Raw genomic sequence first — 144,179 nt, forward strand, 5'->3', positions numbered from 1 at the left:
TGACAATTGCAGAGCTTCACATTAATTTTTCACATTTTTGAATTTCATTTCTACCTGATAATTTGCAGTAATTGAACTGCATCCTTATCAGCTGAAAATACATCTCTGTAACATCTTCAAGGGAAGATTTCTTGTTCCATTTGTATGATGCGAGAACATCAAGGCACCTGTAATAGCTTAAAAGATTTTTTTTTGCTATTTTAAGGTGTTTACATGATTGTCTCCAAGTTTCCTGATTATTATTTATTTATTGCCATAGCACCTAAAAGCCTAGGTGGCTATCCACAAACTGGTTTTGGTAGTTCACATACAAACATAAACCAGAAGGGATCTAGTAGTCCCAGAGATGGTGCTGGTGTTACTGCAGCTATTCAGTATGTTGCAGCCTCCCCCTTAGGCTGCTTCATTGGAGTCATTTAATGGTTATCCCATCTGAAGCAATTGCAGAAGGATGTATGAGGGGGTTCTGCCGCTGTTCTAGGGCAAGCTCAGTGTTCAGTTCACTTCCCAGGTAGGTTAAATCGGTGTTTGTGCTCAAGTGACTGAGCTGCAGCTTCACGCTCTAGATGAATGATCTAGCCAAGCGCAGCCCGAAGGGGCGAGCAGCCTCGCTGCTCCCTTCACCCCGAGCCGTCATTCCCGCTCCCTTTGTGCCAGCCGCGCTCTCTCTACGAGCGCTGTCACTTCAATTACAGGCGGCTCACAGAACTGAACTGGCAGAAAAGGAGCAGCTCACTGCAGCATTAAACCCGTGCCAGCACTGCCAGAAAGCAAATAGCTCTTCTTCCAGGTGCGCTGGTGAGAGGCTCACAAATTGTCATTCTGCAATGCTGTTGCACAAAATCTTAAATACCATTCCCAGCCAAAGGATTAATACTAACTGCGGAGTAAGGGAGAAGAAATTTTTTAGGTTTGTGATCCACAAAGTTTGGCCATCATACGTCTAATTACCCTGGTTGTAAAATCTACTGCACGACAATGTAGTTCAGATGATCAAGTATGAAAACAGTCAGTTTGGGAAAGCAAGTCCAGTCTGGCTTTGACTTGTACCACTGCAGTACATATTAAAGATGCTTCATATTCATATGAACATATTCAGCCTGCAGAAGACTTTTTGCATTACCTCCTCTCATGGCATCCTACAACCCTTAAGGGACATTGTAGGATGTCCCTTAAGGGTTGTAGGATGCCATGAGAAAATATATATTTGAGGTCTTACCAAACAACAATATTAAATTAAAATTTACAACCGATAAACCAGAATACATAAACTAGAAGGGTAAACTGAAAAAAAAAAAAAAGAGCAAAATTGTTTGCTCAGGAAATGAGCAGAGTGGTTTGTAATAGTATGAAAATACTGCAAATGCGACAGTTTTTGTCAGTTCAGACTACTGTGGGCTGTGACCTGAGCGCTACATGACCCTTCTCTGCACAAATAATCATGCAGTCTCAAATTACACAGAGCAGCTCTTCAGCTCAAGCTACAGATTTTTTTTATTTGTAGGCAGGGTTAAAACGGTGGCCATAACAACGTGTACTGGGAGTTACCCCCGCTGCTGCTACAGATTGGAACAGGGGGACAGTCGCTACAATTGGCAATTACCGAAAGGATACGGATGCTGTACGGCTGGCAAAGCCTTGTCCAGCTACTTTCTCAGCTGGAGGAGGCTAGTTACTAACATCTACAGCATGTGGCGGATTTGTCGTTGACAAGAGATGTTATCGCGATAGCGACGAGGAAACCCCCCCCCCCCCCCCCCCCCCGATTAAAAGCTCAAGGAGGAAACAAGCTTAGGGGAAAAAAAAAAGAGAGTTAAAATCAGCCGTAATGAAACTCTTGACTCAGCAGTACGCGGTGGGAGGCTGCCGTAGGCACGGCCACGGCGCGGCTGCTTCTCCTCACAGGGGAGAACCAGCCGGGGCACAGGAGGCTGTGGGAGCGAAGCTGCCGCAGGCAGGAGGTGCCCCGGGACTCCGCTCCTTGCCGAGACCCTTCTCCCCAGCGACTCCTGACTCGTCTGAATCAAAACCAACTCAGACAGCGCTCGGGAGCTTCTGCGAACGGGGCGGGGAGGCGGGCCCGGCAGCCTCCCCACCTCCTCCTCTCCGCCGTTCGGCGACCTTCCTCCCCGTGCGGATCTCCTCCTCCTGCCTCTCCCTTCACGGCCAGCCACGCTGCGAGCCGCAGGCAGAGCCCAGCGTCCGCGGCAGCAGGGAGGCCGGCAGCACTGGGCAGAACCGGGAGCGGAGCGCACGGTGTGTTTTCCTTTGGGGCCCGGCTTGGCGGGGCCGTCCCGCCCCTGAGCCGGGGGTGGCCAGGTCTCGGAGCCCGCTCGGGGCGTAGCCCCGCCGCTCCGCCCCGGGGCGTTGAGGAGGAGGAGTGGGGTGTCTCGGCCGTCCTTCCCCGCCCCGCGGGCTGACCCCGCGCGGGCAGGCAGGAGGCGGCGCGGCGGCGGGGACGTGCCCGGCGGGATGCGCGTTTAGCGGCGGCCCCGGCCGAGCGCAGGCCCCGCTGGCTGCACCTGGCGCCGGGGAAAGCGGCAGCGGAGCCCCGCGTCCTGTGCCCGACACCCGCCATGGAGAAGCGAGGGGAGGGCGAGCCGCTCTCCCACCCCCTGGAGCCCGAGCCCGAGCCGCAGCCGGCGCCGCCGGGGGAGAAGCGCTTCAGGTTGTGGTACGTGGGCTCGTCGTGCCTGGATAGGCGGACCACGCTGCCCATGCTGCCGTGGCTGGTGGCCGAGATCCGCCGCCGCGGCCAGCGACAGGAGGCGTGCGGCGCCCCGGGCAGCGGGGTGCCGGCCCGCGAGGTGCTGCTGCTGCTGGGCTCGCCCACACTGCGCTGCGTGCCCGCCGGCCCCGGCTCCGCCGCCGCCGGCCCCGGCCGCCCCGCCAGCCCCGCGCCCGCCGTCTTCATCTTCGAGCACAAGGCGCAGCACATCGCCCGCTTCATCCACAACAGCCACGACCTCACCTACTTCGCCTACCTGATCAAGGCGCAGCCCGACAACCCTGACTCCCCCATGGCCTGCCACGTCTTCCGGGCCACCGACCCCAACCAGGCGAGTGGGGGTAGCGGGCGGGGGCGCTCCCCGGGATCTCCCCGCTTGGCTCCTGTCCTCACTTCGCCGGACGGGACCCCAGGCGCTCCGCAGCCGTGGAGGGGCCGGTGTGCCCGGGCGGGGCAGGGTGCTGCCTGCGGGGCGCTGCGGGACCGCAGCCTCCGCACGCCCACTCGGGGCGCGGGGCAGCCCTCCCGGGGCCGGCCGTGCCCGCCGGGCTCGTCCCGGTGTGCCCCTCCAGCTCAGGCGGCTGCAGCGCCCTTGGCTTCCGCGGAAAGGGAGGGTGGTGGGGACACAGAGCCCTGCCTGGCCATGAGGTGCATTGCCAGCCCCTGGCAGGCCGGGGTATCAGCCTCTGCGGAACGCAGTGCCCGGCGACATGGGGCCCCTTTCTTCCCGGGCCATCCTCCACCGGGAGGCCTCGCATCCTGCAGCAGCTCAGTGCCAAGGGCACGGTTTGCTCCACGATCAGGATTTGTGTTAGAGCGTCCCAGCGGTGCTGTCAGTGCCGGGCGGGAATGGAATAGTGGAGGATGGTGCTTTTCCTCAGACCCCCGTGGCACAGAAGCGATCGTTCGTGACCAGCGGGTCCTGTCGTGCTCACGGGTCACGCTAAGGACACCTGGCCGTGCTCAGGCATATGCAGTAGTGCTACAAACAAGGCTAGGTTTGGGTGGGGACATTTTTGATAAAGTGCCAACTGGAAAAAAAGACCTAACAGTAAGATTGTGTTTTCCTGACTATCTAGCCGGCTTTGGCTAACACATCAAATGTGCAGCAGACTTCTTTCTGATTTAGCATATGTGAGCAATAGTGGGTGGACAAGTCGGTTGGATAATCATTTTAGCAAGATGACAACAAGAAAATGGCCTTTTGATAACAGTCCTTTGGTTGAGTAAGTCAGAATACCTTCTCCTCAGCTTTCACAAACTGGGGGAAGAACTCTTGCAGTTGGAAGTTAGCTGACTTACTGCATGTACTGAACAGCTCCTAGGGTTTCTTTGTTTGTTTGGGTTTTCTTAAATGGGGAGGGTGGGAAATATTAAGAAGACTACTGAAAATTTCTCAGTATATTAACCCTTTTATTTGAGGCAGCACACTTCCAGAGAGAGCATGGAGGCATTTAGATTGCATTCATAGCTGTGGCTTAAGGACAGGATTAGGACAGGCAGTATCCCAATGGAGGTAACTGTGCTTAACTTGTTGGCAACTGCTGTGGGTTCTACTCTGCCAGGAGAGCACACAGCAAGAGCGTGGAGGGGATAATTTTCTGGCCGGGGAGGAGCCCAAATGTCCTTTTAGGAGTTTGGCAGTATGGACTGAGGCAAACTAAGGTTCATGCTGTTGGCAGAAGATGCTGAATCAGATTTATTTCTGGGGTAGGTCTTTACTGGTACCATGAGTTTGTAAAACAATTTTACTTTAAGATAGTGAATCCCTAGTACTCCAGTGAATGTGCAATGTACTACATAAATTTACATTTTGAAGGCTGTTTCTGACTACAGCTCTATCCATATGGCTTTCTTTCCTCATGAGGAAAGTGCCCTTATGTGCATTGAATTAAATCAAACTGATACTGTAGGTAAAGTCTTCCTATTGAAAGAAGTTGTTAGTGTGAACGTGTCTTGTTCAATTTTTAGTTATACTTGTTAAGATTTTTTTAAACTTTGTTATCATTAATAAAGAATATATCCTTCCCAGGAGCATTACTCAGCACATGATTTTGAACTACAGTGAGGGTTGTAAATGCAGAGCTAGCAATGTGATTCACAAGTGCCTGATTAACAGTCAGGTTTTATTAATGTACCAAAAGGAAAAGGTGGATTCTTATGCCCACCTTCCTGCCCCCCACCCTGAGTTTTGTTATCACTTTGCCCAGGCTTGGTTGGCTAAGCCTGTGCAGGTATCTAGCTGTTGGTCTGTGCTAAAGCTTAATCCTGAGTGGGTGAAGTCAAGCAGCACGTTGCTAGCTCTAAAAGTCTTCCTTCTAAGCTCTTAATTGTTTGTTATAGAATTGATGCTGTCCTTGCATGCTTTCAAGATCTTTATGCACTTCTGTTTCATAGTGGTTATATGAACCTTGTGTTGTGTATTAACTTAGAGAGTATTTTTCAGACAATCTCATTTTCCATCTTCGGCTGTAGTGACTTTCAGCCAGCCTAAGTTGGCACTGCTACTGAGAAAAATGATCCTGTCCTCTTCAAGCCTCAACCCCTTGTTTCTTCCTCTCAGCTTTGTCCTCGTGGCAGCACAACTGTTTGTGCAGCCATACAGCAAACAGGATCTGGGAATTGACTGGTGTTAAGCTTGCTTTTCCCTTACCTTGTCTGGAGTATTTCCAAACTGCTTCCCTCATTTGCAACCCTAATGACTGTTTACATCAAGGCAGGTGGGTTGGAGGCACCCGGTATCAGTGAGTGGCTAAGAAGGGGAAGGGTCAGATAGCCTTTCCAGAAGTTCTAGAGAAGGTAATTTCCAGAGAAATTGTTGATACTCCATCCCTGGAATTGTTCAAGGTTGGTTAGGGCTTTGAGCAACCTGGTCTAGTGGAAGGTGTTCCCTGGCAGTGGGGGTGGAATTAGGTGGTCTGTAAGATCCCTTCCAAGCCAAACCATTCTATGATTCTGTGGAAGTTATGCTGACTTCAGGTTTGCCAGGGCAATGCCATGGTATTGTCCACTTTGGCAGTATTAAGTTCAGCAGCATGCTAAGTAGCTCTGGAATGAAGGAAAGATACAGGAGATGTCTTGGGGTCTCTGAGTTAGAAGACAGCTGGCCATAAGTGGATGTTAGTTATAAAAGTGAGACGTTAATGATTGGCTTTTGAGGAACTAGTGCTACCATGATAATTCAAAAAACAATGTACTGAGAGTGAAAGTTTTGGCTTCAAGCCTGTAGCTTTGTCCACCAGCTGTACTGCACAAGGTTTAGGCTGCACATGCAATCCCTATGATCACAAAAAGGGCTGGTATTCATAGAAAAAAAGCACTGCCTCTTGCCATTCTCTGCAAATTTCTTTACCAGATGGCCAGTGAAAAGCCAATGTAATATGTGCTCTGATGACACCAGGTGGGAAGATAACATCTTTTAATATCATTTGCTGTGACTGGAGAAAAATGAGAGTGAGCTAGCAGAATGAAACACCTTCATATTTTATTTGAAAGCCTGAAAATTCTAGGCAGAGCTGAAAAGTAGGAGCCAGTGGGGTGACCCTTGTTCTGGAGTAGTACTTTGGCAGATTGTCAAACCCAGAGCATGTTGGCATTACAGTGAATGCTGAGATAGATTTTCTGTGGGTATGTGTCTCTTTCCTTTGCTGTTTAATTACAAAGGGAGGCATCTGAAGCCATCTGACTGATGGAGATGGAAACAGAAATGTTTGCCCTTTTTTTTCTCCCTCGGAGCTTACTACAGTGTTTGCTGCTTCTTGTAACTGTCCACAGCAGTAACCAGCAGAAGTGGATAAGGGTAGTTGTCCATTTAGTGTTGCCTGGTACTTTCTGAGTAGCAGCCAGAGATTTGTTATTTTGTGTTGCTGTCATATGAGAATTATCAAGTATGCACAGACTGTATGTAGACATCAAATGACGGCATTGTCTCATTTTATATTTGACAGATTTTTTTTACAATCCTGGGAACAGATGATTTTTTTAACCCAAAAGTTAGAATTTATAAATATGGCAGGCATACTCTTCTTGCAGCCACTGAGAAAAGGCTGTTTAATTAGTATTTTTAAGCTCAACTTTAACACATTTTTATCATTAAATACTGATTGTGTTCTATAAACCAGATTTTAATTGTGTGGAACAATCAATGCAGTTCAACAATTGCCTTGAGTTCCCTGTTCTCTGGGGGAGAGGTTTGTGGTATGATCTCTTTCTGCAGGTTTTTTTTTTTTTGTTATTATCATGCTGATCTAGATTGTGTGTTTCCTGCTTGAAACATGAATAAGCCTGTATGAGAGGATTTTTTTTTTAACCTGAACTGCATCCTAAATCAAATTGTACTTTACTTGATTCTTATTAGTGAAAATAGTTGTTTCCTCCAGTTAAGAACTCATTTCATGCGTTTTGGTTTTCTCTTCTTAAACTTAAAAGCATGATGAAAATGTACTATTATAAGGTTTCAAAAGTAATCCAAGCTGGCTGTGGAAAAAAGATGTTCAGGTGGCCAGACCTCAGTTGAATTTATTTCTTATGGGTATAATCTATAGCTGTGTTAAGGGTCTAGGCTTTCTCAAGGTGAAGCAGAAGTAATGGAGCCTTTTGGTGACAGTGTAAAGCTGTGATAAAAACTGGAGAGATGGAAACTTAGAGACAAGACCCAGAGACAGCCCACTTGTCTGTTCCAAGAATGTGTTTCTTTTCTGTTGAATAATGTGTTTCAGTAAAGCAAGGATGTAAGACAATTGTTCTGGAAAAGCAAGACATCAGTACAAAGTCTAGTCAAAGGAGGCTTTTATGCTGTATGAATATCATGTTACATAAAGTTTCTTACTGAAGAATGTAAGTAAGAAATGTTTGAAGAACTAAGTTTGTCAAGTTTAGATGCATATTTCTGTTGTCCTTTGATTAGTATGTGATATAGGAGCATGAGCTTAATGGCAATGAAGTCAAGGTGTAGGAAGTACATACATACAGCATTGTTGAAATTCATATTAAGGTATTGCACCGGTTGAGTTGTCTGATAAAGATGTGTTTTGAGTAGGTATAACAGACCTGACAAAATAGATACGCTCTAGGTTTTGAAGGATTCTGTAGCAAATGAGAGAGCTCACGTTTGGTTGATAGCACAATTTGGTTGCAGAGGAAGGATTTTCCATGAGAAAGATATGTTGTCTCAGTTTTTACCAAGAAAACAAGTCTTGGAGGGGCCAAAAAAATGAACGTTTTCTAAGTTCGTGTGGGTCAGAATTTCATTCATGGGTTGAGAAACTGAAAAGCAATGACTCAGAACAAAGCATGGATGTTAAGGGCTTGCAATGAATGCAGAATTGTTTGGTGAGCAGCCTTATTATCTCTAGCATGCATGGGCTATACAGCCTCAGATGAAAAGTCTTGCACTCCCTTTTTAGAAACTGAAAGCTGAGAGCTTAAGATTTCATTTTTGATTTTCTTAATAGATTTGGCATTTTTTTTTCTGAAAATGAGAGTACTTTTAATTTGAGGATTGTAAAGTTATCTTTAAATTTTGGTTTTGAACATCCTGCCCATAATATTTTTTTCCTATGTCTCAAACAGAATAAATAATAAAATTATTGAGTGTTTCTAAATGGTGATGTGTAGCCTTTTTATTCCTGGCCAATGTTTAGGAGAGGAAAGATAATGGTTTTAAGTACCCTTGTCTGTCCTGTTAGTAGAAAGAATTAATTCCTTTTTCCTTTTGCAGTTCATGAAAACCACCTGTTATTTGTGGAGTAGAAGCAATGTCTTGTAGTTGAAGCAATATATTTTCAAAAAGGCCAAATAAAATACATGAAATTATGATTTCACTGAGAGTGGCTGTAGATAAACAGTGACCAGATGATAGGGCTGTCTTTAAGAAAGGAGATTGTGTGTATCTAAGAATACCAAATCAAGGCTTCTCTTCTGATTATTTGTCTCTAGGTTGTTTTTTTGGGGTTTTTTGTCCTGTCTGTCAATGTAGAGGCAGTTTCTTTTGAAAGCAATTAAATAAAAATCTGACTTTAAAAAGATTTAGCTAGCATGTGTGTGTCGTCGCACTAAGGAGAGTCGGATTTTTAGAGGTGATGGAAATCTCTGACCAAGATGCTTGAAGGTGGTTGTTTATAAAAGTGAATTCTAGAGGAGATTTAATTTCTGAACAGCTGTTATGAAATAGTGGTGTTCCTGATGCCTATCAATCTCTGCTCTTTGCTAAGGTTTGGTACAGCATTTGATGCGCACAGCTCACTGTTCCTTGGATCTCTTCCATGGATCTTGCCCACTTGGAGCTCCCTGAACATCTTGAGTTTCTCTGAGGTAAAGTGGTGAATAAATACCGCAGTGAATTGGGACCAGTTCAGAGATTGCTGTCTGCTCTGTAGGTCATGCAGATTTTCAGCAGCATTGGCATGGTCCCCTTGTGGTACCAGCTGTCCTCTGCCACCTGGTTTTGTTTCCTTTGTGGTTTCAGATACCATTTCAAGAGCAGGGACAAGGAGGAGTTTATTTCCAATGTGGCTTTTGTCACGTATGCAAACCGTGCCATCTTCCACTTGTATTATGTGCTGTTCTGAGGCACCTTTAGAGACCACAAGGAGATAAAAAGACCTACAAGACCTTCAAGGGTGAAAATCTACTTGCAGAGGTCATTAACTAATGTGGTGTTTCCAGGGCTGCTGAAAACCAAATTTAAGGCAGCAAAGTGAAGTGATTAAGTTCAGAAATAGGCTCTGCGCTTTCCCGTTCTCTGTCACCTGTAATACAGTGTCTGCCACCTTTCATTCTGACAAATACATACATCAAGACCACATGCAGTTACATGGGTTCCAAAATAGAGCATCACCAATGCAAGACAGCATATGATCATTTGACAAACAACTGTATTGTCCCTGGAGAGGTCAAAGTATAAAAAGACAATACTGAATGTCACAGGGCAGGATAAAAATGTTGGAGTGGTTACACCAGGGATGCAGGAACTATGTGACTTCCTATTTTGGGATTTGTTTTGAGTACCAGAGAACACGCATAAGTTTTGGATGTGCCTGTTTTCATCCATGAACATGTTGAGGTTTTTTACTCCTTTTCAAGTGTATTAATCAGGTGACATCTTGTAGATCAGTGAGATAAGCAAATAAATATTCTTGATGGTCCTGTAGGTCTGAAATTACTCTGTTATTTCAGTCTTCCCCTTGGCATTGGTCAAAGGTAAATGTGTTTGTGCTGGATGGGTTTAGTTATGATAGTGTATTTAAGACTTCAGAGAGAAGAGCATAAAAACCCACACAAGCAACAAAACCACACACATTTGACTGAAGGGGCTCATTGCAGCCAATTAATTAGAGTCTTAAGTTTTATATTTTATAAAAGTTAATTATGTATCTTGAAAAATCCAGTTAATTTTTATTCTGAATGCAGTCACTCTCTACCAGTGCAAAGCCTGTGGTTGTCTCAAGTCTCCCTCCCTTCCTTGCCTCTGCCTCTCTGTAGCAGCCACCCTGCTTGAAATGAGCAGCAACTGTGCCTTGCTGTTAGAGGCAAAGCCTGCTTAAAGCCATTCCTCTTAGGAGAAATGGGCTGCTTAGCCCCCCGCCCCCTCTCCCTGCTGCAGGGAATTAGGACTCAGAGTGAGAAGTTAATTACTTGGTCCTCTTCTGGAGAGGGTGATGCTGCCAGGATTTCCACTGCTCCCTTAGCAGACTCTTTCTGGAGGAAGAAAAAGGAAAAGCTTGGCACCAGCAAGACTATTAGGTATCATTTTACCTTCCCAAGATCAAGCTTTGTGTCTTGGCTTCAGCTGCAGTGCATAAACGTGGTTTTTATGCCCTTTTGTGTGGTTTTAGTTGAGTGAACTGAACAAAAACTTTCAACATGTACCTCAAAGGCTGTCGCAGCATGAATAGATAAGGTTGAAGGCATATAGTAAATACATGTATGACATGTCTTAAATTTTCTGTTCAGAGCCTCAAAAAGATGTCATGAGCTTACAATTATGTAGTTGTGTTACAAATCCTTTCAGTTTGGATTGTTTTAAGAGTGGCAAAATACTTCAGTTGAACCACTGCAAAAAAGAAACACTTTTTTTTCATTGTTAAATTTTTATTGGACTCCTAATGCTATTCAGAAACACTGCTTGATGCTTTGGAGGAATTGTATCTATTCAGCCACATTTTCTGACTTTATAAGCTACTTGTAGTAGTACGTTTTCTTTTTTTCTGTGCAGATCTGGTTGCTTTCTCATGGAATCCATAACTTTCCTTTTATAAATAATTTTATGTATTTGAAATTAGATAGGCTTTATAAAATAATATTTTCTAGAAATTTGGGGGGGGTAATGTGGTGAGAATTTTCTTCTGTATGTCTGGAACTGCTGAAGATAGGTAGGATTACACAGTATTAGACATGTGGCACTTTTGTGAAGGATTAAATAAATTCAAAATGCAAACATGAAAGAGAGTGTTGTTCAAAGCCACTGTGAAAGACTTGTAGAAGCTGTTGGATAAGATAAAACCAATACCATAGAAGTGTGGCTTTTTTCCAGCTCTACCATCCCTAGCTCTGTGGTTTTCCCTCTTCCATTGCAACTGACTTTAAAGGTATATTTCAGTCATGAAGTTCATTTTTGTATGTTGATAAACCTTAAAGAGCTTGCTCTGTTAAAGTGACTGGGGTTATGTTTTGTTTCATTACTCTTCTTGGCAGGAATATGTAGATCTGCACAGCGCTGTTTAGAGATCCTTGATGCATTGAAAAACATGTTGAGGGAAGTCAGAATATTATCCTCCAGGGCACAGCAGTGACTGCCTTCCAGACTGTTCATGATTTTGTTTTTCCTAGCAAGATAAATAAATATTTATTTTTTTAGAATGCTGATGTTAAATATATTTCATGTATTGTGTGACACAGATATGGATTTCCTGTTATGTTAATTCAGAAAAAGGGCAAAAAGCTGCAATGTCCCAGGAACTTTGGGAATAGTCAGTGGTCTGTGGGTTTTTAAGTATTTCTGAAATAGAGTAAACACTCAGTAACAGAGCAGTGAAAGACCAGGACGTGCAGTGCTAACTTGTTGAAGCATATTTTTATGTGCCTGTTCATGGTTTGTTTCTGGCTTTGGCTTGATTATTCCTAACAACTCCATCTCAAGTTACGGTAAGATTTCTAAATAAAAATAGAGTAGGCTAATGTATATTTAACAGTGCTGTATTTGCCAGGGAGAAACCAGTTGCTTGCTTGCTGCTTGGCTGAAGGGCAGAAATGAAGCATCACACCAACTCCAGCTAAAGCCCGTGCTGAAAGCTGATGTTTGACCTTCAGGTGCCATACAAATGCAAAGGTCTGCAATTGCTGCCTGCCCAGCTCTGTCACAGCGTGCAAAATTACAGCTTTGGTAGTCTGAGGTGAAAAAACTCATTCCTGCTTGTGTGCAAATTAGAACGGGAAGAGATTGTGTGTATGACCTGCTGCTGTACTTGGCAATGAAAACAAATACCAGACTGCCCTCAGGGTCATGGTACTTCTGTGGCAATTAAGCAGTTAGGTCAAAAATTGCCAAACAATTTACTGTAAGTGTGCTCTACAAAAATGAAAAACCAAAACATAATTTAAGATCCTGAAATGCTGCTCTGATGTGCAAATCCCATAATGACTGATAAGAGAGCTTTCTGTGAAAAATACTGCTCTTTCTGTAAAATTTGGTTTAAGTTTTTGTACAAGACTTTTTATTTTTTTTTTAATAGAGAACAATTTAAAACATGTATTCCTTTTGTAGACAACACTTCAACACTTCTGGCCTGACTTTGTGGTTGTACTCACTGAGGGCCGCAATTTTCTGTGCAGCATGACTGCAAACTTTAGCAGTATGAAAAATAACTTGCAAAGAGGATACACTTTTTTTTGTAAACCAACTACATTATAAATAGACACAAGATGTTGGCTTTTCTTCCGCAGCAGTTTTTTGGGTGAACCTTGCCAAAAGAAAATCAAGTGAGCCTTTCCGTAGGAGTAACACGCCATACTTCTCTTTAAATTATTCATGGAGAAACACACCCAGATTATCCATGGCATATGTGTGCATATATTCAGATTTACCCTTGAGAAAATTTGCTGACCTAAACATGGGAGCCGAGTAGGAGCAAGGCAACATGATTAAAGCCAGCTGAGAAGGAGTGGGTTTACATCCTGGCACTGTGCCTTGGATTCCCTCTCTGCTTAATGCTAGGGAGAACTAAAAATAATATCTGCAGTTTAGTGGGGTAGTGTGAAGTTTACAAAATGAATAGGTTTCTTCCATAGTGACCTTCTGTCTGCTGAAATCACCACAAAAGGTGATACTAAGAAAAATAAATTAAAAAATACGTACAGAGAGCTATCAATCTGTATAAATGGTGTGGAGTTTTTTAGGGAATTTTGTTTTGCTTTGTTCAATGTGTATGTTGTCCGTAAAATATACAGCATTACAGTTGGGAGTGTAGAGGAACATAGAGGTCAGCACAGACTGCTAGGTTTGCTCGATTTTTGTGTTTCTTTACGTAACCAAGTGTTTTGTTTCTGTGTGATTGCTCACTGTTCTGCATTTCATCTGTTTTACTTAAAATTGTAGCCTTGCTGGTTGTAGTTGTATGGAAGTTTGTAAAGGGAACTTCATGTTTAGTGAAAATTAGAGGTTAAACTCCATTTTTAACAATACCATCAGTAGTAAGCTGACCAGGAGCTTAGCTTTGGTGCCATTTTATTTCTTATCTGAGTTTAAATTTTTGAGATTTGATAAGATATTTGATATGCTTCTGCTCTGAGTTCTCACATGACCACCATAAAAAGATTAGATTTTGAGAAGATAATTAATTCTTGTATTCCTCCAGCACAACAGACTGGGTGCTTTAGGATGTTACTTCTAGAAATGTCAACCTCAGCAAGGCAGGGATTTATATGTACATGCTGCTGTTCATTACCCATCGAGTAACAAATCTGCAAGACTCACATTATTATCTGGATTATCACAAGCTTTCCTATTATGCTAAACTTGAAGTATCAAAATGAAATGTTGCAGTCCTTTTTCACTGTTTGCCAATCCTGCCTCTAATAGTGGAGATTCTTTTAGCTGTTTGGTCCTGCTGTTGTGTTTTGCAATCCTACTGTCAGACTTTCTAGACCTAGTTTACCATCACCTGAAAAACTGACAGAGTTCCACTAGCTTTGACACTCGTTTTGCGGACTTTAAAATTCTTACCACAGCCCTGTGGAGAGCTCAGAATATTCTGTGGAGTGCCACAGGTTGTTGCTGTCCTTGTGGAAGCACAGCACCCAGCCCTGTCCTGGGCTAGTCTGTTAGAAATAAAGAGTAGGGTTAACAGTGTCCTTTTACACAGGCCAGTTAATTCACTCCTGCATACTGCTGCCACGTGGGCTCCCCAGCCATGGCACAGGGTGTGCGTGAATTGTGATGGATCACTGCTCCTGGAAGGGCTGTGGTTATGCACCCACAGGAGCCCTGCATGAAACTATGCAGGGTCTGCTTCATGCTTTCATCCCTGTTTAATTGCTTTGGGTTGGTTTCAGGGGACTGTTCAGTGAACAACTTAAGACTGTCTAGAGGGCCCTGCTCTGAAATAGGATCCAAGGCACACAAATCATTGTCTGGATTGCAGGGTTTTCCTGCAGGATCACTAGCTGCTAGAAGATCATGCTACTTCACTACTCTGTTACTGCTTTAAGTGTCATTCTACTAACAAATATAGCAGTCTCTTACTATTACTGTGTCATAAAAGTAATACTCTGGATGTTTTTTTTGTTTCTGCCTGTACTGTTCCTATTAAAATGTCAAAATATCTTTCAGCTCAATTGAATAAACAGGTGAGTAAGGATGTGATAGGTTTCTAATTCAGTTTCAGCATGGGTTGCTATTGTCATTTGGAACATTGCAGAGATCTAAGAAAACACCAACTCTACGTGCCAGTAGAAGTTTGCATAGCTTTGTGGTATGCACCCAAAGTGTTCTTCCAGGGAAGCACGCTTCCTGAAGGGGTGTTTTCTCTAGTTGACACCTGTGAGTGGTCACAGTGTAGGTAGGATTGGGAACCCCACATGAAGGTAATGGGGAATCTGGTACAGAAATCAGAGCTGCCCACAGAACAGTGAAGAACACAGATCCCTTCGTGATTGCCAACAGATGCATTACTTTTCAAATTTTTGGGCTTTTCCAGTCTTCTTACTCTATGTATGTAGAAGGTTATTGCTTATTATTTTCTTATGTCATATCTCTTGCTCCTCTGATTCTCTCATCTCCTTTAAATTGTCCCAGTCCAGGATTATAATCTTTGGGTCTTGAAGGAGTTGTTGGTACTGCATGCAGTACTCTGAATCATGAAGAGTCATGATTCTGACCAAAGGGGAAAACAGATAATAATCCCTTTAACCCTGCTGCTTCCCACAAGCTGCTTGCCTCAAGTTAAAACTTGAAAGTAAAAAAAGCAGTCATTCATTCTTTTGATTGCTTGCTGCCAGAAGCTGCGCATTTCAGATACAGCTATCAGGAGTATAAAAGTTTTAACTTTATTCCTATTCATATTTCTTCTTTCAAGTTCCACATTTTAGAAGTATCACCAAGAGTAGCTTTTTGTTTTTTTTTTAATTGATATTAACAGGTTTTTTTAAGTGTAAGTTCTGGTAGCAGCTGTTTATTGAATAGAAAACTTGAACAAAAATGTGAAAGTAATAATGCATGGTGTTAATTTCAATTTTAATAGAGCTGTTCTAATGTTTTTACTTGCTCAAAGTTCCTTTGCATTTGAAGCTCAGTTTCACCTTCATACCCTTTTATTAAAACACATGACCTGGCACAAATTTATTTTTAAGTTGTACTGCCAGTGGCTGGTGGGAGGTGAAAGCTGGTCTCCTCAGTGACCGACACAAATGTATTCTGTTTCAGAAGGAAGGTATGAGTAACAAAAAAAACCTCAAACAGATAAAAAACCTCAGCCTGTACTGCAGAGGGAAGGGATGGTGTGCTGTATGGTAGAAATCTGTAATATTAGCAAAATAACTCCTGGGGCCTAATATGAGCAGCTGAGTCATTTATAGCTGGTAGAGAGACAAATTGCTGCTGAAGGATGTTTGTTATTTCATGGCTGCTGCTACAGCTGGTGGATTGCCTGCTTAAGAGCAAAGTAAACTTGAACCTGGTAAAAACTGCTGTGAAAAGTACACTCCAGATAAGCATGTTTTAATCTCTGGAACATTTAATTGGTTCAACAGCATTTTCTAGTGCCTCAGGTTTTCAAATGTGCAAACATATTTATTACATTGACATAATTATCAATTTCTAATTTATTCTTCTCTGTCAATCCACTGATAATAGTAGGGGAGAACACATTCTCTTGTACTATTAATGTAGATAGGGTTCATATATCAAATTATGGAGTTAATATCTGTCCTTGAAAGTCTCCTGACTATTACTTCTCTGCTTCTTAATGCAGTACCAGGCTGCTACTGTAGGTCCTGTGCGGATGGTCGTGTCTATCTAGTGAGGTTTGAATGTGTTTAATATGAGCCTCAGAGTATGCAGCTATGTAAAATTAATCCTCTCAAAAATTTATATTCAGTTTATCTCTGAACATCATGTCCATTGGTAGATTGTTTTGACAGATTACTTAATTAATTGTAAAATAAAGAGGGCTTCTACCTTCCTTAATATTTCCTTTGCCTCCCAGCTGCTTTTTTACAAGCAAAACTGAGCATCAAGAATAATTGCAAGCCCCTGCCCTAGTGCACTGTGGCAAAGGGTGAGTAGGTATAGTTTTTAACAATCCTTTAGCTCTCTCACTGATCTTAAAGAAGCTGGCAAATTGGTGGGACTTCAAACAACACATTACAAAATTTCAGAGTGCCATTTTGGAGAGGGCAGCAGCATAGGCTAAAGATAAGGGCAAAAGTAGGGCAATTCCCCTGCTCCATGGGGAAATAGTAATGCTTCCATGGCAGCCTGCTGGAGGAATGATTAGTGGCCAGTCATAGGAGAGGGAAGCTTTTAGTGTCCTGTATGATAATCAGGCTCCTGAATAATTAACCAGTGACTCTGACAAATACACTCCTCCTGTTTTTCTCGAATATTGTTATTTCTAACACTAAGCACAGTTAGTTGCAGGTTTGCTTACAGAGCTGTAGCACTGCAGCTACAAGTTTACAATATGAGTAACTATCTGAATACCTTCCTGGGCCTCATACCCTGTTAGCCCTTTGTCTGCATAGTTTGAATAACATAAAGGCAAAACCCCCAAACAGCAGTAATTTTTTAAGGTATATTACATCTAGCCACTCACAGATTTAGGTCCCACAGAGAACCATGCCCCCTATCTTCTGACCAGGTAGCTTAGAGTGCTCTGATACCTCTATGTTACCCAGTAGCTTCTTCCTGATAACCTGGATGGTCTCAACCTGTAGTGCCAGCATTAATGACAAAATACATCAGTGCATACCTCTTGCTTCAGCCTCCAGAGTATAAACTAGCAGATGGTGTTGGCTAAGAGAAGAGGGGACATTAACTACCTCAAAATTACTCATTAAAAGATGCTGTTGCATGAAAATGCTTTTGAATAGCTCAAGCATGGAAATTCCATTCACAAAAGCATTATTTCTTTGTGCCCCAGGAATAGGTTGGAAATAATTTTTTAATTATTAGACTAGATGTAGTTTTTTTAGAGATGAGTAAATTAAATAAAAAAAGGTACTGATGGAGGTGGGTTGACTTTATGTGCAGAATGCTTATTAGGACTATAAACAAGATCAGTTATTTTCAAGAATAGATTGAGTCACTGGCAATTTTAATAGTCCAGATTAACAAAAATGCCTATTTCATGTCTGATGAGATTTAATGCTTGTGTATTTCTCCAGCTTTTCAGTGAAGGATGATTGTGTCGCAGTAAAATTTCCCTCAGCTTCTACTATAATTACATTTTCTCAAGCATAAGTGGCTTTCACTTTGCTGTTTCAGAGTCTAAGTATCTAATGTTTATGTGTTGCATCTTTCACTGTGTATCCCAAGAATTCCCACACATAGTGGTATAAAGCAAAAACATCCATGCCTGCAAAAAATGATCCATGATAACACTTGGACCTTGTGAAGTAATTTGGATGTCTGCAAGCAGAAGTGAAGTTTTTGCAGCTTGTTCTGCAGTTTCACATAAAGGAATCTGAAACTGTGGTGCTGATGGCTGCTTTGAAGAACACCAGTCCTGTTTCTGCAAACATTGAGCTCCTGTCTGTGGGACTGATCGTCTTTAAATGTCCAGCTCTCTCTCTATTGCATTGATAAATTCCTTTCTTTTAAGCCCTTCCTTCTAGATCCCCTGCTGAGAACATGGGATCCTATCTATAATTTCTAGTAAAGGGCCTTACTACTTCAGGTTGTTTCCCAGCTGGTAAACACCCTTTGTCTGTGGCCTTGCAGTCCTGCCGCCGCCTGAGCTGCAGTTCCTGGTTGAACACAATTGCCCAGTGTTACAGCTGGGCTGGCACAAAAATGCCAATTATCACACAGAACTACATTATTCTGCTGATTTTACATGCTTAAATACTTACAAGTGGTGATTCTTTCCAAGCTGATTTCTAAAGGCACAGGCCTTTCAGGTGTTCTTGGACAACTCTGGCTGACTTCAGGGACTTGGCTTGTCTGTGAATATTCTTGAAATTGGCTGCAAGCCCAATATTTGACTGGGTAGGTTAATCTGAATAGCACTATGGTTAGGTCTTGGTTCCAGATGAAAGCTTTTTGTAAATTTTGTTTTTTAGCAAGGTATGGTAAAAATTCTTTCATTTATTCACTAGCCGGTTTGCAACGTGCTTTAATAGAAAAGTGCATAAGATGTTACCTATCCTGTTCCAGCAGCAGCTTCAAATAATTGCAAGACATTCTAAGAATAAGCTGTTATTTGTTTTCCCACAAAGGTAGGAACTAAAGAACCTGCTATTTGAGCTTTTCTTCCATACACCTCTTGTAGCTGATTACAGTTTTATGTAACCTTCTGATAACTTTGGAATATTTTGGAAAAAGCACTTTTATTAGAAATGTGGCACAGACATTAAGAGTGAGTCCAAACTGAAGAATTCGCAAAAGGCATTTCCAGGTGCCTTGAAAGAGTTGCTTGTGGTGATTCTATTTTTTAATAGAATCCAAAACTCAAGTAAAAGTGTATTTCTTCCTTAGCAGTTGCTGAACTATGTTGTGTTTTCTGTTGTATTTTAAGCACTGGAGCATTGTAGTTTCCCTCCAGATGGACTGACAGACCAGCAAGAGGAACTAGAGAGGAACCCTAGCCTTTGGGGGTAGGGGTAGCTCTAAAAATAGAGATTTCTTTTTAAGGTCATGTTCAAGAAAGATGGAAGATGTTGATGCAGTTATGTCATCCTTTGCCCATGGTCTCATATTCTTACTTCTGAACAAACACCAGGGGACAGAGCATCTTCCTGGCCCAGCAGCTTTAGGGTTATGGAGAGGTGAGCCTCAGCAGCCCTGTTGGTCTCTCTTGTACCTTAAGAGCAGACAGTAAAGTCAGGACCCATGGACTATGTGTTGTGTGCAGTCTGGAGAGCTGGTGAAACCCCTGTGTGAGCAGTCCAGTGCTGAGCCTGCTTCTGCTAGAAGAGAGCCCTAAGGAGATGGTTTTCAGGTCAGAGTAAACTAGGAGGGAACTGCACATCTTAACCATAGCATCTAGAGCCAGGTGTATGATAGATGTTCCCCTGATGCTATGAAAAAGGTAGATGAAAATCCAGCTATTTCTGTGAATTCAGAGATGTTAAGAAATATTAGAGTTGTATTAATTCCCTGTGTGGTTCAGTCACAGTAATTTCATTTTCAAGAGAAAGGCCTTCAGTAGCATTAGAACATTAGAAGTAATTTCACAGCTTAAATGAATTCAGTCACGCCTCTGTAGTAAAGAGTGCATTACCCTTTTTATTGCCATCTGTGAAAAATGCTTTCAGCTGCATTTGAATTCGAGACACAATGGTTAGACTGGGCTGTGCACAGTTGAAAGTGACTGATCTCATTTTTGAGAAGGTATTTCCTGATAAATGCATCTGTTTATCAAATAGAGTTTCAGAAGGGAAGTGATTACTCATTTACTGAATTTGAAGGACAGGCTTTTATAGCCTAAATTTTAGGAACTGCTCTGAATATACAGCAAATACTTTTTAGAATGTTAGCATATATTAAGGGCAGGTGTGACTGTCTTTGAGAGGAAAAGTCTGTCACTCTTAAAAATTCGCCATTTATCTTCAATGTAAATGTGAAATTCATTGATACCTCTGAGACATATATTGAGTATTTAGAAAAAAATTTTGGGCACGTCTTCAGATTTCCTTGGGTTTTCATAGGTTACCTGTAAAGATAGGCTTGTCTGTCCATACGCACTTCCATTTCTCTTTGAAGTTTCCAGGTCTGTCTGTTGGCAGCTTGGTCTCTTAGTTTTGTTTATAGAGAAACTGCAGCAGTTTTTGATCACTTGTAGGTATTTCTGAATTTGAAACAGTCAGCTTGGACAGACTGCATTTGAGACAGAAGCGTATTTGGTGCCCTGTATCCATTCAGTATTACAAACTGCTTTAATAGGTTTAAAATAAATAGATCTTATTTTTAAGTATGAGCTGACATGTGAAGATCCAAATTCTTTGCCAGCTGTGGGCAGACACAAATGGGCCTAAGAGGGACAGAGGTCTCTTAAAATAAAGGACTTTAAAGGGTCTGCATATGCAGGGTGGACCGTATGCTTTATTTAACAATTATACTTCACTGAAGCATCAAATTTTACTTGGTTTTGGTTGTCAGCTGTTTTTATCAAATGGAGTTTATTATGTACCTTTACAGGTCCAGCTAAATTGCCTTTCAAAAGAATTTTAAGAATCAGCCTAACTAGATGCGAACATAAAAAATTCAGAGAGAGAAGCTGAAGTACAACTCTCTTGCAGAGAGAGGGTCATGGAGTCTGACTTCTTTTTGACATAATGCTGCAAAGAGTGAGTGCTATATAAAAAAACTCAAACACCACAACAGAATACAGACTTGATGGAGGATAGTCCTTCAGTTTCCATAACTTTTCACAAAGGTTGGAACTGGTGATGTGGAGCACTGTAAGCACTGTATCCTCACCTTTTGAGTAAGACAGTGACTTGGAACAAAAATTGTCATGAGTCTTATTGTTACATTAATATGCATGTATATGCACACACCTCAACTATGGTATTTAAAGAGAGGAGAAATTCCATTCATTAAGATTGTTTCACAGTTTTTTTCTCAAGAGTGTCAATGAGCCATTGAGGTTCAGAAAGCTCTGAAACAAACACTGTGATAGGAGCAGTTGAGTGTTCAGTGCATTTACTGTTCAGTTCATATACAGTTCAGTTCAGAGTATTTACTGGCATATTGTTTCAATTAGGATTGCAACAGGAAGGAAATTTCCATGAGAGATTGCCTCACGTACCCATCAGAATACCAGTCTATTTTGGTTGTTCAGTGCAAGCTTTATATAACTCTAACACGAGTTCAGCAAAATTGCTCTGTTTTGCACAATTAAGCTGCACAAATTGCACTGTTCTAGTTTTCAGATCAAAGGTAGGTGACAGATTTGTCTTTACAAGGTGAAATCTATTGGGATTGTTTCTTGATGTCAGAAAATAAACTAGGTCCTTAGTTGGTAGTATGAGAGAGACCAGGAATGGTTTTCAGCTTATGATTCTGCTTTTCTCTGATTCTGCTTTGCTCTGTCCATGACATAAGGTGTAGGTTCACACTGCCTCCTACATGGTGTTTTTCATTAGAGAGTCCCCACAGCAGGAGCAGAGCTGTGCTGTCCCCCAGAAGACACCTCAGTCTGAGGAGCAAGCCTGCCTTGCTCAGTGGGCATCATGGAATGCCTCGACTCTGCCATACCAGAGTTGATGACGTGTTACAGAAGGGGGTCAGAATCTGCCTCTGGAAACCAGGCAAACTAAAAAAATCCTTTTCCTCAGAAACTGGATCTGCTTTCTTACAAGAATTTGTTTTTCTGCTGCTTTCTGCTTTTTTGAAAGCAGATGTTTGGCTGCTGACTGCTCGCTGATCCCCAGTGTGGAAAGATCCAGGCTACATCCTAGATCTGTGGATTAGCTGGAGTTGAGGCTGGTCCCCAAAGCACTGCTCCTGTCCTCTGAGCAGTGAATCAGAACATGATAGTTGCTGCTATCCAGGCCATCGCTGAGATGATGCTATTTATTAAAACAATATTTTAAAAGTTACATGTAGTCTCACTTTACAGTGCCTCAAGGTCAACCATGTAGAACCTTCTAGTTTAGGGTTCCTAACCTACATACAGTCCTTTAAGCCTTTATTGGAAACACCAGAATAGTTCTGAGGAACCCAGCCTTCAGGCACCATGACAAGTATTGTGTTATGCAAGAGCTATTTTTAATGTATTAAAGATTAATGTATTTTTAATGTATTAAAGATTAACATTGATGCATAAAGTTAATCAGGAATAAGCATCCTGTGTTGATAAGGTAAAAATCATTCTCCATTTGTTAATACCTCTGTTTTTAAGGGATCCCAAATTAGATCCAAATCTTGGGGTTTTTTATAGCCAGACATTGGTCCATGGAGTAGTCAGTCAGGAATATAACTTTGTAAGAAATGTGTTGTTTACAGTGACTGACGCTTTTTCCTTTGAATTTTCATCTTCATTATTAAATAGAAAAGGTAAATCTGTTCCTTCACTTTTCCACTGTTACACACGTAAATAGAGGTTGAAAAGAACCTAAAATCTAAGGAAGGACTGACTAATATTTTTTTTTTTTTTTTTACATCTAGCATGTGTACAGGCTGAGAAACAAAGTCATTATTAATTTTGGAATATTGGTTTGCATTTTGTGATTCCCAGTCTAAATTGGACACAAACAATACTATAAAAGCACATAAAACAATAAGGAAATGATGAGCATTAGGACTTCCAGTGATGCATTCTGAAGGGTTTTCTTTAATCACAACTTGAAAGCAAAGTCATAACATTTCCAAGTACTTTTCAAGTGTTTGTCAAGTGTTAATTTTCAGGTATTTCACATGGTTTGTAACCAAACCAAAAAACTCCCATGTAATTGGGGAAAACATGATGCAAGACTGCCTGATTCTGCTGAACCTTTTTTTGGCTGCTTCTCTCATCAGTCAGAAACCATGGTTGTACTTATTTCTGGAGTTTGCTTAAGCTCTCAGCAATTATGCTTTATGATTAGCTACTACAAGCTCTCTTGTAGTCCAAATAAGCTTTTCTCAGAAGTGGAATAGGGGATCATAACTTGCACTCAAGAGGTTTCTTGGAAGAGAAATGCTCTTTGGTAAACATTAGAGAGGCTTTAGCATTGGCCCAGAATGGTAGGACTTGCATTCTTTCACATGCAGCCTCCCTTAAATGCCAGAAAGTTTTTATTGCTTCTACAACTTTTTTCATTCACACAATCTGTCTACTTCCAGGGCCACCTTTTCCTCACACATTTAGATATAAAATAACACAGCAAGAGCTAGTTTGCAGAAGCAAATGAGAGTAGTGGGTAACTTGTAAGCCTTGACCTTGGGGATATTTTCCTTGTCCTGCCCTTGCAGGAGAAGAGCAAACCACAGCAAGCATGTGTTACCTTGCTTCCTACTCCTGCCTGCATTCAAACCTTCTCCTGTTCCAAGCCAAATGCTGCTTCTCCTTTGGAGGGCTGTGAAATATTGGTAAGGATGTCAGGACAAAAATGCCTTTAGAAGGGCACTACATGCCCTGGAGGAGGAGGAGGTTGCAAATGTGGCATCATTGGGCTTCCTTCCCTTCAGGCTCTCTTCCAGGGCAAAGGCAGTCTGTAAAGCTGTCCTGGTTCGGTTTATAATATTTCTAGCAGTTAGCAGGCTGCTAGCCAGGGTGTTTCAGTTTGTGTATAGTTCAGGCTGTCACATTTTAATTGAAGGGGAAGGATGTCAGTTATTTGAAGCTTCCTCTAAAGATTTCACAAATTTAAATTTGCTATAACAGTGATGTTAATTGCACCAATAAAACATCTGCATCTCAGCAAAAGCTTTTGCTAGCTCTCTTGGATATATTTCTTGAACTGTTTGTCTCAGCTGCTTAAATTTAATTTCACTTGTTCAAGGGCTGTCAGAAAGGGTACCAAACTGGCTGAAAATATCATATCAGCCAGATACATTGGGAGGCAGCTTAAATTTTTAAACCCCAAATCCTGTAAAATACAGATAAACAGGGAAGATGTTTCTGCTACAGTCATTCAAATGAAGTTATTTATACTTCATCTGCTTCTATATTTAATTGTGTTGCAATTTAAGTTCCAGTAGCTTAGAAATATAGGAGTAAAATTGTGCTGTTTTTAAGCAATAACATTGTGCTGTTCTTTCCTGAAAAATATTAGTATATTAGATAAAATATGTCATAAGGGACAGGAAGGATTAATTTTGACAGTAAGCTTTGAAGTGATGTGGTTGGAAAAAAATTTAGCAGATGTGGATATTTGCTGAAGAATCTGGATTTGCAGATTATTAAATGTGGTATGAATTACAAATTAAGTCTACTTGGAGGCTTCTCCACCTTCTATGCCTGCAACTGTGTTCTTAGACTCCATATTCTGAGAAGTTTTTCTCCTCTAAAATTAGAAAGTGCTGAAGAGTAACTCTCAGTTTTGTTAGCTAATTGTGCCCTACTGTTCAGTAGGACAACTGGGTAACAATCTACGAAAGCATGCATTTTGCTTTTCATAATTTGCTGTATTTTAGGCTGTTATTTCATATGTTCTTTTATTTTTGTAGGATGTGTGTTATACCCCAGTCTGCTGACTTAGGGGAATTTGATTTTACGCTAGGTGATTTCTAGGAGTAACAACAAAATTCACAGGCTGTTCAGTAACAAAATTTTACTGGCAAACTTTGAAACAGTAAGGTAGAATAAGGTGCTTGGCAAATTTTAAAATGTATTTGTTTTGGTTGGAAGTGCAACAACAGTGTAACACTGAAGTGTAAAAACAGTTTAACACTTAAGAAAAGGTATAAGGGAAAGGAAGGAAAGGGTAGCAGTAGAGAGGTATCCAGGGTGACCACCCTTGGATCCAGCAGTGAGACCTCATTGTTGCAATTTCAGGGGCTGTTGGTTGAAGTCATAGTCCCAGTCTTGATCCATTGAGGGTGGAGAAAGCCTATGAAAGACAAAGCCCAGTGGGTTAGTATATGCTCAACTTAGCTGAGAACACCCAGGAAATGTTGCTGTTAAATAAAGTATATGTCTCGTACTTTTTAATTTAGTTTCTTTTTTAACTGCTAAATGGTTAAGCATATGCAAGCAATATGCAAGCATATTGTTCTGGATGGGACATCATCTTACAACAGGTCTGTAGTCTTATCTTCTTTTGTTGTAGCTAGAGCTGTGCTTTATTTCACTGCAAGTTGAAAAGCTCGTATCAGACAGGTTTTGACAGGCAGATACAAAAAAGAAAAAAAACAATGTAATTTAAATTAAATAAGGGCTTCAACTCACATTGCTGAGTATTTGAAAAGGCTGATTAGCATTTGCTTTAGATAATGGAAACTTTGGCTAGGCTTTTTCCTTGGGAGCCACTGACTGACAAAATCAACCCCTTAATCAGCTGCTATGTTCCTCATGCACAGTCAAAGCCCTTGCATGTTTTGTCATTAACCAGGAATGTTTACATGTTCCTGACTGAAATGTTAGTACAGAGCAGGTGTCCCATGGACCTGTTCTGCCTCCCAGAAAAGTTAGCTGCATTCATCTTGTAGGCTCTGCCCTCAGTTATCCTGATGAAACTCCAGACAAAATTTGCAGCTGTAGGAGAAAGTAGTGCAGTTGAAGGCAAAAGTTGCACTTTATTTGTCAGCAAAAAAAAAAAAAAAAAAAAAATACAGCTCCCCCTCTAAACCAACAGAACAATAGTGCTTGGTTTTTTTTTAATATTAAGCTGAGTTACCAGAACACCAATGGAGCTAAAAAAGATTGGATTATGAAAGGGAGGTTTTCATTGGAGTACCGGAAAGTAAACTGTCTCTGCTATTTTTTTGAAGCTACAAAAAAGCACATGGAGCTCCCGTTCTCCCGTGCAAAATCTTTAGTCAGTTTTAGTATTCCTTGTTTTCCTCTACTTGCCTTTCTTTTTCTACTTATGCTGCTATGAGAGTTCCCTGGTGTTGCCTTCAGAGTAAAATATTTAGAGTGGTGATAACGGGATTGGCTCTTCAGAACAGGTTACCATGTGGGTTGTACTTAATGTGTCATCTGAAATAGTCCCTTTGGAGACAAATTCTAAAATGGTTTAGCCTTCAATAGGAAACTCTGATTAGAATAGCTACATTGTTGGGACATTGATTATTTTGAGGTGGACTTTGTACTGGATAAAAGCTTGAATGGAGATGAGAAATAAACAAAAGAAGATATAGCCTATTTATAGAAATCATAGCCTATAGATTTATCTTTATAGATTCACAAGTTGCTTAAATACAGAGATCTCTGGTGTATAGAGTGTTTCTGTGTCTGGTAGAGCTGAGACATCAGTGCTGTGAAACTAGTACTTCAGAGATCTATGAAAATGAGGGAGATAAAGGAAAGAAAGCTTGCTTTGGGCAATGGGTCCAAACATTTGGGGGGCTCAGGTGGAGTCTAATAATGATGTTCTTTCAGCTGTGGGAGAAGAAAGCTGAAGCTGGGGAAAAAATTTCCCTGTATTACACAGACAGAAGCTTTAGTGCACGATGTTATGCATCAAGTTGTTACCTTCTATCCAAAAAGCCTTCACCTGCTACCTTCACATTATAGCTGGGATTTTATATTGAGAGGTAGTGAGAGATAACAGGGAAAATCCTGTGACTGTGCACATATTTCACAAAACTACCATTTTGAAATGACATCTCCATCAGTCATACAAGGTGCATCTGTTTACCAAAACACCACTTTGGTGTTCAGATAGGAGAAGGTATTAGATGTGTTATGAGCCCATTCCCATTAGATTCAGTGTGTTATGATGGGATTCATTCTTGGGGAAGAGTGCTAAAACAGTAAATGTTAAACTTACTGGTACCAAGAAGCATATGAAGGCATCACTAGTTGTAACACCCTTGGAGGATAATGACATCAGTGAACAGCTTGTGCTGTGCTGGATGTTTAAAGTGTTTTAAGTACGGTTTTGAGTGGCAGATTTAATCTAATTAGCATGGAGCTGATAGCATTAGCAGTTGCAATCTCTCTTGCACAGCTGAACACTTACGAGTCAGCGCTGCATTGCAGAGGGAGTTGTGCAAGTATAAATAAAGACAGGATCTTGTCCTTGAAGAGCTTCCTAATTCAATTTTTGTATATCCTGATAAAGGTATCTTCTCTGTGAAGTGGCTCTTGACTCCAGCACCAAACAGATGTCAGTCCTGTGCTTGAACTTGCCCAGCTAGCTCCCTCCATAGGGCACTGGCTCTGTCCACACTGGCCAGCATCTGCTTGGAGTTTTATATGAGTCTCTTCTGGTCACAGGACCTCCAAGGATAGGCAGGCACTTTGCATGGTTCAGGAAACTAAAAACATGAAGTTGGAGTTGGCAGTCACAGGAGTGAAACAATGGCGTGGAGTTGAAGTGATTGTATCATGTCCTGGGAGTTGGCTGAATCGTGGCGTCACTGAATATCCTGAGTTGGAAGCTATGGGAACAAATCACATGGACTCCATTTTCTTCATGGGGGGAAAAACCCATTCTTTATTCACATAACTCGTTTTTATACAATTTTACAGACCTCGTGTGTGACTCCAATTGGTTAGTTGCTTTCTTGCCAATTACTTTATTGGTTAGTAACAAGTTGTTACCCTGTATTGATTGATCACTGAAACCCCCAGTGTGTACATGCAGGAAAAGTTGTTTGTGAGAGATAGTTCTCATTTTTCTGTCTAATGGTGTAAAAACAGTTTATACGGGTGGCTAATTGTTTTTTTCACCCAGGAATAGATTGTTATGTTAACAAACTGCTCACACCAGGATTGCTTTCACATGGGGACTTGCAAAGTGCTAGTTTGAAAAAGCCAGCCACTGATTTCAGTGCAACAGGAAGGGACCTACAAGAATCATCAGTTCCATTTCCAGCCCTGAACACAATCACACCGTGTGCCTGAGAGCATTTTTCCAACGCTTCTTGAACTCTGTCAGGCTTGGTTCTGTGACCATGTCCCTAGGGAGCCTGTTCTGGTACCCAACCACCCACAGAGTGAAGAAACTTTTCTTTACGTGAAGAGTAGTAGGGGGTACTGAGGGTGGAAAACATATAAATTTTGGAGGTATAAGGGGAGAGAGGGTCAGATCTGATGCAGTTTTACTGTTTTTCTGTATTGCCCTGCAAGCAAGTGCTGCTGGGCTTCATTCTTAATGTCTGAACAAGCCAAAGGGGCCAGATGGTGAAAGCCAAAAGGGTACTTGGGAGTGAGTTTGTATGCATAGTGTGGGTGAGCAGGGATGAGATTGGGTCTGAAATTGAAAGCAAGTGGCAGGCTGAAAGGCATCAGAGGGCCTTAAGAGCACCAGTGAAAATATTTGGCCAGCATCTTATCCACAGTGAGCAAGAGGAAGCTGCTGAATGACTTGATAAACTGCTGAGGATGTGATTTTTTTAAAGGAAAGCAGGTGTGAGGAGACCTTTTTTGACTGACTGCTGCATTTCTCAAGAGGAGCTTACAGGCAGCTGTAGCCACTCAATGTGATAGTATGAGAAGCAAATGACCGAACTGATCCCAGAAAAGCTTCTGGGTGTATAGGGAGAGTTAGTTGTTTGGAAGCTGGTTGCATCTAAAAGGAACAGTGTCTTCTTACTTTTGTAAATGAAGTGGTCTTAAACTGATGAAGAGGCAGTTTCTCTAGGAAGAGGGAGCTCCTGCAGAGAACAACCGGGTTGGACCATCTTCATTCTGATTGATGTGGCAGTTTTGGCATCCATTTTTACAGCTCATTTCCTTTCCATTTATGCATGAAATAGGTCATTAAAAATTGTTATTTTTATTGGGGCAAGATAGAATGTTTGTGCATCACTGTTAAGCAGAATGCATCTTTAAGTAAATGAATTAGTTATTCCTTAAGAAAATTTATCTATACATTTATAAGATTGTAAGTTCTTTCCAGTATTTTGCAGGAATATGAAAAAAGTGCTGTCAATTCATTGGGTTATAATTTGTGTCAAAAAAGGAGTTTTCCAATGCTTCTCTTAATGAATGATGGAATGCTTATATGGCAGTTGGATTTTTCTGCCCTTGTATTTAATTAATGAGAAGAACCTAGACTCCAAATTGCAGAACCAGAAGTATTTCCCTAATGTTTCCACAATAAAGTTGTCAAATTGCAGGCAGATTAAAAGTGTCATGATTAAAAAAAAAAAAACCATAGTAATCTTTTCTGCCAGGATTTGTGGAATTTCTCATTGCAGTTTAATATCACTAATGAAATCACTTCCATGCCAGACTAAAATGAAGTGTCAAACTATAGAGACCCAGCCTATGCTAATCATAATCCCATGATTATGGGATTTGGTTGCTGACAGTGCTGATGTTCTCCTGCTCTGTTATGGTTGCTGTGTGAGTATGGAGTAAAGCTTTTTTTTTCCCTTTAATACTAGTATCTGACTTAAAAACATAGCAGTAAACATAGCCATGTGCTCTGGTTCTGCTGGGCACTTTTGTCCTGGGATTTCTGGTGTATGTTTCTCATAGCTTGCAAGAAGGAATGTTGCATCACTGATTAGGAAATTACTGCAAATGCAAAATACTAATTTAAGATCTTCAGGTCTTTAGAACTAAACTGTTCTCTAGTAGTTGTAGAACCTAAGTGGTATTTAAAATGCTTGTAAGGAATTTTCTGCTGTGCTGTCTTGTTACTATGATTTCTCTGGCTTATTAAGCAGGTAGGTAAGTAAGGCTCAAATGTTCTGCAGGAATAACAAGGTCAGCTATTGAAGCCAAGATGTAGCTAAAGAATCTGGTATGCAAGCAATGATGTAAACTGCACTTAGTTATGAGCTACAGACATAGATTAAGAAAATGGATTAGTAATGGGAAGGGGGGGAAGAATCAGACAAAACTTGCATTATTTTTTACAACATATATGGGCACTTCTTGTCTCCTTTGATTTGTTACATTTAGAAATTACGCGTCTGGTTCTTGCTGTTTGTTCTTCCACTTGATTGCACTCAACAGCAAAGGTGGTTCAGGCTGCTCTGGTGGTTAAGAATGCACATAACATTTGCACAAACATGAACTTCCTGGACACATGCTTCTGCTACCCATAATCCAGTACAGCACAACTGCAGCCACCAGCTTCCTAAGGAGTGTGCATTTTAACCTAAGCTCATTGTTTCATTGACCCAGCTGTATGTTGAACTCTTTTCACTCTTCCAGCAGTTTTTATTTAAAGGAATGTAAACAGAAGTATTCCATTCATAAGCTTAGTGTTTAAGAGGTCAGCAGTGAAAATCATGATAAGATGGTGCTACTACACACATTAGAACAATGCCAGAGGAGATGAGAGGGACAGAAGAATTGTTGTTGCAGGAAGAGTTGAAATAGTCTGGAGAGAAAAAATAATCTGCATCAGTGTGTCTTTGCATTCTTCTATGTAATTTCTGGGATCTTGGAGCTCTGTTATAAAACTTTTTTAAAATCCTCGAAGTCTTACTACCTCCTTGTAACCCTGTATGAATCCATTGTGTTTTTCCATTGATTTGTGAGGATCATATCTCCATTAAGGCGAGAGATTAGTTTTTAAAAAAAAGTTTTATGTCCATTCCTTTGTAGTTTTTGGAGTTACTTAAACAATGTGCTTATGGAATGGGTGCCAAGGTTCCACATGTTCTCCATTTTTAAACTTGAGCACTAAAACCCAGTGAAATTATGTGCATTCATGTACAAACAAATGATTTGGATCTAACTTAGCTACTGTAATGCTTACATTTAACAAAATGGTAAAAATGGAAGGATTTTGGGCCCCAATTAAGTTTCATTTATCAAAAATTGTAAGACCTTAGTTGGAAGACATTCTACACTTGTGCACCTCTCTCTGTATCCACTTTTTAGAAGCTGCACGTGTTCAGTGTTTCACTACTCAAGCACTCGCCTTTATCATCAATGCAATAAACACTTGCATAGCAATACATCACTTATGTAGAAAAGTATCACTTCTTTCCTGCTTCCCCCACTGTTTCCCACCTTTCTGTCCATGTCCAGAGCTGAATGTGCGAGGCCTGGCCTCACAAAACATTTCTCATGCTGGATGAAAGAGGCTCCCTCACAGGGTGAGCTGTGGCTGCCTGTGTGCTTCTGTAGCTGCTTTCAAAAAGGGAACCTTTGAAGTGCTTCAAAGAACCCAGCGGTATCTGTACCTTTTGATTAAAAGGATGTTCAGTACAAATAGGAGAATATACTGAAATATTAAGATAAGCAAATTTTGTGGTCATGAACAATAATTCCTGGGGGGACCCGATGGTGACCAAAGTGTACCTAAGCAAAACTGTACTTTCACCCTGCTCATAAGGGCTGAATAAACAAACAAACAATCTTGATTAAAAAAAGTAAGTGGACTGAAACAAGTAGTGAATGTTGTTACTGCCCTGTACTAGAAGAGACAAGTTATGGGTAAAGCTAAAATCTTAATGCTTTTGATTCTTTTGAATGTCAGATGAAATGTGTCAGGGTTTAGTTTTATATATTTTACTGCCAATACTGAATAAGTAATGGGTCTAGCTCTATCTTTTTAAGTGGGTAACCTTCCTAAAAATGTTCTTACTTATGTGGAGGTTTTTTTTCCCCTCTGGAAAAATGAGGTTAGAGTTTTGGCAGAGGAGAGTTGTCTCTAATGTAACAGAACTTAGTTCATCTCATGCCAAACACCAACACTTGATATCAATAATCGTCAACTCAAGTATTGCTCTTGGGTACATTAATCATTCCCATTGTTCCATAACACAGTGGGAAAAACACTCTTTAACAATTGCTACCAGGGAAAATTGCACAGTGGGAGCTGAAGCAGTTCTTGCAGTTGTGTAACAGAACTCCAGAATGTTGGCACACTCTGGGCCTGGAAGGGGATTCTTGTTGGAGAATGCTAGCAGTGGATCCAGACTAAAGTGCACCATCATTTTCTCTCTTTGTGGTATTGAGTTACACTGCATGTGCAAAAATGTAATTCTTAAAGGATGTGTTTTTTCTGCTCGCTGTCCCAAAGAGTGTAACTGGTAGGGAATGTATGTCTGGCAGATTGTGACAGTATGAATTTGAATTTCCTTACCGAATGACTGTCACTGTCCATTTGATGGGTGATACATTTGTATTGTATAGTCAGATCAAGCTTTTATAGCATTCACTGGTGCTAGCCTATGCTTTAGAGCATGCGCATTTCAAGAGAAAAGAAGATACAGATTCTTTCCCTTTGGTTTCTTCCCAGTAAGAGTAACTAAAAGTCCAGAATATTCTCTTCCATGCCGTACCTCTCTTCATGTTGTTTTTACCACAAACTGCTTAGAAAGAGCAGCATCACATTCTAAGACAAATAGTTTTAATTAAACTTCAGGTTTAATTCTGACTTCAGAGGATCATTTGAGAAACAAAGATATTTCTGAGGAAGGCAAAAGATGATGCCTCCCCTGCTCCCTGTTAAAGGGATCTATTGCTTTACATTTGGAAAGGTAATTTGAAACTCTCTGATGCTTAGGTACACTGTTACCCTGATGCTTTATGAAGTGGAGGAGGATGAGAATTCCCTATCTCCTAAATTGCTTTGTGAAGGGATAGAATGCATGAAAATAGTGCAGAAGGTAGTCTCACCCCTGAGGAGTTGCAGCTGTGCTAATCACCAAAGATTAGGAACAGCCCTGCCCTTAACAGGCCACAGCTGTGTCCAATAAGGATGAGTGCCCCAAAAGAGTGGGGTAGCTGGGTGAGGAGAGATTTGGGGTTTGTTGGCTGTGCTGTGAAGAAGGAGGATTCAGTGCTGTGAGGAGATGCACATGAGAAATCACTGAGAAGGTATGGGAGTTTGCAATAAGATGACAACATCGTTTCAGTGTGCCTTCCAGTACGTTTCCACTAAACCCAAGCTCTCCTTCATTGGGCTGTGTCACTGGTGTGCAAAGCCTTCAGACCAGCTCTGGGACTGCTGGAGGTGCAGGTCAGAGCACGAGGTGTGTTCCAGCTCTTGTTGAGACCTGTCTGCTTGGCAGCAAAGGTGCAGGGAAAAGGGCTCAAGTGCTGACAGCTCCAGGGTAGCTGTGCTTTAGCTGTGTTTTACTTGCAATGGTAACAGAGCAGGCGTGCAGCACTTCCCTCCCACCTCAGCCAGGTGTCAGCACAGCCAGCGTGGGAGGTGCTGTACAGAGCTGGTGAGCATCTTGTGGAGCTCTCCTGGGGGTGATGTGGTCACTCATGAGCTGCAGAGGTGGCATTTGCCTGATAACTTTGCAGTGTTAGGTGTATACTTTGACTTCTGACTGGTCATTGAGACACAAGCATTTCTTCTCGGGGTCTCTTGCTGGTCAGAGTGACCCCGAGAAATGTTAGAAAGTCTCTTTTCCCAGCCCAGTGGTCGAAGAAGGAGTCAGAGTTCTTAATTTCTTGGTCTCAAGGTTGTTTATTATATCTTATCTATAAAATTCTTTCTCCTGTCCTGCCGAGGTCAGCTCAGCAAGACAGTCTAAGGCACTCTACCTGCCCCGGAGCAGTGTTATGTCTTTACACTAAAAACTACATATGCAATGTGTACAATTACTTTCCAGTACCTATCATCTATGTTAGACAGTGAGCTTCTACTCTAAACCAAGCTAAAAGTGCCAGCATCACAGCAGAAGATGGAGGCCAAGAAGAAGAAGGAGAAAGGCTGGACACACCCAGATTCCACCACCTTGCCCCCTGAACCTCCATTCTAAAAACCCCAAAAATCTATTTTTCACCCCATGATAAATTCACTATCATTCTACTTAAACTTTTGTGGCTTGTAATTCTTTATACAAGGCTGGTAATTGTTTTTGCCAAGGGCTAAATCAAAGGCACATAGCTGAGCTCTGTGCCAAGGTCTCTGAGCCCCCTGGGCAGGGGCTCGAGTCCTCCAGGGCAGCCAGAGGAGTTTCCTGGGTTCTGACATTTCTAAGTCTCCCTTCCATTAAGACTTTGAGTCTCTGGGGTAGTACAGTTGGATTCAAAGGGAGTTGGGGTTAGAGAGGGATTTCTTTATTAGGAATTGATCCACAGTAGAACTTATCAACTAATACATGTATAAGTTTTCTAATATGATCTCTTGAGTGTTTAAACATTTATTTCAAGTTGATAATTCATTCCTCTAGAGTGTTTGCATGCTTCCTTTCAGTTAGTTGTTTCAAAAGATTTTAAAAATAACCTCTGACTGGTTACATATTATTCTGCCTTTGTGGTTCCAGATACTAGGATCTGGTTAAGTTGCTAGCCTGAGCCTTATACCTGAGAATAAATGTTACACCCACAAAAATAAACTTGCCCTGTCTCTGGCCATCCGAAAACAATTTTTGTTTGGGGTGCATTCATCTCGTTTGCATGTTGCAGTGGGAACCACTGTGTTCAGTGCCCTTATCTTCCTGTCTGCTTGGTGCACAAGGCCTCTTCTGTTTATGTTGATGGTTTTGGAGAGATTGCCAGACTGAATAACTCATGTAGCAATAGTTTTTTATAGTGCTGTGGAATAGTTCCCTTGACTCCACACCATTTTCAGGACAAAAGTCAAGTTAGGGAGTTATGCGCTGTTATGAAGCGTCTGCCTATGTATCAGAAGCAGCAATGCTGTTCTTCCATTAGAGCTTTAGTCTGGGAAAAAATCATGGCATCTTTTGAAATATTTCATGGTGTGATAGTTGGTAGTTGTGACCAAAATAAAGGGGTTTTCCATTGTAGGATGTATGGTTGACAAGCTACGTTGCTTGTTTGTTTTATTGGTTCTTTTCAGTAGGAGCTGTAAAGAGCAACTTCTGCCACTTAGCATTGGATTGGGCTCTCACTAAGGTCAGATCTCGCTGCTGCTTGTGCTGTTCTCCCCAAAGCACTGGGAAAAAGCTGCCTGCTGCTCTTCTACCCTCTGTCACCATGAACAAAATCCCTTACTATTTTTTTTCAGGCTTCCTAGGAATGTCTTTTCACTCCTGCCACAATTAAAGAAAAGCTTTCGTGTGAAGGATTTACATCTGTGTAAGCTGTAACTCCAACAGCATTCTTCATATTTAAAGCTCAAGTTCTTCACTCTTATCCAACTGTTTCTCCTTTGCAACTGTCTCTATAGCTATAGTAATCTCTTGGATAATATCCTTTAGATGATAGCTGCGGGCAGGAGAAAAAAAAAGCAGCAGGGAGAATCTGTGTTAGTACAGGTGGTGTTACACTTGATTAAATACTTTGATAATGGCCCTTATGAGCCAGAAACTAGGTGATATGATGTAGCTTGGATTTTAGTAATGCCATGTTTCTCAGATTATGGCATTGGAAGGTGCTCAGAATGCCCTCACAATGCCGTGCAACTTGCAGCAAACAGGTTGTTTCTTACAGTTTGCTGTCAACATTTGTCGATGACATTATCTAACCTTGTTTGCCTCATTTCTCCCACAAACAGTTTTCCAGTTGTCAGAAGTCAAATTGCCAATGATGATCTCTCCTGTATGGTAACTGCAAGGCCTTTGTATGATTTGAACCTTGATACAGATTTGTTATTTTTTTTCCCTTATTTTTTTCTGCAAATTTAGGTGAAAAAACAGCTTTTCTTTCTCTAGTAGTTCAAACAGAATCAGTTACAAGCAATTGACAAGAATTTATCTTTCACAGGATTCTGTGTCCCAGTATTTTAGCTTCTCTTTTCAGGTCTGGTACACTTTGTTTTGTCTAAAATAATAAAAACCCACAACAACCCAAAAAATTAAGTTTCTCTGTATGTCTTCCTCAAGTAGAGAAGTTGGCTTTGCGGTGCAGAAATGTTTTCTTTGTATGTATAACTTTATCACTGCTATGAACCAAATTGTAAAGTTGTCTTTCTATAAAATCATAGAATGGTAGAATAATAAAGGAGGATTTCTTTGTACAACTGTCTAGAAAGATTTGTTTTTTCTCCAGCTTGCTAATACTTCTACAGTAGACTCTATTGTTTTCTGAAAGGTCATACGCTTCTGTAGGAAACTGTCCATGCAAGAGACAGTTTTGGCAAAGCTGGTCTGTGAATTAGGGTCTGTCATAAAGAACTTTAGGCAGACTCCTTAAATTTCTTTCTTCTTAATCAATATTGTTGCCCAAAGTTAACCATTTGTACATAGCAGGACCACTTTCCGTACAGAAAGGAGTCTGTATCTCAGACTGATTTTAAAATGTGTAGTTGCTTTCTGTGAGCAAAGGTCATCAAGAAAACATTGATTAATGTCTAAAACTTGAGCAAGGATTTTTTGGAAGCTAGAGAATCCCTGCTATAAGGGAAGGGCTGGAAGGGCTTTCTGCAGCTGCCAGAGCTGTCAAAGTGTGTGTGACAAATTGTTCAGTAAATGCACATGAGCTGGTCCTATAGCAACTCACTGGAGCTTTGTGATGGGACTCCCTGAGGATGCCAGGCTTGCTAGACACAAATCAGCATAAGCCTCTTTGGATTTACCCTGCTAACCATAAACTGCCCAGGAAGGATCCAGAGCTGGGAGCAGGGAGCCTGCTCCCTAGGAAATCAATGCCTATTTTCAGGCTTATGGACTAAGAAGGGAACAAGTTCTTAATGGCCACGTGAATATCATAGGAAATATCTTGCCATCCTGGCTGCTGATGCTTTGGGTGGTAACAAGTACCCTGGTCAATGAGCTCAAATGGCAGTTGCTCATTTAGCCAAGCTTGAGAGTTAAAAAACCCTTTGGAAATTATTTTCTTTAGGAAGATAGGAAGAAGATATGATGAGTTTTCTTACCTTTTTTGTTTGTTTGTTTGTTTTTTTGTTTTTCCTTTAATGCAATTATTCTCTTCCCTGGAAAAGAAAGTTAAATTCTGGATAAAGGCAAAATTGAAGTACATAAGTTGTCATAATTAGGTAGTTGGATATTAGGAAGTACCCCTGTTGCCTCAATCCATTTTTTAAATCGTTGAGTAATTTATGAAGGATTTGCTCTAGGAAAAATACATTTCTTAAGAGTAAGCATTAATTTTTGACTTTTACAAGGCCATGAGAGAAAGGTAATAGCAAATATCTAGGAAGAGAATGGTAAGTAAATGAAAGGTTTTCATTTGCTCAGTATAATTTGAAATCCCAGATCAGGTTCAGTAAACTTGGTTCTCATTATAAACAAGTATTTCCAATTACTTTGGTGGAAGCCAGACTGGATTATTTTTTCTTTATTGTTAGATATTTGAATAAACTGGTATCATGGTTTAGGAATGGTATTCTCTAGTTTATTGCTCCCACACTGCAGCTTCCTCCACCTCCCTCCTCCCTCATGCAGCTGGCTGGAGAGGAGAATTGGAGGCACCAGAAGGCAAAGATTATGGGTTTGAGATAAGAACAGTTTATTGGAAACAGCAATGAGATAAGAAAATGAACCATAACAGCAACACTACTAATTACAGAAAATTACATATAGGAAAAACCCCACCCAATAATAGACAATAACGGATGGCTCTGTCCACTGTATTTTCTCAACCAGATGGAACTCCTTCTCCCTGGAGGAGACTCTTTTCACCTTCCCCCCATCAATGGCACAGAGTGGTACAGAGTGACCTCTGTGTCCTGGCCATGGCCCCTCCCAGCTACTGCAGAACTTGACCCTCTCCTGAATGGAACCAGGACAACTGGAAAGGGGAAGGCTGTGTTTATTTCTCTTCAGAATTAACTCTTGCCAGTTTGGGACACTTAGACAGTAACTTTGGGGTTTGTATATGAAGACGTAAAAATTGGAGCTGCTTGTAAGTGCATTCTCACTCTCTCTCAAGCTATTTCATGCTTTTTTCTTAGGTACCTACGCCTGGCACATTACAGTTGGTGATGATCTACCAAATTGAGTCTGTGGAGTCTGGGGTGCCTGGCTAGATGTCAGTGAGCTGCAGAGCACTCTGCTGTCTAAACTGCTTCTGCTGTGAGAATTCAGATTCTTCAGTCCAACTCGTTTCAGGGAAACACAAAGCTGTTTGGGGGTGGGACAGGGCAGGATGGGATTCAGCTACAGGTTTAAATCCCCTCTCCCAAATGAGATGGCCATTGTAGCTCATTCACATGGAGTAGTAAAACTCCTTTCCATCTTTTATTAACCACACACTAAATTATTAATCTGGTGTGTTCACTCACAACAAATACTCTTGCCTAAAGCATAAGAAAGTTGTGTTTTGATTGGCAGTAACAGAAGTACTGTGTGCATGAACTGCTTTAACTCAGTTTAGAAAAGACAGTCAGTATAAGACTCAGACTAAATAGTTAAATATTATATAGCTACCTAGGATTTGAAGATTCCTGGCTAGTCAAACACAGTACTTCTACACTAGCATTTTATGTGCTGTTTAGAGTTCATTTTTCTGTTGAAAACAAGTATGCCAAAAAGTTGACTTTAATAATTTTTTTAATATTGAATTTGATTATAGCTTTGGTAGCTGTGGCATTGTCATACAGGATGGCAAAATCCTTGCTGTCTCTTCCAAGGCTGAAGATTTGTTTCTGTCCATGAGGGTTGTATAACACTCCTTGAGTTCAAACACTTCATCATTTCAGTCCTTGAAGGCACATAACAGATATTCCAGCTTGGTAGTATAAAGCCCTTGAAAAATATTTTGTAAAAGGAGGTGAGGGGATAGCTCTTATGCATTTGGAAAACCTAAAGTCTTAACATCCAGAAGCTCTGGATGTGCCCTATGAGCCAAGCTGGTTGGATGTGTGAGGCTCTCTGCTGTCCTGCTGGGACACAGCTCCATCTGGGTACTCTTGTAAAGTTCAGCTGTAAGGCAGCACTTTGGGCTCAGAGGCAGTATCTAAGCTAGGGAAATGCTGTTGAGTGTTTTCAGCGTTCTTAAATAGTGGGTGGTGCTCAGTGACATGCTGCAAAGTGTAAATAGGAACAGGTTGAGCTTAAACACACAGAATTGATGTAGCATTGGAGATAGTGAATAAAGTAGTCTTAATGTGCAACATTTAGCTTAGTGCTCTGGAGAGCTGTGACTGTAACTGGTGAAATGTGTCTGTGGCTAAGAGGGAGTAGGAAGGAGGGGTTGAGTTTGGGAAGAAATCTTCATGCCTGAAAAAACACTGTGCTAGTGTTTATGTAAAACAGCTTCTCATTCACAAATTGAGAAAATCCAGATTGCTGCAGAACAAACACTCCTGCCACTTCATGAGTTACAGACTTTCTTGTTTTGATCCATTTCCTTCTGTTTAAAAGAGATAAGAAAGATGTATTATAATATACTGGGTACCTCAAAAGATTCAGCTAGGCCTTCAGCATTTTCTGGAAAATGAACGTGAACTTGTCCAGAGAGGTGGAGCCAGAAGTAGGAGGGAATGGAAAAACAGACAAATAAAATGCACAAGAAGAATTTCTTTAAACTGCTTTCTATAAAGCAGTTTATGAAGTTCTTTGTTTTACACAGTCTTTCAGTTTTCCTGCTAATTCTGTGTCCTTGGGTAGTTGCTGGGCAAGAAATAGTGTGTTATAATGTTTGCAGTGCACACACTCGTGTGTGCATTGGCCAGCCAAGCAGAACAGATGCCCTCAGTACAAGCTTGTCAGTTCTGCTCTGGGTGACATCCCTGCTTTCCACAGCCACCTGGTCATTTCCTCCTCTCTGCACCCCACTTAGCCTTCCCCAGCACAGGTTACTCTGAAGGCAGACAAAGCAGTGAAACTTGGTGGAAGACATGAGCCTTAGGTGCTTATGAGAATGGAGAAGACAAAAAGGGACTGATTATGTCATTTCAGAAACCTTTTGTTCTGCCAGGAAAGGAGATGTACAAGGTTCCTGTAGATGGTCCTTAATGTTTCACAAGGGACCTGTGATTGTTTCTTCCAGTCTCATGGCTGGACATGCAACTCTTTGATTGTCAGAAGCCTGCTGGCACCCTGTGATCCCTTACAAAGGCAGATTGGGCACTTCCAGGTTAGCTGTGGAGACCCCAATAGGGTCTTTCACTCTGATTTTCTAAATAGTGGGTGTTTTATTCCAAACACTTTCCTTTTGCTGCCTAGGTACTGGGAAGCTCTGCTTTTCCCTAAAAGGTTCAAATATCTGAAGCAAGGAATGAAGTTGAGGTGCTGCATATTGGGTGCAGCAAAAGAAAGCCATGTATGTTTGCTCTGTCTGTGCATGAGGATGCATTTTCTCAGGATTATCCTGCCATGCCTCATGATGCTGGGATGAAATACAACTGCCTGTGCATAAGCAGCATTCTTACATCCCTGACTTTCTTACATCCCCAGAAAATGACTACACTCACCTCTGTGATAGACTAGGCTCATTACGGACAGAACTAAGACATGCAATGTGGGATTCCAGTCTGAGTCCTGTTTCCAAAAACTAGTTTCATGTGAAAAGGAAGGAAAAAGCACATTGTTATGGTCTGTTACACTGTACCTTTATTTTGATAATTTCATTCTGTGAAATGATAAATTATAATGTTTTATAAGCAGAAATCAGCCTTGCTTCCTGTGCTGGAATTTAATATAAACCAAAGGGTTTATGAAAAAATAAATCTCTCAGGTCCTGGTTGCTGCTACAAGCACTTGTTAGCTTGTAGGAATAGTTAAGCTGGCTATGCTTTCAGCAAAAGTTCAGATGTGCAGATGTAGCCTACCATGTTAGCTGGTTTCTGAAATCCTGGAATCCTGAAAATAAGCTTTGAAAACAAGCTTTTGAGAACAATTGAATTTCTTCCCAGCCCTCCTGAGCTGCACTGAAGAGCCATAGGTACGCAAATAACTTCATTCCTAAGAGATGAAGTTTTAAGTAGCATGTATAAATGTCCTGTCTGTCGTTCATGAGCCACCACAAATCAGATTATGCTCTTCATGCTACTTATGTGCTATGTAATGTAAATCAACTTTACTAGGGAATGAAGTATCTGAAATCTCATTTTTTGAAGTATGAAAAAATATAACTTGATGCCTAAAAATAAACTTGGATATAAATTGAGTATTACTTCAGAAAATTAGAGCTTTTTATTTTTTTTTAATGCAGTTCTCACCAAATTTGTGATAGTGCTTGGCAGTGCATTGAAGTGTTCCCAGTCAGAATTTGCTGTAAAGCACCTGTGTATCTTGTAATCTTACCTGCCCAAGTTCACCTTCAACTTGCATTGTTGCTGTGTTTTTGATTGCTTTGTGCATAAAGACTCAGTGCTGTATTTACAAAAAAAAAAAAAAATATTTCATGGTGACTATTTCCTGTTGCTGAAATTTGAAAGGCTGGCATCTTCCAATCTTCCGTCTTCCACCAGATTCCTTGAATGTGTAGAAAAATGATGCTAGCAGGAGCGACTTCTGAAACACTTAACAGAGATACTAGGTGGACTCTGCTGGTTCACCTTGTGTGAGCTGTTGTATTGTTTGCCAGAACCTGGCTGCTTTGGGAGGTGTCACTGTGCAGTTGAATGTACAGGTGACATAGGTGACTTTGAGGAAAAGCTTTGTCTGCTGTCATCTTCTTGGGAAAGATGGACTTCATTATTTGGTTCAAGTTTTGGGAAGAGAGACTCCTCCTCTTCTCTGTGCACATTTAACTTATTATTGGCTACAAGATGTAATAAAACCTCTTTTTTTTTTTTTTTTTTTTTTTTTTTTTTTTTTTTTTGAGATAAGCTGCTCTTGTTTAAACATTCTGGTACAGAAAAAGCCTTTTAAAAAGTGGTACTAATTCTCATACAAAATTTCTTTTTTTAATTCTCTTTCTACTGCCTAGCCTCTGTAATTACTCCATAGAAACTTACCACACACCTCAGATCATGAACCTTCATAGGCATTTAAAACTGATCTTACAGGTTGGTTTGAGAGGAAAACCTTCTGTCCTTTCACAGAACCCTGCTGACTAGAAATGATTGATCAGTCTGTCTGAACTCTTCTGGGCATGGCCATGGAAGGAAAGAGATTAAAGGCTGCACTTCTACAATAATGGAGAAACAGTGCTGGTGCAGGGGAGAGTTTACTGCCAGGGGTCTCAATTTCTCATCCAATTTTTGAGTGTCTCAGAAAAGCAAGTTCTTTTTTTTCTCCCCAAGCAATTGTACTGTAGAAAATTAAATATTGTAACCTTATCCTTTTAGTGGTAAACTTGAGAGATCTACCAAAGAAATGAAATTGCATCTGTACATATAAAGAATACTGTGGTAAACAAATATTTTTTTCCCTCCAGAGTAAAATAAAGAATAATTTAGTAGCTTCTGCTTTTAAAATTAAAAAGCACTTGCAGAGGATCCTCGCAGAGCATAAGAATATGGCAAAACAGAGTGAATGGAGGTGAGCATTGCAGCCTCTTGGCCACACTTCTGTTCCAAGAGCCAAGCACTCTGCATTGTTACAAGGTTAATTTACTGCACCTTTGGTTGTGGGTGTTGCTTGGCCCCTTCCTTGATGACCTCAGGACCTCAATGAAAGAAAAAAAAACAGTCTTGCAGTCTCTTCTGGCTGGCCAAGTGGGAAGCTCTTGGCTAAGATGCTCAGCCTAATGTAGCTGATGATATTAGAAGGTAAAGGTTAAGATGACAAGATCTCAAGTTAGAATAAAAATAAAGCAAAGGCAGCCAGTGTTCTTTCAGGCTTGCAGGTGTGCAGAGGCTTCTGTGCAGCTGCTGATTCAATCCAAGCTGAGTACACAAAGCCTGAAATCATCTGTTTCTGTGCTGCTTGTAGTGGGGCTCAGGACATGTGTTCACATCCCGTAGGTACAGCTGCCTTAGCACAGGGTGCTTTATCAGCAAAGTGCAGGGTGCGCTTTGTTAGATAGCACAGGGTGGTGTTCAGATAAGCAGTGAAATGATATAAATGCACCTTTGTTCTCAATGTGATGAAGGGGCTTCTTGTGTTGTAAAAAGCAGCTCCCCCTCCCCTACTCAGTCTGTTAAATATTTTTTAATTGTCTGGGAACTTAAAAGCTCTGAAGCTTCAGTTTATGAGCAACACCTGCTGGGTACAGTTGCAGCCTCAGTTCTTTGTATTCAAGGAAAGTCTGCTATAAAGCCTGTGAAAGTGCTGGGGTAAAGCTGGGGTGGCAAAATGGATGTTTTTTGTAAATGAATGTTTGAAATTACACTCTTATCTTCCGTGGGTGTGAGCATCCAGCCAAGCTTAATAGAACTACAGTGATGTCTGCAATCCTATTTCTATGCAGCTCTCAGGATAAATCAAAGATTTAGATTTGTCAAAGTTGAAAAATGCCTGTAAGATCATCAAGGCCAGTTATCAATGTAGTACTGCCAGGTTCACCACAATTTTTGGTCTCTTATCTTGAAAGAGCACTGGGCAGGTGGTAGCAGAGAACCTCTTCAGCATCTCAGCTCTGAGATGAATCTCCTTCTTTCCAGCTGCATGTACAAACCCTTCTAAGCACCAGCTGTTGGGGAGTGGGGTTTCCCTTTCCAGTGGGAGTTTCCTCTGTCAGCTTGTCACCACTTGGTGTAAATTGGTGTACCACTTCTTGTAAATTTGAGGCTTTCCAATTATGCTGAATATAATTATAGGTTAAAAAACACTTAGGCTGTGCACTGGAGTTTTGATACATGCTTGGGAGTTTCAGTGTTGAGTTGACATCAAGTGTGTTTTTAGCAGCTTGCTCTTTTTAAAATCCTCTTTTTAAATCCTTCTAATTACATAAATATTTTTCCAAATGCCTGTTTGGGTTTTTTTGCAGAATGAAATTGTAGGATATTTCATAAACTTGGCAAAATGATGCATTTTTTTAGGAGAATAAATGACAGCTATTGTACTGTAAATTTATAAACTATGAAATAAGACGTAATTTAAAGTTTGATGGGAGTCCCAGTTTCTGAGTAACAGGTGTGCATCCCCAAGTTTTATGAGGTGGGACTATTTGTGAAGTCTGTGTATTATGAACAGTTCTTATCTGCTTGGGAATTCACAACAAGCAGTCAGTGTATCATATAAACAATACAGGATTATTGACAAAAGCTGCTCATAAGGATGACTCTGCCTTGTTTATTTCTGGTAAAATACTTCTTGCAGTCAGCATTTATTATAGCCACATGACCTCATTTTGATCTTAATTTCCTGCTTCTGTTCATAGATAGAGAAAAAAACCCCTAACAAAATACTAGGATTTCCAGTTGTTCCTCACCAGTGTCCTAATCTTATACAATCTGTATATTTGCCATTGGAAATAAACTCTCACCTTCATGCTTCTTGTTGGAACAAGGTGTAATACCAGGATGTTACTACATGACATGCATCTGTAGTTACCTAATCTGTTTCTTTGAAGTGCTGCCTTAAATCATCCTCCTACGTACCAATTTATCCACTTAAACCAGTGACTGATTTCCAGAAGTGACAATTTCTGACACTTTGGATCGTTTTGTTTTTTTAACTCAAAAGACTGTTATTCCTTGGTTGTACATAAAAATTTCATACCTGTCAATCCAGACTTTGTTCTGTGTCCCTGTAATTAACTGAGTTTGTGTGTAACAGTCTTTTTTGTTTTTTTTTTTCTTTCTTTTTCCTTTGATTAGCTCTTATTTCATGGATTACTTTCCTCTTGTGTTCTGGTTATGAAAAGAGGGCACAAGTTTTAAATTTGCTGTTCAGTAGCTGTTTTTTTACCATATGCTTTTTGGGGCTTACAAATTCCTTGCAGCAACTCTACTTAATTGTGTCCTTCTTGAACTCCTGTTTGCTGTGGTCAGCCTCAGAGCTGGCATCATCTAAATAAATTGGGCTACCAATGATCATGAATCGGCTGCTAACTGAAAGGAACACAGTTTTTTAAGTGTTATGTGCTGGTAGCAATTCCAAATTGTTTAATTCCAAGACTGGTGTTTATATGTGATGCATCTTTGAAGGAGTCCAACAGATTGAACAAGGATTGTGATAAGCATAAATGGCATTAAATGGTTCCTTTCATACCTCCTGTGCTTGGGTAGAGGAGATGCAGTACTTTAGGTGTGATATTAATTTGAACATCCACATCTCAGATAGTTATTCCCAGTGTTCCTATGAGGGAAAATAGGATGTTAAAATCTCTTTTTGGATGTTGAGCAACGGGGAGCAACCTCAGCTGGGCAGGTTGTGACACTGCAGAAAGCTGCTCTGAATTGTCACTTTGAAACTGTGTACATAGCCAGTACTGGATTTGGGAGCAAACATGCCTGTTCTTATATTTTCCTATTAATTTCACTTATGATTTTGTCATTGTTTGGTCCAATGGTTCATAACCCCTCACAAAGGTCTTCCCCACTTAAAAAAATAAACAGAACCCAAACAAAAAAATAGACATGCTGGTGGACTTGATGTCTTTTTATGAAAAAAATATGGAAGGGGATGTTCATATATTCAGTTTTATTTCTGTTCATGTAAATCCCTTTGAACTTCATTTTGGTCTATGAGTTCCATAGTGGTTTCTCAAATGGATTATGTATTTTTTGGATTTTGCTTCTAGCTGGAAGTCCACATTAATTTCTGAACTCTTAAAAGTTCTGATAAAATTCTCTTGATAAGGTATGGATCTGTTAAACCCATTTCAGTGTATCATAACTCTATTTTGAAGTTATCTAATTGATGCAAGATGTTTTTACAAGAGCAGAAACAAATAAATGATTTGTGTCCTCTGCTAGCTTGAGCTCCCTGAGAGCTCTTGAACAAACAGAAACTACAGCACTTGGGACTGTGCCAGATGGTTTAAAAATTCCCTAGAGAATAAATAAATCTAGCTAGTGTTGTATATTTCCACCACATTGGAGGTTACCCTTGAAGTTGAGATTTTTGTTGTTTCTCCTTGAAGTTTACCAGTATCTACTACATAGAAATGTGTGGAATTGTTTTGGAAGCCCTTGTGGGTGTCACAGGTGAAACTGGAAGGCATACTTGTGAATCCCACCAGAGGGAGACACACCTTGTGTGCCAGGTTTGGATGCTGGGAATCACAGAATGGGTAGTTAAGAAATATGTTTAACTTTTATGATAAATTGTTTCCACCCTGGCTCTGCAAAACAAGTTTCAGGCTTGACTTCAGTGAGAACAGGACATTCAGACATGACCAAGAATAGATTCCTAAGATAGATAATTCCCAGATCAACTAAGCTCCCCCAGGGGAGAGAGAGCTGATGAGCAGGAGGAATGAAGTTCACTGTTTAGGGCACCTTTTTTCTGGTTTCTGTTAATAGTTTGTGTGCTCACTGCTGACTCTCATCAGCAAGCCGACTTCCAGTTGCAGAGAGAAATCTTTCACAGTCTGAGCTATTGGAAGTAAAAAATAAGCTGTAGAAGGGCAAAGTTGTGGACAAACTGAGTTTTAATTTCCTCAGTCAAGAGGGAACTGTTGACTTCCATGAGAGAACTCACATACTTATTTCTATTTCTGAAACTTTAAGTTATTTGAAGGCATATCTTGCTTTGATGGCAGCTGAGCATGACAAGTAATACCTTAGGTGAAATTATAAACTCTTGTAGTAAGCTGAAGTGAATGGGATTTACATTATCCTTCCAAATAACTTATTTAAATGACATGAGAACACTGCTGTGTCAGTGACAAAAGCACTCTTCCCTTCTCATCCCTTGCCCATCAGACCAGAAATAAGTTTCTATTTACAGTCCAGGCAGGAGCCACATGATGGGATTTGCCATGTTACAGCTAAGTATATTTTTACCAGGCCCTAGGCATCAGGACTGTGCTGCCCATCTCCTTTCCAGGCAGGGAACATGCCTTGCCCAGGTATCCAGCTAAGATGTGCTATAGTACTGGTGTGGGGGCTGCCCTGGCTGGACACCAGACACCCTCCAAAGCCTCACTCTTGCTCATCCTCAGCTGGACAGGGGTGAGACAATATGAAAAAAGGCTTGTGGGTCGAGGTAAGGACAGGGAGAGATAACTCACCAATTACTGTCATGGACAAAGCAGACTCAGCTTGAGTTTAATTTATTACCAATCAAATCAAAGTAGGGTAATGAGAAAGAAAACCAAATCTTGAAAACACCTTGCCCCAACCCCTCCCTTCTTCTTGAACTTAACTTCACTCCTAATTTTCTCTACTTCTTCCCCCTCAGCAGCTCAGGGAATGGGGATTCATCACACATTGTCTCTGCCACTCCTTCCTCCTCAGGAGCAGGATCCTCACCCTTTTCCCGTGCTCCAGAGTGGGGTCCCTCCCAGAGGAGAAAGCTCCCTACCAGCTTCTCCAGTCTGGGTCTTTCCCACAGGTGCAGTCCTCCAGGAACAGGCTGCTCCAGCCTGGGCCCCTCCCACAGGGTGTAGTCCTTCAGGAACAGGCTGTTCTAGCGTGGGTCTCCTGCTGAACTCCTGCCAGCAAACTGTCTTCACTGCTGGCTTCTCTCTCTGTGGGTCCACAGGTCCCTGCAGGAGCCTGCTGCAGCCTGGGCTTCCCATGGAGTCACATTCTCCTTTGATCTTCCACTGCTCCAGTGTAGCGTCCTCCAAGGGCTGCAGGTGGATCTCTGCTCCAGAATGGATCTGCAGAGGCACAGCTGCCTCACCATGGCTGCTCCATGGGCTGCAGGGGACCCTCAGCTCTGGCACCTGGGCACCTCCTGCCCCTCCTTCTTCACTGACCTTGGTGTCTGCAGGGCTGTTCCCCTCATGTGTTCTCGTTTTGCTGTCCTAGCTGCCTTTGCACAGGGTTTTCCTGTTCTCAAACACATTATCCTGGAGGGGCTACCACTGTCACTGCAGTGGTGGGTGGTGGGTCTGTCCTGGAGCTGGCTGCCATTGACTTTGTTGGACACTGGGGAAACTCTGGGAGCTTCTCATGGAAGTCGCCCCTGCAGTCCCTTTGCTACCAAAATTTTGCCACGTGAACCCAGAACTACTAACGTGAAGATGCTGCTATGAAAGTTGAAGCAGTGTGGGCTTTGCTCTGCATTAATAATGAACTGAAATTCTAGAACTCCTGGGTAAATTTGTCACTGTGTTGCTAGGACTTCATAATGCCAATGCTAATCGTCCTGTGAATATTGTTATCAAAAGGTTAGCTGCAGTTACTTAATGCAGCCTAGCTGTTCTTCTTACCTATGTGGTCTCAAGCCAGTTCCAAAAATCCCACTGTTAATGCTGTCAGGCAGTGCTGTGCAGCTGCTGATGCAGAAATACCTGCACAGTAAATTCAGAAAATAAAGTTGGATAGTACTGAAATGAGAAGCATCTACCAGTAGCAATTAGTGAAGCAGTGCAAAAGTTGCTTTACCTGATGTATAGGAAAATGGTGCCTAAAAAAATGAGTAGAACCTTCCTGGTAAGCTCAGAAACAACTCCTTCCCACCCATCTTGACTGTATATACCTATTGTGCTTTCTTAGTTACACAGTGATTAAGTGCCTCTATGCTCCCTTTTCCCCTTAAGTTTTGTAGAACCCATATTTATAACCAAAACAAAATGCTCTCACAGACTTTTTGGAAGTACATGTGATGGGTCTCCTGGGTCTCTATCACACCCCTAGCTTATTTCATGTATGTCACTATTGGTGCAAGAATCTTGCCTTATAAAGGTTTTTCTCTGAAAGGTCCTTACTGTCTGTTTACTTTATTGACTGCTTTATATCAAAGCTTTCTGGGAAAGCATTTTCTTTTCTGTTCCCCAGGGTCTTGTGAGTTGGTTTTGTTTTGGTTTGCTTTTTTGTTTTTTTAATTATTAGTAGTAGTAACAGTAAATCTGTAGCTCTTTTAGAATTTCTCTACGTCAAAATGTAAAAGGACCATGCATTTAATTACTTTCAGCTATTAAATTTGAAATACTTCCCCATCCAGCTATCTGGTTTTACATTTGAATACTGTAACTACCTAATTATTTAATTCTCTTTACAGCGACTAACAAGCTGATGAAATCTTAGTATTTTAAGCAGTTAGAGATTGACAAGATTAGACTAATGTGACTCCCAGGGAGAGCAGTAGTCAGTGCTTTGTCCTGTGCTAACTTTGCCTTCAGGTGTGGTATTCATTATTCCCCTGACTCCTAGGCAAAGTGGTAGTTCAAGACTTCGGTGCTGAAGGAAGTCTAGTTAGGTGGAAGCTCCCAGCACCTCATTTCAAAGCAGTTGGTAATTCAGCATCTGGATGAGTATGGCTTTGAAATCCTTCCTTGCTGTGTTTATGCTTGGGTTCTTTGCTGGTTGTTATCTGGGAAGAGTTAATTGTGCTGCTGGTTGCTCAGGCATTTGATACTGTCACAAGACAAGGCAGCTGCTCTTGTGAACTGTGAGATTAGCAGACAAGCTGGAACGTGTACAGATGTGTGTTTCCAAAGTACTAGAAAACTATTGAACATTACTTGGCAGTGATGACAGAACTGTTGAAATGCTACTAGGTTGCAAGCTGTTTTCTTTATACTTTATTTATACTCTGTCCACATTGATGATTCATGTGCATTTGTCTTTCACAGTTTTTTAATGAATGTTCTTGTGACAAAAGGAACCTTGAACTCTTTTAACACTTTTTGTCTCTGCCACAGTATCACCTGCTGCATGAAACTGCTCTTGGTGTCCAACCTTCTGTAAGCAGAACCTTTTTAAAGGAAAGTTTGTAGTCCGAAACCTCCCACTGCAGTTGAGAGTTTGTGAGAAAACATCAAATAGGGAAAGAAGGAACTCCTTGGTTTCAAGTCATTGAGGAATTTCTAGCCTCATTAAGGGAGCAAGAAGTTATTGCAGTGCCTGACTTTTTGGATCAAGTATACCCACATCTGCTAGACTGAATAAAATCTAACTTTTCCCATCTCCAAGAGCCAGCACTGAATTAAAACACCATCTTCTTCTTCAGTGATAATAGAAGAAAGTGGTTATTGTAGTGAATGAGTTATAAATGTGTTGTCATCCATGGGTATCATGGCAAGTTTTAACCAAAGCTGGGATGATGCTCACTTTAGGGCTCTTCATGATCTGCCATGTAGGAAATCTTGATCTCTTGGCTCAGGAGATCTTGATCTTGGTCTCTTGGCTAGGGAAAACCAGACCAAAGTGTGTTCATTTCATAGTGAATCAACGTGTTAGTTAATATTTTAAATTTAAAATCTTGAGTACTTCTACCTGAAGCTACAGAATTAAAAAATTGCCACCTTCTTAAACGTGGTGCATGGAGCATTTATTTCAGTATTGCCACTTTAAATCTGCTAAAATGAAGTTCATGAGCTTCTGATCTGTATTGGAGAAGTAGATAGTGACCATAAATGGGCAAAATACTTCAATGAGCTCTCCAACTTTTCCTCCCACCCCCTCAAAAGGAAATGAATGCAGAGAATGTATTAATTGTTTGGGACTGTCCACGTGACAGCCTTATCTTCTCAGGCAAGCCCTTTTAAAAATAGGGTATGTGTTAAACATGATGGAGTTTTAAAAACAACATATTTAATAAACCTCTTACTAGAAGTGCCAAGTTAAGCTGACACACAGTTTTCAGGAGAAAATTCCTAGCTAATATCTGAATTTGTACTTTTGTAGCTTGTAAGAACGTGGGTAAAGAACTGCTGTTCCAAGCAAGCTGTACTTTGCTAAGTCTTTCCCTGGGAACTGTGTCCTAAACTTGGAAACAAACTTGCATATGCTCAAAGTATGAAATTGGTGGATGAAATGAATTGTTTTACTAATCTACATATTCAAGAGCATAAGGATCATCATGAGACCTCTGTGCTGACACTTCTGTGGGTTGCAGAGTACTCAAGCTGAGTGAATTTGAGCTGTATCTGAAAGGTGGAAAAGCATCAAGCCTGACTGGCCTAGATGTAGGAGCAAAATGCTGAGTGCAGAGCCTTCCTTGCACTGCTCCTCTTGTGTCTGGCTGTGCTGTCACTGCCATCCCTGAAGTTCTTGGATAGGCAAAATATTGCCTCTTCAGTGTCATTATAGAGCACTTGTTACTTGCCTCTTACATTGCAGTCTTGTTTGGTTGGTTTTGGTATTGGGGTTTGGTTTTTTGGTTTCTTTTTTTTTTTCTTTTTTTTTTTTTTCTCAACCAAGCACCACTGTCAAGTGCTTGAATGAGGAAAGGCACCTATTGTCTGCTCAGGCATCTAAACCATCTTGTAACTCTTAGATATTCTTTTCTGTTAAGTAACTTGATCCACCTTCTATCATTATACTGCTTACTTAAATTTGGATATTTGGCATAGAAGCACCTTGTGTGTGTGTGTGTAGCACACGGAATGTGTTAGGTGATCCACAAGTTTCCAGCTGCAAATTAACTGCTGTGATGGTTTGCTAAATGTGTGCTGTGTGAGCCTGGTACTTTTTTCTGCTTGTTGACTGTATCAAAACTCATCAGTGTAAGTAATTCCTGGGTTGGTCTTGAATAAGAATTATTTTGAAAACTGAATTTGATTTCATTTTAGCTTACCTATGTAAAAAAAGATCTCTCTTTAGGGTGGTGTAATAGTAGTCTTCAGCTTTGCCTTTGGCAGGAGTATGTGATCTCCCCAGTATGTGGCATGAGGCTGAATGTCAGAGCAAAATACATGCACTGCTCTGTAGCAGCTCTTGAGAAGCAAACATAGCTGGGTCTTGACCAGTCATCTGGGAAAAATATAGGCCAGGCAAATAGGAGGAAGACTGTCTCCTGAAAGCAAAACTTTATTCCATACAATCCTTTAATGTTCCTCTAGCCAATCAATCCTTTAATGTGTTTTCTGATGCTTTAAGCTTAGGCTGAATCCATGAGCCTGTAGAGAAGAAATGTGAAAGCACTAGCAGCCAAGGATGGATGCTAGCTTGAAGCTCCAAAAACTGCTTTCACTCGCTGAAAGTTTCTTTGCCAGCCCCTGTGTTCCAGCTTTCTGCTACTGGGCTTGTGTTATGTTGTGTTGGCCCAGACATACAGCAGAATGATTTGGAGTTGATGGCAGATGCTTATTACTGCCTGCTGAGAACCTGACTTGGAGTTTTCTAAACTGTTATTTTTAGACTGTACAGTAAGTGCAGATGGGATATAGAAATGCTTAGTAATTTGGCTGTTGCTGCTTTCTCTTTGGGACAGCATTTTTCTTGGCTGAAAATCCTCCTTATTTCTGTAAAAACAAAGATATCAGTATTCCTTCAACAGTAAGTCAGCTGATGGAGGCAGATTCTTCTGTTCTAGTTTCTAAATACCTCTAGCATAAACAAAGTCAGCAAATTGCTTGTGTGACTGCATAAGTTGAATGACATCAGGCTGGTCTTTTATCTTTTTATTGGAAAGATGCATTTTTAATGGTGAAAACTGGGAAGTGGAGCTCTGTCAGCAGAGTGGAAAGCAGCAGAATGCAGCAGTTTTAGAAGTACAACAGGTCTGAATGATCGGCGCTGGACTAACTGGATGGCAGTAAAAACATTTATAGCAGTTAAAGGAAAACAATTTTTTTTCCTCTCCCACCCTTCTTTCTAGTTGAGAATAGTTACAGATATCTGCACTTTGGCTGGCATTTGGTTGTGGGTTTTTTTAAGATAAGAACTTTGCCTCCTTGACAAATGCCTGGTACATAGCAGGATATGATACACAGCTTGTTTTGTCTCTGTTTCACTGCTGTGGCTGGATTCTCCTATCTTGTGGATATGCAAGTTAACACTGACTAAAGGAGACTCATTCCATCTGCTCCTAATTTTTTCTCACATTGTGTTACTTTCTTATTGACAGATGTCAAACTCCCAGTACTTAGCAAAGCACAGGGTGTTGATTTCTGAGCAGTATCCTGTTTCTCTTTTGCTTGTTTTTAAGTGTACATAGCTTGATGATGAGTGGAGTGCATTATTCAAATCCAGCAGTGCGGATGCTTCCAGCCCCAAGTCAGGAAATACTTGGCTTTTGAAGAATAACGGCGGCTGCACGGATTTCTGGCTCTGCTGTGATATCATGAAGCGAGCCTGAGGAAGTGCTGTCACAGCTCTGCCAGCCCTTTGTGAGAGGGGAATCCTTTCTGCACTTTCTTATCCTGAGTCTTGGTGTTCATGACACTGAGGTTTGGTGACAGCTCTGCTTGGACATGCCTCTGCTTCTGAGCTGGATCTCCCACCAGAAGGTACTGTCTGCTCCTGTGGTGTGTGTGGGAGGTTCATTCAGCTCCCATCTCTTTATACAGTGGAAGGGATCTGCCGCTGCACTTTGTATGGTATTGGAATGAGAGGGGTTGAGCTTTTTCCTTGTCTTGTAAGTAATTGCCTTGCTAGAAATGCTGTCACGAAGTAGCCACATTTGTTAGGCATGTTTGTTAGATTAGTACTTCACAGTTGCTCTTGTGTTTATAAGCTTTATGGTATGAAGAGGGACTTTGCTTTGTTAATAATTTCCAGACTTAAATTTTTCATCTGGAAGCTAGGCACAAATTAGGACAAGCTGCAGCTTCTCTGCACAGTGAAATTCTGTTCATTTGTGGAAATAATGGAATCCAGCCAGTGAATTTTGTTGTTCTTTGCAATATCCATAGCATTCAAGTTCTAAGTTTGGATTAAAATTGAAAGTACTGCTTAGTAATTACAGAGGGATGCATTTGAAAGTTATCCCTCCAGCCAAAAGGGGACATCCACCTTTGTTCTCTGGAAGCTCTTGTAAATTCAAAGGGTTGGTTTTTTGGTTGTTTTTAATGCTTCCACTTCTGTCACTGCTGTTCAAGAAAGCATGTAGTGTTACAATGGAGATGCTCTGCCCTTTCTAGACTTGTGACAAAATGTGCTATTGTTATGCTGCATCAGGCATGATTTAGTAGGCTCAACAGTCTCTCTATTTTGCAACTTAAAGATACTGGTGATAAATACTCATAACTGAAGTTCTGTTTTTGAGGTTTTAAGGGTTGTGGCAGTTGGAATTAATTTTAGCAAAAGCTTTTACATGACATGAGGTGAATTTGGTGGTAATTATTTTTCTGCAGTCCTCCCTTTGGTTTTATTCTACACTTTGTTCAGAGGAAAGACCTTGCATTCCTTATATCAGTTAGAGTGATGTTCCTTTCTAACATGAAGATACTGTTCTGTGTAGAACACAGTGAAGTGTCCTGTAGAAAATTTCTTGGCAGTACTAATCACGTGCCCTTTGTGCAGTGTGCTTCCCATGCATGTGGAAGCTGTTTGCTCTCCTTTATGAATTAACACTGTTGCAGGTCTAGTCACAAGGGACAGAACTACATGTAGCCCTTGAATTGCAGAGCAGGAATTAGCTGAGTGCTGCCACCTTATTCTACAGTACCTGGCCAAATGGATGATGTGCTGCAGTAGCTCAAAAGGTCTCTAAGCAAGATCATAGGTGTGTGGTACAAATAGAGGAGATTGGGGATTATCTGGCTAAAACTCGTGCTGCCATTAGTTTCGACTATCAAAACTCTACTGCCTGTGGTAAACAAATTTTGTATCAGTGTCATGCTTTATTTATTATGTTGCTTTTTCAGATCAGGATGTAATTGTAGGTGATGCAGAGCTTGGCCAGTGCCACCTGTTCTCATTTGAGTGCAGCAACTTTTCCTTTTTGCATCGCCACACATTGAATCTGGTCACTTTGGGTGACAACTGGTTCATACAATCTTAGGTTACTCGAATGTGAATCAAAAATTTGATGTTGGTTCCCATGTGTGTGGTTGTTTTTTTTTTTTTCTGTAATTACTCTTAGTAGATCAAATATATTTCCCTGGAGGAAAATATTGTCTCTTCAGTGATATTATAGAGCACTTGTTACTTGCCTCTTACATTGCAGTCTTGTTTGGTTGGTTTTGGTATTGGGGTTCGGTTTTTGTGTTTCTTTTTTCTCAACCAAGTTTTTTAGTGTTGTTCACACTGGAGAACCAAACTAGTATCACAGGTTTAGTTTTGTACTTATGGTACCCACTGTCCATCCTTGTCTTATTGGCCTCTTGCATTTGGGGGCATGGTTTGGAACAGGCCTGAGGAAGAATTTCTACTCTTGAGTTCTCTTGGCTCTGTTCAGAGATTGAGTTACTGTGAGCACTTTTTCAGGGGTCTTAAAGTACACATTTGCTGTTTCTTCCTGACAGGCATGGATGCTCTTGACATCCTGGAGGGGAAGAATGCTCTCCTGAAGCTCTCAGATCCATTTTGTTTGGTTTCAGGTTATTAATACCCTGAGAAGGTTCAGTGTGCCTGTTGCTGTTCAAGCATGAGCTCACTGCTGCATTAGAGAAAGCTTTGTGTGCTGTTCCAGCACATTTGAGGAGGTGTATAGGGGTGGGGGGTGATTTCCTTGCTCTGATTCATGGAACAGTCTGCTGCTACTCAGCAGTATAGGGAAACTTCATGAATAAAACCTATAATAATGCTCTACATTATGTTTCTGCATTTGAGAACTGGTGTACCAGCACTACACCATCAGCTCCTACCTGTCTGGACTGAGAAGCCCTGTGCAACTCCCTTTGGAACATAGTAATTTCCTTCTCCCCAGCAATACTTGGAAAAAGATGATAGGCCTCCAGATTATGGGATTTGGGAGGGGAAAAGTCTGGGAGAATTAAGTTATCTTGAATTGCCCCACCACAGGGTTTGTTTGGGCTGGAAGTGTGCTTCTCTCTCCCTGAGAATACACTGTGTAGCCCTGTCTCATCCAGTCTTTCTTCTTGATGTACCTAACTTCAAGGCTTGAAAAAAAAATCTGAATATGTTAAATAGATCGATTGCTTAAACATTTTAAGGATTTAATTTCTTTATATTCAGGTGAATACTGAAAACCTATACAATAACTCATTTAACCTTTTAATTTTGCCCTATTGTCACAGCTGGTAGTAGATGTCCAGAAAGATTGTCAATGGCCCTGTGGGTTTCAAGAGTAAGAATCCCATTTCTCCCCTCTGGCTGCTTAATTTAATGAGACTTCTGCAGGGAAATACTAGAACTTGGAAACACATTTTGTAAATTTTGCCTGTTGCAGGAGTCTGTATCATCTTAATATTCCTAAACTGATTTCTAAAAGTAGTTAAGGATTTTCATCCAGGTAATTCAGTATTTTAAAAGCTCCATTCTGCTTATTATCTTGTCTAACTTTGCCCTGCAATTTTGACATTTAGAAATAATAAGCTAATATCCACATCCAAAAGTTACACAACTTCGATGGTGAAATTTTTGATTGAGGTTTCTTGATACACAGAGAAGCAAAATGTCAAAACCCAATGGTATATGTCAAAGAAATGTGTAAAAGGCCATGCTGGGATGTGTGATTGATAATTATGTAACTTTTTCTGCATCTTGCCTTTCAGGAAAACACAGATGTGATATGTTGTTATACTCCACTTGATCCCACTTAGGGATTTTTACTCAAAGTCAAATCTTTACATGAAAATGCTACTTTGATTAGCTACATCTCAGAAGTAGCTTTTGGTTCTTGGTAAGAGAGAGTCATTCTGAGAGTGAAGAGGATCAGATCTAAGAGAACAGGCTGGCACATTGTCAGTCATTGGGGACATCAGCAGCAGCACACAGTTACTCCTGTACACTAAAGACCAGTAAAATTCACGTGCATGACTCATAGCCTGGCAATGTTAGTATCGGTCTTGAATGTTATACTTGAAGCTGTCTTTTACACCATGCTAGTGAGAGTAGCCATGAAACAGCTAACAAGAATCTGGAACTGGTTCTGGGCTGTCTGACAGATATTACTTATCAATTGTGACATCCCTGTATTGCATTACATTGTGCTTCTTTTCATCTGTATATAAGAAAAGTATTCGTATCTACAGAGATTAAACAGGTTCCAAAATGTTCACTTTGATATTTTGTTTTGATCTGTCTGTAGATTGAAAAGAAGAAAAAAAGTGAATGCTAATGAGGGAACACCCCAAAAAAAATAGCATAGCCTGTAAAAAAAGTTTACCTAAACAAAACAGGGAATGAGGATTGTTTGGGCTGTATGAGCTGAAACCCCTGCTCTAATGCTAGGGTCTCTCTATGCACAAGTGAAAATACTGTAGGAATTTATGTATTGCAAAAGCCTTTTAAGGAGCAGAGATACTGAAATAATAGTTGTAGCTGAAATACTAGTGTCTGAAGAGCATACACAATCTGGAAATAAAAGTGATAAATGGCAGGGTTGCGGGTTTTTCTAAGTAAAATTGCAATTACTTAAAACTGTGCATTTGTGAGGGAGATCTCTGACAGAAGAGGGAATGGATGGCTATTACTGTTGGGGTAGAATTGGTAGTGTCTTATCCCCAGCCTATTTGGACATTGGCTGGGGGAGAGAGGGGGAAGGATGTGTTAGGAAGCTATTGAGTATTTTTAGAAAGACTTGGGTTTATCCAGTTTTTTGTCTTAGAGGTGATGAGCAGGAGGAAGAACCCAGTTATTGGAGTGGAAATGATGGTACAGTTCTAAAAAAAAATTAAATTGCTGATTAAACAGCTGACAGTGGTTACTCTAGTTGATTGTGTGTAAAATTATATGTATTTTGAATAGAATTATCATTTGTCACTGCACTTTGAATAGAAATATATGTGAGTTGCCCTGTAACAGCTTCTGGATTCTAAAAAGGGAAATTTTAATTAAAAGGTAGCTAGTTTGTGAATTTTGTTAAAACAGAGAACTAAGGAATTTAATCTCTAGAGCTTCTTTCTAGGCCATAGAGAGAATAAGAGACCAATGAGTGGAAAAAGAGCAAACAGGCAAGTGCAAGTTGAGGACTTTGCATGTCCAGCTGAACTGCCATGGCTGGGAGGAAGTGCACCTTGGGTGATGGTAAAGCAGCCTGGCAGTGAAAATGAGGGAAGAGCAGTTCCACTCTTGTATCTGTGCCAGATCTAGACTTGGCTTTTAGCCCCACTGCAAACTGAGATGATGGTGACGTCTAAAGGGATAGAAGCCAAAAGGTCAGCAGACCTTAGGGTAATTGAACTTCATTTTGCAATAAATGAACTGGAAGCAGATTTGAGTTGAATGCCCAAGGGATGAGGAGTGTGTAATGGGAGATGGGGATTAAGATGAGGTAATTTTCCACTCTGACTTGCAGAAGTGTTGGTAGATGAGATTGCTGCCTCAGTGGCAAGCTTCAGCTGGTATCGTGTGACTGAAAGAAAGAGATACTGTAGAAAGCATGGATTATTTAAGGTGTGACTTTAAGGTTACCTTCTTTTAATAGAAAAATTATTTGAAAAATATCAAATATTGTAGTGGGAAGCTGTATAGAATACAAAAACTGTTGGTAAATATCAAATATTGTAGTGGGAAGCTGTATAGAATACAAAAACTGGTGATTGATCATAGATTATATTGGATTAGTTGAATGTTGAGAACTGATTTCTCTTGCAAAGAAAATTGGATTGATATTCTCTCCATCTCATTGTCACTAGTAACTTCCCCAATGCATGTAGTGTGATGCCATTCATTATACTTCTAGAGAAAATGGGACATGTGGGAAAGAGGGTGTGGTTCAGAAGAGTAGGTACTGTCAAAAGAGCAAATATTACCACTTTGATCTGCAGTTAGTAGAGTTGGGAAAGTCCTTGTTTTCTTTTGTGAAGCCAAAATGAAAAATGAGCTCACATGTTAAATATGTTGATACTTTAAGCAGACTCCTCCCAGGGTGATTGGGATAAAATGGAGGAAGAACCAGGTGTCTTTGAAAGACTGTATGACACAGGTCTGAAATTGTGAATTTCTTCTGGAGATGTGTAGTTTGGCCCTACAGGGTATAGCAGGGATCTGTGCAGAGAAGAGAGATTTGTGTGTGCTGCTTTATGGCACAATGACTGAGGCAGCAGGGAAGTGTGACCCTAAGGTGAACTGTGTCACAGGATGGATGAGGCAAGGTTTTTATAGTTGATAATAAGTGAGATCTAATGCAGTTGTACATGTTTTATAGTTGATAAGTGAGATGTAATGCAGTTTCAACTCTGTCAGTTGAAACTGATGGAGATTGCTGGTCTCTTGTCCACAAAACTGTTCCTGAAAGTCTTAAGAATAGAATAAGTGTCTCTGCAAAATAAAAACAAAGGAGCAGTGATGACCCTTTACAGAGCACAGCAGTAAAACATGCCAATGTGGGCAGAGGACAATGGGAAAGAGAAGGCAGTCTCAGTAAAAACAAGCAAAAAAAAAAAGAATGTGAACATTTGCCAATCGACCTTCTGGTAATTTAAAACCTTATGTACTGGGAGACATTCCAGGAAAAAAATTAGAAATTATTTGCTCTGCTTCCACTACATAAATTGTCCATACACAATTTAGACTTTACTGATTTTATATTCTTTGCCAAGAAGCTTGTGGCACTCTGCTGAAGAAATAGCTTGTGTAAATACTTACCTTAACAAATGCTTGATGCATCACTGTCTCTGCTGTCTCATTTGTGGTTACTAAAAAGGCCTTTCACACTGTCCCCTCAGGTTCCTGATGTCATCAGCAGCATAAGACAAGTCTCTAAAGCAGCACTGAAAGAAGATGCCAAACCAAGTAAGGACAGTGAAGATGCCTTCTATGACTCTCAAAAATTTGAGGTCTTATACTGTGGGAAGGTGACAGTGGCTCACAAGAAAGCTCCCTCCACACTGATTGACGACTGCATAGAGAAATTCAGCCTTCACGAGCGCCAGCGCCTGAAACTGCTAAATGAGCAGCGCAATAACGAGTCAAGTTTGGACCTGCCCCTGTGTGAGGAAAATGTGCCAGCTTCTCCTCTGGACAGCCCTTTTGAGGAGCTGGACAGCCCCAGCAGCCCCCCAACAGCAGGGCGTGCTGCAATGTTTACAATTGGCAGCCAGACCAACCTGACCAACCTGGCCAGCACTCGTGGCTGCTTTCCAGAGAGGATTTTGGAGGACTCTGGCTTCGATGAGCAGCAGGAGTTCCGCTCCCGCTGCAGCAGTGTCACTGCAGTGATGCAGAGGAGGGTTCACGACACCAACCTGAAAACACAGTCCCGCAGGAGACACGCCAGTGCTCCCAGCCACGTCCAGCCCTCTGACTCCGAGAAGAACAGGACAATGCTGTTCCAGGTGGGCTCTAGGATGAGCAGCTTCCTGTTGCTCTTGAACCATATCTTCTTCCCCTGTGCAGTTTGAGACAAGTTTTGCAAGATAAGTAATATGGATCCAGTATGGCTTCGTGATTTGTTATAAATATTTTTGTATCTGTTCATAAATGATTGGAACACAAGTAGCTGAACTTTCACCTCAACTCATGAGCTCAGGCAAATTTTAAGAAAAAGGAATTATTTATGGAGTAATCACTTAAAGGAGCAGAGTTTTTAGTGAAATAAATATTTTATGTGCAGTTCTGGATTGTCTGTGTTGGTGAGTTGGTGATATTTAGAACCTAGCTGAAAAAAATTAATATTCTTTCAAAAAGCGAATCAATGAAGGCTACCATGCAAACAAAGCCTCTTTTTTTTTGTACACTTCAAAAGAAAAAACTTCACATGAGACTTCCACAGCTTTGTGTTTGAGCCAGTCTCTTTTTGATAATTTGTATTAATGTCCCCTTTTTACAAGATGAGTATTCAAACATCTCTGCACTGAAAGCTTCTTCCTTCAGACTCCAGTGGTTATTTCTTCTCTTGCCTGAAGTGCATTTCACATCTTTGAAACTTGTTTTGAGAAAGCAGAAGGACACATAAAGGAGGTGACCCATAAAAGGAAAAATCTTTGGACCTTAAAATAACAGTGGGCTAAATGCCTGGATTTTGTCTTTCCATTTGTTTTAAGGATCATTCTTGTTTTTATTCTCTTGGGGAAATGCTATCTGAAGTGAATGCATTGCCCTACAGAAAGCCACAGCTTATCACTAGTAATGAACAGGATTTAGCTGAAAAAATCCAAGGTCTGTAGAATAAATTCCATGGGCTTGAGAAGCAGTTTGGGAAAGCTAAAAGGTAGTTTGCTGCAGAAGCTACTTTTTCTCATTTGGAATTACTACAAACCAAAAAGTATCATCTTAGTTTCTTAGCTAATCTATGGTATTGTTTAAAAACCAAGAATTCCCATTTTTTCCCCAGCTTTTAATTTAGCCGCATTATTTCCTAAAGGTTTTAGTATTGTCTGACAAACATGTGATCTTTGGACTAAAATAACTTGAAGAAAAAGGATAGGGGAGGGGAAGAAAAGCTATGTTTTTTTCCAAGTAATTTTTGTTATTCAGCTGAGTGTATTGTACTTGCTGAAATATTCTTACTCAACATGGGCAGAATTACAGCACCCTGGCACCCTTATTCCTGCTGAGTAAGCTGTTGTGCCAAAAGATACTCTATGTGAGCAAGAAAGGGCAAGATTCTGACATTTTTGTTGCTGTAAATGCTATACCCCTGAGACAGTCATAAATTAGATTTATTTTTCTCTCCCTTAGGTTGGAAGGTTTGAAGTTAACCTCATCAGCCCAGATACCAAATCTGTTGTGTTTGAAAAGAATTTTAAAGATATCTCCTCATGTTCTCAGGTAAGCATTAATGAGAAGCAATGTGTAGATCATCAGGAGAAAAAGATTTTATTTGTTCTTCAGCTGTGTTGCCTTGCTAGTCTATAGGCAGGAGAAAAAAAGAAATGTAGAATTCTTTTTCCAGAAAAGTCCAGAAAATATGAGTGCAAAATAACCAGTCTGAGCTGTGTAATAGCAGCAGTTTTAATCACTCATCAGCAAACAAAGTATAAACTATTTCTGCTTTGGGAGAGTATTAAGTATGTTTTGGAAGCAGTTTAATCTCCATTTAGGATGCTCTGAGTGCACTATTTATTTCTGAGCATACAAGTTCTCCTGAAAGCCTTCAGAATGAAAGGAGGAGAGCATCAAATCAACCCTTCAGAATAACCTGCATAACTTTCTCTGGAGAATATGGTGATAGGTGTACCTAGCTATGTTCAGTAATAAGTAATTATTTCTTGTAAAGTTAAATGTCAAGGCTAAGGTGTTCACCTTTCCATCTTGCTCTTGTTCAGCACTGGTGACACTTTTTGGTTTAAAGTTTTACTTTATTATCTCTTCATTTGTTATGCCACATCACCACACCATCACAACACTTAAACATGATTATTCTAGTTAAAGTATGCTTTTGTCATTCTCTAAACCTGGATTTTACCCCCAAGTGCATTCATTTTCATGCTAATAATCAGTCTGCTCTTGCATGACTGGGCTACCAATGCTTAGACAAATTAGGAATTAGGCATACTTGTAACTCAAGTAGAGTCTTGAGTTACCAACTAAAGGTCCAGGTCCTTAAATTGACTCTGCATTTAAACTACAATTTGTATTGCTTTTGAGAGAGGAAAAAAGCTGATGCAAATACAGAATGGGACAATATAATCAAACAATGTGGTAATAGCTTTATAATAAATACAGATCAGAATGATATTAAAGCAGAGGTATGGAAAGTAGAATTTGTAGATGACTTGGATCTTCTCCTGCTTTTTGGGTGTACTGAAGTGACACATCAACTTTAGGTACTGGGCTCCTAGGTTTTATATACAAACTTAAAATAGTCAAACAAAACAGTCCTAAGCTGGAACAACCTTTTATCTGCTGACTTTAAAGTATGGCGACCAGTAAGACCATGGAAAACCTTCAAGGCCCAGCTTTCCTTCAGGAAAATAACTTTGTACAATAAATAGTGTCAGGTAATTCTGTGTGTTGGACTTTGGACGTGATTTTCATTCCACCTCTTCACTTTCATTTGGAGCAAAGCTGTTACTTTGCATTCATGAATAACTCAAAGAGACAGTCATAATACTCGGAGGATTTTGTTTGTTTTTATTAGTTTGTTTTTTTTTTTTTTAATGTGAAACCGTTACTTTAGAGAAGTTGAGGGGGCTTTGCATTCAATAGAAATAAAATATTAATTTGTTCAAGACTAAGCATTGGTTGCATAAACTTCATCAGTACTTCCTTTAAGAACTTGGTGTTAGCCCCACGGCTTCTCTGTTACAGATTTATAGGGCAGTGATTTACTATGTATTGTGGGACTGTGGCGTAGGAATATTTGTCCTTCCAAACTTCACAAACAATGAAAAGGAGATGTTATTGCCAGTTGGCATTCTGGATTCTCTTAGTCTGGTCTAATAAAGGTATTTTTTATCCTATAGCTTAAGCATGGTTGAGCTGCTGCATTCATGTAATTATCCACACTCCTTATAATTGTCAAGCAGCAGACATAATTGATGATAAACCTCTGTGTGTGCAGTCTAAACTCAGATATCAAATAGCTTTAGAAGTTTTTTTGTTGGAGCCTTCCCCTTGAGGGAACCCAGAACAACAGAAAACTTGGCTCTGTTGTCATGACCTCTTAAAGCCACCATCTTAAAGAAATATGATGGAAGTGCTGTTGATTTAGGAACATGCTGTCCTATTTGTGTTTCAGTAGGGCAAGTGTCACATCTGTCTCCCCCCTCAAATGTTCTCCTGTGGAGACCGAGAAGTCAGGACAGCAGTAGACTTGTTCAGGCACTGTCAGAAAGGAGGGAACTGGCATCTCACCAAACCACCTTTAATAATTGTTTTCTTGCAAAACAGAGCTCAACACTTCACTGTTCTGTAGATCAACATGTGTATACATCTGACCTTTTTTATTTTATGCTTTTGAAGACTTCATCTGTCACAAGAAAATGAAGTCAAGATTAGTTGGACTATGGTTCAGCTAATGCCATTTGTGTCATCTTAACAACCCTCTGCACCTCTTAAGTTTTATGTGGTACAAAAGTGACTTTTGGAATTTTGTTTTTGAAAACAACAGTGTGTAGTGACAATATGTTCAGTTTGTCACGTACTGGATTTCCAATTTTGTCTAGAGTATTTTCTGTAGTGACAGGCAAGTTGCTTTGCCCCCTCCTCTCTTTTATGGTATAGGTGTTTTCTTTGGAGATGGATCCAAGCAACCGTGTTCTGATTTTTGTTGTATTTGAACCTGAGAGATTAGGCTTTCATTTGGAGAAAATCTACTATTTCCATACTCAGATGATAAAAACATTGGCAAAAGCTTTAACAATAGTGAGTCATGTTCCATGAACTGAGACTGCGAATATAGTGCTTCTTAGGAAGCAGCTGTCTTTGATCTTCTCAGTGCTGTTTTTAGCAAGGCAGCGTTCCCTGTCAAGCTGTTACACTAAGATCTTGGAAAAAAGTGTCAGTAGTAATGTGTAGTAAGTCTCGAAACTTCTGGTATGTAACTCAGTCTCAAAGAATTTATTTCAGAATTTGGTTGGAATTCTGTAGGTTGCCACTTATTCCCTCGTTTTTGTGGGTTTTTTTGTTTGTCTGTGTTTTTTTTAGGTTTTGGGTTTTTTTTTTACTTTGGTTTTTTTGCTTTGTTTTTGTTGTTGTTTTGGGGTTTTTGTTTTCTTTTGGGGTTTTTTTTGGCTTTTGGGATTTTTTTTTTTGTGTAGTCCTAACACAGGAAAGCAAGAGTCTGCTCGTACCCTGATACTTCTCCAATCCTGTGTTTTAGCATGGCTTATAAAATTAAATTTTCACTGTGGAGGCAATTCCAAATCCAACCCAGCAGTCTTTAGTTTGCTTCCCTGAAAATTCAGTTTTGCTGATGGTATAAGTTCGGTCCACATTTATTGCTGGATAACTTTGGGTTTAATTATATAAAGATCTTAATATAACTTAAATACAAAAAGCAATTTAAATAGAATTATACTACTTGTAAAATAGAACATTAGGGGTATGCATTTATAGTTATTCAAATTTTTGGAAACTATACTTGTTTACAAAATAGTCCACTAATGCTGTTTTAAAATTCTTTTAGGGTATAAAACACGTTGATCACTTTGGTTTCATTTGCCGAGAATCTGTGGAATCTGGGTTAAGCCAGTATATTTGCTATGTGTTCCAGTGTGCAAGTGAGTCTCTGGTGAGTATTTATTGATGATCCTGACCATTTCATCAGAGCATTTCCAAGGCATTTCCTGAACAATAGGAGTCTGTCGTTCTGCTGTGTCAGCTGAGCCCCAGTGCTCACATCTGCTCAGGTGCAGGATGTCAGCTGTGCATATGCAAATTTGCAGTAGGAAATGTGAACATTCTGTTCATACACAGCCATATCCTGCTACTCTGCTGATGCAAATGTCAGCAACAGATAGATGAATCCGTATGGCTCTGTGACTGTGAGCATATTTGAGCTCTATATTTGATTGTAACTCTTCCAATTCTGACTGTTGAGAAACTTGGTTCCCCATTAAACATGTAAAGACATGTATTGAATCAGTAACAAAGCTGATGATACCCAAACATACCCTTTAGGGCAGGGTTTAAACTACTGGCTGATCCTGCATGTGTCTTAAGCCTACATCTGGCTTTAGCTTTTTTCCTGTAGTCTGTTTTGTTCCTCAGGAGAGGAAAATAGCAGCATCTGATCACAGAAGAAGAAAACCATAGATATTCATGGATGTATGTCACTATAAAAAAGTACACTGAACAGTGTATGAATTTGTATCAATTAACTGAAGTTCCAGATATCACTGATTTTATTGATAACAGGTAGCTTAATAGTGTGAAATATATACAGGAAATAATTTTGACTGCTCCATTTTTATTTTAAAACTGTGACACTTTAAAAGAAGTTGTTTCCTTTTCTGAATTATGTTTGTTTGACGGTGCTGGTAACAGCTGCTAACTCTTTCTCAGATAAACTTAAAAATCACTTTTTTAGCTAGCTGAAAATGTAATTTGTTAATCTATTCAGTCTCCTTGTTTGAGAGTGAATAGATTTGCATCAGTAAAACTTCAAACAGCCAACAGCTCTAGATGTACCATGACAGCTGAAGCTGCATTTTTGTCAAAATGGGAGCTTGCTATGAGATCAGCTTTATCATTGTAATAACAGAAAATGTTATATCTGACCTATTGATAAATCTGACCATGCATAATTCAAAGGCTTAAGTGGTGTATAAAACCCCCATGTTTTTATGAACCTCTTTGCTTATTCTGGTACTGATTTGTGTGTGTGTGCCCACACTGCAATATGAAATAAACCTTCCTGAGCTGCTTTTGGATGCAGTCACTCAGATGGACCCTGGTGGCAGTTTGACTGTGGCAGGGCAGACCTTTCCAGGTTCCCCACTGCCAGCCAGGCTGTGCTGGGAGGCTTGTGTGTTTTTACTCTAAGCCTACTTACAGTTTGTGCTATAGTTCTTATGATTTTAGGATAGTCATAAATCCATATGCTTAGCACTGTTCTGTGGATCTTGCATTGGAGAGGGATTGTAGCCAACTTAAAAAACTTCCCAGTCCATGTTGCAAGATGGACATGCACTGTTCAATGTTCTGCTTTATTGCTAAGAAGAGAAAGCGCTCAGAAATTATTGGTAATGCTTAGAACCGTGAGGCTTAAAGCAAACAAAACAAACCTACACATACTGGGACACAAACTAGTTCAAATTTCTATATTCAGGTTCCTTTTCTACTTTTTTTTCGTTTTCTCCCCCAGGTGACAGACCCCCCCAAAAAAAGTCTCTATGTTTTTAATGTTAAACTCTGTGGTTTTGGTCTCAAATATTTCAGCTTTGTTCTTCCTGCTTATAAAACAGAGTAACAAGCAGAGTGGGGACCTGATTCTGAAGCAGAATACTGATTTTGTTCCTAAAATTGCTCTCAGGCTGCTGTCTCCTTTCCTTGCTAATGCTGAGACTGAGCAAACAGCTTTTAATAAGCACTGTATTCCCCTGAAATGCAGAGAGGGGAGCTCCAAGTGCTTTGTGTGCCAGGTCTGGGGGCATGTTTGAATGAATGTGGAGAAATGCTGTGAGCTCAACCCTTGTTAGATACAAGCTGAGCTTTTCTAGTGCTGGTGTGTGGGAACATAGCAGCACTGCTGTGTTGGTGGGAGCAGGAAAGGAAGGATCAGGTCAGGCCAGCGGTGCCTAGGGCTGTGTAGTGATTGTGATGAAGCTGGTGGGCACTCTGGGATCCAGCAGAAAAGGGAACTGCTGTGGGAAGCTCCTGTCTGGCAGCAGGGGTGGGTTTGTGGGGGTTGCTGCTAAAATGGTTTAGTGGTGGGATGACAGAGGTTAAGAGGGAACATGTGCAGTTTACAGGAGAGACTTGAAGCTAAAGAAATTAATGCTTTTTATTTACCCAGCATATATTCAAGCCAAAAATTCTCACTTATAGTTTCAAAAACTAGTGGGTGCTTTCCCAGCAAGCTTGAGTAGCTGCAGTTAGACATCAAAATTACACTGTCTGGCAGAACTTAAAGATAGTGATCATCTACAAAAAAGGCAGAAAGCTGGGAATTCAACCTTGGTCTCTTTAAAAAACAGCAAATGGGTTTCTATGGTTTTGTCTTTTCCTTTAATTGTAAAGCACCTGTTTGAGATGTGATTTATAAATCTAATTTTGTGTATATGGCATGTATTTTTGTTTATACACTCTTTTCCCTCCTTCCCATACAGGTTGATGAGGTAATGCTGACCCTGAAGCAAGCCTTCAGCACTGCTGCAGCCCTGCAAAATGCCAAGACACAGATCAAACTGTGTGAGGCCTGCCCTATGCATTCATTGCACAAACTCTGTGAAAGAATTGAAGGTAGCAGCTGAGTTTATCTTCTAATTGTGGTTTACTGATTTTTCTAGAGGAATAACTTAGACAATATGAGCAGAGGTAGAAGTATCCCAGTTTTCAATTCTTACTGTCACTTTGCATTCTCTGTATTTAGGTGGAGAGTTAGCAGTAATGATACTGCAACAGAATATGGAGTTGCTTCTGCTATGAATACTCTTTCATCATCATACCTTTTTTAAGCAGAGCAGCAAAACCCACCAGTTGACCTTCCATTTGTTTGGGTTTTTTGTTTTTTTTCCTCAATTTGCATGCTTTCAAAATGACTCATAAAAAGACAATCATGATCAAAAAGGATCTTTCTTTCATGTGTGTTTCTTCTTTCCTGTCTGGGGTTATATTTTCCTTCTTTGTATTTATTACCTCACACACTTCAAGATCTAGTTATGTTATAGGAAAATAAATTATTAAGTTAGGAGATTAATGTCTAATCAAGAAAATTAAGACAACATTGTACATTCAGATAGGAGTAGACAAACTTTTGTAATGTCTCTGGAAGTGAAGTATGCTAGAACACATGCAAAAAGTCTTACAAGATAGAATTTTTAAAATAAAAAGTTAGGATCCTGTTTTTATAATCATTCTGCTAGGTGTTCTTGCAAAGCATTGTATGCAAAAACAAGAAGTAAGTATGTTATAAAAAGCAAATAGTAGAGTATTTTCTGGTGTGGTTATGGTGGTGCTCGATATTTACAGTTCTCCCATTCATTGAAAGTCACTGCTGCCACTTGCTTCCCTCTGGTGGATGAAAAGTCAAGTGTAAAATCTTAGTGGGATGAAATTTTCCTCGTCTGTGACTTATAGTTTCTGGATATAACAACAGGTATTCAGAAGTGGTAAGGATAAGCTGGTAAAGTTTTCTGTAAATGATAAACTACAGAGGCTGCTGTATAAGGCAGTGTAAGTAATTTGAAAAGTACCCAGTATCAAAATAAAATCTTCTCTTGGGGCAACAACTAGAGTAATGTAGTAGTAGTAGTAGTTTCATAAACTTTGTACTTAGTGACTGAAAAACTTACTTTAATATCTCTTTTTTTTTAATCCATCTGCTTTGAGTCTAGAAGTTTAGCAAAATAAAACCTAAAGCTGCATTATTTGGAAAAAAAAAATTATTTGTTCTGATTACAATTTTCTATGAATGATACCTACCATGGATGGAAAAAATCTTCATCTGATTCAAGGGACTTGTTTTCACTCACATTTTTTGTTGCTTCCTAGAAGTACCTCTGTGACAAAATATGCAGTTTGTTGAGTACCAGAAATTCTTTACTTTATTCCTAATTTTTTTTCCTTATTCTTAATTTTTCAGTTAAAACCATCTGAAAACTTCCAAGTATCCTATGTATTGATTATCTCTCCGGTTATAACCTTGATCTGTTCCTTTCCTCCTCCCATACAGTTGTCAGGCTTCCAGCTGTCAGTGATCTCTTGGCATTAGGACAGAAGCCATTGGTGGGGTAGGGAGCACAACCTTTTACACAGGAGCCAGCCACCTAGCTGCTGGTGGTTATAGTTTTGCTGCTAATGAGAGGAAACAAAGCCATGTGGTTTAGCAAAACCTCAATTATTTTGTATCATGTATATGTTGGATATACAATTGTCATACATCTAACTTGTATAAACTCAAAGGCAGGTTTATATCTTCTACTGTCATTTTGCTCAAAAAGTGTTTTGAGAGTTCATTTGAGAATCTTTAATGGTCCATTCTTTTCCTAGGACTCTATCCACCAAGAGCCAAACTTGTAATTCAGAGACATCTGTCATCGCTGACTGACAATGAGCAAGCAGACATTTTTGAACGTGTTCAGGTAGTACCTTTGAAGAAGTTCTTCCTAATTTGAGGAAGACCATGATAAAATGGACTAGATATTTTTGCTTTTGATTTGTTTGGTTTGTTGTGCAGTTGATGTAGAATTTATTATTTTTCCACCAAAAATCATACTGAAATAGCATGCTCCAATTTAAACTCATGTGTGATACACACTGCTGTTGGAAAAGTTCTCTTTCCCAAATTTGCTGAGATACTCTGTGTTCTTATGTAGACTATTTTTTTTGTTTTTGTTCTGAGTTAGTTTTCACCTGTAAACAAGTTTCCCTGCTTGAAAGTGACGTGGGAGTAGGCTGAGAGCAGGAGGGACATGCAGGTATCAGGAACATGTCTGGCATCTTCAGAATTTGTCTTTTTGATTTATTTTGGCCCATCATTCTGATGTAAGCTGATGTACTCTAGTGGATGACGTATACAATGATTTAGGCTTCCAAAGGATGTGCTCCCCTCTGGATTCCTGAAGAACAGAGTGGCTTGGTTTCCTTATGCCACTTAGAGGGCTATGTAGTAACAGGCTTGGAAAACAAAATGTATGGGTGTAAGCTCCCTTCTCTCTACAGCCTGCAATATTTTTCAGTTTTTGTTCTATTTTGCCCAGGAGTGTGAAGGCACACCGAATTGCAATTCAACATAATAACAGTGCACTCTGGTGTTTGGTGTATCAATATATTAATTTCAAGGAATACCTACATAGGAAGGAAAGATAAGCAAATCATGACTTGAAAGAAAAACTCCTTTCTTTGTTGTTACTGACAGAAAATGAAGCCTGAAAATGACCAGGAAGAAAATGAACTTGTGATCTTACACCTCCGTCAGCTCTGTGAGACTAAGCAGAAAATGCACATCCACATTGGTGAAGCGCCGTCGGTAAAGCTTGGTTTAACTATTTAATATTATTTATTATTACTGTAATATTTTTTATTATTCCTCTTCCCCTTTCCAGACTATTAATATGCTGTTTCAATTACTTGTAGGACCACTGCTCAATTTCTTCAGGAGTACCTCAAGCTAGGTATTATAATTAAGAAAGGACTATACAGGAAAAAAAAATCCTATTTAATTCATAGTGGCTTGCCTGAGTTTTATAGGTTGAGGGGACATGACAGGAAGAAAGACAACCAATGAATTTTTTGTCTGTATTTCCTTATAGTGTGAGGATAACTCTTCTTTTTCTTTCCCCTTTCATCTGCATGCTCAAGCAATAATGTCTACGAAGAGTAGGACTGAAGAGGGCATTTGTTTTAGTTTAAACTATGAACTTATCTTGCAAAGGGAATGGGCAACAGTGTTGTTAAATTGATATGCCTTTACAATATAGTCCTTCAGATGGAATGTGCCTTTAACTGTGGGTTTGTTTGTTTGGGAGACTGTTTTGGGAGGAGGGTAGTGCCTTTGTGGTGTTGTTTTTTTTTTAATAAGGCCAAGGGTATTTTGTTTCTTATGTAACTTGGTTCAGCTCTAGTCTTTGGAAATAGTCTTCACAATTAAAAAAAGAGTTGCCAAAGCTGAATGGTGTCCTTGCTTGTTTCAACAGGTCATTTCTAACAGTGCAATTCCAGAAAGCACCACCAGTGGTGGCCGGTTTAAACTTGACATTCTGAAAAACAAGGCAAAGAAATCCTTGACTAGCTCTCTGGAAAATATCTTCTCAAGGGTAAGTTTAACAACTCATTATCATCAGCTGTCCCAGATATCCTTGACAGCAGAGACCTAGCAGATTTTTCTTTGTTTTGTCCTCAATATGATAAATGCTTAATGAAGCAATATCCCTGTTGTGAAATCTGAGAGTTACAGCTGGGTTGGTTGTGATTTAACTTTAAGAAAGTTTACTGTAAGGCCACACATATTGAGGGGAAAAAAGGACAAATTTCTGAATAATGAACATTCATTGTAGGTGGCAAGTGAGCTAGCTGGGTATTGTTGCATGTGTTGCTTCAGAATAGAATTCAGTCAGGAGGGTTGCATGATCCCATAAAGAGACATGTTATTGGTTTTGCAAAGTGTGAATTGATGTGCCTGCATATATGGGAAATCTCTCTATTCAGAGAAGCAATACCTTCCAGCTCATAGATAAAATTGCTCATATTAGCAGTAAGAATCTTTAGAAGCTAGTAACAAAGTTCCTTTTGTGGGGGGGGGGGGGGGGGGAGCAAAAGTCTTAAAAAGTGAGCTGATATTCATTTTAATGTTCCTAGCCAGATATGATGTGAAATTACAGATAATCACTGAGACTCTCTTACATTAAATAGTCTTTTGGTAAAGAGGTCTGAATGGCAAATTTTGCTTAGTGCCCTCTGCTCAGAAGGATGAGTCAGAGAAGAGGCATATAGAAAACTACCTGAAGGAGGCTGTGTGCCTGTATGTCATTGCAGAGGAAATGTGATGAGCTGAGTACAGGATAATTTGGACCAATGACATTTCCTTCTACTAGTAACTTCAAAAGCACTAAATTGTGCTTGTCCTGCTGTTTACATGGACACGCCATAAAGTAACCTACAAATGTAGGATGCTCCCTGTAATGGAAATAGAATACTCTAAGCCAGAGAGAATCCTTAGAATTTACAGGTAGGTGTCAATTTGATCTAGGGCTAAAACTAGCATTAAAGTCTCCTGGTCAAATTTCACCTTCTTGTGTAGCAGATTTTACAAACTAGGAACTTGTTCTGAATATGGAGAAAGGTGACTCTGTGTAAAAGAGAGCAAAAGAGTGATGGCAGTCAGAAAATTTGGGTAATTTTAGCAGTTTGGAATATCATCAAATGGTGACAGCTACAGTTGTGCCTTTGATGTGTCTGGTTTCTTTTCCACATCTAAGGGACATGTGACTGGCAAGTGATCTAACTCTAGTGGTGGGTCACTAACCCTGTGGTGACTGTGAAAGAAGTCATCACTGAAATAAAGCTTTTACAGCCATGCTGGCACTCCAGTCATGTCAAGGAAAAGTCATTTGGATGAAATACACTGCTTAAATTGAAAAATCTTTGAAGGGAAATTTCTTATAAATAGATGTTAGGGGGGTTTTAGTATAGTATGTTTCTTCTCACCAGGGCCACTGAGACATGCTGCCTATTATAATATAAGGCTCTCCCACAGCTCATGATTGAATTCAAGAGAAGGGGATACCTGAATCTGAACTAGGGCCATTTCAAGTTTGCTGTTTATGAAGTGGATTTTTGATTGTGAGAAAGGTCACCTCATCTTTACCTTGACAGTACAATAGATCAGGAACAGCAGTGAGTCATGATACACATAGGGGTTCATCCTTGCAGATCCACCTTAAGGTTACACGGTAGAAGACCAAGAAAAATTACTTGGAATGCAACTCAACCACTAATTATTTGTTTAAAGCAGTTACATACCAGTGTCTCTGTGCAGTTGTGCTGTGTGTTATGTGCACAAATGTGATACACAGTGACTGTTTCAGTAGTTCTTATTCTTCATCAGGCTATTACAAGAAGCCTCACAGGTCATGCTTAATTCTTAACGGTATTTAAGCACTAAATACTTACTGCTGTAGTGGGTTTTCCCCTCCTTAAGCCAGGTGCAGATGGTATTGATTCAATAGAGCTAATTATGCATAAGTTGCCATCTTTATTTAAAAGTCCATTTAGTAACAGAGAGATCATGAAAGAACTTAAATTAATTTTGGTGGGGTTTTTTTTCAAAGTGGCATTCAGCATCTTTTATAGATAAATTTTTTAAAATAAAAGTTAGAAGTTAGTGTAAATTGGAGAGAGTCTTAGACTGCCTCAATCTTAGAAAAGTTAGAAAGAAGTATGTAGTAACCAGTAACTAGGAACAATTTAAGTGGATGCCTTCTTAGCTAGGTAAATAGCATCAAGTGACATTTTAAGCCACTCACTACTTGCCTTAGGAAACTTGTTGGTTTCTGTGCCCTGGCTTCACATAGTCCCAGAGGAATGTCACTTCTTCACTTGTTTGTTTTGCTGGACTGATCTTGTTTTTGTGAGGCTTGAACCAAAAACAGGCTTCCTAATGAGGTACCTCAGAGAAACAAATATAACCTTTCTTTGACCTTTTCAACAGATTTCATCCACTCCATGCTGCACTAACCTCTTCTGTTGTTGTGCTTTCTTAACCAAAAAGTCCTTCTTACAGTGCCAAAAGTGTGCATTTTCGAAGGTAGTGAGAAACTTCCAACTTATACTTTGCTCTTGGTTTTTTGGGAGATCAAGTGAAGAGATGCTTCAGGCAGAGTGTTTATTGGTAATGCACTTAAGTGGGATAATGTACTTAAAGGGCACTCTAAGTCTTGAAAATAACTCTTACCGGGAAAAAGTAGGCTAAATAAATTCTGGTGATGTTGACAAAACTTCCCCTGGAGCTGCAAGCATACCAGGAGGAGCTCTGTCCATAATTTTCCAAAAACCTAGGCTATTTTTCTCCTTATAAAGTACTGAAAGCAACTTGCTTCAGCAGTCAGAAGTGTCCAACAGCAAACATAACCAGGGAGTTAACATTAGGAGAGAAAGCTAGTCAAAAGTGTTGTGGATCTATTGCCTTTTCTGTTAAAAATTAGGACTGTTAAAAATTCAGCAAAAATCTTTCAGCATAGATTTCTAGCAAATTTGCATCAGGCTTATCTGCATTATAAATGAAAAATCTTGTCTTGTCTGATGCTGTTTGGCTGGATTTGCTGCCAAGAGAGCATTTCTCCCCAGTTTTAGTACTTTTACTCCTTTTGCCCAGGTGGACTTAATTTGTCTGAAATGTTCAGATATTGATCAACTGTATCTCATGGGACTGTAGTGTGTCAGGAGCATCCATCAGGAGCAGTGCATGCACAGTACTGAAGTCTGGAGTTTTTTGAGCTAAGCTGCTTAAGCCAACTTAACTTTTTTGCCTCAGAAGTGTCAGGAAATACTCACTTGCCTCAAACAATGGAGTACAGGGTTAAAACTCCTGGGAGCAATGTAGGAGAAGATGCAGTTTGGGCAGCTAAAGATCCCGCTTACTTGTCAAGACCAGTGCTTGACCCATGATCTTTGGTCTTCTGTCAGCCGTGTCACATGCCTGAACTGTCCTGTGTTCACCTGTGATGTGCAGGTGTTGCCATCTTTGCCTAACCTTCAGAAAAAGAGGAAGAGGACCAGATTAACTTTCTTGCCTTTCTTCTCACAGGGAGCCAACAGGATGCGAGGGCGCCTGGGAAGCGTGGACAGCTTTGAGCGCTGCAGCAGCCTGGCCCCTGACAGAGTACGTACGGAGCTTAGCTCAGACCCGTACACAGCTCTCAGTGCAGCGTAAACACGGCACTCTGCTTTCATTTGAAGGAAGGAGAACAAAGCACATCAACTTGCAAAACTGAAAGATGTTTCCACTGGGAGGCAGAGGGTGTAAGAAAGCTGGGGTTTATGTTGACTCGAAGCTTCAGCTTTAATCTGATTGCCAGTCCTTTTTTCCTGCACTTCCCTTGCTTTTACAAAAAGCAAGGAATTTCTGGTTTCTGCCTTGTTTTAGTGAAGTAATTAAGTAAGGTCATGTCTCAACAAAAGGAAGGGCTCTGAAGGTGAAGAATCCTTTCTGTAAGTAATAGTTGCTTTAGGGAAGTAAGAATTTTTGACCTAAGCCCAGCTGTTGGGGATGCTGTATGGTAGCAAGAGGGCGGAACTCTGTTCACTTTCTTTTTATTTCCTGTTTTTAAAGTTTTACCTCACATGTGGGTTGGTTGCTGGTGTTCCCAGGAGGTGAAGATTCTGTTTTGGTTTTCCTGCTACAGTTACTCATAAACTGGCTCTGTAATAACAGTCTCTCTTCCAGGATGTCGCTGTGACGGTACAGGAAGTATGCTCGCGATATGTCGAGGAAACTAGCTAAAAGCAGTTTCCCTAGCCTTTTCCATTCCTGTGTTTTCCTGAAAGAGACACAAGTCTGGTAGCTGGAATGCCAGTCCCTGTGAGAGGATGCCTGGAGTAGTTAGTATGTTGTTTGTGCTGCGTATACGGTTGTATTCCTCCCTCCGCTTTCACTTTTTGGAAGAAGGACGCTGCTGGTTTGGAGCGAACTCTCAGAGGATGTCTGGTTTGGGTGATAATTAGCATACAATAGGCCATGACCCAGAAGGGGGAGAGGCTTTGGTGCCCTGCTGCTGGCTGCCTGTGGATTAAGTGAGAGCTCTCACAGGGCACAGATCCTCAGGCCTTACTCTGCCAGCACTTCCTTTCAGGACACTTCTCCGGGCGATTCCCCGCCAGCGACTCCTCCAGCCTCCCCCGTGTCCTCAGCCTGGCAGACGTTTCCCGAGGAAGGCTCGGACTCTCCCCAGTTCAGGAGGCGCGCGCACACCTTCAGCCACCCGCCCAGCAGCGCCCGACGCAGGATCACCTTCCAGAACGGCAGGTCCCAGAGCGCCCGCTCCCCGCTGCTGCGCCAGAACGGCCTGGAGGCGCCCAGGTGAGTGAGCCTGGGAGCCAGGGCACACCAGGGAGCCAGGGCACACCAGGTGGGTGAGCCAGGGAGCCAGGGCACACCAGGTGGGTGAGGGAGCCAGGGCAGCCGTGCCACTGCCCGCAGCCCCCTGCCCGCCCTGGCCAGGCTGCAGCAGCCCTGCTTCTGGCAAAGTACAAGAGGAGCTTAGCTCAGGTGGGTTTCTGCACCTCTCCAGGGTTGGTTTGTTCATTTATTTATTTATTTTCAGCCTGTCTTCTCTGCCTCTGAGTAGTTTGGTACTTTGCAGTAACTTCATGGTCCCTCAATTAGTGGTTCAGGGGAGGCATCAATCCATCAAATTGATGATTCAGCCAGATGCCCGCGCCAATCTGCTTATTTATTTATTCGAGCCTTTTTTTGGCAGTCTTGTTAGTCAGACCTTCTGGAAAACAGGCTCTCAGTGCTTTAAGTGGCAGAGATGGCAGCCTGAAACTTTGATGCCAGGATGAAAAGGGCACTAACAGCTTCAAATGTCTGTAGCCATGTTAGTCAAATCTCACAGAGAGTATGTCCAGCGTTAAAACTGGTGAGGAGTCTTGCAAAAGGACATAAGGATTAAGCACATCCACTGAGGCATGTGATTTCCCTATTTGCCTTTCTCCAGAGCTTCCCTCTGTAGCTTCCCTCTGTAACTTCTTTCTGCTTGCTTTTTGGAGACTCTCCAGCTATTAATATATGGAACACTGTTCCTTCAGGAGTTCTGCACTCAGCAGAAGATGTCCCCACAGTTCATTGTGGGCCTCTTTGGTTGTGCCTTCTTTTTCTCCTCTAGGCTGGCTACCTGCAGGAAGTGGCTATACAAATTCCAAACCCTTTACAAAACTCAGGTCCAGATGAGCTGAATTTTTTGCTGTTGGAGCAAAAGTTTTTTGCTCCTGGGAACACATTCTCCAACCTGTTTGCTGTTTCAGTGCTTGGCTGTAATTCTGTTTGTGGGCTCTTTCTAAAAATGGCTTTAAATAGTAATTTGTCACCTATTTGATGTCTACATTAAAGTATCAGCATGAGTGCTGCACCAGCTAGTAGAGAAGGGTAACAAATTTTATTCTGTTTTAAGGGAATGGAAGGGAGTGAAGGGTAAGAAAGTAGCCTTTGTTACACTGTGTTTCTAGAGAAGTAAATAATGTGTTTTTTACTGAGATAAACTTTTTTTCCCCACTGACTGTGTTGTATGCAAACAGGAAACCCTGACAGTTTAAAGTGAAGGACTTGCTGACTGTATTACTTTGTAATAACTTGTAAGAAGTCACTGATTAAGTGGCATCAGCAGATTTCAGTCAAAACAGTTTGTAGCAGCATGGTTCTAGGCTGGAATTTTTCATTCTTTCCTTCTGAGGATTAGTTATAAATGTTCTGCAAAAGAAACTGAATTAATTTTTATGTCCTCTCCAGTACTTGTCACTGCTACTAAGTAATGTTTAACTGTGGAATAGGACTGCCTTTCTTAATTTAGTTACTTCACAAAAATTTATCCAGGAGGACTGCATTTACGTAATCTCTACTTCCTAATGTGTTGTTTACAAAGGTAAAAGAAAACTAAAGGGGAAGAAACAATGCGGTTTATATTATTGGAAGAAGGTGTCTAAGGATATTCTCTGAATGTTTAAGAGATTCCTTTTCCGAATATGCTTTGGGAATAAATAAAGCTAAAGAAATAAGGTGGTCTCCCTGTTCTGCAATGTCATTGAGAAGTTTTTAATAGAAATCAGCTCTAACAGCAAAATCAATATCCCCAGGGAGTCTGCCCAGGAATGCACGAGGTACATTTTATCTTCTGGGAAACCAAGTTAATGTAAGGCCAGATGAGGTATTTGGCCAGTGTCTCTGATCTGGTGGTTTTGTTGCTGTATCTGAATCCGTGCTGACCCCTCTGCTGTGTTCTCTTGTTGCCTGCACAGTCCTGTGGTCGGGCTTCGGCGCGCTCTCAGTGAGAGTGAATCTGCGTCACCTGGTCTCCCCTCCTCTCTCTCTGCCCCTTCTTTCCTGAAAACCATTTACCAGGGCTCAGGAAGGTTGCTTCAGCACTCAGAAAGTGACCTCTCCAAGAGGTGAGAGCGTTGTCTCCTGCCTAGTTCTCCAGTGCCACTAGCTTAACAGCAGGATTCCCGGTGGAATGCAGCACGTGGCATCTCTCCCACTCTGCCCTGTGCTCCTGCATTTCTAACAGACTCCCGTGATGCAAATGGGCAAACAGGCTTTTGGATCAAAAAGCCTGTTAAAACTTGAGGCTTCTGTGCTGACATCAAGTAGCTGTCACCTATTTCTGTTGCAGTGTTGCAAATCTGCTGCATTGGTTTGTCACATAAAATGCAATGGATTTTAGGAGTGTTATGCCAATTTAATGCTTTCTTTGCTGAATGCAAACCAGCATGTGTTGCCATGGTCACTGGCATGTGAAAATAAGAAAAGAGCAGTGTGAAAAGTGTACAGTACTAATGTGGGATGCCTGTGCATGAGGAAGGGGAAACACCAAGTTAACTGGGTGATACTAACTGTGAGATGTTTAGAGAGAATTAACAAATAACTTCCAGCTGAAGAGGATTTGGGAAGAAGCAAAGGTATGAAAAGTGGAAGAAAATCCCCCAAACCCATCTCTTACAGGCTATCTCTAATTTGGGTTCCAGTCCAGCTTTGTTTCTGTGTTCCCTTTAGACAGCGGAGTTGGTCCAAGCTGAAAAATTGCCCAGCTCAGTTTCTGCAGGCAATGGAAAACATTAAACCCAGCTTTCTGGGTTTTGGGAATGAAGGATTGAGCATTGTATGAAAACTGTATTTTAATGCCAAACTGAAATTGGAAATTTCTGAGATACTTATTTTGGCATTGGTTATGCAGGCAGTTCAATTGCTGTGTTTCATTGTAGTGGAGTTTTGAACTCTTGAGGTGGGGAGATCTTCAAGGGGTAATTCCCAGAAGATCACTATGTTTCTACAAAGTTTTACAATATACACATTTCTGATACCATTTGATCTTTAATTTGTATGGAGACTTGTGAAAATCGGATCTCAGTAGCTACAGGTCTTTCTGGGAGCAAGTGGGCCTGAACTGTCATGGTGAGGAAATGGCAATAGCAAGAGTACACTGGTAGCATCTAGTTGAGTTTGTGAAGGGAATGCAGCAGATGCAGTCAGAAGGAAGTGCTGAGTGAGTAATACTGATGTGATAAGGGTCACTGAGGTAATCCATCACTTCAGCTGGCTAACAGAGAATGAAATATAGTGTCCAACTAGCAGTGGCCAAAACTTGCAAATGTATGTTATGGTGTCAGGTTTAGGAATGAGAAGTTGTTCTGATTTTTTACATCAGAATTTCCTCTCATTCCTAATGACAAGAACGTCTTTACTTGTGGATTGCTTCTTTGGTTCGTTGGGGTTTTTTCCTTTGGTTCTCCTTCTCAGAGAGGACCACCATCTATCCCAATAAGATCAGTGTGAGGTGTTTTTGGCATTCTCATGTGAGTGAGTTGGAATTCAGCACAGTGTGTCAGTGCTTTGCAATCTGCAGACTATAGGCTGTTTGACTGTTAGGAACCCTCATTAAAACTTCAGTGCATTTTCCAGAATAATCCTGGTCACTATGCATTCATGAAGTGTAGAATTCCTATTGCACAGGAGAAGAATTCTGTAGAGTCTCTCTTCTTATCATATAGCTTTGAGATTACACGTGATGCAGCAGGCAGCGTTTCTTGGTGTTCTGGCAAACTTCAACATGCAAGAGCAGAGACAGTTTCAGTTGGAATTCATTTTAGAAAGAGTTTTGAACTGTAGCAATCAGATGGGCTTATGCAAAGAGTATGTTATAGAATGGCATGGGATTTTTTGTTGAGTTTTTTTTCTTTGTTTGTTTTAATTATTTTTAGACTTTTTTATTGAATCACTTGGGTAGGAAGGGACCATAAAGATAATTTAGTTACCGCCCCCCCATACAGTTCCTTTCTTTAAGAAATCAACAGTATAGTGAATTTTGGCATCATAATATTTATGTTGATGCCAAAATGAATATTTTCAGAATGTGTCAGCCTTCAGAATGTTTTTATAGCACTGTCAATATATTTCTCTGGAGAGAAGGCTGGGATGGAAGTGGTCTCCACATAATCTTGACTTTTGACAAGTGTGTTGTGCAACATTGAACAGAATTGCAGATAAGGATTAAAAAAAATCTGGTCAATGTAAAGGTAAACAAGGTTTTTTAATATAAACACAAAAGCAATTCAGCATAGGTTTGACTAGCCCACAATTTCTCTGTTCATTGTGTTGTTGTGCAAGGATAATTTAAGCTGAATTTGAACAGATTCCTTTTTTGAAACAGCTTTATGTCTCATGAAAGAAGGAAAATACTTGAGAATATTCTTTAAATAAAATAGCAGAAAGTAATTATTCAGAATAAAAATATATGAAAGGAGTGAGAACCAACAGAGGGGTGTAAGCTGGTAGAAACTGGTTTTTCTTCTTCCCAGAAGAAATGCTTCATGTAGTAGTCTTACGTATAGGTCTTCTAGCTTAAGTGCTAGGAAGTTGAATTCTGTACTTGATCTGGGGGATTTTGTACCATCTCAGCCTCCAAATTGTAAAGTAGGTTGCATTTATTCAGTTGCTACTTAGAGCAGTCAAGAAGAGACATTGAAATGAAAGCAAAAATGGGAAAAATACAAGTCTTGGCATGAGCAACAACAGTATTTATTCACAAGTCATTTGGCTTTCATGGGCTCAAGTGCAAAATAATTCAGGTAAGTATTATGTAAAGAGTTCACAAGAAATGGGAGGGTAACATTGTGGTTTTTAAGATGTCAGTCTTTGGGAGTATTTTGAAGAACAGTTTTGGGAAGAGATTTAGATAATTAAAACCAAGCAATGAGAATATTTGTAATCTGACCAATTTTTTGAGATTTCTTCTTTCTTTCCTTTTAATTTTCTTCCCCTGAAGTAGCTGTCTATCTTCATGCTGTGCATTATCTGATAGAATAGTAAATGGTTGAAACTGAGTTGCAGTTACCTGAGACAAAACCTTACATGATCAGTACTCTGTACTCTTGAGTACGTGGGGTATTGCTTCAAACAGCTTCAGGGTGAAAGTAGAGACTGAAATATTTGAGGCATTATACTGAATTTACAGCTGCTTAATTTTTATTGTATACAAGCTGATAAATGTGTTTTGATTTCTGTACTGGGTCAGAAGTGTAGGGTAAGTAGCCCTGCAGAGAACCATCATTCTCCAAACTGACTTGTGATGCATATGTCTTAAATACAGAATATTGCATTGTTATCTTTTTGCAGTGATTCTTCCATTAGGTGACCTTGCAGCATGTTTCCCTTGTAAATGGGAAGATGTCCACCTAAGATGTCTGTGTAGGTGGTAGTGAAAACTGCTCTGCTTTTCTGTGGCAATGACTGAGCTCTACTAAAGAAGTTGTTTTTCCTGTTTTGGAGATTCATTAGCTTAGTCTCTCCACTCACATTAATAAACCTCTTCATTTTGTGGGAGCTGATAGCTCTTTTTTTTTTTCTTTACCCCCACCCTGTTTAGAGAAACTTTTTGCACTAACCTCCTAAATCTTTTCATTAGGGTAGGAGACACTACCATTTTACTCTGACTTCTTCCTTCTTTTGCTTTGTTAGGGTATTTTTTCACACCTTCAGATCTGATACTAAGCTAGGAGTTGTCTGTCTTGAAATGAGGAAACTCTCTTTGCTCCCTTTCTACCCTCCCTTTCTAAATCTTGGTGTTTTCCTGGGTTAATATGACAAGGTGTGTTTCTGAGCATTGCAAAAGTTTTCCTCTAATCACTTACTCTTTGAAAGCTCTTTGAAAGAGAAGGTGATTAGTATTAGTTGCTTAAAGTGACAGGGGATTATTTTGACGGGAGGATTTAACAAGAGAAATACAGGTCTTCAGAACAGTATGATTTGCATGCTTCATGAGGTAGCATATGTGATTAGTTCATCTCAATGTAAACTTCATGACTCAAATGTTGTAAACAGGTTAGTTTCATACCCTAAAATAGCCACCTTCTTATTCTTACTTTTCTGTGAATTTTGCTGCTATAAATTGAACACTATTCCTAGGACTGTTTTAGAAGCCCAGTAGCTGAACATAGATTTTTGTACATAGCAGCACAAAAGAACTTCATTCCCTTGTTATGTAGTGTCTGTTTAGTAAGCCCTGGAATGACTCAGTTTTTGTGTTATAACATGTGATGATATGTAGGACTTGAAATAGTAAGAAGTAGCTGTGATGCAGTTATTTATAGAAACATAAGTTAGAATTACGTATATCCAAACTCAGTACCCCATTTCCAAGAGCTGGACTGAAATACCTTTGAAAAACAGCACCTACAGGTTCAGAATGTTACAGTCTAAGTAGTCTGTGTTTGGCTACCCCGAGCAGTGGTGACCCATCATCATCAGAGACACAGAGTTAGACAAACAAGGTTGTCACAGTTGCTGTTTAGGTTAGAGCAGCCTGGGGATCTCCTTAGACCGCCCACCAATAAACAGTGTGATGCTATAGGGAGCTGGGGCACCATGGAAGCTGAATCAGGAGTGGAGGAAAGTTCAGACCATGTGTCATCCAGGGCTCCCAGCTGGTAGAGCTGTTCTTAGAGCAGGGGTTGGTGCTTTGTGCTGGGTAGGTGAGTTTGAAGTCATGGCTATTTCTCTGCCAGGGTACAGAAGGAGGGTCTGATACCTTGGTATGACAGGGAGTCTGGTTGGTCACTCAGGCACACAAATATCAGGGAGCTGTTATAGGTCATTAGCATAGTGACAGCTTTGGTGACCAAAAAGGCCAGTCCTAGCTTGGTGAATTCAACACATTCATTGAGCACAAGTTTTAGTTATGAAGTGCTGATTAAGATAGTGTAGCTGGTAGACTGGTGTAGCTAAAACTTCATAGTCCTCCCTTGCAAATCTCTCCTGTGCAAACCAGATGTGGGGGGATGGACTCCAGCTGCAAACTGCCATCACCTGCAACTACCTTCCCCATAAAAACATAGTGATTGTGCTGGGCTTTCCTTTCATCTAACTTTTTAGGATCCTTGCACTATAGCATTGAAACTTCTTACAGGATGAAGGTTTAAATGTAGCTGCTGTTTTGATATAACAGTTTTCCCTGTGATGAAGGTGAAGCTGTAGAAACAGCTCCCTCTGATGCTCTTTTCCTAAAAGTTTGTAATTGTGCCTTGTGCTGTTGAATTTACATGGAAGGATTAGTGGCAGATAATCAATGTGCCCATTGCTATACAGTATCTGTGCACCTAATTTGCTACCACAAATGCAAAATTCTGAAATATTTCTGAAATTGGATAAAGTACTTATGAAAGCTAAATGTCTTTTCCTCTGGCAGTAGTCAGTAGAAAGGTGTATTTGGTGTGTCCTCCCTGTAAAGCTTTCCTGTATCCTCTCCTTGTTTCTTCCAGCAGCATAAGATTAAGTTATTCATTATTAAAATTAATGTGCAATTATATTTCTACATGGCATCTGGGGAGAAGATTTGCCCTCTGTTTGCAGGGTCTGTTCCTACAGCTGATGAAACATGAGGACATGTGTCCCCATTTATCCAAGTGAAGCATCCACTTGTTGAAGCTTAGGAAAGAGACTATATGGGAAGGCAGAACATTGTCTCCAATGAAATATTCACCTGTGAGCTCAGCATGACATTTAAAATGGCACTAAATGGAGTGTTGTGCTCCACTGGCGCACCATCTCTGCTTTTAGGGGTGTTACATCAGATCCCACCCAAAGACTGATGTGTAGCAAAACAAAACCCATTGCTGTCAAAGTTAGAGGCAAAGTATTACTGTGTTTCTCTCTTAGCTTCTCAAAGAGTTAAGCTTTTATTCTGAGCTTCCAGCTGAGCCCTGTATGAATGCTATGAATGCTTCCTGGTGGTATATAGTGCAAACTTCACAGCACTGTGCACAAGAAAACAATGGGGCACTTCAGCATTCAAGGTGAAGCTCACACACAGCACGCTTTGCCCTCTTAAGCTTCCCCACAGATGCTCCTGCAGGTTTGGTTATATATTAGACAGAGTTAATAAAGGGTTTTTTTCCCCTACAAGGAATACTGACTTTAAATACCCCATCTGCTTTTTCTTTCCTTCAGTGATGGGGAGGGAAAGAAAAGAACATCAACCTTCTGCAGCAGTGAATCTCTAAATGCTGCGGGGGCCACGCTCACACCTCGCCGCATCTCCTGGCGGCGGAGAATATTCCTGCAGGTAGCTTCACCTATGAATAAATCTCCTTCCAAGATGCAGCATCCAGGTCTGTGTGTGCTTTTAAAGAAAATAAACAAGCAGTTGTTACTTAATATTGTAGTGAACTGCAGCATGTGATAATAAGGAAGGGCGAAGGGAGTCAGTGTGGTACAATATTCATGCTAGAACCTTGCCAGAGATCAGTTGTGCTCATAGACTATGAGGCTTTAGACTATGTAGGTTGTTGTTGCTTTGAAGAGAGGATTTTAGCATCAAAGTCAAATGAATTGCAATCTGCCATAGCTGCTGTAGCAAAGGAAATTAGGACAGGTCTCTTTACTGACAATAATATTTTTAACAGTTAAGAAATTTTGACCCTGACCTGTATACATAATAGGAGTATTTGGTAAGTTTTATATCTTGACCTTGTAGTGCACATAGCACCTGTTGATTGTGTTAATAATTCTTACAGCTTTAAGCCATTTAAGGTAGAAACTCCTGAAATAGCTGAAACCATGCTATTCATAAATTCCCATTTGGCAGAAATCAAAACCATAGGCAAATGGTAAGCTCTATATTTAGTGACCACAAAGTGCTATAGCACTCTCTGTAGTGCAGTTAGCAGGTGGAAAAAATAGCTTTAATATAGAACCCATGGTAAATCACAGCAGTAAACAAGTTCAACAGTAGAGGAGGCTTTATGGGTAAATGTCTTGTGGTAACTGGATGGAGCTGGCAGGGGAATGGTTTGAAATACTGGGTGACTCTTTATCTAACTCTAGTTGATTTAAATATAACTTTATTAATGTAAACAAAACACTTAAAAAATGATTCTCTACTGTTGCACTGCATTTTCTCTGGTTTTGGAATCGGCAAGTCATTGCTGAATGTGAAAGACAGATATTTTTTTTCTGCTATGACATAGATTTTCATGATGTGCCCAACAATCTGAGTTTACTGTAATAGCTTTCTGATTCTTTGCAGATGGTCATGATGGATGTGAATTGTTACCTTTATCCCCTCTTGCTCCACCCCTGGAGGAAGACCCTCTTGTTCTAGTATTGCAAAATGAGGATGGTCCAGATAAAACTGGAGAGAGGAAAAACTCAGAAGAACTACAAAGTCTGTGGAGAAAAGCCATCCATCAACAAATTCTGTTACTTCGAATGGAAAAAGAAAACCAGAAGCTGGAAGGTTAGCTATTTAGAAAATACCTCTAAAAGCTATTGCAGATTCTGCTGCCTGAAGATGTAAATTGTTCTGGTGTTGGGCACCTCAAACAGAGATGTGGTTCTGTAACTTTTTAGTTAACAGTACTAGAAAAAACCTATGTTTTCTTAGTCCTGTCTCACAGTCTACCAGGTTCTCTGTCTACATGACTTTAAATGAGTAATCTTAGTGACAGAAGAAAGTGATAAATTTTCCTTTTTGGATGCATGTTAGACAAAGGATGCTACAGTCTGTGTTGTATCTGTCTGAGTCTAGGAGTTCTAATGTGAAGTGGAGTGAGGAGAACAGGTGCTGTGTGAACACTTAGGTGTGGTAAACCTTACCCTTTCTATCTCGTTTCAGTCCTTTGCAGCTCATGGCCTTTCTCTCCAGGCTTTTTGTTCTTCATTAACCACATCACAGTGGTTATTTATTAATGCTTGAATCCAAATATGATTTTTGAGCAACTTTCTATTGAGGTATGTCTGGTTTTTTGGAACATGAGCACTGTACACTGAAAATTGAGTGCTGTTAGTGAGGGATCTAAAGTTGACCATTCTGATTGTCAACTGCCTCAGCTTCCGGCTAGGACATTTTATTAAGACTGGTCAAGAGTCACATAAATAAAAGATGGGATGCAATGTCTATCCTAGCATACATAATTCTTCACTATAATAGACAGTATAATTGACTACCCATCTCTTGGTGTCAGTTGAAAATTCCAAGTGTCCTCTCTACAACTGCTGCCTTCATCTTCTCCTTTATGCTGTATAACCTATCTGGTAGTCTGATTCTTCACACTACCATAATACTTCAAACATAATGATCTTGTTAAGATCAGTTAACTCTTTTTCCTTCTTTAGGCTAGCTTACTGGGAAGGCGGGGAGAGGAAAGAAAAGCATCAGGACAGAAATATTTCCATGTCCCTACAAGCGTACATGCTTGAATGTGTTTCCTACACACATAGTGTATTTCTCAGTGACACATAGTGTATTTCTCAGTGCTGCTTCTTTCTACAGTTTGTCTCCTTGTTGAGGAGTTCTGTGGAAACTCCTAGATTCATAGGGAACGTCAAGAGAGAACTTCAGCCAAAATCTTCATTTCATAAACCATTTTAGCAAATAGTCTATTTTTGTGGGGTAAGGAAGCTGGAGGTCTGCTGTGTTGACTAATTTAATGTTATTCCCTCTGATACTTCGAACTGCTGAGGGATAAATGCTTTGCTATACTTACCCTGTATGGCTGGGGGTACTGAAAACTGTTAAATCACTCCAGTTCCTTAAGACTCAGTTACAAGTTGCTTCCATTCTGTAACATGTAGAAATCAAGTTCTTCCTGCCTGATCATTCAGGGTGAAAACAGGAGTGTTGGCAGTGGAAATGCCAAATGCCAGCCCACATTCTTGGTTCATGTGTGAAGGAGCATTTCTCCATTCTTGTATTCAAGTTCATGAGTAGCCCTGCTGAAATTGGTGCTCTTACTAGCTAGAATCCATCATCCTGTTCTCAAAGGGTGAAAAGTAAACTGTTCTAACACCTATCTCTAGGTTTCCTTCCTGTGGTCTGTTATAACATGGGCCATTTTATGGACAGGACATGGGCAGAGCTGATACATTCCAAACAAGCATAGGGTTGGGTGGTTCTTTGCATCCTAGCCTACAATTAAATGTAGATCTCAGGAAAGGGCAATGTAGTAACAGAAATGCAGAAATTTCTTTACTTGAAGTCAAGTTCCTAGCTGAGAATTTTTAGCTGTATATATTAGACTGGTTTAAGACTGGAATTGCTGTGAAACTGTTTCTAGTGGATTTCTGTTAATCATTTGTTGACTTTTATGTACCAAATATTAATAGAACCTCTTTTCCTATTCCTTTTGCTGTCGAGGAGACTTGAATGCTATTAGTTCTTTCTTTTACAGAAGGTAAGTTCTGTCAATAGCACAAACTTGCTTTCTTTTCCTTTTTCTTTCTTTTTTTTCTGAGAAGCTAGAAGTTCCTTTTTCCAGTCGGTCACCTGCAAACATAAGAGCTGCAAAAAGTAGCAGGTCACCTAGCAATGATTAGGAAAAATGTTAACAAGGATGGTTGAAAACAATGAAGGATGGGGTACTAGGGAGGGCACGTATGATGGACAGGCAAACTTGCTGGCTTTCACAGGGCTAACTGCACAGTTAATGTGGGAGTTTGTTGTCACACTGAAATATGTTACTGCTGGCTTGGATCTGTTGCATGCTGCTTACAAGAATGAGGATTCTTGGGTGAAATCATACAGCAGTAGGGCAGCATTTGGAATCGCCCCAGCTGAATTGCAAATTCCTGTGGTAAGATCACACTCCCATTTTCTGGCAGTGCACTGCACCTTGCATAATACCTGCTTCTGCAGGGGCCCCTGTAGTCTTGAGTGGGTAAGATCTCAAAGGTGCAACATTGGGCTTTTGGAAATAATTTGTAATTTTTGGAGTGGACTAGGCAATGATCATGTGGATTGATCCAATCAATATTGACTCTAGCTGAAGTGAGATGAGTAGGCAAAGGAACAGATGGTCTTGTTTTGCAGGATGTATAAAATGTGAGCGAGAGTTTGCTTTCACCTAGAGGTGATAATGGAAAAGAGGATGCATTTGTAAATGAAAGGGGGCTTCTGCAAGAAGTAGTGTGCACAGATCAAGGTGAATTTGGGATAAACTCAGTTGCTTCTCAGAGGTGATGTTGTGAAATGTACAGTTCGCTCCAGTGGCAGTTAAACAAATCTCTCTAAATTGAGACATATTCAAGTCTTGGTTTCAGTTTTTTGTACCTGTAGTTAGAGGAACTAGAGTGGTTTTCTGCACATGCATCATAAATAATAAAATACCCAGAATTAATTTCTTAGTAATGGAAATGAAAACTGCTTCTCCATGAAATGCCAGGGTGACAATGCAGCTTTATTTCAGAAGTAGCACAATAAATACTTTGTACCAGGTAGTCCTGTGCAGCAAAGCTTGTAAGTTTATAACAGCAAGAGTTCTGTGCTTCAGCACAAACGTGTCTTTCTGGATATTGTTCATGCTGGTTTATTCTGTTTGCACTGGTCTGCCTGACTTTGCCAGTGCCAGGAGCTCTTCTTGCTCTCTTAAGGGATGTGTAAGAACTGGAATCAGTGTGACAGACTTTGGTTTAGAAGACTTGCCTAGCTTGCTTGCCTAAATCTCTAATACAAACATTCACATGTTTGGGACTTTCCATGCTCAAAACAGTTGTAATGTTCAATAAAAACAGGAATAAAATTATCAAAGGTGTTTTTGCAGAGCAGGTGCTGTGGGGTTTTGTTTAGTGGATTTTTTTGCCCCAAGCTTTAAAAAATATTTTTATTTGCGCCATTAATTGCTAATATTCATGACCCAGTAAGAGAAGTTAAATTGTCATATGCAGCATCTTATGACAACTGCCCCCAAATAAGCTATAAACTAAAGAATTCTAGATGTATTTATCACCAGTTAGATTGTTGGATAGATATATCTAACTTGAATGGAATAAGTGTATGTGTTTTTACCTTGTAATTTTCTGATATTCTGGTTTTCCATGTGCTCTTCCTTTTTGTTCTGTGTTCTAGCAAGCAGAGATGAGCTCCAATCAAGAAAAGTAAAACTGGATTATGATGAGGTTGGCACATGTCAGAAAGATGCCATAAATATTTGGGATAAGAAGTTACTAAACTGCAGAGCCAAAATCCGATGTGACATGGAAGATATTCATTCCACTTTAAAAGAAGGTATTTATGTAGGAGAGCTTTTAGCTCTGAAGTCTCAACATCATATTTTTTACTCCCTTCTGATACCAGCAGAAATCAGCAATACACTTTTCCAGTAGCAAAAAACTGCCTACTTTTCACAAAGGTGCTGCCTTCTACAGAACAGAAAATAGGCTCTGCTGTGTATGCAGGTTGCAATGTCAGCAATGCAGAAATATGTATAGTCATACTCCTGAAAGTAACATCTTGTTTCCATGTGTCATTACATTCATGACTGAACTTGGAGCCTCAGCAGCCAATGCTATGACTTTTTGGTTTCTGCTCAGTTGATCCAGTTCTGAATTTCAGATGTTCTGATTTTACTTGCTTACTGAGACAGCAAGACCATAAGGTCTGCTGTGGACTGTGCCCAAAACCTAGAGGAATCAGAGCCAAGTTTTGGAGAGTCTGGAATATGGTCACTTTGTATTTAATTTCCTGGAGTGAAAGGCTGGGAATTTTGTCTTGAAGTAGATATTCCTGTGGACTAGCCATAGGCCAAGAGGATATTCAAAGGGTCTTGTTAGTATAATGCAGCTGTGGGCCTGATTGCACTGCTCTGCTCTCTTCCATGGAATCTCATATCTGTGTTACAGATGCTGAAAAATAATTCAGTGTAATCTGGCTGTGGTACAGAAGGGAAGCTTAAATTGCTACCACAGTAAATTATTGTAGATATAAAGCAGTTCCTGTTAGTGACCTGCAGAAGTCTGCCAACAAATTATTTATGTTGATACCCTGTTTTCTGCTGTTGGATTGCAGTTCAGAGTTGGGAACAAGGATATGGCTATTAACTTGTCTTCTTGTTAAATAATTATTTACCTGGAAGGTATTAGTAGAGTTGACATTTTGACTTTCAAAGCTGGTTTACAGAGTCAGATATCAAAGGGGGATGTATCTCCCCACATCTATGGACTGACATGGGCAATCCTTTGCAAAGGAAAAGAGGACTTCCCTGAATTTTACACTTGTGAATTTAGTTCAGCTTTTCTAAACAGGTCATTCTATAGTCTGAGTGTAGTTGTGCATCTTTTCCTGCTGGAGACTAACGGGTCAGAAATGGCAAAGCAAGGGATGTCTGTACCTCAGATGCCCAGGATATGCACAGTGTAATTGCCCTTAAGTTTGTAGTTCATGTTTAGTTTGTGGGACTGAGCCGTGGCTACTGAGTGAACACACTGAGAGTGGAGTTCACTCTGTAAGGGATCCTCCAGAGTGGTTCAGCCAAAATTATGACCAAGCAAATTCTTTTGTTGTAGCACTAAAACCATCCCTCTGCTTAGGCCTCTTGTTTTCTGACTGACCTGCAGGTGTACCAAAAAGTCGTCGGGGAGAAATTTGGCAATTTTTGGCTGTGCAACACCGGGTCAGGCACAGGCTGCCAAACAAGCAGCAGCCTCCTGACATCTCTTACAAAGAACTTCTGAAACAGCTGACTGCTCAACAGCATGCCATCCTTGTAGATCTAGGTAAGTCTGTTCTTTCCCACTGGTTTGTGGGTCTTTGAGTGAAAAACACACCAGTCATTGTAGAAGCTGCTGCTGAAGATAGATGCTGCTCTATGAGCTCCATTTTCTATGTCATCAGGATACATTCTGTGTATGCCACTTAGAGTCCTGGAAGCAGATGGTTTCTTAGCCTATGCCATTCATATTTATGCCCTTCTGTATCTGTCTGAAAAGAGAAATCAGACAGCTGGTTCTGCAAGTTCTGTACAGATGAGAATATTTAGTGGGTTCAAAAGGTATAGTCCAAAATCAGTGGTAAGATACAGACTGATGTGATTGAAGGCAAAATGCATATGAAAGCAAAGAGAAGCTGTCTGAGGGAGGAGAAATGCTGTTTGTCAGATGGATTGGGGCTTTTCTTCAGAAGAATTGAATATCAACTACTCCTCTCTTTTTACATCAGGACGGACATTCCCTACACATCCTTACTTTTCCACACACCTGGGAGCAGGACAGCTATCACTGTTTAACCTCTTGAAAGCCTATTCTTTGCTGGACAAAGAAGTTGGTTATTGTCAAGGTATAAGTTTTGTAGCTGGAGTGCTGCTTCTACATATGAGTGAAGAGCAGGCCTTTGAAATGCTGAAATTTCTCATGTATGACCTTGGCTTCCGTAAACAGTACAGACCGGACATGATGTCCCTACAGGTAAGTCAGCCTTTCTGGAGCAAACCGGAATTTTAAATTACTTTTGAGCACTTATAGGGGTTGCTTAAGTTCTCCAGGGCCTTATGAAGCTTCTTATACTGTTTTGAGGTACATGTATATTTTACTGTCTCTCAATTTGCAAACAGAGAAGTTTAAAACTTGCAGAGTTTTTCCTGTCACATAGTCCTGTCATCTCTCCAGAAATTCTGCTTCCTGCTGTTTTGCTTTTCTTTTTCTCTTCCTCACTGCTCTCTCTTCCTTATGCCAGAAAAAAACTGATACGCTTTGTCACATATGGATGGAGTTTAAAAATTAATTAGATTTTGTTTTTCTTGAGTCCGTGAGCACTTGCATGTAAATGTCTCTCTTGTAAGGCCAAGTCAAGTCAATAGTGACACACAGTGGCCAGTCAGTGTATTCTGCAGGCATTTGTATTTGACGCTGCTCTGCCTTGACTCCTCATCTTAGCTCTTTCTCTTGTTGTCTTCTACTCCATCACCCTCAACAGAGAAAGAAAACAGATGAATTTTTAATCGTTTAATTATCTTATGCAATGATGCATGCTCTGCAATATTATCTGCAATCTTGATACTTAAGACTGTTCAGGAGGGAAACAAAACATTTTTCAGATCTGTATAAATTTTAGGGTTTAAAGTTTGAGAAATCTTTCACCTTGACATGCAACTGTCCCCTGATTTGAATAATTATAATATCCTATAAACCCTTTATATTATAAACGAATATACCATTGATGAGTTAAAATTTCTATAATCCACAGTGGAGGAAGAGAAAACAAAGCAGCAGATGGAAAAGTCTCCTTTTTTTCCATGTTCCCTGCATAGCAAACACTTAAGTAAAACTAAAGGGAGAGTTTAATCCCACTTTTCATGGCCAGTCACTTTAGGTGATTATTTGGCAAATCTCCAGAGCAATGGAATAGATTGTAGTTAAAGAAACTGTATGTGCTTATTCTAAAAACACTAGAGGACTGTGGATGTAAGTATGCTATAACAAGTGTGTTTTTGATGAATTAAGACTGAACAGCCATAAAAAGCATTGTTTTACTTCCTCTTGTTCCATTTCCCTGCAAAAATATGTTTTAAACCACTGAGGGTGAAATTATGATAGATGTGTGTTTGTGGGGTTTTTTACCCCTGGTAGATGCTCTCTAAGTTAGTGTGTGTTAAACTGCAGATGTAGACTTCCAACAGCTGATGATTTGTCCTGGGCTTTCACATGGCCAGGATTTGACATTTTAGGTCAAGTGAGTGTGACAGTTTCATTGGCAGAACCTCTTAGTAAGAACACTCTTAAATTTGAGGAGGTTTACCACTTGTAGTACTGTTTGCCTTTTAAATTAAATTACTTGTCTTTCCCCACAGTTTGCTTCTGGGCAGTTCTTATGATAAAGTTCTGTCTGCTCAGGACAAATTAGGCAAGAACACTTAGAGGGTCTTACTATATTTAGGTTGTTTTCTAGTAGGAGTAGAGTACTGCAAATTCTTTTGCATTTACAGTAGTGAAAGACGAGCAAGCTTGTAGGCAGATCTGGCTTCAGTCATGTAGAAGAAAAATGTTGGATGATTCTTGAGGATAATGAAAACTTATTAGACTTAGATTTTTTAGTTGTTGTCTGGAAAAAGTAGTAATCTAAATCTTTAGTCCATAATGAACTATTCCAATTGTTTCACTCTGTGATGCAATTCTGACTTCACACATGTGTTTTGTATTGACACTGTCCAATCTGGGCTTAATTGGTATCTTACACAATTAAAGCAAGAACTCAAATGCATGCACAAATTTAGCTGATTTACTCAAATGAAAGTGATCCCTCTGCTTGTGTTGCAGTGCTGATGAACAGGTAGCTTCAAGTGCACTCCACTTTGGTAGGGAACAGGCATGAACTCTAAAATAGGAAAATAGCTGAATCTAAAGCCATTTTCTTATTGAGGAACAGATTCACCTTAAGCATAAAGCACTATTGACAATAAAATTGGACCTGACAATTAATCAATATATGTCTGCTTCTTATCTTCTGCTTTCTGAGAGAAGCATTGCAAGGAAATAACTTACCACAGAGTGCTAAGTTATTTTTAGCCCTGAAGAGCACCTTTCAACCACTTTCCCTTGCAACCTTTTATAGTTGTACAGCAACACTTTTTTTGCATCAGTATCTCAGTATCTTAAATTCCATAGGACCACTGGGAGATGTGCTGGGAGATCTCTGTGTAAAATGTATTCTGTGGGTACAGAAACTGTCTAAAGTTGTGATGGCTGGAGCATTGGAGTTTTAAATGCAGTAAAAATAAGGCCAAAATTCAGAGAATGAAGGCTGAAATGTGTAAATTTAGTCACAACTCATGGAGAATTTTCACACTTACTTGGAAGAGGTACAACTACTTTCATTGCTGCAAGACTGAAAGTTCTTGTTTGTTGACAAAGTTGGAGCAATATATTCCCTTCTTACCTTAAGCCTCTGAATCTGAAATAGACTTCATTAGTAATCAGGTTCAAACTGTTCTTTGTTATTGACTGCCCTGTTGGTTTTAATTCATTAGTGGCAGGTTGTTTATACATGAGTAAATACCACTTGAGGCCCCAGGAGGCAATTACGCTTCATTTTACTGTGCCATCTGTACTGAAGTTAATTTCCCTTGAATGAAATAAGAATAATTTGGAAAACTGAGTAAAGCTGAACTTTTGTTTCTTTACTTTCTCCCCCCTCCAATCCCCTCATGCACTGTAGATTCAGATGTATCAGCTCTCAAGGCTTCTGCATGATTATCACAGAGACCTGTATAATCATCTTGAAGAGAATGAAATCAGTCCCAGTCTTTATGCTGCACCGTGGTTTCTTACGCTGTTCGCATCTCAATTTTCATTAGGATTTGTTGCCAGAGTGTTTGGTAAGAAAGTTTATTCTCTTGAAATAATAGAACAATATCCATTGTGTTTTGAAGCACTCCAGGGGTAGTTTTCTACATGCTGGGGACGTTTGGGGTGATGGTTGTGTGTGGCAAGTAGCAACACTTTTCACAGTGGGATGTCAGCTCCTTTGTAAGAGGAAAATCCAAAAGGTATTTATTGAAACATCAGACTTGAGCAAATAATTATATCTTCTCTTCCTACCTAAGAGACTTCTGAAATGTAAACAGCAGAAAGTTTATTGTTGCAAATGTATTTTATGCAAATGTATTCAGTTTATATCAATAGAAAAGTTCATCTTGCCGAACTCGTGAACTGAAAAAAGAAAATGCATTTCTGAATTCCAATTCTAAAGTGTTTTCTAAAAAAATTCAAGCAAATTTGAACTTAAATGCTGATTTTGGCATTCAGTTATATATTGAACAATTTCCAATTCATAATATGCCTCTGATTTCATTTAGATAGTTTTCTTATTAAAAACTCCTCTTCGGGTAACATCTAGTACAGAGCCTAAATATTGATTATTCCTGGTAGTGTTTACAGTGTCAGGATGTCAAGTAATTATTTTTGTGTTCTTTTCTTATCCACAAGAACTTCCAGCTTAGTCAAATCTCTGGTGATGCACCTTTTTTTTTAAAATTTAAATTTATTTATTAATGCAAAACTCACTGTACTTGCATATGCACCAAGAATCTAAATGCACATGTAAGGTACTTCATCATAAATCAGATACTTTTTTTTCCCTTTGATCTTTCTGTTTTCATAGGGCACCTTTTGTCCTTTCTTAGGAAATTCAACCTGACTTTGTCTCATGTTTTAATACTGGAGTGTGTTAGGTTCTCAGTTTGTGTGGTGTATTGGCTTGGAGGCAGGAAGAGGGTTTAGGTTAGTTGGGTTTGATTTTAAGTTTTGAATTTTTTTTACTCAGTGCTTTCTCAGTTGCAGAAGGTTTTTTTTTTCCATTTACAGCAAACCCATTTGCTACTGTCTGGGTGAACAAATGATTGGTGTATCTCTTTCTCAGTGGTGTACCATTCATGTGAATATCTGTTTCCCAGTGGGATTTTTGAATTCTGGGACACCTGAGCATTTTGTGTCTGTCTTTTTTGTTGCTTGGTTTTTTTTCTTTCCTAAATGTATTTTTTATGGATGAGGAAGATGGGAAGGAGTTTTGGTGTTCACTTCTCTGTAAATAAGCTGAGCAAGGCATTCCCATTTTAAAATTGAAAATTTACTGTGTTATTTTAATTCTTAATGCTTTGAATTCCTGAATTTTCAGTGTCTTATAGACCATTGTCATGTACCAGGAATGGCTATTGTCTACCTTTCACAAATTATATACTTATATTTGTGCTGTTTGAATGTCCATCATAGACTTGAGAAGGGAGAATTTCAGGAGCTGCATTCGAGGGAGATGGCTGCCTCATCAGTGTCTTTGTGATCCTGGATTAGGCCAGGGATGACCTCTTGATAATCAGGATCAGGAACTGAATTTCTTCAGTTTTGTAGCCCTGAATAAACACCCTGTGGTGTGACAGAGGCAACAGCTCAGGAGGTTTATTTGAAAGCCCCATGTGCTGCCTTCATCTCACTAACTTCAAATCCACCACTGATCATGAGGCAGAATCTCTATTTACTGTCCTCAAGATTCCCATTTCTGTACAGTCTGTATCTACTGACCTGCAGAGCCCAGACTTTCCTCTCTTATCCATGTAATTATACCTCAAAGTAAGGGTTTAGGGCTTAGATTATAGCCAGTAAGAGCGCTACTGTGAATTTTGAAAATAATATAACTGGTTATGGAATTAATTTTTTTTTTTTTTTTAAGAATAGCTTCTGCCTGTAGAAGAGTTGTGTTGTAATCTCCCCCCCAGCTTCTTTTCAGAGCACTTAAAACCAGTTAGCAGTTGGATAAAGTCTCTGGCAGACAGTGGTGAAATGCTTATTGCAGATAACTCCTACAGACATAATAAGCATGCAGTATTTTCCTTAATGCTCTCTCACGTCTGTAAGATGAAAGAAAATTCATGCTTTATCCTCATGTTGAAATAAAACAGATAGCACTTATGAGCTGAATCCATCTGCACTGTGATTGATTACAAAGAACATCTCAGTAAATATATGTATTAATCCAGTGACTCTAGCTCCTATTTTCAAAATTAAAATAATTTTAAATTATTTTCTCTTTTAGACATTATTTTTCTTCAAGGAACAGAAGTCATATTTAAAGTAGCACTGAGCCTACTTAGCAGTCAAGAAACATCTATAATGGGATGTGAGAGTTTTGAGACCATTGTTGATTATCTTAAAACCACTATTCCAGATATGACTAAACCTCAAATGGAAAAAATTATTACTCAGGTAAGGATGTTTTTCTCTTTACATTTTCCCCCCTGTATTAGTTTATTTTAAGAGAATAATGCCTACACTATAGGCAAAAGTCTTCTCAGAAGAAGATATGAAAGCTTCTTGAGAAATACTGTCAGTGGCTGGAATCTTCATATCTGTAACTTAATTTCCTCTGCATTAAAGCTGCAAATTGAGAGTGAGCCTGTCTAGCACTTAATTGTGAAACCTCGAGCAGCGCTCCCCCTTCAGGTGGGTAGTTCAGAGATGACAGAAGAGCTCTAGAAAACCATGTCCATGTTCAGGGGTGGAGTAAACACTTGTGCATTCCTGTGGCTTGTTCAGGTTTGACTCTTTCAGGGGCTGTTAGATAAGAATTCATTTTTAGACAACGTAAATCTTCATTTCCTCATTGCATGGACTGTCATTGCCGTGCGAAACCTATGTCAGGCACTTTGGTGTCTTTCACAACTCATTGATTCTGGGAATGATAGAGATGGTAATTTAACCCTTCTAATACTCTTAGACTTTAAATCTGTTCAGTGCTCTGCATGGGCTGCAGAGCAGCCCTGCTGTGTGGGCAGGGTAGAAAGGGCTTTGTGCAAAGCCGAGTCTGATAGAGTAAGAATGGGTTATGGTGCCTGCAGAGCTGAATTGTGGTTACATGCAGGGCAGGGCAGCTCAGCTCTGCTGGCCTGGGGTGTGCCCTTATGCTGAGCAGCCTTCCACATCTGCATCCTCTGCCTGTACCCTGTGCTGCTGCCTAGCCTGGCTTCAGGGGCAGTTGTTTGGCTCAGTCTTACAGTTCCCAGGACCATCCCCTTATAATGGGAAATGAAAGAAAAATGTTTATATTATGCAGATCTGTAATGCACAGATGATTGATCAGGTAGCTATGTAGAGGAAAATGGTATTTACTGAGCTTGAACACTACATAATTTAAATTTTATCTCATTTGAATACAATAGAACAGTGAAAGTAAAACAGAACTTGTTTTGTCAGGGAATCTGTGTGTGTCTTGTGTTGGTGGAATGTTTGTGATCTCTAGGATAAGAAACAGAAAATTGATGTCCCTGTAGACATCCTTCCAATCCTAGTCTTAAAATCTTTGGTAATTTTCTGAAGCCGAGAGGCTGTAACTAGATTTGTAAACAGATCCGGGTCGTATGTCCCATCACTGTTAGAAGCTCAGTTCTGTGGTCTTCACAATGCTTTGTCCCTAATGTATCCAAATAAAAAAATGGCACGCATCATGCAGGGATAGAGCACATGGAAGCTGTAACCATGAAGAATGTTTTTACAGAAGTCTGTAAATGAGCTCTTGGAGTCAAGGGATCCAGATTTGAAGGCAGAGATCTGATGAATCCCAGATTTAAAAATTATGTCTTGAACTACTTAATATTCCTGAGCAACAGTCAGTAAAACTTTGTCATATTATAAAATTCTTGGATTGCATAAGACTTTTCTGATGATACATCTCGTAGTAAGAAATGGTATTTGGTAATTGTGAAAGGCAGGATCCAATTTATTTTGAAGTCTATGATTTATTATGGCTACAACTCTGTTATAATGCTCTTATTGTAGGCATCAACTTAAAATACTTTTTTGAAGGGAACAGGAAAAGCATTAATCAGGGAGAGTTGACTCTTAGTCAAACATTCACATGGAATAAGTCCTCCCTACTGTAATTAAAAATGGTCTTTTCTCTCATGGCAGGTGTTTGAGATGGATATTTCAAAACAGCTCCATGCCTACGAAGTAGAGTACCATGTTCTTCAGGATGAACTGCAGGAAAATGTGAGTCCCTGTGATGAAGGTGAACCTCTGGAGAAGCTGGAGAGGGCAAACAATCATCTGAAGAGGCAAAACATGGATTTGTTGGAGAAGCTACAGGTAAACAACTTAGGCTACAAACTCATGGTGAAGTCATTCCTGTGATTCAGCCAATAGAGGAAAAAGTATTGTTTTAAGTGTATGTAAGAAGTCTTCTTACTGCAAGACCTTGTGGAGTTGAGCAGTTCTCTTAATTACAGTGATTCACTTCTGCTAGGCATACTTCTAACTCCTTTGTCATTCCTTGGACTTCTCCTTCTTGATTTAGATTTATTTCTTCTCGAAATCTCTCTACCCTTATCTGCCATAAAATCTGTTGGCAAAATTTGCTTATCTTTCTGAAAAGTGAGTTCCCTGTCCCTTCATCTCTCTGCTTCCCTGTTGGAAAGGTTTAAGAAATAATTCATCGTACAGCAGACTTCTTTGGTCCAGGCCTTTGTAGGCAGTGTTGTTTTGTTTCCTTCTGCTGAAACTCATAGTCCTACTTTTGGAAGGTGGTCTCTCCTAGCAGACCTCATTACATCTGAAAGATCACCAGACTTTTCCTGGTCAAATTGTGCTTTAGAAAAGCCCTTCCTCCTTCACTGTTTACCCTTTGTCTCATAGCTTGGCCAAGACTTGTTTCATTTGCAATATGTTGTATTGTCTTGCATTTTCTTGAAAGATTAAGTCTTGTTTTTTTCATCATCAGGCTATTTCTTGCTATATTTGTTAATTTGAACAAGTATTGCAAAGAGCTCAGAAAGCACTTTCAGCTTCTGAAAGAGAAAAATGGTAGGAAAAAACGGCAGATCAAGTCCTCATTATTTTTGTGATTGCGGGCTAAGGGTGCTGTGTTCTTTTGATACTGAAAACAGGAATCACTTGAACTTTTTACTATTACTGATTTTTCTTTCTTATTTTTCTTTATTTATTTACTGCAGCTGTGGCTTTTAGCTCTATTCTGAAAATGCACCAAAGGCATAGAATAATTGAGTGGCTGATTTGAAAGGCTCTATGAAAGCTTTCCTGCTCTTTCAGAGTGCCTTACAATAATGCATCTTTCTCAGTGCTTAACCTCTTCACCTTTTTGTTTGCATAACTTCTTCATTCCTCTGCTTATACCCTTCCCTAGGAGCAGTCAGAATTCTTCCAGTACCCACAGAGGGAAATGCTGCTGCTGTGGTACAGGGTTTCTTTGACTAGTCAGAGGAAGCTGTAGATTTTTAATTGGAGAATAGGGGACACAGTCTGCTTCTAGACTTAATGTTGAGCTTCTCCTTCCCTCCAGTCTCTTCATCCTAACTTACTTTATCACAGAGGGTTCCCTTTGTTCCATCTCTGTCCGACAGGTCATGTCTTCCAGTGCTACTTCAGCTGCTGATTTCCTTTTTCTCCCTTCGGCTCCAGTTCCTTGTTACTCTCAGCTGTCCCTTGCTTGCTGCAACTTGTATGTCTCCTTCCCTCTGTAAAGCTTGGAGAAGTTCTTCAGATTGATCGGGTCACTATGAGGACATTTTGTGTATGATACACAGAGTGCATTCCTTGCATTGTCTGCCTACACAGATGTCTTTCAGAAGTAGCTACGTAAAAACATCGTAATTTTAATATTATGATACTATATAATAATAGTGAAAGAAAACTATTCAGAATGTATGAATTTATTATAATGTTATTGTTTACAGGTTGCTCATGCTAAAATTCAGAGTCTGGAAGCCAGCCTGGAGACTGTTTTGACACGAGAGAATAAAATGAAGACTGCAATTCAGTCCCTGGAACAGGAGAAGATAACATATCAAAAGACTCTTGAGCAGATAGTGAAGTATTTGCCAGCAGAAGTGTTGTCTGACTGTGAACTGCTCCTGAAGGAAGTAAACTACAACCCAAATAATAAAATATGGAGTAAGCCATAAACCAGGGTTTTCTAGGCAGCATTTCTTCAAAAACAAAAAGGGAACGAAAAAATGAGTATGCTGCTTTCAATAGCTACTTAGCAATAGGCAATGGTATTACCCAAAAATAGTGCTGGGACACTCATAGCTACAGATGGGCCTTCAAGTGTCAGAATGCAAATTCAGGCTATAAATTTTTTATGATTATGTAAATAAATCACAAGGGGGAAATAAAGGATTCTCACATGTAATTATGATGAGTAGATGTATATTTAGAGTTGACCTAAAGGAAAGGAGAAATTGGAGTAGACAAAGATAATGGTGATCTGCAAATTCACTTTGGATGTGCTTGTCTTGTAGTGAAATGAGGATAATATGTCTTTATATATATGTATATTGAATATGTTGAATAATACTTGAAGAAAAAAGAAAAGAGAATGTAATTTTCCCTCCAAAGAGCAGCATGTTTCACATCTTCTGTGGAAAACCTGTGTGAACTCATGCGTGCCTCTCTTTTAATTCTACTGACATTGTGAGCACAGACCAATAAGCAGAACCAGTATAGTGACATGGTTTGCACAGAGGGAGCTGTAGTGCCACCCGCTGCCTGGGCTGCAGCAGTCAGCAGTGCAATTCCAGGTGCATGTTGGAACTGGAAACGAGCAAGCATCGCATCATAGCTCCGCCTCCATTGCCCAGAGCTAAGGAATCGTGTCTGCAAAGGCAAGAGCTAGCAGTGACTGCCACTTCCTTCCTGGCCTGTTTGCTTCCACCTGCCCTGGGCGTGATGGTTGATGGAGAAAAAGGAAGCACAACAGTGGGATGGGATTTATCCTGATGTTAATTTTCCACCCGAGACTTGTCTGTTGTAAGAGTTAGGTGTGTCAGGGGCTCTCATTTAACCAAAGAAATGCTGCAAGAAGCCTTGTCTAATTGGGTTGGGATGCAGAAAGCTGTTTTAAATTTTGTTTGAGAAGAAAATTGAGGTAGGTTGCAGGAAGTTAAGTGTGAGTGCACAAGAGAGGACCAAGCAAGTCTCAGATATTACGTACCTTTCAGTTTTCACATATACAGTGGCTATACATTTCAACGGGGATCCTGAAGTACAGGCACAGTTTTAATAACACTTGCCAGGCTATTCCTGTTTTAATACTACTTTGTGGTCTTTTTTTTTAAACAAAAGTCATGAATTTGTGTGTTCTGGACAAAAGGTGGGATAAACTCTGATCATTTCAAGGGAGAAATTATGTTTATAGAGATATAAAAAGTTGCATATAGATTTGAAAATGTTTTTGAGTGGAATTTTTGAGAAAGCTTAGACAAATGTGAAATAGACAAGTATTTTGGAGTGCATGTCTGAACCCTTAATTGCATTTTACTGTGGCTCACGTTATCCCTTTCTGTTTATACTGTATTTCAGGAAACACTTACTCGTTTTAGTAAGAAAACCAATTAAGCAAAGTGCCAAATACAGCAGTGTCTTTTCACATCAGATTGTCCAGATTAGAAAGCAAGGACTGACTACCACTGCTTTCTAAGTATTATGCTTTATGTTACCATAAAAGTGAGAAACAGCAGTGCTTACTTGCTGCACACTGCTGTGGAACTCAGGGGCTTCGGCTCTCCTGGGTTTTTTGTTGTTGTTTTTTTTACTTCCATGATGTTTTATTTGATTAAAGATACTGATTTACTTAACAGTCTCTCTTTTTACATTTGGGGTGAAAGGTCTTAACACTGTGTATAAAATTATGTGGAATCTGTCTAGATATTTCAAGAATGTCGTATTGTACTAGATGGGGAAATGCCAAGTGAAAAAGCAGTTCTTTGCAGTTTGGTTCAGAGTGAGTTTTAGCTGATGTGTACATAAAAATCTAATCCCAGGAACTGCAGCAGCATCTGTTACAAAGAACCAAGATTATTCAGATACATCTTTTTTTTTAAAGATGCACTGAATGAGCTTTATCCTCTGTTTCACTTTAAAATTTTTTCATGTAATGCCTGAAGAAATTCCAATAAATGTCATTGCTGCATTTCCCATAGCCTCTGGCTAGTTTTATTTTTCTACCCTTCAAGTACCAATCTCATTCCCAATAGTATCATTCACATAAAATATGGAAAGGATCTGGCTTTAGTTTCTAGTTGTGGGGAAGAAAACCTGCAGGATTTGTAAAAGTACACAGAGTACAAGGATAGATATTCTTCTTGGGGATAATAATCTTACATTGTTCTTAACTGAAGATGAATTTTTTAAAGGTTCTTTTTTCTTTAACAGTTCAGTTAGTATATATGCATGTTGAGAATAGTAATTTGATTAACTTTGTGTATCTAGCTTTGAAGGGGGGGAGGGTGAAACAACACATGGGAATAAACTACAGAAGTAGAACCACAGTGGGGTGAGTTCCTCATGGCAACAGGACACTTCTGATAATGTTTGTGTGCTGAACCCAAGAGTGCCTTGTAACTGGGCATCTCTAGGCCATGGAGCTTGAAGTCTGCACTCAAGCAGGCATCCTCCAGACTGTCTTCTGATGAGTAACCAGCAAGATCATCTAGAAGACTGAACTGAATGTGTGTTTGGTATAAACAGCTTTGTGGAGGGGTGGAATGTAAGAGAATAGTGCAGAAGGCAATCTCACACCTGAGGAGTTGCAGCTGTGCTAATCACCAAAGATTAGGAACAGGCCTGCCCTTAACAGGCCACAGCTGTGTCCAATGAAGAGTGCTACAAAAGGGTGGGGTAGCTGGGTGAGGAGAGAGCTGGAGTTTGTTGGTTGTGCTGTGAAGAGAGCTGGAGTTGGTTGTGCTGTGAAGAAAAAGGAGTCGGTGCTGCAAGGAGCTGCTCATGAGAAGGTGTGGGAATTTTGCAGTAAGATGGCACCACAGCTTTACAGTTGTTTTGTGCAGCTTGTGAGGAGGGAGGTCTTAAGGTGCAGTGGGCCAGAGGCAGAGCTGCAAAGATAATTGCTTGGGAGAAGGGGCATTTCCGGGGATCAGAAAACTTGTTTTTCTATTTCTGTATCTTGTTTTTCTGATGGGAAAAGAGTTTTCAGAACAAAGCTATTGTTCTCTCTAAGCTAAGAACAATAAAGCTCTCAATTTTTTCTCTCAACTTCTGGAGAACTCACTCTTGAGGGAAAAGTATCTGCTGTTTTCAGGAACAGGTGACTCAGACTGCTTTCTGCTGGTAGAGGACTTGTTTTGAAGTCTGGGAACACATGTGTCCTAGCTTGCAAACTGGCTGGTAAGTGAAGAGTATCACTTGGCAGCAATAGAGCTGAAATAAGTCAGTCTGGTAAGCAGGGCTAATGTAGGAGACTGGTATTCCCTTCTTTGATGGATGGAAAACCTGGCCAGAAAGTTGTCGGGATTTTTTTCTTCTCCTACAAAGTAGAGTATTTATTTCTCTCTATAAAAGAGGAATGTTTATTTAAGGTGCCTGAAAGTTGCATTTGTTCACTTTCATTAAAAAAAAAAATCAGATTTTACAGTAAATCAGCCTTACTTGAAATCACAAATCTAGTTAATCTTAAGTGGTTTGATTGTGCCCTCTTCAACATGACACTTCTCAGCTCAGTATCACTACAGGAAAGCTGAACAATTTGTAACATACAAAAGAATTTCAGCAGTTTATCCAAGAATTTGATATTACTACTGTGATCCAGGGAGTCTGCATCTGGACACCTAATGTAAACCTGAAACCACATAGGTATTAGTGTGAATAGCTTTTTCTGGGCTGAGGTGAATAACCCCAGGCAGTGTTAACAGTGATTGTCCAGTCTGTCTTTGTAGTCATAGATTGGTGTTGACAGGCATGTGCAGGCTGTAACATGTCAAGATTTATGCCAGGCTATACCATCCTTTAGAAGAATTGTAATTGATTCTGTATTTCTGTGCTTCATCTCTTACTGGCAGTGTTAGCCCTTTAATTTAACCTATACTTTTCCTTCCTCAGTCTTTCTAGTGACTAGAAAAAAAACAAAATTTAATGCTCTTTTCAAAAAAAGACATAGCCAATGTTTAGCTATATCCTTGCTCCAGTGTGCAAGAGAGAGTTTATATGCCTAAAGTTTAACATGTTAGCTCACTCTGTCTCAAAGTGTGTTGAGCTATGCAGTAAGACTAAAAAGATGGGCAGTGAAGCAAAGATTATGGTGTGACTGAGCAGCTGACAGGTTGTGTGCTGACTGGCTTGCTGTGTAATAGAATCTGCATAGATTGGCACTTGATCTGTTTGGTTTTAATTTAATGTAGACCTTAACTGTGGACCAAAGGAAGGAGCTGGCAATGCTCCTTTACCAAAATGTTCTCTTGGTGTTTTCTTTGAGTTGAGAAGTCTTCCAGTCCTTAACTGTTCTGTTCAGAGCTCTTGCTCAGCAGCCACCTTTAACAAGAAGTTTGGGAATTTTTGTTTGTAGTCTTACCATTAAAAAAAACTTCTAGAACTTATCCAGATTCTTTCTGTGCTCAGATTGCAGCACTCAAGTCTTCACTCTGATAAAGGAAAGTAAGAAGGTTTTTTATTATATAGGTTTTGTTTTCAATGAGAGTGTGTGCTGAGAGATGACACAAGTGCCATATGTCATTTCTTGCTGGAACTTGCTGGGAGAAAGTGTTCCATGCCTGATGTACCCCAGAGCATGGCTGGCCCTTTTGCTGTCATGGCTACTGCTGGCTCAAATTGAACTTGCCATCAAACCCATAGATCACTTTCTGCACGACTGCTCTGTGGCCTGTCATCCCCCAGTTTGTACACATGACCAGAATTGCCCCATCCTAGGTACACAATACAGGACTTGCTCTTGTTAAATTTCATTCAGCCCAGCTCTGTAGTCTATCCAGAGGTCCTTTTATCCTTGAGGAAACCCACAGCTCCTCCTAATTTGATACCAGCAGCAGACACGGGGACTAGAGATTCCCTGGGGAACAGTGTGAGGTGCAGAACCAGCCACAGTGAAACCATAGTGACACCAAAGCCTGGCTTGCTAAACACCCAGCAGCCTGTAAAGGCTCTGGGCAGGCAGGCCACCGCTCCATGCTGCATGTTTGGGCTCCTTGCAGCAGGTGAGGCCAAGCCTGGCCTGTGCACTGTGTGCCCATTTGTCCCATGTAATTTGTGCTCCCAAATGCTCTCTTCCAGTTTAGTGTTACATGCTGGGACAGCGCTGGCATGCAAACCAAACTGCAGAAAGTAGGATGAGGATGAGATGTCCTTTGTGCACACCTGATTCTAATTCAAACTGCTGCTGTGGACAGGCCCCGAGTGCCAGCCAGCGCTCCTTTGGTACTGCTCCTGCAGGATACAGGACTGCTTCTGTGTGGAGCTGCTGGGCTCCATTATCTGTCTGCATTATCCTCTGCAGCACTCAGTAAAGGGTGGGCTTTTTTTCCCCCTCCAGTGCTACAAAAGAACATATGCCTGCATTTTTTTAAAATGATCCCTCTCCTAAAGCTGATGTTCTGGAAGAAATCATAGTTATTAGCTTTGTGCTTGACTATTGCCCACGAGGTGTCACTGTTGGTTTGTACATGCAGCTCGGTTTGCGTGGCAGTTTGGTGGCTGCTGTGGCTCTTCCTTTAGAGAGGAGGATGAACTTGGCCCTCTGTCTAATGAAGCATGGTGCTCTATTTGCATGCTGTTTGTAATAAAGTGTCATGTTCGTGGTCAAAAACTTTATTATAATGAGAGGACTTACTAAATGACATATAGGGCTTTCTCAGAAATCAATGTCTTGCAGTGTTCAATCTTCACTCTCATGTAAGAGAATTATGGAAGCACTTCACCCTTAAACAGGCATATATTTTTCTCAGCAATCTGATCCAAGGTGTCATCTTTTCCACTGTTCTGTTTGAGCAGAATTTGTGTTTCTTGAAAGCAACATCGAGTTGATCTGGTCTAACTGCTGTCTGATTTCACACATAACCTGTTTTTTTTCTTTTTAAAACAAGGCTTCCTTGCAATAAGCTTCCCCATGTCTACCTAATCTCAACTAATCAGTTATTTTTTCCTAGTTTTATTTTAATTATCTTACTGGTTTTAGTGATTAAAAGGAAGGTGGGGGATTCGCTCCTAATTTTCCTAGATCTACAGAGAAAACATGATTTGCTCCTTCCATTTTCCAGTTAACACATTTTACCTCCAAGGGCGTTGCTTTCATAGTGAGCACTGTGTTTGCCCTGAAATGTGAGGACATGTTCAGATAATGTGATGTTCCAACCACCCAGACACAGCTGTTCCCAAATGCATCTGGATACCAAGCACAAGACATGTCTACCTCCCAACCAGAGCCCAAATGCTCAGGTAATTATGGCATCAGCAATTCCCTGGGGACCACTGGGCACAAGCAAAAAAGATCACAGCTCTTCTACAATGTGTTTGCTTTTCTAAAAGCACCAAATTATAGACGGGCCTAATGGGTTGAAGGTGCTTAAAGCAGGGCCAGTGCACTTCATGTGCAATATACCATCATTTGAAAAGCTATCACGTTGTGGAAACATCATTCAAGTGCTAATTTAAATAATACTAACATCTGAAACGAAGGCATGTTCTGACATTTATAGGTTTAATGTCTATTTCTGCACTCTTCCAAAATAGATGGGCTGTGGGTGGTTCTATGATTATTGCTGTGCATTAGCAAGACAAAAATCGTGTAGGCAGCTGCTATTATGCCTGAGTAAATATAGATGAGGGAGAATCTATAGAGTAATTTTTTTGATGTCACATGTTTATTTAAGATATAATTAGGAACAGCATTAACTTCAGCAGTGCTTAAGGCTTTGGAGAGGGAGAGAGTATCTTAAAAATTCAGTGACCAATATGCCTCCATGCTGCATAGCCTGGGGTCCTGGTAGCAGGCATGGGGTTGCACAGTTCTGGGAGCAGTGATTCCCTGCAGCCCTTTGCCTGCTGAGCAGTCACAGCTATAGATGCATTGTCAAGCATCATCCTGACCAAAATGTGAGACCTTTTTGTCCTCTTCCGTTGCAGTGATCCTGAAAACTTCAGAGGGCTTTGATAGGCTGAAATGGGTATTTTTGCGCTGACTTTTGGAATTGCATGTTGTGGAAGGAGGAAAGGCAGCAGTTCTTTTGAAAGAACATAATTTTATCATGTTTTGCCTTAGACAAGTAAAAGCTATATCATTCCTACTCTAAATGGGAAGGGAAACAAGGAATGCTGAGCTCACAGTGGCGTAACTGCATTAGTAGTTTATATCCTTGGCAGGAGGATAGGATCTTTTTTTCCCTTTCGGCCAGCTGGCCCCCACATGTGTAGCCACCATAGTCCTGTTTGCATTCTTCACAAAGAGTGACCCTTCTGACCATTTCCTTGACTTGTGATTGATGTTCTTATCAACATCAACCTGCTGGAAAAACATAGTATCTAAGCTCTTGTGTCTTCCTAAAAAATGTATTTCCATCAGCTCAATGGACAGTAACATGGCTTTCCATCTTTCTTTTGTGGAAAGGCAGAGAGCCTTGTCTTCCTTGGGGTTAGTTTGCATGCTCCTGCAGAAATTGTGCATAGGCAATGCTGGAGGATGTTTCATTAAAAGGTCCAGGGTTTGGATCTTGGTAACACCCCTAGCAAATGAAGGTGTTAAGTTTTTTATTTCTAGCTGTCTCTCAGTAGAAGACAGCCTGATGTAGCTAAACAGCCCTGGAGGAAACTTCAGCTGAGGGGGCTGGAGATGTGTAAAGTGGTTGTATGTGGGAGGGCAGGAAGAAATGGAATTAAGGTAGGAAATCATAAAGGAGATGTGACAAACACTTGTTCTTTTATAGCAGCTTGTTTATACCAAAGCTTATGATACCATGCCACTTTTTGAGGAATTCTGGCTTCTTGGCATTTGTCCTACTTACCCTTTACAAAAAGTACATATTTTTCCTAGCACCACCTGAAAAGATTATAGCATCCTGGAGAGCCAAAGCACTCAAATGGTGCAAAGCTGCTAAGAGAAGAACACTTGATTTAGGAAACTAAGTCAATATTTAGGAAATATTTATTTGTGATGTAACAGAGCCTAGAGAGATGCTACAACACAAATCTCGTAAGATGGCAAAAGATGCACACTGTCCCAAAAATTTACCATTAAATCAAAGAGCTGGGAAGAGCAGCATCAGCCCAGAGTAATTATGGTCAGTTTAGGCAGATGTACAACTGTATTATATGTGCCTGTAGAGGTGGGATGATTTGATTTAACATTCATCAAGCTTTTTGGGCAATAGTGACTTTTTAGAGACACCTCCAAAGAGTAAAACTTACTCATCTAATTTTGATGTCCACCTTATTCTGTCTATGATGAGTCCTAAAATATTTACTCCTTCCTTCTCTCCCATCCACTGCAAATAGCAGCAAGAAAAGTATAGGTGCAGCACCTCTTTTCACAGCCTCTATATAATAGCCTAATGGTTAGCACAATTGTTAAGGAAACAAAAATAATGGTTTCTGGTCAAAAATGCATCTTGGAAAAAATTCCAGCAGTGGAAACATAACATGGACAGCTTCCATAGCCTCTTTGTTCTTATTCAAATCATGAGCAGGACTGAACCCTCAAAGGATCTCAAGTACTGACCCTCCCACCCCCCTGCCCCCCCATTTCTGACGTGCTTTGAGGGAAATTATAATGAACATGCTATTAAACAAAACATGAACCCTCAGGCTGTCGAGGCTGTGGCAGATCCTCTGCTCCTTTGAGTGTGCTCCCTCCCCTGTGTGAGCTTCAGTCCTGACAGGACTTTCCAGTCCATTCTTGCTCCCAGACTCCAAAGCTGGGATCTCTAGTCACCACACTGGGGAGGGCAGGAAAATGAGAAGAGGGAAGTGTGATGCTGTCACTGTCTCTCCACACATGCCAAAGCTGCTGTTCTTCAACTGCAATGTTGCCTGAGCTAGAATTTTCAGGAGGGTTTATATTTCTTTTTATTTTCTTCCTTTTCTTTCCCCTCATCTTAGGGGAGTCTGAGTGTGAAGAGAGTCTCAGTGTAAACCTCTGAACACAGAAATAAACTGTAGTCCATCCTGTGTGCAATAGGAAAATGAATAGCCATAAAACCTTGCCTGGAGCTGGAGTGAAAGGTGAAGGAGGATTTGCTGCTGCCTGGGGCTGCAGGGGAAGGAGAAGGATTTGCTCCTGCTGCTGCCTCAAGTAGGTAGAGCATCCTGGAGTTTAGGGCCTGCTTCCATGTATCTGTCATGAAATAAATGTGTGCTTGACCACCATCCGTACTGTGTGCACAGCAGCAAACCACTCAAACACAGCTAAAAGTGTAATGGCCCAGAGGCAGGAAAGGGAAAGAAGAAGCAAGAGAAGGAGGGAACACATACTACAGGAGAAGACAAGGACTGGGATTGCATTGGGCATGTGAGGAGAAACCCATGCCGCTTTTCTTTGCCTGCTGGAGGTGCCTGTCCCCATAAGGTTTGGAGTCACAAAGTGGGTTGGGATATCTGGCTAGAGCTCTGCCAGCAACCCTCTCCAAGCTGTAAACATGTCAAGGTATAATGTTTACTGCCCTTTCACAGTAAGGATGTAGGGAGGAGAAAGCACCTACCAACAAAATCCTTTGTAGACCTAAAGCTAACTGATGGCACCCACAATCACAGCTCCCCACAAACAGGGTTCCTTTTCCACAGGAAACAAGTCACACATGAAGTTTTGCCACAAACACAAAGTCACTGTAACACTGAAAACATTTTCCTCTTCCCAAAGAGCAAGTTCAGCAAGTTCACTTAAAACTTCTGAAGTCATGAAAAGGAAGAGGTGAGCTTCTGAACAAAGATCCAGTGCACAAAATCCCTGCATCTCTTTGGCTTGGCCTCTGACCTGCAGGTGAAGAGGAGCTCTTGTTTTCAGAAAATCCAAATGCCAAGTCAGGCAGTTAGAGCACACAACCTCCTTGGCATTAGCTTTTTTATAACCCTCCAGATGTAACAGCACCCTTACAGTCTGATTGTTGAACTTTTATTTTTTCTTTAATGTCAGAATATACATTGGTCTGAGCATGTAAATGAAAAATATAATTTCATTACAGAGGAATCAAGGATGTGTAGCATATTTCTTTGATTTTGTAGGGCCAATAAAACTTGTGTACTGAGAGTTGCTTCCTTTAGTCATTCTTTTACAGAAGCTTTTATTACTCTCTTTGCCTTCACATGAAAACCCACACGAAGTCATGGCTATTAAACCATGTAGGATTAACTGAGCTTGCAAAGGTTTGGGATGTTGAGCTCTCTGCAAAGTCTGCTACCTAAGCATTTAAGCACTTTTCTCATTTACATAATCTAATTGTTACATTCATTGAAACATATTCTCTCTTCCAAATCCTACATCTGATCTCCACTAGGTAAATGTCAGAGCAATTAGATAGAAATGCATTAGGTACAGATGGGAGGAAAAAGATCACCAGTTTCTCAGCAGCAGGGTTTGCAGCCCTTTAACCACAGTGCAGAGCTGATGTGATCACCAATCCTATCCCCTTATTCAGTTTTGCCCCTAACAGCCATGGGAATAAAGAAATGTCAGTAAAAGTAACTGTTTCAGTCAATTCTTTCCTGACCACAGCTTGCACTAAAAGCTTTATTTTCTCTGTGCTCTGCATGCTGGAGGGAAAGACAGAAGGAAGCCAGGTAGCTCACAGAGAGCACGATTCACTGCAGCTGTGGCAGAGAGGGATAAGGAGCAGAGCATCAGGCTGAGACAGAGATGAGCCAGGCAATTGAGATGTGATGCAAACTTCAGAGAAAACAAGACTGTGTTGATGTGCCCTCCCTGTCTGCCTCCTACCCCCTGCCCCTTCTGCTGCAGCCCTGAAACCTGAAGTGAAGGGGCAGATGAGCTGCTCCACAGAGGAGTGAGGGCAGCAAAGGCAAAATGGGCTCTTTGGGGCTTGAGGAACCCTCCTCAGCTTTCCTCTGCTCTTTCACCAGCTCTTTGCAGCCCTCTGATGATGGCTGAGATAGGCTGTGGAGCAGGAATGTGGCTCTAAGGAAAAGGAGCACAGGTACTGAGGGCTCAGGGAGAAGTTTTGGGGAGGGCACTTGCCATTGATACGGGAAACAGGCAGGAGGCAGCTGGGAACATTAAGGCTTGAGAGAGGAGAGCAACCTTTCTTTAAGAAAATGGATGGGGGAAGCAAAAAACAGAATTGAGGGAGCCTACCTGTGGGTCATGGAAGACATATCAAACAGGACAGCAATGTTTCCCAGATGAGGGCTGTGCAGTGCCCTCACTGGAGTGTGAAGTTCAATGGGCTGTGCTACTAGTAAAAATAAATAAATAGGGGGGAAAAAAAGAATGAAAAATATGCTCATATCTGATAGATGTCAGTAGTCTTGCACTATGGAGTACTTGATGATGGTGATAAAAACATCTCATGCTCTTTTTGTAAAACCCTTGAATGTGAGAGAACTTGATAGGAAACAGTCAAAACTGTTGGTTTTAATTTGTCTCTATCACCCAAATAGAAAAATAATGTCACAATCAAACAACAAACCGATAATAAAAAAAAAAAACCCAAAACAAAACTAAAAACCAACCAAACAAAAAAAAACCTCCGGAATTTCACTCATTCCTCTAACAAAGAGAGCTACATGTAATTGCTGCTAGATTTTGGAGACTGAAAAGAGTAATGAATCCAAACCCCAGGCTTTGTACATTTGTAAATTTGTACAATACACACAATAATAAAATTGTATAGAAATTTTTGGTTAATCTTTGAAGATTAATTAACCACAGGGCTGTAGTGCCTAATTTTTATCGCCTTGATTTCCAGATAAATACTTTCCAGGGATTCCTGCTGACTAGAGTTACCCATACAACCTGGGGTTGGTCCTGTGTAGTCATGAGCTGTTGCTTCAATACTGCCCCTGAGGTTTTCCTTAGAAACTGATGACTAAGAGCTAATGTTAATGGGAAATCATTTTAGAGTATTAAGCCATGACTCAACTTTCTTAAATCCAAAGGAGATTTGGTGTATGTGAAGAATGATTGCTGCTAAGAGCAGGATTGAAAGGGAAGTACTGTATTAAATACATGCTTCATAAAATGCTTAATAGAATATATACTTATTAAAGTAGATAGTGGAAGAGAATAGAAAGAGAATTTCTCACCTGACATAGTTAGGTAGGACTGGAAATCTTGGCTGTGTCTTGGATGTCCTTCACTGCTGCAAAGAGAAAGTCTCATCTCAAAGGAGGTGGGTTAGAAGACATTTTTTGTCCACATTTACCCCAAACTGTTTAGGCACTTATTTGAGTATTTCTGCAGGAGGGGAAGAGTGGGAGAACTCCAGAGGATAATCCTGGCTTTATGTTGTCTTTCAAGTAGTTTGGTCTAAGACTAGAATTACTCCCTGGAGAGACCTCTCTTGTTTCATTGACTTTTGAAGAAGTGCTCAATTAATTGGTGTGCCTAACTTAGTTGGGTAAACCTAGGCCTAAACTATGGGATTTCCCTGTTGGTGCAATTGTGCTGTGCTGTGTTGTGGCTGCTGAACTCTTTGTGGTTTTGGGAGTCCCTCTCAGAACCCTGGTGGCTGTGATGGAGGCCCCTGTGTCAGAGGCCTTCTGCAGCCTCTGGCTCTCCTCAGTTCTCCCTGACAATGGTGGTTTTTAGTTCTGAGTGGTTTTACACCACCCAGGGAAAAGTAACAGATCTCACCGAAAACCCTTAGATTTCCAAATGAAAGGAATGTAAGTACAAGAAGTATTAACAAAATCCTGCTCACCAGGGTTAAATCTCTCCTGCTGTCAAGGAATCTCTCTGAATAGCAGAATTTACCTGTGCTGTTCAACACAGCTGGAAACAACAGGGTAAATATTGCATAAGGATGAATTCCAATATGTTATGCAGATCTTTTTAAAGGTATCTGCTGTATTAGTACCAGTTATTTAAACAAGAAGCTTTTCCCCTGGATCCTGAAAACAGCATAAGAAAAATAAAATTTGTTTTAATTTTTTTTTTGCATATGTGTGTGTAACTTCAATCATGTTTCTGTATTTCAGGGCTGAAATATAATCATGAAAGTTAACACAGCTCTTCAGATTGTTCTTCTTTCTGTAAGCATGGCTTCATAATGGAGATTTAGTGGGCTGTAAACAGGATGTCATATGGTGCTCTCTGTCAAAAATTAATGATGGCAATGAAGATTAAATTATTCTTCCGTGAAAATACAGCACATATGCAGGGAGATGTTTGCAAGCAGGCTTAAAATAGTCCATTCCCTGAGGACAGCCTGGGAGTTTACTGGCTGCTCCCTGTTCCTTGTGAGAGTCTGGGTCTACCACAAAGAGGAGCTGTGTTTAATTCCTGCAAAACCCTGGGACACAAAGGGAGGCTTTTGTTTCTCTGCCTTCCAGGTGGAAGCTGTAGTCTGTGGAGCCTGGATAATCTGATATTCAGCTACCTGCAGTGTGCTCCCAGCGCTCCAATTTGCACTGCTGGCCTCCATTCGCTGCCCTCCCTTGTCAGAGCTCAGAGCGTTTCGGTCTGTGAGGATTCATTGTGAATCTGACTCTGCATGTTGAGCTGGGTGGAGAGAGGGGGAGAAGGGATTTTCCACAAACGGAATCCAAAAACCTGCAGCATATCTGTATGAAAAAGGTTTCCATTCCATCATCTGCTCCTGATTTTTTTCCCCTAGATGCAGCACGAACATGTCAGTGGGAGAAGAAAATATTACATTTTCTGAGACAGGTTTGTCCTGATGCTGGCTAGCATGGATAGCTTGATGTGCCAAGCAAAGCTGTTTCCTGTGAGGCACGGTTTTCTGTAAATGCAGCTCTCAGGAAGCCTGTGGGGCTGCTTTCTATTTCATTTGTTGGCAGTAGATGGCTGTCTGCCTCTGCAGAGCCTCAGACCAAGCCAGAGTATTCCCCAAGCTGCCTGCTTCTACACTCCCTGAACCTGTTTTCCATATTACCACTCAGTAAAGATGTAAATATTAAGCAGAAGATTTCATGCCTTCCACAAGGGCACAGCTTTCTCAGTGAATTCATTCCTGGTACTGGGGAGAAAATTAGGAAACTACATCTTGGAGAGAAGACGTCATTGTGACCTTTCATTCCCTTGTGAAAAAACTACCACCAATATTTCAGCTCAATGATCTGTCTTCTCACAGCTTCAGCAGTTACTAGTTAGGAACCTGAAATGCATCAGGTTTGGGGATTTTTACATTTTTTAATGTTTTGGTTTTTTTCTTAGCCTTGTGAGCTGCCTTGATTTATTTTTTTATTCCCATCATTTATATCCTGTGTGTCTTCTCATGTGAATCCCCTTGTGAGTAGATCTTTATAGCTGCATAATCCTTTGAGCCACCTAGCCCTGGGAAAACACATCTTTCCCCCTTGTTTTTGAAGCCTGTTGTCTGTGTTCATGTATGCTTAGAATTTATGAGACAATAAAAGTGAAAGAGGGGGGAAATAAGGTGACTATGAGACTGACTCCATCCCCTGGCACAGGGAACACAGTCCTTTGTGGCAGGAGGCAGCTCATTTCAAACAGGTACTCTGCTGGACCTGTGACACATGTGGATGTGTAAACTGAGTCATACCTGACACTTCAACTCTCCCTTGAAGTTTTGTCTCTACAGCAAAGCAAAAATATATCTGATATGTAAAAACCAACCAGTCCCATCTCTGCTCCTTCAACTGCTTACATATTTCATGGGGAAATTTACTCCCCTTACAGACTTAGTCTCTCAGTAAGCAGTGAATTTTGTTACTGTTGCTCAGGAACTAGCTGAACAACATAAATTATTCTGGTAAACCAACCAGAGTGCAAGCATACCTTTCTGATTTGAGCTATTAGAGATTATCAACACTGGCTCCTGTTTTGGGGCAGAGGTGACTTTTTGTTCCATAGGCAAGGGAACCTGGCAGGGCTTCTCGGTTTTGCCTTTCAAGTGGGGAGATGTGTGGCACTTTCAATGTTGCTCAGGATGCAGGTGTTTGCACTGCCTCCTGGATTTTCCAGGCCATCGAAGTCAGTTCTGAAATGTGATTAAATCAAATTTTATATGGGGAGTGGTGTATTTAAAGAGATTTTTTTCTTCTCAGAAAAGTAGTAGATTTTACTTGATGTGCTGAGATGTGATCCTTGGCTCTTCCAGTTGTTTTGGGGAAACTGGTAACTGGGATGTAGCCACCTAGCAGGGATGGTCTAGAAGAGAGGGTGAGAGCAGAATAACCCCCTGTGCCTCTGTGACCATTGCCCAATACACTGTGTACTCCTGTGCTGTGTGATGGGCAGCTGCCTGCAGCCATTTTCAATCTCCATCATATATACACTTCAACATTTTCCTATTCTGGTCACTCTGTTGAGATCTCTGCCGTGGTTCCAAAGTCTGCATTTTGCATCTCTGGATTTAGCACAGCAGGTTTTATTATATCCAGCGAGCTGTATGACCATTTTTGTGTCTGTGAATGCAGGTAAGGTCTAAACCACCTTCCCAAGAGAATCCCCTCAGCCCTGGCGTGGATCAAGGATTTGCCACCTGCTCTGTAAATCCAAGTCTGCAGCTGCTTTCATAGCCCAGAGATGAGTATCTGTGGGCCTGGGACAGAGACCAGACATGTGGGCAGCCTGTGGAGAGGGAATGGCAACGTGCTCCAAATGGCAGAGCGAGGTGGAGATGTCTGCCATGAGTTACTGCAAGGCTGCCTTCAGATGTTGTTTGGTCTGCTGTGGGCAAGGAAAATAGATGGTCAGAGCAGTCATTTGTAGATCACACCTGCTGTCCAGGCCCTCTGTTTACAGCTGTGGTATTTCTCATCAAAAACAAAGCTTGTGGAGAGTGATTCCTGTGTGGCTGGGAGAGGTCCTTTGCTTTGAATTCCATCCAATGTAGAGTGTTTGTCCAGGCATCCCTTTACCACAGCTGCCTATTTTTCAGTAGGATGGACTCTTTGAATAATGTGTTGGCACTTCTTGTAGTGTCTGTCACAGGTATTAAGTGCAGGCAGTGACAACGATAGATACTGAACTGCATTTTCAGATAACTCATCTGTATTTCTTCATCCATCCTGTGAATTAACTTGGGTTGGGGATTCTTGCCCCAGAAGCCCCAGGAATTGTCTTTAAGCCTCAAAATAGAAGACCAGCTGAAGTTTTAGAAATGCTACCTTGTTTTGCTCTAGCTGCAAAACTGCTCAAGGAGCACAGTTTAAGGGGTGGTATAGCCACTGCTCACACTGGCCTCAGGATGCAGGTGTTTGCACTGCCTCCTGGATTTTCCAGGCCATCGAAGTCAGTTCTGAAATGTGATTAAATCAAACCCCATTTTATTTAATAAGTAATTTTCCTTCTGGCTTAAGTCAGTTAAGTGGTCATTTCTAGATTTCTTTAAAAAATCCCCCTGGAATTTGGCCAAGGAAAGCCAAATTCTGGTATTAGCCATACTAGAAGGTAAAGACTTTGCCCCTAAGCAATGTGCAGCTCAGCTGAATCTAAAAATGCTGTTTTGTACTCCTTGACTGAACAAGTATACGTAGTGTTTTCAAATAAACTATATTCTTCTTGGACATGGCTATCAGTGAAATTGAATCCTAACTACTGCTACAAATGTGGCCCACCTTGAAGGGAGAGTAGCAGAAAATATGAAATTTGTTGCTGGCAACATAACAACTGTGATTGCAACAGAAGCAGCTCTGGAAAGACTGCTGTCCTTCATGTACCGAGAGGAAAAACAGAGGTGAAAACAGTCAAGAGTGAATGACCATCATTAAATTTCTGTGGAAACAAATAAATAAATAGAGCCCTCTGTAAGGGTAGCAATGAACATAAATAGGGAATAATGTTGTCTCATTTTAGACAGTGTTCCCACATATGACAAGAACAACTCTTGAAATTATTGAGAGGTTGTGTGTATATTTTGGGAAATTTACAACTATTATCAGTGTATTTCAAATAAGCCAACAAATGGATGGTTATCTGAATAAAGCATCCAACTTTTGTCTTCTATTTGATCTTTCCAGCCATATGAGTAAGCCAGTCAACATCAGAGGCTATCTCAAGCCTAGGAGAAAGTAGCTGAGTGGAGATATTATCTTTCTTCTCTGACTTATCTCGGAGAAAAAGCCCATGAATAATTTCATGACTTTCTGACACAGTGGACTGCAAATACCTACACAGTGGAAAACATCTCACTGCTGCTGTATATTTTCTTTTTTTTTCCCAAGTTCTTCATTGAAGAAAAATTGAAATGTTTTTCCTCAATCCTGTCTCTTCCCCCAGTTCACTGAAGGAATCTTTTCCTGAATACCTGTTTTCAATAAATTAAACTCTGTGTATTCAGTTGCAGTATAGAAAGGGACATCAGCTGGGACATCAGAATTAATAACCTCTACTCTTTTTATCTATGGTGGTCTCAGAAAAGTACAAAGGCAGATAAATATATCTCTTCTCATCAGTACAGGCTATATTTGGAAGATCTCATGTGATGTAGATTTCCATTGTTTAATCGTTCCAGAAAAAAAAAAAAAACACAACACAACAAAAACAACCAAAAACCTCCCTTACAAGTTCTCAACCCCTGAAACAATGATGGAAAATCATGGTGTCCCCCTGTGTCTGTGGGTCAATGTATCCTTTGGGAAATTAGAGGTACCTTTGTGCAGCATTTACAAGATTACTGTAGAACTAAATGAGCGCTCTCTTTCCCATCTGAGTTGCTCTTGAACCTGAATGAACCTGATGTAATCACCAGCTCTGTGTGTAGGGCAGCAGAGGCTGTCAAACAAACTAGGGAGTCCGTGCTGTTGAGACAGAAAATGGGCAGCAGGAAATGTCAAAGGGAAACGGACCATAAGGATGGAGTCTGGAATGCAACTGGCTGGTCTTGCTTACTCTGTTTCTCAGGTTGTGCAGAAGAAATGAAAGGTGTGGGCTTTTTTTTCCCCCCACAAAGCTTGCTCACAAAAAAGGGCATCCCCTTGTAGTGAGGACTCTCTAAAATCTCCTTCTCTTTATTCTGGAGTGGGCGGGAGGCATGGCTGGTGTATTGTGTCCTTTTTCTTTTCAATACTGCAGTTTCATTCACCCCCTCTACCCCTGGAAAAGCCTAGATAAGTGTGATTGATTACCTGCTTGGTTCTGCAGCAATTTATCTCATTCAAAATGCTAATTTGGACCTATTCATGCCCAGGTGAGAGAGAATAATTTTAAAGGCTTATTTAAAATCCTCCATCAGTTCCTGAGTTCTTTATTAGCATGGAGGGAGTATATTAAATAAACTCGAGGTTTTCCCCTGAGCATCAGGGTGTCACACTGTGTCAGGCCCATGAGATACATCATGGGTGCTGTGACAAGGATGGGCATCTGAAACACAGGTTCACACTTGTGTGAGGCCCAGTGAGGACACAGTGCTGTAGTTCACTGCAGACCTTATCCAAAGTCCATGACTTTGGGTATCCAAAGAACTCTATGTCACCATCAGTCCTGAATTTGAATTTTTTTTGAAGTTCAGCTCAAAGAAGAGCAAAGTGACAAAAAATATCCCATTTCACTGGAGAAACAGCCATCACCTTGTCGGATATATGGATGTTTTTAATTTATTTAAGAATCACAAGTAAGACTTCTCTTTATTACTAAATCATTGGTAATGAAAATAAGTCTGGAAAAGCTGGATCCATTACACATTTCTTTGTGTTTCTCTTCATTGGCTAAGATTTCAATTCCTGAGTATTCAACGGTTCATTCAAAAGGTGAGTCTAAATGTAGTTCATATTCTGGACTGCATTTATGTTTGATGATTACATCAAGTCTCATAAATATTGTGTACAAACACCAAAGAGAATGTTAATTTCTAAAGTGACTGTATAATCTTGGGGTTGTTAGGAAGGAGTTAAAATATTTTAAACATCTGAATTAGAAAAAATTAATCCCACTCTCATGATGTGATTGCCAATCATCATAATAACATCCAGATTTTTTTGGACTCCACAGCTCTTTATAGATGAGGTCGGTATTGTTATCCCTGATTAAGCTGAGAAACCCAGGGTAGAGCAAAGGAACTGGCCCAGCATCACTCAACCAGTGATGGAAGTGACAAGAACAAAGTCCAGATCCCCTTCATCCCAACCCAGTGAACTTTACAGAGGCCATTAAATGTCAATATCCTCATTTTTTGAAGGGCAGAAACTGACCCTAAGCAGAATGGAAAGGCATGGGACCTCTGTCCTAGCTTGCATCCCAAAACAGGATCCCTCACCTGGGGCATCACCTTCCCAGCTCAGACTCTGGGCATCCTTCCATTCCTCGTGCTGTTATTCTTCCTGATTTCTACATAGTCTGTTCTGGTATTTGTAAAAAAAAAAAAGAAAAAAGAAAAAAACCAAAAAGGGGAAAAAACCCACAACCCTCGGTTTTCTTTTCTGAATTGCAACCAGACCATTATGCTGAGCTGAACATTTCTGAATTGAAGCAAGTCCAACTGCAGTGGCCTTGCCATAGGCACACCCTAATTAACAGCAAAAATTTCCATATGTTCCACCCTTCACACAGACGTGACTGCTCTGTGACCCAAATGCTCTCATTTGTCTCGTGCAGGAGAGTTTTCACACTGGGGGCCACTTTGACTTGTGTCATTGCCTACATCTGCTTACCTTTCAGGTGCTTTTATCTTTTTCTGTCAAGCCTCTGTGGCTATTTTCAAAGGCATTTAGAAGCTGCTTTCAAAGGCTCGCTTCACCAAGTATTTTTAACCTCACTGCCTGTTTCCTCTTGCTTCATCTCACTGTAAAGTTATGATGTTGAATTTGTGACATGGCAATTATTTAGTGACAGACTGGCACCATAAAGAAGAATTATGGTGACTTCACTGAATAACCAAGCAAAAGTAGCCCAGTTCTGGGTAGAGAAAGTTCTTTTTTAAGAAAACATTAATATCTTCAAAACAATGGGAGTCAAATAGTTAAAGTCAACTTGCTAGCTGCATGAACAAGTCCTGTTATCTCTCTCCTAGTAAGCAAAGCCTTCCACTGATGCACAGCAGATTTTTGAGAAACATTCAAACCCTGGAAACCCTCATAATGCTAATTTGTAGTTTACACTTATGTATTTGGGTTTCTTTTTTTTTTTTACTGGGCAAGGATGGGTCTTGAAGCCTTTTGCTTGAGCCTTGCATTGCTGCTGTTATAACTATTAGTGTTCTATTGTATGTATGGGGAAAGAAGTGTTCATGGGACTTTTTGGAGCAATGAAATAATGAGGTTTTGCCTCCAGCTGCCCTGAACCATCTAAACAAAAAAAGTGAAGCTTGAGTGAGGCTGGAAATAAACTCTCCTGTGGTAGTTCTGTACTTGGAACTTCAAATGCAGGCAGTTAATGATACTTACTATTTGCTCAGGTTTTTTAGCCAGTTTCTCCTTTTTCTGACCACAGCACTGGTGGGACCACTCTAGTGTGGGAACAGGCTTGGTCCTTCTCCCCCTCTCTTTCTGAAGGCATTGAACATTGGGGCAGCCTCTGAAATACCCAGGCTTGTGACACGATATGGCCTGTACAATGTCCTAAATAAATAACCAACAGGAAAGAATAAGACCTGATAGTATTGTTTTTGTAAACATATGCAGTGAACAAATCACACCAAAGTAGAGGATTCTTGTAACTGGACTTCTACAGCAGAAATTCATCACTTTTGTAGCTCTTGTGTTTCTGGCCAATAATAGCTGTTCCTGCCTTGAAGACAATTGCTATGATATATTTATCTCCCCTTCCAGGTGCTAGTGATAGCTGTGTCTTATGGCTTTTGTGGGATGGTATTTTCTGACACTGCCTCGCGTATTTTTGGAGCAAGTTGGAAACACCGTGGGCATCCAAGCCAGACTGGTATTCCTTAAGGGGAGTATTTTGTCTGTACAAAAGATCTATTTCCATCTCAGCTGTGGAGCCATCAGGGGTTAATAGGGTATTTCATGGGTCTCAAGCCAGCCTTCTGCAACAGGAATGAATTCACTCCGATCCTGTCCGTGTTAAACCCTATGCAAATACAACATTAGACATTTCTCTCCACCTGACTCTGTACCACCTATCTTTATTTTTTGCTAACTCCCCAAAGCCCTAATTTGCAGTGCTGGTATGAAAAATCTGACAGGAACATATGACAGCTCTGGCCAATCTCTCCCCTCAGATGTAAGAAAGACAGTTAATAACCTTTTTAGAAGGATGAGACAAAGAGCCTGTATATATCATCTCTATGTATTAATATGCTACATATGTGGCCTATCCACTGCATCTGTCTAGGGAAAACAGAGGTTTCTGATGTTGCTGTAGGCTGCTATTTTCACAGTGCAGCTGAAGTAGGTGTTGGTGCCTTCTTAGCCAGTTAGGTCAATCAGTCACCTGAAACACGTCTGTGCCCCAAACCATTCAGGCATCCCAGCTAACAGGAACACACCCTCCATCATAATTTGAATTTGGGTTTCAAAAAGAGGATATAAAGAGATTCTTCATGTTGCAGATTCTCTTAATTGTCTGTGTGTTTGGGGGAAACTCCAAATTTTTAGTATTTAAAACAGTTACTAATTGCAGCTTTTTTTCTTACAACTTATATTTATCACAGATATTTCCTAGGTATATTCTAAGGCATTTTAATGGACTGTGTACTCACTGACCTATCCTGAAAGACCTTCGTAAGGCTGCAGAGCTGTACTGGGGTTAGTCAGCATCGGCCAAAGGGAAGGCAGATTCTTGTGAATGCAGATCCAGAGACATTTGGCAGTGATCTTTCCGTGTTAAAAATAAGGTAAAATGCCCGTCTCAGCCTCCTTTTAGGGTAATACAACATTCAGAGACAACCTGGACACAGCAGATGTTTAGCATCAGCCTCTGAACTGCTGCAACAGAGGTGGGACAGGATTGTGCCGGTGCTGCATCCATCAAATTCCTTTGTCTTTCTTCTTTCCAAGGATCTGGCAAGAAGTGCAACGGAGTGAAAAAAAAACCAAAACAACGTTGCACTCAAGGATCACAAAGCCAAACTACAAGTCAGACTTAGCTAGATATCCAAAAATACTAGCTTACAAATGAGAATGGAAACACTCCCCAAACAGAGTTCAACATTTTTGGCAGCCTGGCTTGGCCCAGGGCTGTCGATACCTCGGATCCACAGAAGTCAGTGGTAGGGGCTGTGTCTGTGTGTGCTCCCTGAGCAGCCCACAGGCTTGCTGCAAATCCTCCCTCCCAAGGCTCAGCTGCAGAGCCATGGGGCCATGGCATGCTAATCAGTTCCTGGGATCCACTGGCCAGGAGGGGCAAAGCCGTGTGCAGTCTGTTATCCTGCCTAAATATCCGTGGCAAGATAAAACAAACACTTTATAATGATAACAGTTATTTGATTCCCCCAATTGAATTGTGCTACAAGAACATATTTATTACGTGGCTGCCTGGTTTCTGAGGGCAGTGCAACAAAACCTTGGCATGGCAGAGGCTCTGCATTTGTCAGCAATTTGCCAGGCTTTCCCACTGAGGAATTTTGGGAGGAAGTGAGAGCAGTGCCAGCCGACAGCGTCTGGGTTAAGTGAGCATCGGCGGCGATGCGAGGGTGTCCCGGGGAGACACAAAGGGATGCAGGAACGCGTTTCCTCACCTGGGGGAGCAGGGAAAGCACGTGATGGAGGCAGGAGCAGAAGGGAGGCTTTCAATCCCGCTCAGCTGTCTCCTCCTGGCGCTGGGGAGCGGTTGCCATGGATATCTGCTGATGGGAGGGCACCGGCAGCGCCGCGCCCGGGGACCTGTCTGGGGTGAGGGATGGAGGGGAGGATGCTCATGGCTGTGGGGCGCAACAGCAGGGATGCTCCCAGTGGCAGGGAAGCTGAAGCGATTTTGGAATGGGATGAGGCCTTCCCAGGAGTGTGGCATCATTCCCCCCACTGCAGCACTGATGGGGTGACTCAGGCTACTGAGCCTTGGGATGAATCAGCTGTGCCCCAAGAGCTCAGGGTTATTTCTGAGCCATACCTTTGTTATTTCTCTCTTGCTCTCTCTCGCTCTCCCTCTCCCTCTCTCTCTCTCTCTGTGTGAGCGCATACAAAATTCATCTTTGAAGCCCCTGGTTCTGCTCCCTAGCTGCAAGGCAGGTGCAGAGCTGGCACTGTCCATAAAACTGGCACAGCATGGCTGTGTGTGCACGTGTGTGCATGTGCAGTGCTGCACTGGAGGTTATGCTGTGTGGCTTTTTGTCTCGGAAACAAAGAGCCCAGTTGCATAACTTTATTTTTGTGATCCTGGCTGCTGATTTCAACGGTGGTTTTGGGTAGACTGAAATATTTCTTGTGTGGATGAAAATGCTGTGATTGTTTGAACCTGTGTATTTCTTGCTCTGCTGCTCATGTGCTGCAGTCCCAATCCTCTCCTGTTTTACTGTTGCTCAGAAATGGCAAATGCCCATGTGAAGAATAACAAACTGCAGTTATTCTTCTGTTTTGCTGAATTAGCAAGAATGAACTCAAGGTATGCTCTTCTGAAACACTATTTAATAATGATATGTGACTAATAATTTTTTACAGCCCTGGTCCTTTCAAGCCCTGTACTCATTGGGTTGGCTGCTGCCACAGTAGTTTAATTCAAACCTCCCTGTTTGAGCTCCATCCCAGCATGAACCTTTAAAAATAGGATGGAATTTGCCTGAAATAAATGAAACACATAGATCTGAACTTGTAATCATGTCCTCCTGTAAGTCAGACCTCATAAAGTGCTGTTAAAGGCTGTGCTTCCTGTGGGTAGAAACCAGCACAGGACACAGAGGTGAGGCCTAGGGAGGCAGTCCTGGCCTTAGCTGGCTTGTGACTCATTTAGCTGTGATGTACTAGTGATAAACTAGTCTGGCTGAGGACACGGGATGGATTTACTTTCATTAAATGAAAAGAAATACATACATCATTGGTCCTTAATACACTGTGCATGGAAGCACATCAATGAAAATTTATTCCTCGGGGTATGCTCATCTCTAGGCAATATTCCTGATTCAAGATGCTCAGGAGCTAAGGAGTGATCCGGTGGACATGAATATGCTTAACCTTAGAAACGTGAGTAATAGCCACATTCAAGTGTCATCAAAGTCAAGCTTTTGCAGGATCAAAGCTTTAAGGGTGCAGTCTTGTAGAAACGCTCCACACATTCTGATTTGATGCACAGAAGTATTTGAAAATGGCAATATTTTATGGCTAAGGACATTTTATGATATAAAATACCAGGGCAGCTATTATGTAAAATACTGAAGGCAGCAACTTCCCAAAGAATGTGTATTGTGATGGTTTTCTACACAAGTGATTATGGGTACTGGTGGATTTTCATTTTGAGGAAGAGTTTGAGCTAATAACAGAATGATTATGGAGTTAATGTGTACCTGCATGCACCCTTGGTAAGTGCAACATGTGCCCTAAATGTCACAAGACAAATTTGGTGTAATATTGTTAATGGGTAGGGTTGTGTGAATGATTAGTCCATTATGAATCACTGTAAATCCATTCTAGCAACTGGGAAGATTTTCTTCTTTAGAGGAATAAAAGGAGACAGAAATTATGTTTCTAATCAGCTGTCATAGTCTAAGTAATAAGGATAGTACTGAATCCTGATTTTCTGTATTTAATAGGAAAGGATTCTACACAAAGGCCAAGAAAAAGGGAGATAATCCATCTGATATGCTAATTTCCTAAAACTGTGGACACCAAAAATATCAAAATTCAAACCCAGAAGTAACTAAACCCAGATTTAACTGAATGTTAAAAGGGGGAGGCAGTATTTTTTGGAAGAGTGACATATATATATTGATGTACAAAATTTAGGTAATTAAATTCTATCCAAGTGGGAACCAATGCACAGCTAATGTAAATATTAAAAAAAAAAAACCAAACAAAAAACCCCCAAACCAAAACACAACAAAAAAACCAAACAAAACCAAGAAAAACTAAAAAAAAAACCCAAACAAAACAAAAAACAAATCCTAAAAAAAAAAAAAACAAAAACCAACCAAACAACAACAAAAACCTCGCAGCTATTAAAAATAAGGTGCTTGGTGTAACACATACACAGGGATTTAAATGTAAAATACGAGGCAGGCAGAGTCCCAATACATCTTGTCAGCATAGGAGGGAGGCTGGCTTTGAGAAGAAATGGAGGTCCACAATTAGAACCTGCTGAATATTGGGACTCACCTCATATGAGGAATTTCTTTCATGTGCTGTCATTGTGTATGGAAAAGCAGATAAAAGAAATGGGAAAACTGACTTATGCCATTATTTACTAAAATAATCCTATCATTTTTTTGGAAAATGTCCTTAATCTAGTTCTCAGACACTCATCTGTAGGAAAATGACACATTCATCATGAGTTTTTACTTTCCTGTAACTTACTTCCCAAACTGATGTACAGGCTCTTGTCCTGCTGTTTTGCTCATCACTGTGTCGCTGCCCTGCCCATCTTTGCCATATTCTAGCTCTTTGTTCTGCCTGTCTGCCTTTTGCAGTATTATTTCTCTGCTACCCACAGGACAACACAAAAAAAATGTTCTGCAGTGATTTAGGCATTTTACATAATTCTTAATCTGCAAGGAAATTTAATACGAAGTGTGGAGAGAATGGAGATAAAGCCATGTTAATCTCTTTGCCATTCTTCATCAGCTGAAGTGGGCATTCAACTCTTAAGCAGTGCTGTCCTTTCTCAAGTGCAAGGACAAGCTAATGAGCCAAAGAAGTAAGTCATTTAGGTCTTCTTTGCAGAAACATAGTTTTAGAAGCATAACATTTCTTGTCCAAGAGAATAGACTTATCTAATTCAGAAATCAAAGGAGACAGAGGTAGTTGACAAGTCTACAGAAGTTACAGGACAATCACATAGGTTTTTCTTTATATTTTGATCGGATAATGTTGCAAGCTGTAGGGAGCAACTGGACAGAATGACTCACTGTCTCCTCACAGTGCTTAGAGTACAGACTCTGGAAGTCCTGCCATATCCACAGAGCCAGCTTCTGGAGTAAAGGGAGTTCTCAGTCATTAGCTGCATGCTAAAACCACCAGGAGCGTCATCGGGGGTGATTTTTGGTATGAAGGTCAGTTGACTTCAGTCTGGACTCAGAGTCATTGCACTGGAGAAGTAATTCCTCCTGACCTTGATAAAAAGGAAGATTTTCCCTCTACTCCAGTGCCATTGCAAAGGTGTGACATTGAAGGCAACAAAGCTGCAGACAAACAACAGTAGCTTTGTAGTGGCTGGAAGTTCCCCCAAGGGTTTCCTCTGTTCTGGTCTCCATGATGAGGCTGGATTTGAGAAGGTAAGTCTTGTGCTTTGTTGGGAAAATGTGGCTGCTACAAATTTTACAGTAGACAATGTCAGCATGACATAACAGCAATGTTTTTCTATTTTCTCATTGCGTGTCATGGCAGACTGCAGCATGCTATGATGTAAATGTTGTAACACTGTGGTGTGTCTGTCTGCAAAGCCATGCAGCGATGAGTCTCACAGAAAAACTACACAGGAGTCAAATCCTTATTAGAGAATTTCTCATGAAAGCTGTAGTTTTGATAAAATGAACACTCACATGCATAATTAAGCAGCTACATGGTGTTGTGTGTCACACCAATTTGATGATCAAGATGAAGTGCAATGATTTTCAAAAGTAATAAGGGAAATATAAACAGCAATAATATAACTATGTACAGCAGGAGCAGCACAGAACTGACATTATTCTTTATTAGAACAAGGGAATGTCTTTGTAGATCCATAAACAATATGATCTCAATAATTTCTGAACTTGGAAACAGATGTACAGTATATTCTCTCCAGCAGTATGATTTTTATTTTCAGCTCATCTGCCAGAGAAATTACAAACAATGAGAAAGTGGATGTGAGGGGAAAGAATCTAAGAAAATCCCTTATGTCCAAGTGGCTTGCCATGGCAGTATGTTTTCAAAAGCCACAGTAGCAGCCACTCAGTACTCTGAGACATTCTGCATTGAAATACACCAAAACAAAAATCATTCCTTGCCCAGCTTTAGGACAAGCTTTGTCATAAGCAATAGACCAGGACTCTGCTTGCTAAGTCAAACTTGCAATTTGTTATGGGGCAGCTTTTCAGGACTTACTGAAAAGTAAGTCCTGAAACTACTGAGCATCTGACCCATGGTAGCAATGGCCCATGGTAGCTTTAAACTGGTGAAGAATGGCACATCAAGGGCATGGATGGTATAGAGGTGTGTGTTACTTGTGTCACTGGAGTGACAGAAGAGATGGAAAAAGGGAGAAATACATGCCAATAGATTGAGCCAAGGCATCTCTCTGGTGGTACAACAACAGCCCCTCCTTTCCCTGTGCTCAGGCGTCACTATAATCTCAGAAAACCTGAAGGATGCAAAGATGAGGGAAATTTGGAAATGTCTTGCATACGTGCAGACAGGGATGGCGCAGCTTGAACTGACCAGCAGAGCTCAGGAGAAAGTATTAATATAATGAGGAACTTCTACCCACATGCTTCCTAATTTTCACTTGCTCAGAGATTTGTGAAGAGGTAGGCAAAGGTGCACTTTAGTTTTCAAGGAGAATATTAACCAATAGCACAGGATTCACCTTTCTGAGTCTGAAAATTCATTTCTCATGGATTGGCATCAACTTCCTGGTGGATCAAGATATTGCTGGATTCCTGATTCCCTTCTCTTTGCCTGCCAATGCAGAGCACCAAGTGCTGACAGTGAGCTGTATATTCAGAGGATGAGCCCAAAAGTGTTTCAGCCAGGTGTGTCTCCCTTTCCACATTTTCCTTCTCAATATTACATTAAAGCAGGTCTGAGGCTGATCAGGAGAGATGCCCACCCACATGTTTTCGTGACTCAGACTATTTGTATTTATTAGCACTCTCTAACACAGGTCTAGCCTATCAAACATCATAAGTTGGCACTTGATGGGCTCATCTAAGGCTACACTTAATTTCTAGCCACTTTTTTTCTGAGTCTCCTTTCAGTTATTTTTTCCCTTTTGTTTTTTTTATCATTTTGGTTCTAATATCAGTCAGAGAATTTTGAGGCAACTGAAAACCACTTTAAACTTTATGATTTTGTCCAGCATTTTTCTTTAAATAATGAAGTCCTGTGTCCAAGGAATGGATGTGTAGAGCCATAAAACTGAAAACCTGATTGCCTAGTATTTATAGCCTTCCTCTCCTTTATATAATGGTGTGGTATTTTTGGGGTCCCCCATGGCAGGAAGAAAATTATGAATCTGACTCCATGTTCTTAGAAGGCTAATTTATTATTTTAAGTTACTATATTATATAAAAGAATACTATACTAAAACTATACTAAAGAGTAGAGAAAGGATACTTACAGAAGGCTTAACAAGGTACTAATGAAAAACCTGTGACTCGCCAGAGTCCCAACACAGCTGGATGGTGATTAGTCATTGAGTAAAAACAATTCACATGTTGGATAAACAATCTTCAATCACATTCCAAAGCAGCAAAACACAGGAGAAGCAATCAGGTAATTATTGTTTTCATTTTTCTCTGAGGTTTCTCAACTTCCCAGGAGGAGAAATCCTGGTGAAGGGATTTTTCCAGAAAACATGACAGTGACATCAACGTTCCCTCCATTGCATAAGTCTGTGCCCCTGACAGGCACTTGGGCAAAATTTCTCTTTGTCCAACTTCCTGCTCTTCAGCTGTGACAAAGAGGACTGTTCTCCTTCACTCCATCATCTTGAGGATGACACCCATATAAGGAAATGTAAAATAATTCACAGCAGAGATAAAAGAATGCCTCTTCCCTCATCTGGTCTGTCATGCTAGCTAAGTATTTTCCCAATGAATTTCCAGTCTAATTGTAAGCAATAGGGACTTCAAATGTGTTGTAAAATATGCCACTGATTTTGGAACAACTCTCCCCAACGATATGAAAATAATTCTCTTCCTGAATTTGAGGGTGGCCAGCTTTAATACAAACAGTCTCAGCAGCAGCAGCACAACAAATAGCAAGTATGACTGTTTGTCAGACCTGCATCTGTAAAGGTACTTCTCATCTGTCTTTAAGACATATGGAGAGTGTTAATAATAACTAAGCAAGGGTTTTCTTCCATGAACTCCAAGCCAGCATCAGGGATCATACTTCAGAATCACATTATTACAGCAGTAGATGATCTATTGCCAACTACCTAAGTACAAAGAAAACTTGCCACAGCTTGAAAGTGCCCACCAGAGACCAATGCTTCCCTGCAGCACTTCATCTTTTTTAAACAAGGGATAAATGCATTTCTTTAAGTCCTCGCTCCAGGATTTTTCTTTTCAGATTTCTCCCAGTGGGGAATGGCTCCTGCTAAAAAATTGTCTGGGGATGCAGGTCCCAGAATACTTGTGTTCTCTGAGATGTGGTGAAGGTTGTAGAGAGCCCTGCAGGGGCTCTGGTGCATCCAAAATGTGGCTCATGCTCCTTCTGGTCCCTTCACGGGGTAGCAGAACAAGGAGACTCTACCTACTGCTAATGATGCTTCAGAGCCAGAGATGCACAGGCAGCATGCCTGGAAGAGAATCTGTGAGCCTTTTCCAAGCCTTGATCAGGACAAACAGGTGAAAATTTGTGGGGAAGGGGGAACAACTTGAAAAAAAAATGGGTTGGGTGATTTGGAAATTTTTGTTCCAGATATTTAGGCTTTGTGAGTGTAAATGAACTAATTCATAGAACAGTTCTTCTCAACAGCAAAAAGTAGGTATAATCTTAAAAACCTGTACATATTAATAATTTCAAGTCATAGAGGACAATCTAGTACTCAGCAATGCAACACTTTCCAAAAACAAAAACCAAAGAAAATCAGAGAAGAATCCTCAATTACAAATACTTAATTACAAATAATTACAATTACAAAATACAAACTGTATTTGTAATTACAATCACAAATACAAATACAAAGATTTCTGACCCCGTCATTTCAAAGCCACGTCTGCTGGTGCAATGAAGAGAGCCCTGGAAGACAAAGTTCCTCCCTGCCTCTGCCTCCCTGCCTCTCTCTCTTCCATTCCCACCTGCTCCCCTCTGGGCTGCTCATGTCCTTGTCCTTCCCACTGGGGCTGTGTGGTGTAGAGGAGGAGGAGGCTGCCAAAGGAAAAGGCTGAGGAGCTCCTGTGGTGGCTGGACACAGGGTGCAGTTACTGGTGTGCTGATGAACTGTGCTGGCAGCTGCTGCCACGGGGACAGAGCTTATTTACCCCCACCTTCCCATCCCACTGTGCCTTTTGACCAGCACAGAAAACTGATGATCTCGTGGCATGCCAGGTGAGGGAGTTCATCTGGCAGCAGAGTAACTATTAAAATAACAAGAGGAATATTTTCTTGCTGGTTTAGGTCCATTTGCCTAGAGATATGCCAGCCCAGGGAAGCAGGATAGAAGAGTGCCTGGGATAGGGAGAGCCAGAACTGGCTGAGCAGCAGCCACCTGGGCTATCTCTGCTGTATCCCAGAATCACACTGGGAATTTAGTCTGGATCAGGGTGCAGAAGCTTTTTTAGAGCCTTCGAGGCCTAAGGTCCAGCTAGAAATGTTTTTACTCACCTTTGCAGAAGTGAGAAATCAGAGCTGATGCTAAATATAGGCAAAATAAAGGGCACAGGGGAGAATAGCAATACAATTTTAGCTTCCTGAACTAAGATGTGTGAGAGTATATTGCACTGCTCTGTGCATTCATGTAATGTTTGGGGGTTCCCTAACTATTATAACATAAGGTAAGTATAATTCACCATGTCCTATTGCCCAAAATATGCTTTTACTCTGAGAAGCAATAGTATAAATAGCACTGGAGGGATCCAGGATTTTTTCTCATTAGTTTTCAAGTTTCATTTCCAAGCAAATGTTTGTTTGGTTTTCCCAGCTGCCAGGATCTCAGCTGAGATTCAAAAGATAACTGTATTTATTTGCATATCAGCATTGATCTTTTTCTTTCAAACGTATGACAGACTAATTTTTACACGAGTGACATTTATCCAACCTGATTCTCTCAGGCAAAGACAAAATGCAGGTATTACATCAATACATTTCGAAACACTTTGTGAATTAGGCTGCAGAGGAAACTAAGGAATGAAGAGATGATACATCTTATTTCACAGGAACACAGCAGACAAGCAGAAGAGATCCTAACTTGTGTCCTAACTTCATACTGTCTCAATTAGACATTATTATCAAATGTCATTTTTTGGAAAAAAAAAGGAATTTTTTGGTTTTTTTATAACAAATAGAATGCAGGCTTATATCTTTCTTCTGCTGATAAATTCTATAGAGAGAAAAAAACTCCAACAGTTTTCACCAGAAGGAAAAAGCTGTTACTACAGAGTTGTCAGATTTACTAACAACACTTTATTTACTGTTATAAATGGAGCTTTTATATTTACTTTTCAAACTGGAGCCCAGCTTCATCAGAGCAAAAATAAAATAAAAAATGAAACACTAGAAGGTACATTTAGCAGTTCTTGCTCTCTTCATGTTCTAGATGGTATCTGTCTGCCCTGTTTCATCTAATTAAAAAAATCTAACAGCGTTTATATAAGAGTTTTCCACAGTTTATATTGATTTTGACACTGTTTTGTTTAAGTGATGCAATCCTGAATTGCTGAACAACCTGAGAATAATCACTTTCACTGTTTCTTGAAGAGAAAAAATGATGCATCTTCTTTCATTTTTTTCACATCCTCTTTGTTCCCCTCCCTTCTGTTAAATGTGTGTCCTCAAGCATATAAAAAAATATCTTTTTGGCAAGAATTTTAAAAGCTCTTGCTGGCAGTTTTGGCATTAAGTTGTCATTTCAAAGGTTTTTCTGTCTCCCAGTCAGTGACTTAGCAAGGAGTCAAAGCAGCCGCCACTCCTGGGCTGTGTCTGTGTGGCAGAGCAGACAGGTACTGGCTTGTTCTGCCCAAACTGGAGCTGTGCTGGGGTGCAGAGCCCCAGCTCCAGCCCTGGAGGTGCAGAGCACCCTGCTGAATGCTCCCAGCCACCTGCAGTGCTTTGGGATCCCAGCCAGTGCTTCCTGTGGGCCCATGCTGCATTGCAACAGCACAGCTGTACAATTCAATTTATTTTTATACTGGGACTGGCTGCACCTATGCTGCTTTCTAAGAGACCAGGTGTCTTGGTTTGGAAAGACAGGAGTCTGCTAAGGAAAGGCAGGAGCCTCCCCTGAAATGGAGAATGTAAACCCTCCCCGTCCCTCTGAATTGATATAAATTTTAAATTAAAGAGGTCTCAGGCAAAAAATATGGGAGCAGGAAATAACAGTTCTTTAATAGGGAAGAAAAAAAAAGGATAAAATAAAGAATGCAGTACATTAGAACAACACTGAGAGAGTCAGAGCCCAACCTGACACCCTGTGGGTCAGGGCGTTGGTAGCAGTCCAATAGGAAATGTGGCTGCAGTCCTCCTGTTGTGTCAGGTGTGGTTCTGTTGGAGTAGGGATCCTGTAAAAAAAGAGTGTATTCTTCCTCTGAAGATCCAGTGGAGGAAGAGGCAGCTGCTGTTCCACTGGAGAATCCAGTGGAGAAAGCCATGCTGGTGTTTCAGAACCTCTGGATTATATCTGGGTAGCAATGCTTGGCTCCTCCCTCTGGGTGGAGCCTCTCCCAGTGGGGTGTTATAGTTCTTATCAGTGATGCAGTGACATTCAATAGCCTGTTATCAGCACATGTGCCCTCCTGAGGATGGAGTGATTGTGAAAGAGATAAGGCAAACTGCCCACTTGACAAAAGACAACTGCCATACAGATGGTAATAGAATACATCTTGCAATGTGGAACATCAGGGCCTTGCAGAGAGCTAAGGCCTGGTTTGGCTTTTTTGCCTTTTTTATTCCCTGTCTCACTTTGCCACGGGGCAGGTCCTGCTGGTCCTGCTCAAGCTAATGCAAAAGTCTTCATTTTCTCATGGGAGCACAGGATATCGTTACAGGAAAATCTAAACTGGCCTTGGACCTCTGCTTTAAATACACTGCAGATGTAGCTTCTGAGACAAAATAAAAGTCAGTTACTGTGACCTAAGCCTAATTGCCCTGAGGAAAATTGGCAAAAATGGTTACTAAAAAGTTGTTCCCACGAGTGCAGGCTTGTAACCTATGCTAAACATTGGGTATCTCCTAATGTACTGTAGATCCATTGTGGTGTAAAAGGAGATGATATTGGTCTATCAAAGGGCATGACCTACTAGGAAGAATTTGATGAATAAAAAAATTTATTTTCTGCCTTAATATGGATTCAAGCTTAGAATAGGAGGACTATTGCTCTTCTGTGTATTTCGTAGAGACATATTCTAGGTTAGGCACATTTGCCACAACCGTTTTGCTCTATAAGATCCTGTGATCAACTGCAGCTTTAACATTATTCATGGCAAACAGAGGAAAATGACAGTGCAGACTTTTGTTTTGAGGCACTAGGAAACAAAGCCTTAGGAAAATACAGTAATTATAATGGTGATACTAAGGATTAGTTTACTTCAATTGAAAATATATTACACAAATACTATTCAAGCCTTTTGAAACATGGCTTTCTTTTCCTGCCCTATTCCTACAGTGTTTCCAGTATTAGGCTTTCTGTTATCTTATTACATCATGCTTAAAACTTTATCAACCTACTGTGTAAGCTAGAAAGATAACCAGATATGCCTGCATAAAGACAATAAATAGAATTATACTAAAGAATTTTTTCTGTATGAAACATTTAATAAGCAGACATTTTTATTATTTCAAGATAGTTTGGATTAAAAGAAGTCCTAAACCCGTATTTTAATGTATGTAGTGTGCAGGTAGATATGAATCATAGGAATTTATGACATGATATGTAAATTGCCTCTTCCTTTTGTTCTCCATAATCTCCAAACTTTTGTGTAACAATATTAAGCCTAGGCCCCCAAAGCTGCAATGAGGCATACATTTAGGCCCACATATTGACATACAAATTGAGATCCTAAAGATGCCTATGCTGTAGAACTCTTCACTGCTTCACCTCACTTTAGATAGTGCCAATATATTTGTCTTTAGTATTTCCAGATTGACTAGTGCTGTGTGTCATTCAGGGAGAGGTAGAATACACTTCCAGATTTACACCACTCATTAACTCCTCACCACTGGCTCTTCCTCTAAACTTCTGAGTACCTTCAGTCTGTAATATGCCATACAACTAAAAAAAAAAATAAAGTGGACACTCTGCAAGTATATTTCATTCACCCATCTAAATATAGGCATACATTGTGTCAGGCTGGGCAAAATTCAGCTCGTGATCAGCAGTTGATTTCTATTTACACTCTCAAAAAAACTAAAATAGGAGGTTTATCCCAATGGAAAACATAATTGCTCAGACCTCCATGGACTGTAGGGAGCTACAGCAGTGCTGCCTAAAAGAAAGCTCTGCAAATACAGAACTGTTTTGCAGAAAACCAAACAGTAAAATATCACTAAAATGATTTAAATTACTGAAATCAAGAACCTGAAAGTTAGCTATCTTGTTTATATTTGATTTCTCTCCATTACAAAGTTGTCTGCAGAACAAGTAGTAAAGTAGGGTCTATCCATAAAACGTGGGCTATTTACTTAGGTGTACTTCAGTATTTATGGTTTCTCTCAGCTTGCTTCAGACTTGGGGCAGGGGGTTATTAACAGACAGGAATTATTAGTGTGATTTGGGGTTGTATGAGCTCAAGCCAATGTTGCAGGTGAGGAATGCTATAGCAAGTTATTTGTCTGAGATAGGCAAAGTCTAAGCTGGTACTGTGGGCCTTGGTCATTCTGGTTCAACTTTACACTGGCATAAATCAGAATAAACTTTGCTAGTGCCAAAAAACCTGTGCTAGCATAAAGTGCTCTGAGATCAGACCTGGACCTCGTGGGCCTGGGGTGGTGGCAAGTGCTTTTGACAGATTATTTAATGTGTTGCCCAAATCATCTGAGATACATATTGACAGTTGAAGTAGTTGAATCTGGATGTGGGAAGGAAACTTTACAGATTTCAGCTTTGTGTGCGTGGGTTGAAAGCGATTCTCCAGGGTGCATCCACCGCTTCTAACTGCTCAGCTGTAAGGCTGACTGAAGGCTGGAGAAACAAAAAGCTGCCTATGTAGACTAAACTACTTGGCTCCATGCCCTCCTCAGTGTTTACCCAGGCTGCAGTCTGTTTTAGCAGAAGAAATCAAAGAATAAATATGCTCTAAGGTCTAAAGATTCTCTCAACTATGTAAAATCCAACACAGGGGCTGGGAAGGGCAGCTGCTTGTTTCCATTCCTGGCATCCACGGCTAACGACTGGAAGAAACTGTAAGAAATGTTGGGTTTGAGATGCATTAATGTTTAAAGGAAAACCGCAGCTAACAGAACATTTTTTTCTTCATTTTTGCACTTTCTGTGCTCTTTAGACACATATTTGAGATGCCCTCATATCCAACATTCCTTATGCAGCATGTGTGTTTGTTTTTGTTACTATGCTGATGTCTCCAGGCACTTTTTCAAGGTTAAACTCTGCAAGGCTGTATCTTCCTTTGGCCCAGGGCTTTCATCTCTCAGACACACTTGACTGGCCCTGGTGACTTAACTCGGGTGTTGCTCTCTCAATTTATTTCCCAGTTTATGAAGACTATTGCTCTCTCTCTCCTTTCTCCAAATTGGAAAAAAAAAAAAGTAAATGGCAAAGGTTTCCTTGCAGTAAAATATATTTGTAGCACTCTATACCACAGAAAAATTTCTTTTCAGATTTGCAAGGCTTCTGAACACATCTGGGCTGTAATCATCAGCACTGAGAGACATTTTGTGTTGACTAGAGGAGGTCTGGTCAGGGGAACTGAGGACAGAACTGGAAGTATGACTTGCTAAACTTTCTCCATCTCTACCTGTTTTGTCCTAACAGAACTTCCTAATATTTATAGTATCTTGCTAATGATTATCACATCTTCCAGTATTCAGGTGGGTAGAAGACAATGGTGCACAGCTCATTTTTTGGACTGGTCCCCCATTAGATTACCTGAAAGAAATGAAAAGATGAACAGCCTTTTGTCTGTGTTGGCCAAAGAGAGCCTGTGCCACACTTTCACCAGTGGTTTTTCTCCAACAGCTGGTCCACATCACAAAGCACAAATATCCCTGTATGCCTCAGTAGGCCAACAAGATGGAAATTCCCATTTTCTTCTACTTTAGCAGAAAGTGAGAGCCTCTGGTCTTGCATTAAGAAACTATGAGCCTTGTTTTCCATACTGAGGTGCTGCTGAGATTTGATGAAAATTTCAGAGCAAAACTGAGCTTTTATTTTCCCTGACATTTGGTGTTGTCAGCACCCAAACCTATATACTTTCTCCAGTAAGAAGATCAAGAAGATGAAATCCCAGCTCACTTGAAGTTAGTGGCAAAGCAACCATGGACTTTAACAGGGCCATAATTTCAGCACCTAACACCATAAAGCAGCCTTTGTATGACTGATTTCCTGAATTGCATTTGCTGAATGGTTTATTCTAAGGTTTCTCAGTGTTTTTTGTTCAGAAAGCACCCACAGTGGCTTCTGGCTTCTTTTTTATTTCCTTTGTAACAACACACTTTATTATGGCAATTTAACAAATTAATTTAAGGCTTTACCTTAGTAAAGGATATGATAATAATTTTCTAAACTTGCAATGGCACAAAATCACCACTATTAGGGTTCCATAGGATTCTCCATGCATTAGCAAATGTAATTTTGCAATCAGAAATCCCCTCATGCCCCAAAAGCACAGAACTGTCTTTTTCAGTAGAAATACGTTTTAGACTCAAGCAAACTAAGCTAAAAATCCTTACCAACTGCTCCATATATCAGGACCAATCCTGAAACTGAGCCTTTATTTTGAAGCTTCGTTGAACTGGAATTGAATTAGGACAAGTTCAGCTGCCCCCAAATCAGAGCTCAGAATCTTTTGCTGGTATCACTTACTCCATGAAAATAAGATAGATGTCTCATCTCAAGTTATTTTGTCAGCAGCACCCCAAAGCTGGAGATGTTGTGATTAGTAGGAAGTTAGGAAGCTGATTTATGGTTAGAGAGAGGATAGAGAAAACTAAAACTTATTTAGAATAAAAGTAGATGAGGCCATTTTTGCATGAAGCAGGTGGGAAGGATGGCACAGGTTGGCAAACAACGAGGCAAAACTGGCTTGGCAGTGGTGTGAGGTGCCTAGATGAGGTGACTGAGACTAAGCTGTGCCTAAATTAATTTCCAAGCTACAGCTGTGACCCTCCAGATCCTGCCCCTTAGCTGAGAACTGAGAACTTGTTATCCAGTGACACAGCCTTTTTTAGCAGTCTCACAATGCAATATATTTAGCAATTTTTTTAACAATTACATATCATTGCATGCAACATTACCCATTGCCATGTGTGACACTGCATATTACATAGGATGCAGTTATCCTGTGTAGTGTATAATTCATCTAAGTATCAAGGATATGGGATTAAGCACATATAGTTTCCATGTGAAATCTAAACTCATCAAATACAAATCAGTAGTAAAATCAGCACAGCAGATTTAGCTGAAAATAGGCTTGAAAAACAAGGTGAATAAAATTTTTACCTGCAAATCACCCAGATTAAAACAAATAATGTTGTTTAACTCTGTACAGTCAAAGAAAGAATCAGAAAATTAAAGGAGTAACCTGAAAATCAATCAGCATCTTGTCTGAAAGCATTAATAGAGAAAACAGACTTTTTTTTTTCTGAATCATAGAAGCACAGGAATGAGAAAATTCTCACCTGATGCCCACAAAGCTGTACAGACATGAAATGCAACATTGCTAGTAAATATATATACCCCTTAATCAAACTACTGGAGGTAGAAACCCACAATTTTATAAGAAAACATCAAATAAAATTACAGTGCAGTTTATCAACAGACATTCTCTGTGTATCTCTGATTATATTTATTGTGGGTTTATTCTGCTGAGCTGAATCCTGCTAATAGTACCCAGGGAAATATCTATTTGCTTGATTTGTGAGAGGAGTTATTTTTATTCACATTTCAGCTTCCCAATTGCAGATGAAGCTTTATTCAATGAAACCTATTAAAAGCACAGAAAGAGAACTCTTCCTTGCCTGGTGGCACATTCTGGCTCTGTCTCAGCCACAGGGTGATGTACAGGCATGTACAGACAGGGTGGCATGGGCCGGTGGGTTTGGTGGCTTATTGATGTATTAGAGACAAGGTTTTATAAACTTGTCCATTCACTGCAGACCAGCTTTCTAGAAAGCAGGCTGGACCCAAACTGTGCTCTAAGCCATGTTTCGTGTGGACAGCTTAGAAGGTTGTGCCAGATCCAAAGTTGCAGGTTGGTTTATCTGTCTTGTTTGTAGGCTCTTAGGAGAGTACGTGTGTTTATTACACCCCTGGCTGAGCTACACACAGTAGTGTCTGGAAGATATGATGCCATTATTCTTAAAAGTACCAAATAAAATGAAACTAACTGAACTGCAGTGTATTTGGTTTCTCCTGGTCTCACTTCACAGTGTGCAAAACAAGATAAAAAAAGGAAGCAGTTGCACAGAGCTCATGTCCACCCTTAGCTCTGGCAAGCACCCAAGCATGTTCATAGGAGTAATGGGTAGAAATTGTGTTTCCTTAATGAAGAACTCCTGTGGCTTAGGTGGCATTTGCATGGAGGGCTGGTGTGGCCCTCAAAACCATCCCTGCAGTTGCACCTCAAGCCTGGCCTTGGCCACAGCCCACCCCTGAGGGCCCTGAGCAGAGGTGGCACATCCAGCTCTTGGAACAGCCCTGGTTCAGGCTGCTGGAGTGTGAGATGTTTATAGCCTGGGGGAGATTTATGATGATGTGTTTGTAATTTATGAGGGTTTTTCCCTTCTTTTCCTCTCCCTCTCTTCCCCTCTCCCACCCTCCCACCTTCTGTCACTGGCTACATTCTAAATCATTGATGTGATTCTCAGTCATTCTTGTGCCAGGATATAAATCACTCACCTACCAACAGCTATTCACGTGGCTGCAGCAAAATGCTTCCTGTGTGGTAATTTGAAAGGCAATGAGGGAAAACTGGTACAGACCAATAATGTAGGATTTTTGGGGCGTTTACCACAGAAAATGGATGTTTTATCTTTTAGGATAAAACATCTGCTGCAGCCCATTACAAACAGAGGAACTGGGATTTAATGGTGAGTCTGGCACGTGGCACTGTTATTGTCCTAACTAAATAAAGAATATGTGTTTACAAGGAATACATTAATGCTTGATGAGGCATGGATGGCACCATAAAATATCAGTTGCTTCATGTATTTATGAGGTGAACAGTGACTTTTCTACATTTTTCTACATTTTGTAGAAAAGTCTGTCTTGCATTAAAAACCTCATGATGAGGAATTTTATAGCCTTAAACACCAAGGACACTGAAAAAGACACAGATAGATGCTGCAGAGCCTATAAGGAAATACGTTGTCTGAAAAATATTCCTATTGCTGCGCTGTGCTTTTGATTTCTTATTTTCCCCCTGTGGGGCTGAGGTGAGCAGACATAACTTGGTCTTCCCAGGAGAATCAAGCAGAGCAGCATTGCTCTCCCCTGCACTGCGGAGTGGCCCTTTCTGTGTCTGAACCCTGCAGTTTGTCCCCTGGCAACCCAAGTGTGATGCCCTTACTGCCACCACCCCTGCCCTGGGTAAAATCAACCCAAATCTTCCTGGTTCTTTCCACAAGAGGGGCCCTGAGATGCCTCTTTGGAGCACTACAGGAAAAGGTAGTGTGGGTTTATGGGATGCTTTTAGAAGAAATGACCTACCTTCAGAACACCTATGTTAAGGCCATTTCTGCTTTTACAGTGTAATGTTTTTTAGTCTTTAAAAAGAGCTAAGGGGAATGTTTTCTTACTTGAGACAACATCTCTTAAACAGTCTATAAGGAGCATCACATTATATCCCTACCTGACCTGCAAAGAGAAGTCCTTTATGAACTACTTTTATTTTTTCTGTGTTTTGGAGATGCAGGACTGTGGAGGTGATAACAGTAGAAGATAAGTTTTGAAAAGAATAATTTTGGCAACTTTATGCTGTGCAACCTCACAGCTTTTTGCTTCCACAGCATTCTAGCAGTGAAGTGCCGTGCTTTTGCTTTTTTTTAGGCTGGAAGTAAAGTTTATTATTGTAACCCTTTTCTTACTCTAAGAAATGGGTCCCCTAAGCTGGCATGGCATGTAGTTTCTAGAATACTGTTGAATAAGGGATACAAAATATTTCACTTGACACTTCATATTGCCCTGATTGCCAGCTTGAAAATTGCAACAGCAGTGACAAAAGCTGAAAGACCCGTTCTGCTGGCCTGATTCATAGGAAAACAATATATTTTTGTTCAAGCTGTCACAGCAAAATCCCCTTGAAATGTTACTCAACATGACTGGATTGCAGAGTCAGGTCCTCTTTGAATAAAAGTCTTTAACTTTCAGAAGAACTCAAGGAGTATGGTTTCATCATTTTAGAAAAAAAAAAAAATGCCAATGGAGAAGAGATTAATTTTCCCATCTCTTGTTGAATCCTTGAAGACTTTTATATGATTCAGTATGTTTTATGAGCTGCGTTTCCAGGGATGCTGGCAGAAAACAGGGTAATCACTCTTTCACCATCCTGTCAGCCTTATTTTAACTGGCCTCCACTGACTTTTGGGAAAATGAGGAGCAATTGGAGCCATCAACCAGCTCTGTTTGTGCATACCTCTCTCTGGTACCTGACCTCACCAGTCCACCTGCTTTATCGACTTTACAGCACACATGGGCCCCATCAAATTATTCTGGGAGGCAGGAGCAGGGAAAAGCATGGAATAACTTTGTCCTATGAGTGGAGGAGGCAGGAGTCCTCCTGGCAGCTCAGCCAGCAGAACTAGCCATTTTCAAATCTGCAACTTGCTGTGTTTTCTCCTGGTGGCTGTCTGGAATGTAAGCTGGCAGTAAAACCCTGCCCTTCCCCTCCCATCTCTCCTGTACCTGCTTCATTTTTTAATATGTTTTTACAGGATGGGGAGATAAAATATCTGATAATTTTTTAGGTTGTCCAAGCCAGTATCTGCTGTTCATTTCATCCCAAAAGAATGCTTCATACATACTCTCTGTGCACATATTGTATTCTGTGTTCTCTGAAAGGGATACAGGTGCACAAGTATAAATCTCCAGTACCCTCCTAAATGCCTTATGCAGTCAAGCTGTCCCTGGGTGAATTGACAGAAAGGAGCTTAAAAGCTCACTTTCCCTTTTCCATTCCCTTCCAGAGTAGTTCCTGGGTTATCCTTCCCTCTGTGTTCAGACACTTGACATAAAAATAATTTTATTATCGATCAACCAAATATACATTCTGAGTCTTAAACACTGCTGTTTGGGTCAGCCCAGAAATCCCTCCTGCTTCTAATCACGACCTGTGACAGATGCTAGGGGAAAGGGTGACAGGATAAGGATGTGAACACAGTGACCTTGAATTTGCTGAACTCTTCAGCTCACAGAAATCGGCTGCTTTGGGGCTTGGAGATGTGAGTTGCATGCAGATGATTATTCAGAGGTGTTACCAATCTGATGTGCACTCAGTCAATCACTTTCTAAACCCTTTTTCCTGTGGTGTCTCTTTCCACAGGCTGTCAGTGAATGCCAGGATGCTGCTCTATGCTGTATAAGAAAGCATTTCATTCTGCTTGCTTTCAAAATTGCTCTGGATAAATTCTCTGGGACCTCTTTAGCTCTTATTTTATGAGAAATAATAAGTCTCATGGCTTATTTAATCTGTTCCATAGTACTTGGAATTTTGCAAGCCTTTGTCATATGCTTCACATAGACTGCTGGGATGAGCCTTTATATGGGAGCTGTTTAATTCTCTGATGATCCATATTGCCCCTCTCCCCACCTTTCATAGCTCTGTTAGACTGCTTTGGAAATGGGGTGATAGGAGTGATTGCACTATAAAATTACACAGTGACATAATGACTGATTTTTTGTTCCTTTCTCTTTTTGGCTACTGTGAAATGTTGCAATTCAAACTATGAATCTGCAGACTTGCCTAGTACCAGATATCCAGGATTTAGTGACTTAAGTTTTCTAGTAACTATTTAAATTATGCTAGGTCTTCCATACAGAATAGAAACTGATTTTCTTTTTGTTCTTTAGCTTATACCTAAAGTATAGCACTGAGAAAAGGAAGAAATTAAAATGCTTAGGTATGTTCTAATTGTAATTTTTAGTTTTCTGATATGATGGAGCTCAAATTTGCAGCCTTCATGAGTTGTACTGTGTTGAATTTAATATCTTCAACTGTTCCAGAACTAAATATGACTCATTCCAGACCCCAGAAAAGTGTAATTATATGGAATAAAGCCCACATTTAGAGGGGGAGATGGAAAACTTGCTCTTAAATCATTTGTTGAAAGCTGAGTAGAGTTTGAAACATTAAGAGGTGCTCCCAAGGAAGATGGATTAGTGACCAGAATTCAAGAAAAGCAGTCAGATGTGAATTATAAATTGCATTTGTTCAAGGTTCTGTGGTTTTTCACATGGGCACTTACACGCTACAATATAAAGCTATAAATATGAGGTATAGTTTCCAGACTTTTTCCCTTCACTTTTTGTATCTGTCTTACAGGCAGAATGAATGTGGTGTGTTTTGTCCAGCTGAGCCCATCCATGCAGCCCAGCACAGCTCAGAGTGCCAAGGACAATTTGTAGCACAGAATTTACAGCCAATATGCAAAATATCAGCACGACAGCCATTGACCCTGCCTGGGCCCGTGAGCACAGCCAGCACCCAGTGCCTGACATCACACTCTGCCCTGCCTGCAAGTCTGTGTGGGAACCCAGGACATCCCTCTGGCTGCCCTGGATGGCTCAAGCCCCTGCCAGGGGGCTCAGAGACCTGGACACGAAGCCAAAGACACCTGTGGCTCTGATTTTAACCCATGGAGAAAATTACCAACTTTATATGGGGTTTCACAAGCCACGGGAGTTTAAGTAGAATGATAGTTAGTTTGTTACCAGAGAGAAAAGTAGAATTTTGAGTTTTTAGAATGGGGGTTCAGAAGCCAAGATGGAGGGATTTGGGCACGCCTTGTCCTTCTTCTTTCTTCTTCTTAGCCTCCATCTTCTTGGTGATGTTGGCGCTTCTGGATTAGAGCTTGTTTTAGACTAGAAACACATTGTCTAACATAGGTGATAGGTATTGGAAAATTATTGTAAATAATGTGCACATACTTTTTAGTATAAAAAGATAACACCGCCCCAAGGGTGCTCAGTGTGCCTCAGACCAACTTGCTAGACAGACCTCAGCAGGTCAGAAAAAGAATGTTATAGATAACTAAGAATAAACAACATTGAAAACCACAGCCAAAAAAATCCTGACTCCTTCTTCTATCTTGGGGCTGGGAAAAGAGACTTTCCATCACCTCGGGGTCATCTCAACCACAGAGACCCCGAGAAGTCTGGCAGAACAAGGCTTTGCTTTTCTATTGTTCATTGTCAGGAGAAAAGTCACACAACACTGCTGCCTGCAGGCTGGAGTGGGACCGGGAGCCCGGGACCATAATCTTTGTGCCTGTGAATAATAAGGTGTGTGCCTGTGCACTGGCAAGGATCACAATCACAAAATATGTATTTACTTCCTTTTCCATGCCATCAAGGATTAAGGAAAAGTCCTGCCCACTGTATGAGATCCAGCTGTTTCAGGTGGCTGGGTTCTGGGCTCTGGCTGCTTAGAAAGAGTGTCCTGCAGCAAGTCTGCACCTAGGATATCTGCTTTGAGATCCAGAGATAAGACACCAGTCCCAAACCCAGAGAGTTTGAAAATATACAGTATTTGAAAATTGGATGCCATTTGGACAAATTTTTAAAAATCTTTCCCTTTTTTTTTTCCTGTGGAGATTATTGGTACTTCCATTAAACAATAGTGATCGTTTATTTTAATAAATTTATTTTAATGGAAATGTGTGCTTACCCATGGAAAACATGGTAATTTCTTTTAAAGAATTCTCTGTGCTTGAAATTCCTGAAGATTCTGGTTAAGAGAAAGGTATTTGTAAAAGTGTCTTTCAAAGAAAGTTGAAAACTATCAAACAACCTGTCCAATTTTCTAACCAGTTCTACTCCATGAATTTGGAGGGCACCAGAGGGCCCTTTTAAAACACCCCACATATTTCTTCTGCTTGCTTCTATGTAGGATTAGAACTATTTTGACATGTGAACTCTTTCCTTGTAGCAGCTGCTGTTTCTTTATGCATCCTTGAAGTGAATTAAGGCAAACAGAGACTATTTTGAGTGAAAATGTGCTTGCAAATACAGAA

At 40.6% G+C, this 144,179-nt stretch overlaps 1 protein-coding gene across 4 annotated transcripts; it reads left to right on the top strand.

The window, feature by feature from the left end:
• The first annotated feature begins 2,541 nt into the window (after positions 1–2,541).
• On the top strand, positions 2,542–101,964 carry TBC1D4 (TBC1 domain family member 4). 4 transcript variants are annotated; one of them, XM_058045653.1, is made up of 20 exons: positions 2,542–3,059; positions 59,191–59,799; positions 61,145–61,234; positions 64,536–64,640; positions 67,180–67,312; positions 69,062–69,153; positions 69,930–70,040; positions 70,708–70,827; positions 74,316–74,390; positions 75,361–75,587; positions 77,522–77,671; positions 83,724–83,884; positions 84,802–85,011; positions 88,618–88,776; positions 90,105–90,263; positions 90,706–90,950; positions 93,697–93,856; positions 96,067–96,236; positions 97,938–98,114; positions 99,719–101,964. In XM_058045653.1, the coding sequence occupies exons 1-20, from the start codon at positions 2,577–2,579 to the stop codon at positions 99,944–99,946; spliced, it is 3,864 nt and encodes a 1,287-aa protein (XP_057901636.1). In that variant the 5' UTR covers positions 2,542–2,576; the 3' UTR covers positions 99,947–101,964. The 4 variants fall into 4 exon arrangements, with proteins under 4 accessions (XP_057901636.1, XP_057901637.1, XP_057901638.1 ...); XM_058045654.1 differs by lacking the exon at positions 77,522–77,671; XM_058045655.1 differs by lacking the exons at positions 2,542–3,059; positions 59,191–59,799; positions 61,145–61,234; ... (7 more) ...; positions 77,522–77,671; positions 83,724–83,884 and adding an exon at positions 86,914–86,947 and having other exon boundaries at positions 84,926–85,011.
• Positions 101,965–144,179: the final 42,215 nt, after the last annotated feature.

The sequence above is a fragment of the Melospiza georgiana genome, chromosome 2, assembly GCF_028018845.1.
Source record: "Melospiza georgiana isolate bMelGeo1 chromosome 2, bMelGeo1.pri, whole genome shotgun sequence".
Lineage (NCBI taxonomy): Eukaryota > Metazoa > Chordata > Aves > Passeriformes > Passerellidae > Melospiza > Melospiza georgiana.

Bases quoted from the DNA above. Each gene is read 5' to 3' on its own strand.
- TBC1D4 (XM_058045653.1), top strand. From the start codon at position 2,577: ATGGAGAAGCGAGGGGAGGGCGAGCCGCTCTCCCACCCCCTGGAGCCC. The intron at 70,828-74,315 runs GTAAGTTTAACA...TTCTTCTCACAG, and splicing joins TGGAAAATATCTTCTCAAGG to GGAGCCAACAGGATGCGAGG. The intron at 85,012-88,617 runs GTTAGCTATTTA...TCTGTGTTCTAG, and splicing joins AGAAAACCAGAAGCTGGAAG to CAAGCAGAGATGAGCTCCAA.